Raw genomic sequence first — 143,606 nt, 5'->3', positions numbered from 1 at the left:
GCAATATTTACTGCCTCGCTGGCACAACGGCACCTCCACTTCGTAGACATCTCCAAAAGTTGGACGACCTAACTTGAGTTGTTCTACGTGCCGGTATAAACATTTGCTACTTTTTCCTCCCTCGCTAAGTGAACCAAAACCACCCTTGTGCGTGGTAACAAATATATCCACACAAAGATCGGTCGTCATCTTCACAGAGTGTGAAAGCTAACGAAATTTCTCCACTCCTAAACAATAAACTATATCAGAGTGTGAAGACGGGCTAGTTGTCATACTGATAAAAAAAAATAGCGTAAAGAAACTGAACAGAAGACGAGAAAGAGACAAACACGGACACTGACTAACAACTGAATAAATTTTATTGCACGCAGGCAATATAAGAAAATCCAGAAAGAACACTAAAAGAAGATACAGTTAAGATTGTAGAAATGATATCTCCTTTGGCAACAAGTCGATTGACGGTTTGCTGACGCATGCGCCCACTCGCTCGTGCATCGAAAAAGCTTCAAAGATCTTGAGTGTTCTCTGGTCACCGTAGCGCTTCAAGACAAGACATTGCTCAAACAAGGGCTCGCATAATGGCTTGTTCGCGCATGAAGCAACATGTGTGGCAAGGTCACTAGTACCTGTAGTGGATTTGAGAACGAGCCCTCATTGTAAGGCAAAAATAACTGCTGAAAGTCTACTTTGTCTCGGTTGATAGTACCACAAAGTCGGAATTGCGCCTAACTCCATTAGCCTCGGCAAATGTTAGTGGAAGATCTTCTGTAATAACAACAGTACGAAACGTGACACTAACAAGTGCATTTGCAGGCTGGTGCAAGCGGCTGCCGGCATTGGGGCACCCGCTTCCATTCCGTCACCTACGTCACGTCCGGCCCCCGGTAATGGGCACCTTTTTCCCAGTTTTGGTTCGAAAAAGGCCAATCTTCACACTTCTCAACCCGTTTGCATCGCTCACATGCCTGTTTGATACACAGCGTCTTCCAGTTAGCACTATTTTGATGTATACTGTTAGATTAAATTACTTTTACATTGGCGAAAATTTGAGTGCAGTTGGCCTTTATCATCTTAAAAAGGGGCCATGAAGAAAAAAATACAAGTTTAATTCATTAGAAAGACTGCTTTGTTCCGATAACAACGATACCAATTTCATCGCAAACTTCAAACAAATCATGGAGATGTTAAAGCAAACATGTGGAGCAGGGGCAACTCCCTAGCCACTTTCCGGCAACTTTTCTATGATGTCACAGAATCTGTTTGTGCGATTGGCGGCCACCGAACTGACGCATGACTGGACAATTCTAGTGGGGCTCGTAGTTCTGTTTGATTGCATCACTTGAATGCTTACATGCAGTTAACGCACTGAAAATTATGTTTTTAAAATTGTGGTTTTAGTGCTGGCCCATGTGAAGTCAGTCCTGCCCCTAACGAGTCACTGTACAATGAAATTTGCAAGTTTTTCAATACTTCTTGTGTTTTTTTGGTTAAAAAAAATCTTCTGTGGCTGGGATGGAGTTGAGTGGGGTACTGAAGCCTAGTTCTTTCAAATTAAACAAAGTTGTATTGTGTCCTCATGGCCCCTTTAATGGGACCATAACACAACATCCAACTTTACTCCGTTTGAAGGACTGCTTCCTCGGACTAATACTTGTGCCAATATTTTAACCTTAACCAAATCAAAGGGTAGCACCTATCAGCTACTTTCTCGCACTTAACTTGTGCTGCTACAAGTCCAATCTGCCTGATTGACTGATGCTGACCAAACAAATCAGGAATAGAAATGGTTATGTGGGCTTTCAGCTCAAACCGAGTTACAAATAAAAAATAGGTGATTAACAAACAGCTAGAAAGAAAAAAAACATAGTGGCGCCATCTTGAAGTGGCTTTCGTGACAGCACGACAGATTTTTAAATTCAAAAGCATTGCACCCACCATTTTCTTGAGGGATACTGAGGGTCAGGAGAGGCCAAGTCATCCAATTCTAGTCAGTTTCTTCACCCGAAGCAAGAATAAGCTCATGAATACGGCTACTACACAATACAATGCCCTGCTAGGTTTAAAAATGTCTCATCTTCATGACGGTGTTGAGTCCTTGTACCAATTGTACTGACTGCCGTCTTTTGCTGCTCCCCCCAAGAACGTCACAGGGTCCTTTCCAGGTCATGTTATGACGCAGTAAGTGGGTCATTTGACTGCCCCTTGAAACACCAATTCCTCTGTGATGGCAGTAGTGTTTGCCATTGAAAAAAAAAAATTGCAGTGAGGTATTACTGTGCAATCTTTCGAATAAAAAACAGGTGTAGTTGCCTTTATGGTCCCAATAACAGCGTTCTTTCGAACAAGAGTCTGCTGCAAAAGCATTTTGAAAACAAACAGGCAAGCACACTTCCCCACTTTCTTCAAGTATGCAACACAGTTAAACCTGGATGTAACGAAGCTGACAAGAGTTCGCAATTTTTCGTTACATGCAGGTTTCGAGTTAAGGCTGGCGGGGAATGAAGCACAAACGAGCCAAAATGCTCGACATCAGTGAAGGTGAACTCACCCTTTAAGGATTTATGTCAAAGTTGACAATTACACGAGTTGTGCCTGCTGCTTTCGCAAGAGCTAAGGTGCTACAGGGTGCTCCAAAGAAGCACGACCACGTACCACCGTATTCAGAAACGCATTGTAAGTATTACCTTTGCCCTTGGACCTGTTTCGGTGCCTCAACGCATTTCAAGAACCAAACGTATGTGAAACAGCGCCTTTTCGTAAATTCGATGCTTTTTTTCTCACTGCAAATTGTCGAGAGGGCGCTAAGTGTGATTCTGTACCAAGCGACGACACTCTTCTTTCTCGCTGGCAGAGTCTGCATTTAAAATTGCGGGCTTTTATTGAAAAGACAAAAATGTTCAATTTCTGGCAGCACAACTCACCGACAAAGCGACACCACAGATAGCTGTGGAGACGCGCGACTACACGCCAACAGGCAGGACCAGAACCTCAAAGCTTGTCTCAAACTTACACCGCACTCACACATGGAAATGCACGGTAGTTTGTGGTGCGACGATACGCAACCAAAACCAGAAATGGCTGCTACGTTAGCCACAGGATGGGGCTAGCCTCTCAGTTCATCATCATCATCACTGTGACTTAATTTGTTTTTAGGCAATCCTAGACATTTTCGTAGCTGCTGGCTCCTTACAGTAAAGCTATTATTTGCTAAATTAGCGCATTTCTCCGGTTGCGTTTTCAGTAAAAGGGGCAATACACAATGACTGACCAGCTTAGTGACTTTGTTAGATCGCGGTTAACTGCCCCAGCGCCGTCGTTACATAGAGGTCACAAACGCATGGGTTTCAATGGGGAATTGAAAAACTTCGTTTAATCCAGGAATTCGTTACATAGAGGTTCGTTACAACCAGGTTTACCTGAACTAAACTTTTGATAAGCACTTGGGTGCAAGATCAAAGGGTTGGTTCTGTGTAAAACAGTAAATTACTGTTTTGCAGAAACAGCGCGAGGCTTTCATCTGTATGCATTAAAAGCATTAAGTCTCACCGCTTTGAAGCGCCGGTTCTTGGCCTTTAATTGTGCTGCGTCTGTTTCCTGCAAGGCAGCCTCTATCTGTTCACTGCTTAGTCTAGCCAGACGATTCAAGTACTGTTCTTCACGTTGTGCCTGGAGCTCTTGCGCTTTGCTCACATACATCTGCAATGTAAACAACTCGTGAAGTACGGATGGAATATCATTTCATGCACGCAGAAAGTAGACGCTACTCTTGCCTGCTTTGTCTCCGCGTCTGCAGCTTTCCATTTTTTGGCAGTCAAGGAGGCAACTTGCAAAAAACTTTTTTCTGCAGATGTGACGTAGGTGCGACGCCATGGGTGAAAAAAAAAAAAAGAAGTGCTACGACACTGGGCACGTTTTTTTACTCTGCCAGTTTTCAAAGTGAAGAATGCGGGAGCATTTGTGGGCATTGTGGAGTTTCCGCAGCTGCTGCAAATGTGGCGCAGGGGGAGCGACCAAGGAAGGCTCCGAGCAAACGAGGGAGGTGCTGCTCCGCCCTCCGTTTTTCGACCACACGGGATGCCCCATAAATGCTTCCGCGTGTAAAGAAGCATCGTAAATGAAACACTGCGCACAATTGAAACCACACAAAATCGCTATGTACGTACAGCGAGACATATTTCGATAAATGGTACACTGTGAACCCCTCCAGATCAGTGACGTCGCGTTAAAATACTTTCTTAACAAACATTCGGACGGCACTCGAACGCCGAATAGGAACATCGCCGGACAGCGCTGTAGAGAAAGGCAATGCGCCTACCTGGATTTTGTTGCCGCAAAGAAGGCCAAAGCGCTTGTACAAACAGGTTGTAACCGGTCAAGTGTTTTTTCGGAGGACTCGGAAGGGTCTCGCGGCTATGTTTGGAAGAAAGGTGGCGAATGCATGTACCGAAATTTTTTCGAAATGATAACCACGTTCTTTGCATCGGCGTAGCGACTAGGACACATGGGTTTGTTTACATCTAAAGTCACATGAAGCCGATTTCGGAACTTTAGCCAGTTAACAAGACAAGCTAAGCCGAGGAAGAGCCGAGGCTGGCGGAAGCCAGGAGTAGCCGGAGCAACCACATCGGACTATTTTCCAGAAACCAGCAGAGCGTCGTCTCTACGTCGTCGTCTTCGCTGTTTTGCATTTCTCAAGCGCACGCGGAGCTGTGGACTGAGAGATTCAGCCGAGAACAATGCACCAGGCTCATGTTCCGGTCTGCTGCACCCTCACGGCATGGTGACGGCGCCGTCAGTCGCAGCGCCGGCTTTTCCCCTAGCGGCAGTGGCGCGAATAGGGGCCCGCTGGGAAGACGTTCCTAGCTCGCCACACCGCCCCATTCTAGCCACCCTAGAACGGCTGCGTCATTCGCAAGTACTGAGATACTTTGCAGAGGTCGAAACGATGTAAACCTGCTACAATGAGCTCTACCGGTGGAGCCCGTGGTCCTTCAGGATATGAAAAATACTTTGCCTTGGAACTGACTTTTAAGTCGTGTGCGGAAGCTTTGAAGTCAAAAGCCGATGCGCTTGTTCTCTTGGTCCACTACCTACTGGTGAGGAGCGGTAAACGATGCGTTGGCACCACTGAAGAGGTGAGCGTTTTCCTGTAGACAGTGCCTGGGCACAGCATCGGCTGTTGATGTTCTCTGCCGCACACTGAGCTAACGTGTGTACTTCAGAACGGTGTCATCGAAATAACGTCTTCAAATGATGCACCCAACACGCGTGCTCTTCTGTTTCATTGTCGGAAACTTAATGCCGGCATGCGTGTCGTGTTTCGAACCTCATAACGAAGTGTCCTAATAGTGGCTGCGTATTTGCGACTTCGTTAAATTACTTTGGTACATGCTTTTCATGGTCACCTTCGCAGTATAAACATTGGTTAGTGCAACCATTTTTCCTTGACGTAGTTTGCGAGAATATTTCTGGCTGGGCAGTGATGAGAGAAGTTTCGCGTAAAATATTGAAAAATAAAATAGTTGGCGTTTCGTCCAAACACGAGAAATCCCTTATTAGTGCAGTACTGCAAATCGTTGCTCGGTCCCAGCAATGACAGGACGAAGAATCGACTGAACCCTACCTAAACTAGCTTGAACAAGTGTGCGCAGGACTAGCCTTGGAAGTTGCCTTGGCTGCCTGCAATCTGCCGAGGTGAAAATCCTGCTGCGACATTGTAGCCGCAGCACAGAAATACGAATTCATCCACGAATTTTCACTTCCTCGATTTAATTGGCTAATGCCACTGCCCGATGTAATTTGCGAGGACCATCGAATTTATTGTAGCTGCTCCGCTGTCACCATGACCTGCTGTGGCACAGACACCTGCAGTATCAGTGAGAAGTTTACTCTGTATGTAACATGTGGGCGATGGTGTAATGATGCACAGCCTTGTATTGTGTAAGTTTCTTAACATGAAAAGTTACGATTTCTTGTTGTTTTCTTTTTCAGATTGTTTTGGTTTTCACTTTAGTTGATAATTGAGGCTGTTAGTAAAAAAACACAGCGGTCCTTGACCACTTAAACATTATTTCGATAACTGTTTGGATGTTTACCACAATCGGAAGTGGCCGTGTGGGAGCACCCGTTCCCTATTTAGTTCGATGGCCTTTGATTTCAGTGATCATTGAAATGGCTGCATGGCATGAGTGTAGGCTTGCCCTAGCCAGTTTATGTCACCTAACTGTACTGGCATGGGAGCAGTTGAAGTGTCAGGCTTTGTTTTTCAGTCTAGGCAGAATGCTAAACACTCCCTGCAAATCTTGTGCATGGCGATGGTGCAGACCAGGAGCTCCTCTGCCATAAAGCATGGTTAATCCTCCTCCATGTCACTCATCCTTCTGAAGCACAGGTGTGGACAAATCAAACCGCACCACCTATGACACTGATGGCGCCACCTGCCAATGGCACCGAGAAATGCATGGGCATGCGCAGTTGATATGTTTGGTGTGAGAATATGTGTCCTACTGCAATATGTTGCCATCTCGTAAACCACTTGCTTACCTGGCTGCCTTATTGCAAGAGGATGAGAACATTACTGCCACAGCTGCTAAGGGTATCGCCCAATATCATTGGCAGCTGTGGCCACTGTGCACACAGAGCTCACGAGTGCATGCTCCTGTCTTTGGCCGGCGGCGCATTTCTTTGCATGCGTGGTGCAGTCAACAATGAACTAAATTAGCGGTTCTGCTGAGGACCCCTTCTTGGCTTGAAAAAGTTATATCTGGCCCCAGGATAAGTATGTTGATGCGTGTCATAATGTCAAACGAGATTAACTCTTTCCTCTAAGGTGGCCTGCACTCTTATACCTATGTGCCCGCCTTTTGTGTGTCCCACATTCTTGCACAATTTCATGGTTGAACACAAGCTGACTTCATGGCACCTGCCACACGTAGAAGTCAAATGTACATTTCACGTGGGAAATCCACTTTTTTTTTTTGTGCATTGGCAGCTGGGTTTGGCAAACAAAAAGGGAAAGGGTAGTGTCACAGATGGATCTGCAAACCCCTATTCGAGAGCCACTGAGCTATAGACCATTTGGGGCATGCCCAAAGCCATGTTCACGGCAGTTATGGCCTGATCACTTCAGGCTCCCCGTGCATACAGTCGTCCACTGGCTTAGCTGGAACATCATATTCTACCTTAGCGTGGCATAGCTCGAACATTCTGATTTAAAACAGTTTAAACCAGTGCGGAGGACCACCTTTAGCCTCAGACCAATGCAAAAGTTGACTAAATTACAGTATGCTAAGAAAAGAGAAGACAGTAAGTGCGGAAGGCATTGCTCCATCCAGCTAAGACGGTGGATGGCTGTACCACAAAAGTAAAGGAAATGATATCTTGACCTTCTTTATTAAGTAGTGCACTGATGTTGTTTGTACGTAAACAAAAGGATTGGCGTTTGGGGTTGCTATCGATTTAACACGTTGCGAGATTACTTCCACAGATTGAAGTGTGGAGCCCCTAGTCCATGTTTTCATCGCTCTGGGTGCGGTTATGTGAGTTTATATAGTAGGAAAATCAATTCAAAAGGTCTGTTGTCCTTTCTGCATCCTCCTTGCTGATTTGCATGTTTTGTATGACACGAACTTATTCGTATTGGCTCGACTGCATGGCTCACCAACCATGGCGGCAACAAAATCAGTCTGCCGCAATATGATTGCGCAGTGAGAACTAAGCCCCTAAAAGATTTGTACCTGGAAGAATCGAGCTTCATTTTTTGCTTTGTAGAATGTATTACGTTTAGTAAAGTCAAAATAAATCCATACTAGTGCATAGGCAATCTTATATATTGGTGTTATGATGCTTCGCTGACTTCGCTTCACTAAAGTTGTAGGCTGCACATGCATGTGCGACTGGTATGCTTGTAAAAGATCTAAGGTCAATTAAAAAAAGGAGAGGAGTCGGCAAAGTTAGTCTAGGCAACAAGGAATTAAAATCAACCTAAGCTCTTATTGTACAGTGCACGAGAAGCACACTTTGCACAGGTTGTACTAGCAGACCACACAATTGCATTCACTTTATCTGTCCTAAAGTAGTACTAACACGAAATTTTTGTGTTATATTTTTTTCGCTGCTATGGGTGCCTACCAGCCCAGTAATCATAGAATGGCACATTAGAGGGTCGATTGCAGTGTAAATAATTATTTATGGCCTCGCTTATTCATGTCAGTTTCGGTTCTGACGAAACGAACACCGAGGCAGCCACCATGACAGGGCAGCGCTCTTGACGTCACTGTTCTCGCCACACCACGGCCGTGATCACATGCGCTCAGGCAGCATTATGTCAGTCCAAAAACCGTGTTGTGATACACAAGGTGGAGCAGCGCGTGCCAACAGCAGTCAGTGCGTTGGCTGCGTCACGGCAGCCCTGAAATCTGCAGTTTGGGGCAAGGCATATTGCATATTGGTGATGCTGATGTCGACAGGTTATCCTGAATGGTTACTGTTAAAACCTCCAGTTAGGTAAGGTGGGTGTTGAGCCAGTGTGTGCCTTGGCTCGTAATTTGGTGCTGAATGGTACTTACGAGGTCGCCCTGAGCGGTGCTTGCGGGCTTACCCAGCCCATTCTGCAGCAGACATGGTAGAAGCACGCCGTGTCAGCTCCTGAGGTATCGAGAATACGTGACCAAGGATAATGTCGCATGCCAAACATGTTGTTATAAGGAACTGAAACATGTGGACAACTTTTCAAAAAAATCCACAAGAACTACATTTTGACAAATATGCTTGTTGCCAATAGTACTTAAGTTTTTCTTTCTTTTAAAGAGAAAATAAAACACTGAAATGCAGGTGCACATGCATGAACTTTAAAAAGTTTGGACATCGTCCCATCACATTGCAAAAACAGCTTGCGTCACTGCTGTAGGTGTTGCAGCCACCACAGGGGGTGCACATTCTTCTTTCAGGCTTTGTATATGAAATGCTGCTTTAGCAAACGATAAACGATGAAAGGTATGTTTATTTGAGCCAGTCTATGCATGCAAACGCAAACAGAAGTTTGACAAATTCACATCAGTGTCCCTTTAACTGAGTACCACGTTTGTAGCTGATGTGTTATGTGTAATGTTTCAGTGGAAAGACTCTGAACAAAGCACCGAACTGCTGCCCTCCGACTGGAATGCAAATCAGACTGTGTACACAATTCGGTACATCTCTCCGCAAAGTGGTGCACGATATTTGCTGAAGGTGCTACCGGCAGATGGCTTCCTTCTGATCAATGTCGTGGTGAGTACTTGGGGAAAAAGTCAGAGCTCCTCAAAAGATTGTCACAGTCCGACCATGGTGGCTCTAGTGTTGTTTTCCCTGGTTGCTTCTGGTATGGTGATTTTTTTTTATTATTATTATTTCCTCCCGCTGCTGGTTGCATGCAGACATTTCTTGTTACATGCTGCAGAGGTTTAACCCCTTCCCTGCCCAATTCAGGAAAAGAATCTCTGAATGAAAATCAGGGCATGTTTTCTTCCGAACGCTAACGTGTCAAATTCCATAACTGAAGTAAAACATCCAATAGCATACCAAAAATTTATCCAAGGGCATAGCCTGTCATCACCATGTAATTTGCGCTTTATGCAAGAAAGGAGTATTTGTATAAGGTTTATAAAGTAATGCAGCATACTAAAAAAAAAGAAAGAAATAGCCGGCTCTATGCACAAATAGAACTGCCTGTATCGTACCACATAATCGTGCTACATAAGTGCCAGTATTTATTTCATGGTGCTGACTTTATTACATGCCGATAATTGCAAGTATGGTTTCTCTCAGTGTCCTTTTCAGCAGGCATTTACTGTTCCATCCTAGCAGTGCTCGTGCACTGCTAGGAGTGACGAACCATTATTGGCCCGGTTAATTGTTTACTATTTAACACTATATACTATATAACTGCAAGTGGCTCAGGGACTGTTTTGCATAGTTCTTACGTCCCGCAATTCAGGCTTCTTAACTTTTGTTCTCGGTTCTCCCATTTTCCTGGAGCTAAAGCAAAAGAGTAGTGTTTGACTAAAATGGCCCATTGACCAAAATGACCAAAATGTTATACATTAAACATTGCTGCAAAAGATGTCTTGCCCAACCCGATTGCAATGGAAGCAGAAACGGCTGAGTAGTACCTAACAGGGAAATTCCCGAGGAACACGGGATTGGTACCACATGCCTAGGTTGGAATTGCTACTTGTTCTGGCAGACATCATCATCCCTGGTAGAACGGAGGCTGCACTAGAAATAGCGGAAACATACTGGGAAGGCTCTTGGTGACGCCGACAGCACTGCCTTACCGGTACAAGATCTTGCCACCTGGTACAGTAGTACTGCGACTGTTTTTTATGCACCAATGACTGAACACAGCCCTCAGTCTCTAGCAGCTGTGAGCACCTGCTGACCATGACACCGTTCACGTCAGCAATTCAGCAGACGGTGCTAAGGAGGCGACCTCTGAAATTTGAAGCTGGCAACGTCCAACATGGCGAACTCTGTCTAGCGTGGGAAGCTTAGATGCGATTAAAGGAGCTCGCGGGCATTAACTGGGATAGTGTTGGGTTAAACGAGGTTAAGAACCGGTGAGCGCTTGATGGAATTTAAAATATTGGGCATGTTCTATAATACCAAGGACCTCGAGACAAGAAGTCCAAGTGCCAATCCAGGTACAGGATGTTGAGGTGTTAGGCTAGATCAAAAGCAGTGATCTCAGGATGGTTAGGTGTAAAAACAAGGATGCACCTCAAATGGGGAATGATAAAGCTAGCAAAAAGTAGGAAACCCTACTTCAACGTACACAGGTTGCAGAATTGTCAAATGACTCTTCAGAACACATTCAGAGTGAGAAAAGATATCTTTTAGACTTACTAAATGAGAACCTGATGGCGATGATCACAATCAGCAGTAGATGCAGGATGCAGGGCGCCAAGAAAGAAACAGGTAAACTATTATAGTTCAAAGAGAAAGCAGCAAAGGATCTTTAAGGGACCCTGCAGCACTTTTGATAAACGCTTTGTCTTTCCTTCGTGCTTGCAAGCACTGCAAAAGCTGTGGTTATCTCCAGCACAGAGCAGCACTGTGTGATTTGCTCATTGAGCAGATACGCCTTCCAGTTTCTGCTTTGCTTTTGTTGCAGTTTTCTTTAAAATGGCTATTGAGTGTGTTTATTCCTGTAATTGAAAGGAAGCTGGCCAATAGCTGCAATATAGCCTAAGTGACATCACTCAAGTGGGCAAGCAATGCTCAATCATACCTGTGACATTCAACGATGGACATAGAGGAATATTTTTTGTTTGAGGTTCTTTGTGACCCCCTGTTCTTAATGACTACATTCTGAAAGCATTTAGAAAAAAAAATTTAAAAAGTGTTGCAGGGTCCCTTTAAGGGTATAAAGAGAGAAAAGCTGCCTTAGATGACGGGATAACTGTGGGTGACCTGTAGGAGGGAGAAGACGTTATACTAGACAAGCTTGTGAGGTTATTTTTAGAATGCCTGAGGACTTCAAGGGTACCCCTGGCCTGGAAAACTGCCAGCATAGTTCTTACTTACAAGAAGAGTGATGTCAAGGAGCTTAAAAATTACAGGCCTGCCAGCCTACTCTTGGTCGTACACAAGGTGTTTTCAAAGAATAGTTTACCACACTTTTGCAATATTCTAGATTTTAAACAAACAAAAGAACAGGCTGGATTTAGCAAAGGGTACTCAACAATCGATCACATTCATGTTGTCGATCTGGTAGTACAGAAATTAGTGATATTTATAGACTATTACTTGACATTTATACACTACAAAAAAGCATTCTATTCCGTAGACACTGCTGCAGTGCTGAAAGTATTGAAAGACAAGGGTTTAGATGAGACCTGCATAAGACTCTTGCAGATATGCACTCTCAGCATAATCTTTCACAAGAATTTTTTGATCAGCAAGGATGTATGATGAGGCGGCTCCATCTCTTTGAAGTTATTGTCCAGGCTATGCTCTCTCACACCGGTTAAGACTGCTCTGTTCTGAAGCTTTATTGTTCGGAATTGCTTATTTGTTATTTGTTTAATTGTTCTGGAGCGTTTTCGAAACTCTGGTGCCCTGTGTATGATGAAGTTGGGTTTCCTAGTTTTGTTGTTTTCGCCCCTTTCCATTTTATATCTAGCCTTATTCGGCTCCTCACCGACTTGTGATCATTGCGTTTGATCTTGCTTGGCGAGATTTCTTGCCACAATAAATGAATTCTGTTGTTACAGTGCCGCAGCACAGTGAAGATTCGTATCGGCGACATCTAAACATGTCAGTACCGAAGGTCCATAGGCAGGTTGACTGAGTGCAGCTCATAGGCAGGTTGACTGAGTGCAGCTATTTTTCAAGCCAATTACTTTTGAAAGCAAAAAAAAAAAACCCCAAGAAATTGCCTGAGTGATTCTTATGAATTTTCCCGTCTCATCTCATACTGAGTTTTCTGACTTCCTGAACTCACCTCACTGGGTAGTCATCCTATTGCTCATGTGGCTTTAACCTATTGTCTCTCCTTTACATTCTCCGGCCAGCCCAATTTCTTTATCTTAATCTAAGCTGGTATGTTTTTGTTCATTGGTTTATAATGCCCGTTTGTTATTCCTGTGTGCTTATCCTGTCATACCTGCTGCGGTGGCTCAGTGGCTGAAGAATTATGCTGCTGAGTCCAAAAATGCTGCTGTGATCTCAGTTCCGGCAGGCATTAATTTTTATGGAGGTGAAAAACGAAAACGCCCGTGTGTCAAGATTTAGCGCATGTTTCCCCATGGTCAACATTAGTCCGGAACTCTCCACTATACCGCACCTCTTGGCCCAGGTAGCTTTGCTGCGTGAAACCCTAACACTGTTTTATTTCATCTTGTCATCCTTCTTTCTATGGCCCATCTGAGTTGACAAGCCTCTTTTCTTTTCTTTCTTCCTTTTTTTTTTTTTTTTGTTTTGGGTTGAACAGGATGGTGCTGAGCTCGCAGCTTAAATACAGTGCTGTCCTGTTTTTTTTTTTTTTTTTTTGTTAGGGACAAAGCTGTATCCTTTAGGCAATATTAAGCTCTCATTTGGTTTTTTGCTGGCTTGTTGATTTTTGTGCTTTCCATGAATAATTGGTTTAAAGAATGGCTGCAATCAGCCTATCTTCCTGACGGCCTGTGGTACTGACATGTTTGAGTGCTATAATCTTCCCTGTGTTGTAACATTGTAACACTAAAAGAATTTATTTTATGCACAAGCACGAGTAAAGTAACAAGAAGAAACCTCTCCAGCTCTGCTGGCACAGGATAAATCGGGGCTTTGCAGAATTCAGCTCACGTTCGCTCCCATTTTTAAATTCTATATTTTTTTAATGATATATAAAAGGCAGTACGTTTCTTCCCCCGATTTGCTGCTGTGGGCTAAATGGTGCTCATAGCATAAATGAATTGTCTGTTTTTTTCAGCATGTCCAGAAAGAGAAAACAGCATCAACCAACCTAAATATTGGCAAGTTTGTGACCGATGAATTTGCAGACTTTCGCCGGTAAGTACCCGGCTAGTGGAGACCTGTGTGGGCGGTGAATGGAGTCGTCATGACTGCACAGGGCGTACACCAACTTGGATTCTGCGGTGGCCAAGGTGACCCGTGAAGTGGTTGCTGCCCTGGAGAGCATGGAGAGTGGTGCTGATGCTGCGGCCAGCGTTCGTGAGGCTTCGTCAACCACATCTCAGGACAACAATCCTCTGCACGTTCCCAGCAGGCAGCCTGGAATGGAATGGTAGGCAAGCCTCGATGGCCAAGCACCATTGTTTTAGCCACTTGCTGCAGCCAGGAGCGTCTTGTTGTGTTAAGCATGCTTTATTGCTCTTTCTAGTGGGCATTGAGGCCTCCTTTATTATTTTTTTTTTTGTGTGTGTAAGCTCGTTGCAGCTGTTACCACACCAATGGTTCTAGAGGAACTCTAAAGGCAGAGTAACCTTTGTTTTGACGTAAAGATTGCAGCTTTCTTATTGCCTTCTGAGTGACAAGCAGTGCTCTGTTTGTTTATTGATACAAGTTGAGACGAGTGCCTTTTAAAGGCTGTGCCCTACTATACTCTGGCACAAGTTAAGAATGGCAATAGCTCATGCAGTGTGTCACTCCGCCAAAGCGACGGCCCTTGATGTCAGCATGGGTGCGAATTTTGAAAGGGCATCGTGCTTAATGCATGACATCAGCTGCTTTATTTCACATAGTTTGTCATCGCTGCAGTTATTCATAAGCTAGTTAAGTATGAAAAATCACTAGTGTTATTTTCAAAATACTCTCAGCAAGGCACGCTCTGCGCCACAGAGAAACAGCCGGCTGCTGTGATGAGGCGCGGTGGCGACTTCTATTGTTGTTCTTAACTTGTAGCCAAGTATAGGCCACCTGTGCCTACCACCTGTGAAGACCTGTGCTATATTCGGATTTGCTGTCCTCAGTCCCTCAGGGGATTGAAAAAAAGTGCCAGATGTCCTGATATCCTAACTTTGTGAAATTCACTGTATCACAACTAAAGCTTCCATATCCTAAACACGGAAAATACAGAGCATTGGGAACCAAAAGTGCGAAGAAATAAGCCACAACACAAAGTTAGCGAGAGCAATAGCTCAGCTAGAGAATGTTGCGCTGGTATTCTGTTCTTCAGCCACTTCCCTAACTATACGGCCTCCTTCAAAGCCACAATGCTGCACTTTGTTGATCTCTCACTCACTTTTACAGCTATTGGAAAGGCTATGAGCTTTTGTGCCCCATTGTTTTCTCCATGCATTTTTAATGTCGTACATGCTGTTACACAAGTAGTATTCATAAAACTTGCTATAGAGTGAAATAAAACTCTGGCATGCTTATTTCGGCTTTGAAAATTTTCTGGTCATAATGGCATTTGTAAACAGGGTGTCAAGGAAGGGGGAGGGGGGGGGGGTCAGAGCTGCCACCCTCTGTCAGGTTTTCTCTGTTTCCAATGGTCGGAGCCCAGCAGGTTAGCAGTAACCCAGTTGCAGGGGCCACAAAATTCTAACTGAAATTCTAATTGGCAAAGTCTGGTGCCCATCTTGAGGTGGCAGACCAGGCCTGAAAACGAGTCTGACTTTGATGGTCAGCTCCCATAACCCCTTTCTCTTGTTCCCCTACCCATTCCCTCACAACCCAACCCCTGCCGCTACTTCCCAGGGGAGATCAGGGGAGTCTCCCCGGGCCTGCTCTCCTGGCTGTGGTGTGTCTCGCATTCGAGGGGTGACAGTGCTCACCACATGCCTCGCTGTTTGGTGCATCGAGTTTCTTGAACGATTAGCATTCTACATTAGACAAGAGGATTTTAACTGTTCAATGCAGGCAGTAATATCAGGTGAGGTGTTGTAAATATGTCCGACTGTTTGTGAATGTACGACTTAGGCGATTGGCAAGACCTTTGTTCTGGGCAAGCACATCATCACAACCATGAATGTAGAATACCTTAAAAGAACGTAGGGGGAAACAGTGTGTGCGTCTGATTGGCCATTATTTTTTGGCATGGAAAGCAGTTTTTCAAACGCAGCGGGAGGCTGTGGTTCTCAGCCATGGCGGTTTGTGCTCCCCGCAGGTACCCGACGGGGCAGGAGCCTGGCCGACTAGGCCAACGGGATCTGGACCCCTTCTATCAGGGTGGTCCTGGTGGCGGGATGATCATGGATCCGAGGCAGATACCCCGGCCTCACCACTCTGACCCGGGAGTGGGCATTCCAGGCCTGCCAAGGTACTGTGAAGCACTGCTTGTGCGGGGATCGTGAAATAGTTCTGTGTAGGTACGAAACGATGCCCGAGATAAGTTGAAGCTCATTGCAATTTAATGAGCAGACAGCTCGTGGCATTTGAACTGTCATTTTGGGGGCTAACACAAACGATTTATTCACTTCAGTGCAAAAAAACTGCAGTTAGTGGCATTGCATTTTTTATCATGACCTGGTTCACAAGATTCCAGTAATCCACCAGCTCAAGACTACAGTAAACTCTGGTTAAGACGAACCCGGTTAAGATGAACCACACTTTTGCTCACATGTAACGTCCACAATGCAAGAAGCCTGCACTTGGGACGAATTTCTAAGCTTTGCCCAGAGTTGGGGCCAGATCATCAGTGTTCATTAGTTTTGGCATAGCAGTTTCTTCCATAACCCACTCATGGCTGACTTGCGCTACAATTTTCGCGTTGCTCAGCTGGGCCAAAGTTCTCATTGGCTGTTGTTACCAACAAAATTATCTGTACCAGGTGCAGCCTCCATAAAACTCGTGAGCTTTCTCCAATTTTTGTGTAGCTGGCATTCTTCAAAATTATGCGATACTTCTTTCTGAGCAGTGTCCTCCGCCCAGATAAGACCTGAAAGTATTTCGCTACCGGGTCTTGCTTGACACTGTTCCAAGCACATTTTAGCATTTGGTTTGCACCTATAAGGTCGCCCTTGAGTTCCTGATTCATTCCAAGATTCGCAAGCAACCTTTTGATCATCACTTCTTGTACAGAGTTGAATGTTGAAAGAATTGTACGTAAGAATTAGGGACTGCTCCTTTAAGCCATCTTTTAGTGCTCCCTTCATTGGAATTCTAACCTTCTCCCACGACAACTTTCTCGACTAATGTTGTAGTGCGCTTTGAATCATTGTAATCATCCACTACTTGTGGCGCAGTCTTCCATGCCTAGAATAAATCAAAAGTTCTTTGCATTTTTATGGAGCATTGCTTCTGGAAGCCAGAACACAGGAAATGTTCTGGCTTCTGGTGTCCATTAACCACTTGTAAAGCGAGTTTTCGATGTCCTCAAAGGTGGGCATTTCTGCACACAGTGCGCCAGAGTTTTTTTTTTCCTCCTCCTTCACCGCGACACCATTGTTTGACTTAATAAGCAACATGCTCAAAGGACTCTTTGAAGGCGTCGGCAATGGTTGACCTGTTCTCACCATTCTCAACACTGAAATATTTGTAAATATCCTCTTTGTGTTCGTTACCGTCGCTACTATGCACGTAACACAACAGAACAAGGTGGCACTCGAGAGCAGTTAAAGAAGCAACTCTTCCTACCCCATAACAGGGACACTCAGAGCTGCTGCAGTCAAAACAGTGTTCTTGGACAAGGGGTGCATGCGAAAAGTCACAAACGCCTGCCGCTTGTCCCTGGGGCGCATGCCGATCTCTTTCTGCTGAGTTCGATATATCGGTTTTATGTCAGACTAAGGTCGACATGTGAAGTCTATAATGCATGTGATTTCCGCGGAGATTTCGCAACAGGGTGTGTTCAGATAAGGACAGCCAAAGTGGTGCCATGACCATTTTTTGTTTGAGATGAAACTTTAATCTCGTGTAGAGCACTGCATCCCCACCGTGGAACTGGCATTAGTTTAGTGAGTAACGCCATAGTTGATTTAATAAAAAATTATTTAGAACGCGATCGAACCGGGCTACTTTCCACATTGCTCGGTGTGGCAATTTTATGGACCCGTAAAACGAAGCGAACTTTTTTTCCAAATTTTCCTAATTTTTTAAACAAATATTTGCAAACTTTTCTGCTGGATTCGTGAAAATTAAATTTGCAATATTTATATTTTTTGAGAAAATATTTCTCAAACTTAGTACCGAGAGCAATGTCGTTCAAAAGTGGCACTTCTAAACAAAATGTTTTTTACACATCGCCCTAAAGTCTAAGCTGTCTAGTTTTTTAGACCTGTTTACGAGGGGCTGCTGAACACCTCATACTCTTCTCAATGCTCTACAAAAAAAAATTATGAAAATACCGCTTCGTGAAATGCGACAAAAAAATGAAAATTCGGAAAAAAGGTCCACCTTTCGAAGTCATTTTAAACAAATCATGTTTCTCAATTTTCGCGATATTTACACAAAATGGCACCCAATTACTGAGTATTCCAGAAAGCTAAACATTTGTTGCATTATTTTTGTTCTAACTCGGAAAAATGAGGTCGCATTAAACACATTTTTTTATTGTCCGATCAAAGGTTGAGTAGCAGTTCGCAGTGAAAAAAGACAAATAATTATGGATGTTTTTAACATTTTAGAAAAATAAAGCCCCTGATATAAAGATAACTGATCATAGTATTCATATTTACCCATTGTTCAACTTGTTAGTTGCGGCAGGCATGAAAATAATTGTGAGGTTTCTGAGCTTGTTTCTCCCACCAGAGTTAGGCTAACATTTTATTTCTTTATCGCATTGCTCTAGCTGTGTCATAAACCCATATGTTTGATTTCTGACGCTGCTTAATCGCACATTATTGGTAATTTACCCCATTTATAAGCAAGTAACCTCGCTGCTGGCACTGAGAATATTTGACATGCGATCGTCATAGTCAGATGTGTAGTATTTCTGTTCTACCTGGTACATGCGAAGCACCAACTGCAAAACAACTTCGTCTTCCCAACTGTCCGTCTTTCAGGCTCCCGGGGATAAGGAATAGATGTGCTTCTTAAACAGTTTGTTTTTAGCTGTTGGAAAGATAAACTTTTATCCTATTACAAAATTTGCCAACCTTTACTTTGAACACTTCAAGGTTAAGGGGAAGGTGCAGCTTTCTAGTTCCAAGGCCCTTAAAAGAGTCGACAAACAGTGGTCAGAAGCTTTGCTTGTGCTGTAGGAATTACTTCCCGACGAAGGTAGAGAATACCATTGACCGAAGAGGCAAAAAAGTGTGTTCACGTGCGTTGTGATGTCGAGAAAGACTTGCGACCCTTTGCGGCAGCACAGTCCCTGATTCGGCTCACGCATGCTTGGGGTTGGTCGAAATCAAGCGACTACTTGAAGAGCATGCATGAATATGCGCTTTAATAATGTGTATAAATAACGGTGGTGCCACCCAATTTAAGAACAAATATTAGTTCCTCTAGGTGCGCAGAAGTGAATGTCGGGTCACTAGGATGACAAAGTGGCTTTTCTCTGGAACCGGACATGACAAAAGTGCGTACGATGGCGTGGAGAGCCTTCTGAAGCATCAAGCTGCTGTGCATATTTTGCGTTGGCCTTCAAGCGAAGCCGCAAACAGTACGAAATAGTTCGTGGACAGCATCCTGTAAAGTGAATTCTGTCATGCTATATATTGGCGAAGGTGATATCGCCACATTTGAGGAGAACAAACAAGAGAAAAGCAAAAATGTTCCTCCGGTACTCGGAATCCCGTATCCTCCCGGAAATAGCAAACTAAAACAAAATAAATTGAAGGTACACAACATCGAACTCGGACTTGGAGAGGCAGCGACGGTTTTAACCTCTGCGTGTCGACTCTTTGAAGGGCCTTGGAACTAGAAAGCTGCACCTTTCCCTTAACCTTGAAGTCTCCAAAGTAAAGGTTGGCAGATTTTGTAGTGGGATAAAAGTTTATCTTTCCAACAGCTAAAAACAAACTGTTTAAGAAGCACATCTATTCCTTATCCCCGGGAGCCTGAAAGACGGACAGTTGGGAAGACGAAGTTGTTTTGCAGTTGGTGCTTCGCATGTACCAGGTAGAACAGAAATACTACACATTTGACTATGACGATCGCATGTCAAATATTCTCAGTGCCAGCAGCGAGGTTACTTGCTTATAAATGGGGTAAATTACCAATAATGTGCGATTAAGCAGCGTCAGAAATCAAACATATGGGTTTATGACACAGCTAGAGCAATGCGATAAAGAAATAAAATGTTAGCCTTACTCTGGTGGGAGAAACAAGCTCAGAAACCTCGCAATTATTTTCATGCCTGCCGCAACTAACAAGTTGAACAATAGGTAAATATGAATACTATGATCAGTTTTCTTTATATCAGTGGCTTTATTTTTCTAAAATGTTAAAAACGGCCATAATTATTTGTCTTTTTTCACTGCGAACTGCTACTCAACCTTTGATCGGACAATAAAAAAATGTGTTGAATGCGACCTCATTTTTCCGAGTTAGAACAAAAATAATGCAACAAATGTTTAGCTTTCTGGAATACTCAGTAATTGGGTGCCATTTTGTGTAAATATCGCGAAAATTGAGAAACATAATTTTTTTTAAATGACTTCGAAAGGTGGACCTTTTTTCCGAATTTTCATTTTTTTGTCGCATTTCACGAAGCGGTATTTTCATAATTTTTTTTTGTAGAGCATTGAGAAAAGTATGAGGTGTTCAGCAGCCCCTCGTAAACAGGTCTAAAAAACTAGACAGCTTAGACTTTAGGGCGATGTGTAAAAAACATATTTTTTAGAAGTGCCACTTTTGAACGACATTGCTCTCGGTACTAAGTTTGAGAAATATTTTCTCAAAAAATATAAATATTGCAAATTTAATTTTCACGAATCCAGCAGAAAAGTTTGCAAATATTTGTTTAAAAAATTAGGAAAATATGGAAAAAAAGTTCGCTTCGTTTTACGGGTCCATAAAATTGCCACACCGAGCAATGTGGAAAGTAGCCCGGCCCGATCGCGTTCTAAATAATTTTTTATTAAATCAACTATGGCGTTACTCACTAAACTAATGCCAGTTCCACGGTGGGGATGCAGTGCTCTACACGAGATTAAAGTTTCATCTCAAACAAAAAATGGTCATGGCACCACTTTGGCTGTCCTTATCTGAACACACCCAACAGTTTGATTAGAAAACAATACTTTGATATACCGTATTTACTCGCGTAATGAACCTACTTTTTTCCAGAAAATTCGGCATGAATTTGGGGGGGAGGGTTCATTATGCGGGAAAAAATTGCAGCAGATTTTTTAAAAGTTTATTGATTGATTGATTGATTGTGGTGTTTAACACGCCGACGCAACTAAGGCGATGGGGCGCGCCGTAGTGGAGGGCTGCGGGTTAATTTTGACCACCTGGGGAGATTTTTTAAAAGTTGAAATTCCACCCAATAATGTTGCTGAGAGAAGCGCGTCAGAGCCTTACCGTTTTCAGTGGCTAAGGCGTTGCGCTGCTGAGCACGAGGTCGCGGGTTCGATTCCCGGCCGCGGCGGCCGCTTTTCTGATGGAGGCGAAAAGCAAAAACGCCCGTGTGTACGAGATTTCGGCGCACGATAAAGATCCCCAGGTGGTCAAAATTAATCCGGAGCCCTCCACTACGGCGCGCCTCATCGCCTGCGTTGCGTCGGCGCGTTAAACCCTATAATCAATCAATCAACCTTACCGTTTTCGTAATAACACCTGGGGGATTATGTAATGGAATTTCTTTTTTATTCTGAACATGCCAGTGGCCCCCTACTCGCCATGGAGCTGTCCTCCTCACAGAAGTCGCTTGCGGCTTCACATTCATAGTCTGCCCACAGTGCACCGTCTTCCATGCTGTCAAGGCACTCCAAAACTTCTTTTCTCACACCCGGAAGCTTCCCTTTTTTGGGCCACGAAACACATGGCGATCCTTGTTCACCGACCAAAATCCTTGTTTTCGCCCGTAGCGTACATGCAGTGGGTCAACACTGAAGTGCCACCCAGCCGCGCGGTTTCTATGCGCATCAACGCATGCTCCACCACCTTCAGTTTAAAACCGTCTGTGCAGCTCATGTACTGGGCCATTGTACAGCGTGCACCAAGAGCACAAAAAAAGGCCGGAACACAGCTGAACAACACCACCACCGAGCGTCATGGCGAAATCGTGGAACAGCAAGAGCAGGGGAGTGCGGAGTACGTTTATAGTGCTTTGTTCGCACGCTGCCAAAACCATCCGGTAGTACGTTTCGCGTTCTGTTCGCACGCTGCAACGTTTTTATGGCGCAAGGTTTGTTTTGTGTTCAGCAGGTGGCGCACCGCATGCGCGCAATTTTTAAATTGTGAGCCACAGCATTCCCGCTCACGTCTCCGGCTACTGTTGAGATTTCTTTTTGTTGGAATGCGTTTTTAGCATTTCTGCGTGTACTGTGGCATGATATCAAGTTACTGCGATTGTCTACAGCATCAGCAACCATGCTGAGATAAAAACATATCCCCGCTGCATTTTTTATTCAAAGTGACAAAAAAGTAAATTCTCAAGAAGAAAAGTGGGGGGAGGGTTCATTACGCGAGTGGGTTCATTTTGCGAGTAAATCGGTATCCGTGTTTGATAGAATGAGGTTTCACTGTAGTACTGCAGGGCTGCGCCTGAGGAATGTGCCCTGCCGGACAGTCTGTAGAGCTGTCTGTGGGCCCGGGTCATTGGAACTATTGCTGGTTGGTAGTGAGTTGGGCCGAGCACCTGTGCCTCAATGGTTGCTGCTGCTTGCTGGCTTGCAGGGGAGCCGTGCCACCTGGGGCCAGGTTCGACCCCTTCGGGCCTCCACGTCCTGATGACCCGAGTGGCATACGATACTCTGGGTGTGTGCAGGCTTAAGCCTGGTTTTCTCCTCTCACATTACGGAAGTAGTTGGTTTGAGGCACCCAAACCTAATTCCAGGCTCTGTGGGTAGCCTTTTAGGCTCAGCAGAGTAACTTGTGCAGAACATTGCATGCCAGAAAAATTTCTTGCTTAATGTTGTTTGTTTCCATGATGAATCCTTCACACACGAAATCAGGCACGGCTCAATTTTGAGCTTGCTGTGCCACCACGCCTAACTGCCTAATTTAGAGAAAACAAGGCAATAAGGCCTCAATAGGTTACATGAAAAGTTTAAGTTAGCTTTTCTACCAAGCAAAATGACTAGGGGTGTGCAAATGCTCTAATATTCAAAAACGAATCGAACAGTACCTTCACGAATAATTTAATTCGCGAATAAAATATTTACTATTCGATTTTTGGATAGTTGAGTGTATTTTCCAATGTGCCCGGCCCTGCGAAAGTGAGAGACATCGGCCCACACTAACGCACTGTTGGTACGCCATCTGCTCGGCAAGTTTCATTCAAATCGCACTGTCGACGAGCGCGCTTTGTACAGGCCGCCATAAATTTTATCCCGTGTATGGAGAATTTGCGGTTGCGTCGATAAGGTCTTTCCGATCTTTCCTTCGTGCTGTTGCCGTCGACTCTGGCCATCATTTTGAATACTGCGACTGGTTGTTTACATGTTAGGGCAGCTTCCGATAAAGTAAAGTAACCGCCGCCGCTTTTGTTGTTTTTGACAGCGCCCCCGTTAATTTGAAATCAAAAGCGGTTATGGATTTTTTTTAATGCAGTTTGTGTATGTTTATTGCATGTTTCTTTGTTTTAGTTTGTGTATGTTTATTGCATGTTTCTTTGATCTGCCCGCAACAGATCGCAAAAGCACTGCGCTGATGGAAGCATCGATTGCCATGACTATATGTACACAGTAATGCCGTATTTTAATTTGTGTTCACATTGTAGGTACCATGAAGGCAGCATAAAACTTTGCTTTACTCGAAAGATTGGGCCATTCATTGCTCACTACAATTTTGTTCGATTGGAGATGGTGCTGCTATCACAGAGGAATTACCGTATTTGCACAATTCTAAAGCATGCCTTTTTTGCTAAAAGTAACTTTGAAATTTGTGTGCGTGTTACAATTTGGCTTAAAGCCAAAATCTACTTCCAGCAGCATTTCCATGTACACGAGCACCTCCAAAAATACAATTCAAGCCAATCAAAACAAATTTTTTTTTTTTCTCGAAATTTCTTAAGTAACCTTTTCTGCTTGTTACAATCGTTAGATTCGCACAAATACGGTAGTGCTTAAATGGGCAGATTTCATATTGATTAATTGTAGGGTTTAACATGCCGACGCGACACAGGCGATAAGGCTCCGGAGGGCTCTGGATTAATCTTGACCATCTGGGTACCTTTAAAGTGCACTGAAATCTCGAACACGCAGGGGTTTTCGCTTTTCGCCTCGATCAGAGAAGCGGCCGTCGCGGCCAGTAATCGAACTCGCGTCCCCGGGCTCAGCAGCACACCACCATAGCCAGTGAGTCACTGCAACGGGTGGCAGATTTCATATTACTCAGTACGTCGTAACATGACATGCAAGGGTCCTGTGATGCACCTGGGGGAGCAGTCAAAAACAGGCAGTCTGTAAACTGACTTGACACTGTTTACCTGACTACCTATACAAAACTTTGACAAAGCATGTATGTTGTGTGCCGTGTATATTTTGTACTGCTCCCTCTACAAGTTGTGATTGCTTTAATATGCGGCCATTTTTTTTTCCCAGGCCCAACCCGGACCATCTTCCAAGACCTCCAGACTACGATGACATGTTCAGCTGAACAAGCGTCTGCTTGTCGCCTTTTGTGTGCGTCGACAAATTTTTTTTTTTTTTCCTTCCAATTTTCTTTGCTGCAGCTGATTTCTTGCTCACCACAACTGGCTTTCTGGAGTGACAAGAGTGCAGCGGGACTTCCTGTCCAGCATTTGGTTGATTAAAAATGCTCCGCACACTGCTGGAAAACCCTTTTTGATGCCAGGCTATCGAAAAGATGACCAGATGTTTCAAGTTTGTTGGGCGCAAGTGAAACCAGGCCCATTAAGCTGGAGGGTCTGATTTGTGGAGTTGTCTGAACACTGTCTTTTCTAAAAAAAGGAATATCTTTGTATCAGTTCTTGTAATAAAATTGTTTGTCTTTTTAAGTTAGTCTGTGTTGCACTTGCGGCCATGTCAAGTCATTAGTATAGTGTTTCCAAGGCTTTGCTTGTTGCTTGTTCAGCGCGGTAGTCAATTCATGATGGCTTGCATACTTTGCTTCAGAAGTTTTTACGCAGCGTGGGAATACTCTATAGAAGAAAATGTTAGGCTGGCCTAATAGCCTGTGCAGGCTTTACTGAGGCACTGTGCTTCAAGTAAACGAATATTTCCCTGGAACTTGGTGAGCCTGGACACTGCAACTGAGCTATGGCAGTGTTGCTCATACCTTCCCAGCAATGGGTCTGTGACGATAATTGGTGGAGACCTGTTGAATAATGGCAATGCAGATATACGTGTTGGGACCTTCTTTTTAGGCAGGAGCATATATTCTTTTGTGAAGATTCACATTAGGTGTATGTATGAAGCCTGTTGATCAATTAAAATCGGCTTTGCATTCATCACTGTCAACAACTTCTGTGATAATATTTTAGAGCAGTTTTTTTTTTTTCTCTCGCAACTGACTCAAAATTCCAACATTCTTGGGGCCCTGTACAAATTTTGTACCAAGGCTGAAAAGTGAAGATTCTTATCTATTTTAGCTAGGTCGTGAAGATTAGGTGTTAAAAAAACTCCCACCTCCCCTCGCGGGAACCCCTGTGTAGATGCAACGCATAGGGGGTTCACGTTGCAGCGTTGGACAGCGGAGAAACGGCGCTGGAACGATGGAGCGGAGCGGCACAGGCACCGCGTTTTATAGCGCGCATAACGGTGAGGGGGCGCGCCGGCGCCAGTGCGTCTGCCGCGGCTATGACGCAACACAATCCACTTTAATCCAAATCCAAGCCAAGCCAATCAAATCCAATCCAATGCCCCTCGCGAGAGAGTGTTCGCAATCGGAGAGGAGAGGGGGTGAGCGGCGAAGAGCGCAGCTGGCGCGGCGAGGAGAATGGGGGAGGGGTGGACGCCGACGACGCCGGATGCAGGGACAAGGCGAGTGAATGAGATGCAGTCGCATCTAAAATATTTGGCTGCCTTGCTTTTTGAACTTGCTCTGGTTTTACTGCTACAAATCATTAGCTTTTGCCACTGCTCGTAGTAGAGGTTGGTATGTGACCTTTAGTATACTAAAATCAAGAGGACACATCATCTATCATGACTACAAGAAGGTTGTGCAGCTTTGCATGACCCTGTATTATGTTGGAGTTTAAAAACCCCTATTTACAGAGCACAGTTGTGATTTTTCAGATCCAGCGGAGCAGTAGAAGTAAAGAAAAATCCTGGCTGTTCAAAAGCAGCGAAACCATATTTTGGAACTTGGTGGCTAATTCTAGTGTGCTTGCTGACGGCTGCCACGAAAACACTGCTGCAGCAGTTCAGGATGAAAAGAACACAACTGGGCTGAGTCTGAATTGAAATTTGCTTCAACCATGTTGAACATTTGTACTTCTGTCTCGCAAGAGGCGGCTTTGCTTCCAAAATGTTTTCGCAAATGGGCTCTTTTGCATATAGTGAAAAATAGCATATAGTGCTTTAGCATTGAGACTTGATACTTGAGCAAGTACTGTCGCTGTAGCTGCAGCTGCAGCTGCAGGAACCTTGAGCGATGCATTTTACCATTGAATGTAATTTAGGCTCCTATCCAAACTTGTCCACGCACATGTCATGCCTGTAGTCTCCCAACTCCTTACAACAGACGTGTCACCTAACCGTCGCATTAAAATGAAGGGTGTGAATGCATCCCGATCCTCATGGGAGGCAGCGGCAGAATGGAGTAGAATGGCAGCGTCTCTACATAACCGAGAGTCCATGAACACCAGTGCATTACTGCAGAGCGTGGACAGATATCGTGATGCTTCTGTACTTTGCATTAACACTCCAGCATTAACACTCCTGAAGGAAACCTAGGGGTATTAGTTTTTTAAAGTTCGAGGTGCCAATGTTATTTTATAAAAAGACTGAAGGGAAGGGAGGGGGGGGGGTAAGAGTAAGTATTTTGGGTGTTTTTCAATTGATTTTTAGAATATTTTGGCCAAGTCAAAAGCGACAATACTGATTAAGTATACCAAACGCAGGTGCCCAATTCAGGTCTCAATTCAACCTGCTGTGTGATGCACGTTTCCAAAACTGCGTTCGTTATAACAGAACTTCGTTTGCAGAACTTCACTTCGTCTCTTAGGATGAAATGAAGTAGCTGCGTTTTTGTGAAAGCACCAATCTGCAAAGCCCACTTCGGCACCACTTTCGGGAGCCCCATATCAAAAGCTTTTTACAACTACTGTTTGTCACCAAGGAAGACGTCCTTTTGTTCTTGGTTTTGTGTACCTTGCGCATCAGGATTGTTTTATCGAGCGCTGTTGAGGCCTTTACTTACCATTACTCCGTATCAAAAGACACGAATCTCCACCGCACCCTAACGGATACCTTTGTCCATCCAATTAGCTTACACCACGTTTCCTACTCAATTTCCCGCTCAATGCACTTACTGCTCCAAGCTTGGCACACTAGCCCACATTTTGTTTGAGTGTGCACACAACCCCGACCTCCCACCGTTTCCTTCTCCCTACCCCTCCCTCCTTGGGCTGTGGGAGAACCGGATTACCAACGACCACCTGGACGTCCAGCGACTTTGGCATCTAGGGCATCGGTCATCACTTGGATTCTTGGACTAGGAAACCACTCCTACTTCTTGGCATAATGTTTCATACCACTACTACTACTACACCATGTTAGTGCAGTGGTTACGTTGTGGGTTAAAAGTTAAATTCAGCAGCACCAGTGATGATGATGATGATGATGATGAACAGCATACATAGGAGCCGAGGGAAAAAAAAAAGAAGGGTGGGTGGCATCTTTTTAGTCCAGAAATTTTGGCGCACGCACGCGCACACAAAAAAAGTGGCGGTCTAAACTGATTTGTAGCCCTCTACAATGATGCTTTTCACAGCCTAGGTGTAGCTGCTCCGTGTGCAAGGTCTCAGTTTAAATTACACATTACTATACTTTGGATTGCCTATGCAAGAAAGAATAGTCAAAAGTGGCCTTTGGCATTGTGCATCACATTTACACACACTATCCAGTGAGCAAACAGAAGTAAAAAAAAAAATTGCCACCAGATTACCAGCTGGCCAATCGGCACGAAGCACACGTGCATCGCAAAATGTGGGGTGGTGTGGCATTGCAAGACTTTCAGCAACATTTTACAAGGCTCAGGGAGACGTGGTTGAGCCCACCACTATGGCGCTGTGATGTCGAGGCCTTGCACCAAGTGCCCCCGTTCAGTTGGGTCGCAAAGACACCACAGCAGACTAAAGTCTTTCGATGAAATGAGTTTTTTTGAATAGATAACACCCCCTCTTCGGCTGAAACACTTGCTAGTTTGCTTCTAGCTAGGTTTCCATTTGACAGAATAGCTTGTTTACTTCTTTTACAATATGTCTTTGTAGGGTAAGTGCACTCCACATTTTTTTGGAAGAAATTGTCTATGCAACGTGCAGGTTAACCCACCTGCCAGCGTTCTACATAAACTGGCATCGGAATGGGTGCTGCTTCAGTAGTTAAGTCAATTTTTTTTTAGGTTCCCCGTCCAACCATCATTTCTGCATGCACTACTAACTAGCCTCCTCTTGCAACTAGCACCCTCTTGCAACACTAGTCACTAGATTCAGCAGAAAAAAAGAAAAAAAAACGCAGAAAAAAAAAACGTGAAAAAAGGTAGGTGGCCTCAGCTTAGTGCCGATGCTCCAACAAGGAAACTTTTACATTTTTAGCACTGCAACATTCAATTTTAGCACAGCAACATTGATTCATAAAATTCAAGTCAGTTCATCTACACATAAGAACTAGGATGAGGCCTCTACCTTTGTTCTCTGTCGTAAACAAGTAAATTCTAATTTCATTTCATGCACTCTGTAGCAAAATGATAAAGCATATTACCCAATGCGTACAAAAAAAAACTTGTATGCAAAAAAAAGAAAAAAAGAAAAAACAAGCACCAAAGCTAGAAAGTATACGCAGCGACACTCGCTGCTTAACAAGCCGTAAGAAGTGGCAAGATAACCCTTCCCCTTTAGTGTATAACCTACTTTACCACCACCCATCCTCATGGGAGACAACTGTGCCATCAAGGAGTTTTTGTCCTGTGGCGATAGCAGTGATCAGTGCTGGGAACAATGGTGGAGACACTGAGAACTTTCCCTCGACAAAATAGTGCATAAAATAGGTTTCCTGTACTGTAAATATAAGTGCACCCATGGTCTGATAATTAGACAACGGTTATTTCTTCAATGGCAGAAGCCATTCCACGGATCTAAAGGTGGCCCTCGCGGCTGGTATTTTAGGGTTTGTCAGCAGAAAGGAGGTTGGTGCACACTTGTTAAGTGGAGTCGTGCACAGCTGCCTGCGCATCCCCTCCTCATGCACGAGGCCCAAGGGCAGCAGTGGAGACTGCATCACCAGCTGGGAATGCCTCCAAGCAAAATCCAAATGCTTGGGGCAGCTTGAAGTGTAATTTCTGAGCACATGCCAAATGCTCCCATCTTAACTACAGCAGAAGTCTACTTGGCAACAATGGTCTCTACCAGATTTCTTCCAGACATGGCGTGTACTGAAGACCTCCGGTATGTATAGGGCAGTACAACTGCGCTTTAGCTCTGCTATTTGAAACCCCCTATTTAGTTTTACTAGCTGAAGTGATGTGAACAAGAAAAGGAAAGGCAGAAGATGCCATCTGCTGTAACTTTGAGAGGTAAAAATAAACAGAGAGAGAACAATCTTTCAAAACACGCACCCTGTGGTGGACATTGACACCACTGCTGTTTTAGTTTTTCTCCAATGCAGTCGCGATCCATTACGTGCATTCTTGGTAAAACTAATCTTACTGCCAACAGGTTCATTTCTTTCACTCGTACAAATTTTCGCACAATTTTTGCTGGTGCTGTGGACCTCTTGCATAATTTAATGCACATGTATAATGATAATTTTTTTCTTTGGTGTTTACAAACTGGAACATCTCTAAAATTGCTGTGCACCGCTCCAGAAATGTGGTCAAGGCACACAATGAAGTTGTAAACACATGAACAGAAGACACTGACACCTTATAAATTGTGCACCAATGTGTAGTGCAAAGACAAGAATACACCACATATTTATCGTAACTTTCATTCAAATCTTTACTGGTAGTGGAAGAAATTTTCACAAAATACAACAAAGTACAGGTCTGGGAGAGTCTTTGTGCCAACTGGCACAATTATTAGAGAAAATTGTGTGAACAAAGACAGCTACCTAGCTGTCATGGCTGTGGATAGGAGCAATTGCTTGCAACCGATGCAATGAAACCAAATTTTCACCGTGCAGCAGTGCAGGCTTGTTGCTATTCAACGGCACGCAATTAACGATGGAGAAAGATGATTCTGCTGCAGCTTCACACCAGACTTTCTATCCTCGTGCACTATTCTGTTGCGCGGTGCACTCTTGGCCTACGCGCTCTTGCGAGCGGTGCCCTGCTTGCTCTTGCGGATCTCCCGGATGTCGTGCCGGAGGTCGTTGAGGACGTCGCTCTGGCCTTCCTTCTCCAGCCGCTGCGACCAGGCCTGCATCTCCCGGTCGTACCGAAGCCGGTCCTGGTCGGCCTGCTGCACGTACAGCTGTAGCAGAGAACAGGGCACCGCACGAGCGAGAGAGGCTTCAAGGTGGGATACATCTTGAGAACTGAAAATATGCCCCGAAATTGATCATCCCCATCAATTCTATTTTCGGTGATCGACTTCTGTAGACTGTGCCAGTATCCAAACATTTACAAAGCTGTTACATTTATAAATTCTATAAATTAACATTTTTTTTCCCTGTGTTTGTAAGCTTGTTGTCCCCCCCCCCCCCCCTCCCCCCCCAAAAAAAAAATTCTTTCGAAGTCAAATGTCGCCCACAACATTTTGGGATCTACTACTTGCCCGATTCACATAACTCTGGCTGCATCATTTGGAAGCTGTGAATTGGATAAAACAATGAAACTACAAAAATATAGTATTTCTTCTTGCTGGTAGCAAATTCTGTGCAGTTTATTTTATCGAAATACTCGTATCCTGCCTTATATTTCCTTATACATATTTTTATATATCATTTCCTTGTGCCTTATATGTTGCCTTATGCAGTAACAAAGTTAAAACTACTGCTGTAGCATGTTTGCACTCCCTGGTCCTTCTTATACTGCCCGAAGGGATACAGGTACTCTGGGATTTAGTGGGTAGGCTGTAAAAAATTAACCACAATGAAATGCCATATAAGTACTGCATAACTTCAAACCTGAACCACATAGGCAAAAACTGACTGCATATTTGAGTTCACGACGGTAAAATACACATCTGAAAACCCCATGTGCATAGGTGCACAGCAACAAATAACAAAAATGTCCTCAAGAGCAGTGCCCCCCTCAATTAAAGGAAATTCAGTGTACATTCACAAAACTGGCCATCATTTTTAGTATGCATTGTTTGATATGCTGAATTTACTAAACACACATTGCTGCATCAACATATTTCATGGTTAATTAAGTCAACGTTTGAGCTCTGCTTTTAAGAGTAGCTGAAATATTTAATAGCTCCGAAATTCAAGCCAAGCCAAGCCCTCTCTTTAATGATGGTGTAATTTTTGAGCAAAGATGACCATGTTGTGATGGCATGCTCCGGCTGGGGGAGGGAAAAAAAAAAAAAAAGAATCAAGAGATGGAGTGAGAAAAGGGGCCGAAAAAGAAATTAGGTAGCCATTACTATTAATTTTTTCGTTAAAGCTGCTTTAGATAAGGCCATGCTATCAAGAGCATTAGTATAATAGTAATTTCACCTATAAATTTTTTACGGACTAGGCTTTCTGGTTCTGTACACCGCATTAAAAGTACCTCTTAAAATAACTTGAGAAGCCAGTTCCTTTGCATTTGCATTCCTGTAAGGGACGTAGTGCATAAAGCAGAGTACTCTATGCACTAACAAAAACAAGCCAGGTTCAAATACAGTCAGAAACAAAGCTAGGGTGTAACGCGGTCCTGCACAGTATGGTGGCACCATCTAGGGGGACTGGCGGTAAACAAGACGTTCCGGAGTCCACTGCAGACTAAACGGCGTACTACTAGTGTTCGCTTGAAGACCTGTCCTGGTGACGTCATGGAAGAAGCCACGAAACACATGATTTGGTGGAAGAATAAAAATTTTAACTTAAACTGATTAATTTCTCAGTGAATAAAGCATCATTTGCCGCCAAACAAAGCGCTGGTGGCACTACAAAACACCAAATCTTTCGAATAAAATAAACCTGTAAACACATTTTCGAGCACTTCATCCTAGTTTATGCAATTCCACAAGCGTTTTGATGCTCACTGTGTCAGTTACTGTAAGAAACATTAAATATGTTTGTGTGTGCAATCATGCTTTCGTGAAAATGTGAAATGCAAAATTTTATTTCGATTTGGAGGCTTGTGTGGCCAAGCTGATCTAACGTGAGAAACTTGTGAAACAATACAAAAGAAAAAACAAAGGTGACACTATGTTTTTTGAGCGAAAATACACTTACAGGATAACTGATTAAACTGTTTGCAGTGTCACACCTGCAGTGATAGGCAAATGTGACACCACACTATCTGCGCTTGTGCATTCAGCTTTGTGTGTTGGCATTAAAAGCAGCCAAAGATGCACTTGCCATCAGGCACAGAAATGTGCCATGAAAACATCTCCCTTTCCCCGAGAGGATGCCAGCACCGACATTGCACAGACTGACTATGCAGCGCGATCTGCTGCCAATGTTAAGACTAACACCACAGCTACTGTACTAGGCTCACACTGGGAAATACCACAAGGGCACAACTCAATACATTTTCGCCAACCAACTGACCTGTTTCTTCTCATCAGGCAGTTGCCTCCACATGGCCCCAAGGCGTGTCATAATTTCCTGCAATATAGAGACATGGGTCACTGAGCCATAAAAAACTCAAGTTCTGCTCTAGAAATAAATCTGCAGGCATTCACTCGTTTTAGGCACTGCCAAGAACTCCTCCCATCTGTTAAAAATTATATACACTTAAAAGCGCACGGCTGCCAATTCCAGCACAATTGACAGCAAGCCAAGGGCATAGTGCGGAAAGCCACGACAACACAAACATCCTTCTTACTTGGGGAAAAAAAAAAAAAAAAAAAAAATTGGAGGTTTAACACACAACGAAGCTACTCCTGGGCTATGAGGCATACTGTACTAGAGGGCTCTGGAATAATCTCGAGCACCGGGGGATCTGTAATGTGCGCCGAAATCTCAACCCATCGGCATTTTTCGTTTTCCGCCTCTAACTTGAAAATGCCCGCTGCGGCAGAACACATTCTTTCCTCTCACCCTGATGCCATTATGAGACGACAATGTAAAAAGCTTTCAATAACAGTACCAAAGACAAGCATTAATTTCTTTCATTGCCCATTACTCTAACAATTAAAGTATGTGCTCGAATGTTTTCAGTGCACTGGCACTTTTGAACATGCTCTTGCCCACATTTTCACACAAGAGATATCTACTGAACAAAATTCGAATTAAACACTTCGGTTCGCTAGCACAAATACACTGTGTCACCTACAGGGTCCCCTATTGGTTTTCCCAGTACAAGCCAATTTTTCTAGCTTAGCAACAAATGTCACACAGAAGGATTCACAAGAAAGGGAGGGCTAGCTGACTGTGCTTAAGTGGAATGCACCGCCTACCTGGGGGGATGGGGGCTCATTTTTACTATGCGGCTTTCCTAGGAACCATGAAGAAAAACTGCCACCAACTGCTCTCTGGAGAAGAGACAGAGCAGAGCAATGGCAGACACTCTAGCAATTTGGTTTCTATAAGCCCACGTAGTGAAGTGCACACAAACTTCTTGACTGTCATGAAAAATATGAGGGCTTCAATACAGGGTGCTCACTCCTTTTGCATTTTACAGCTAACCCCACCCCCTCCAAGTGGATGAAAACTAGATTTCCCGCTCAAGAGAACATGGCCCATTCAGAGCAGGGTTGTCCCCTCTGCAGGAGTGGAACAGCAGGGTACATGGGTTTGGCAGCAGACCCGGGAGCAGGCAAAATTGCCTTTTGTAGCAAGCGTGGAGCAGCCAGAAAGGCCTTTTGGAGGGGGTGGCACAGCAGCCTGTGCCAGCCCCCTTGAAGCTGAAGGGGACCAGATAACAGGGTGTCCGGCAGGCGGCAGTGTTAAAGTACTACTGACACCAAAATTTTACGTTCATTTTTATTGCCTTTATCAATGCTTAATGGCCTGGCAAACCTGAAACAGCACTTTAAGTACTTGAGCGTGCGATTATATTAATTACACTGAATGGCCTGAAAATCGTTTGTTTCAATTTCCCGCGCTTTCAGCCTGGAAAGCGCGTATGACAGATGGTCTCTTTTTTTGCCCGCTCAAAGCAGCTCTGAGCAGCTCCAAGCTGGTCACGTTATTTGCAGGAGCAGCTTCGCGTTGGCTCCGCCCACCACTTCCGGAGCAGGTCAATCGCATTACATTTGCTCCAGGAAGCAGCTAGCAGACGACAGAAAGGTGAGCAGACGACACACGCGAAAGGACACTCGGGGTCTCGTTGGCGTTTCGCTCATTCTGGCGTCAGTTGATCGTCTGCTCAGTGCGAGAATAGGGATTGTCTGGTATTCCTTCGCAGTTCGTGATTACAAGTGTCGTTAAGATGCCGGTGTGCCCGCAGTCTTCGAAGAAGGTGGTGCACCAGTGTTTAACAAAAGGGACCAGGTTTTCGCGTCTATACGTACATACAAATGGCAATACTTGGACACCGTCATTAAAGGTTTGCATGACCGCATGCTGAAGCAAATACTATGGGATTTTGCATCTGTTTGCATCTTGTATTGTAAATTTCACCTCAAGATATGTCACCGTTTCGTCGCAGTAACCACAGGAGTCAAGTATATCCAAAATTGCAGGTAGGGCACCGGCTAAGTGAGGTAAACAGTTCATGTCTACCCACCGGTGCACACGTCAGAGAATTCGCTCACCCGCAAACGGAATATGCATGAAAACAGCGTCCCATGACACGCCGAAACGGCGCATTTGGTTGCGTCGACAACGGTTCTCGACACAACTGAGAAATTTTGTAGCTACTTTGACAGCAGCTTTAAAAGAAAAATTCGTTGTAAAAATTTGTCACCAAATATTAATTATCAGTGTTCTAACTTCGAGTTGAGCACCTACATAAAATGCCAACACGAGCAGACGACAAATCGTCTGCTCCTCCGCAGTTTGTTTGCCACACCAGGTCGCTAGAGCAGCTTTGAGCTGCTTCTTCATGTGACCCCATACATAACTTCCGGTCCAAGAGCTGCTTTGTATCTGCTCAAAGCTGCTTTGAGCAAAGGGAAAGAAAAAAAAATTCAAAAAACAGAATCACGGCATGACCTCACCGGTTCGTGTGGACGTCAAAACACTGTGGAGGCCAGTGGAGGCTTTGTTCCGACTGCCCCACCGCCAGAGAGGAGCGGCTGAACTGCCTAAAGGCGTTAGGCATACCATTGTGGCGGAAATTCGATAACCGGTTTCAATAAAAGTCCTGATGGTGATTTCTATTGCGATTCCTGGCTATAGTATCGGCTCCTTTCCTGTGTGCGGAACCTTATTTTTGCCAAGAGTGCCTTTCTGGGCAGTGGTTATGCCTGTAGCTCTGGCTACAAGCATCAGTTTGTGAATACGCCAGCGACCAGTCGCTGCTCGCTGGACTGCGAGTGTGAAGTGACGTCACGAGTTTTTGACGAGAGTTGGTCGTCACTTCTTTTAGATACCCCGGTGTGATGACACGCCGATGTCCATTTCCTGCATACCGCTCTGCGTGCTGCTCCGTCGGCGCGACAAATGATATCCAATTAAAGTATCTTCCTCGCATCGCAGGCTGCTCATATTTCAACCAGGGTATTCTGTTGAGTGAAGGAAGCGAACAGTGTAAAATAACATTAACGCCGAAAATTGGTGTCATTACCCCCCTTTAAACGAACTCATGGTGGTACTCTGTAAAACAAGGAAGACATTTCCTTGCATTTTTTTTTTCTATCGAACAGTGGTTTCAGTGCGTGCAACACAGAACACAGCTTTGTCTTTGCCCGTCACAGGGTTGCGAGAGTCGATGAACGTACCCCATGGACTACGTAATGAGAGCGCGTTAGAAGATGTAATTAACGCTGAACCATCCTCCATATAAGCAAAGCTAACACCAAAGTTCACAAGCAAAAATGAGTAATTACCTCACAACAAAGGCAAACTGAATTAACAAGTGAAAGCAAAACCTCCAAGACCCTGTTTGTTCAATGCATGCGGCTACGCTTGTCAAAAATGTCAACTAAGCTGAAGTTCACCTCCAATAAACTACAGCCTTTCATGAGAACATTATTCTGTTTTCTATCTGTTTGCAATGTGACAACACAAAACATTTCACTCCTTTGTAGTCATTTTCAATCGATTGTGGCGCATCGGCCAGCATCGGCAAAAAAGACCGAGCAAATGCGACACAAATAAATCCAAAGTGAAGGCGGAGAAAGGAAGGCGTGTAGTGCCTGCGGCCTTACAGCTAAACAAAAGCCACCTTCTATAGCCGCTCATATATCCTCGATGAAACCGAAACCACCACCGCACTGAAACCGAAAACACAATGTTTCAGCCAAGTTTTTAGGCAAAGGGCACCATGGCAGTCGTATCTCGTGGCTCAATTCGGGCTATACAGCACAGGACAGCGCTGATAACGAGTTTGGCGCAACAGGGGCGGTTCGGCGCAGGTAAACAAGTTTGGCGCTCAATGGCACAAATGGCGCAGCTGTTCCACCCCTGCCATTGTAACTCCGGTAGGCAGTCCAGTTCCCAGTAGCAGCTGTACCTCTGTGAAACTCCTCTCCCCAGCTAGGAGTGAGACCATGCCCTCGTGACACTGCCTGCTGCTTTCAGACAACTGCCGTTTCTAAACCCAATAAAATGGCCAGACCAGCACTCAGATGATCATTTTGGAGCTGGAAGGCACTTATAAGATAACCTCTTCACCAGGCTTATCACAGCCCTCATTCACCTTCAGCATGCTGAAAAAACACCAAACTAACGGGCAGTCAGAACGACCTTGATCACCCTAGAACCTGCTGCCAGTCAACAACATCAAGAGGCAAGCCTTGTCCTTCTAGCTCCCTGAACTGGCAGGCTACAAAAAGTATCAAAACAAGAAGCTAGGCAATAGACACAAACTAAGTGGCCACGAAAAGTAAACTGGTACCACGACACTGCCATGAAAACTTTTTGGAACCCTCAGGTTTTCAAAACTTCTGAGAAAGTTAGGTATACATACATGTATACAAAAGAGGTGCACAGCTGTTTATTATGTAGACTAAGTGCTGCAGTTGTTTTACACGTGCATTTTTGTATTGGTGACAAGCGAAGCCCAGCAGTCAGTTGATCCCAGTTAAGTGTGCTGAAGTGTGCTAAATATTATCTGCCCTATGAAGTCTGATCACTGCATTCCAGCTATCCTTGCTGCAACTACTGGTGACTATACAGCTCACCCCACCTTGCCTAGAAGCCTTTCTCTCACCGTTTTTCAGCGTTTTTCTCACAAATTTCAGCTAACTAGTTGAAAAAAATCAGCAAAATTGCCCTAAGTACTCTATTTTGTGTCTAGTCAAGGCAAGAAACAGCAATTTACGATTACACCAGAATGAAATGCACACAAAAATATGAGCCTGAACACACACCGGATCTCCATTTGTGGAAGCAAAATTATGATGCTGTTTTGGCACACTCCCGAAAGGGGCCATGCAGACAAAATACCAGTTTGTTTTATTCGAAAGATTTAGTGTTTTATAGTGCCCTCAGTGCTTATCCAGCAGCGAACGATGCTTTATTCACTGAGAAATTAAACATTTTAAGCCAAAGTTTCAATTCTCCCGCTAAACCATGTATTTCGTGATGTCGACTATGACGTATCCAGAGCAGGGCCTTAAAACTAAAGATAGCCTGCTGACTATGGCTGCTACCATCTCACAGATGCCCGTTTGGTTATCTTGTTTATTGCCCACTTTCATAGATGAGGCTGTAATACCACTGAAGTGCCAGTGTTTGCACTTTGCTTCTTGCCGGACTTCTATACCTGCCGTAATTTTATTGGGGTTCATACTGATCAATTCCTAAAATACAAGCGATGACTCAACAAACGTGGTGATGTAAGTGACCATGCCGCTTATGTCAGTTGGTCAGTGTTGTGTCAGACAAGTCCAACGCGTCCGACGGCTGTGTTAGCCAGTGTCAGCCGGTAAAGCGCCGCACTAATTGCTTCGGTGTTTTTGTGTTCGCAACTTTGTTCACCCCACAATTCTTACTGCTATAAAAAGAATGTGTCCTAAATTTAAGCGCAAATAGCTCATTCAGCAAGCTTATAAGCCCTAACTAACTTGCGTTTGCTTCTGCCGGCCTCAGCCAATCGCACAGCTGGGCATATGACATCATAGGTTCTGTTGCGAGAAATGAGCTAGTGGGTCGCGTGGCCATTCCCTTTTTTTCCCTAATTATATAGTTTATTTGAGCGAAGTTTACGTTAAAAGTGGTGTCACTATGATTCTAACGAGGCAATCTTTCCAATGAACTAAACTTGTGTTTTGCCTGCATGGCCCCTTGAAGCACTATTACTATGGCTGCTGTAAATTTGTAGGACTGAGCCATGCCCAATACCTGTGTGTTTCAGGTTCATATTTCTGTGTTCCGTGTTTCTGGCCTGACTGAACATTCTTGATTATACAAGCACAAAACAGAATGCCAATTTAAGCTAATAACCAAGTGCTTGACATACTTGTCATTTTGATGAGAAAAGTGCATTTTTAAAAGTTCATAGTAACCAATGTTTTTTACTCATGCCCGTAGGCAAGTTCTGTGGGATTTCTCAGCAGCTACTTGTAAGACTAGAAGGTGTTGGGTGGTGCATGCTCGTATAAGCCAAACTCACTTTTAAGTTCAGGTTTTAACTCTTTCGCTACCGCAGAAAATTGACCAATTTTGGGGGGTCCAAGAAAACATTTTTTTTTCTGCTAAAAAATTATTTAGGCACTAATTGCAGGAGCACAAAATGCAGATTATTTAATGGCCTTTCCAATAACACCAGTTTTTTAAAGGTTTTCGTATATCATAGTTGTGAAAAAAAATATCAAAATCAAAAGTTTTGTCAAGTTGTCGAAAAAAATGATAAAAAAGGAGTTGTGTATATCAAACCACCGGTAGTAGAAAAAAATTAGAATATACATTTTGCAGGGAAACATTTCAAAAATACACCATAAAAAAAATTTCGACTTGCGCGGAACAGTTTTTCAGATATAAAAAAAAAATGTTAGCACGCACGGTGCTCGTGTCATGCGGTGAAGCCCAACCTCTAATTCAAACTGTGCAATTTTGGGTGGTTCCTTGGAATAAATCTGGCGGTTTGACATTATCAGAGGCACCAATTTGCCCCCACATAACGTAAAAACATCTTGTCAATGGCTGACTTTGCATTTACAGCGAGCACAATATTTGGGACAAGCACGCGATGCAGAAAAAAACATGCATGAAGTTGAAAACGGAACGCCGTGGCTGATGTTTGTTGTCGTTCACGGTCAGTTATCTCTCAAAACATAAAGCTGAGCTTTATTATCATCTTCTTACTCGCAATTGTAGCCTTGCTCGCAAAAATGAGGTACGATGAGCTAGAATCGTCCCCTGCGATCGTTGGCCGAGTAGCAGGCGCGCGCTAAAAAAGATCAGCACAACGAGCCTCCTCTATTGCAGCGCCACCTAACATTTTTCAAATGAAACAGTACAAAAACTTATCAGAGACTCCGTCCGAATAGACAGTTCAACTAAGCAGCAACATTAGACACCCGGATATACCCTCGCATGAAAACGAAACTGGAAGGCAAACAGCTGGCAGTGTAAGGCCGGTTTGAAGCGCTGTCCTCGGCGGAACAGATATCTGGCGACTGGGTGTGACCTTTTGACTTGCATCCGAAGTTCTTATTGCAGAAATCGGGTTAGGGTGGGGGGAAATGAGGAGCGGCGTGCTTTGTTCGAGGATCAGTCGCGGACGCTTCAGGCGCCATGGCAGTTAGCCTTAAAGTTGGGTAACTGCGTAGTTGCGCTAAATATGAATTTCGCGATGCAGAAACGAAACCGAAACTGTTGTAAACTGTTTGGGAATGGTCCTGGGGTAAGAAGAACTACCAGAGTACATAGGACAACTTGCGCAAAGGCAATAAAACTGCCTAAAATCATAAAGTAGCTTTGCAACCAGGCACTGCTTGACATTTTCAGCCGATTTCTGGGATTATTACTGTCAGAGCGTGAACCTGGCGATTGAAAATCGTTTGCTAGTTCCCCATTCACGCCCTGATAGCAAAAAACAAGCGCTGGTGCAGAGTAATTACGAGTTGCACGCATTCTTCGTTGGTAGCCTTGAGGCGCGATGACCACGCCCCTTTTCCACAACCAGGTGATTCAAAAGCGTGTCAAAAATCACGTTTCCGTTGCAAAAATGAAAACAAAACTGATTTTGAAAGGCCATTTTCTGATCTAACTCTGAACAGCTTTACTTGTTCGAGAAACGCCTGGAACGCTATGAAAAGGCGCTCCCAAAAGTATCGATCAAATTGATCGATTTTGATAGGCGCGGTAGCGAAAGAGTTAAGCAAGCTGGGTCATTACCTTGCACATTTTCAGCAAAGATAAAACAGGAAGCAAGCTGCACACCAAAAAGACTAACATTCTTTAAGAAAAATCTCAGGTTTCCTAGTGTGTATGATTGATGACTGCTTCTCGACTCCTAACAACTGAATGTGCACAGACAATAAAACACGGGGCAAAAAAGGCAAGATATTCCACTCAGCACCAACTACAAGCACTAGGCATAGAAAACACACCTTTGGAGTCTTTTCTTGAATCCGTTTTCGCATTTCTGTGGAGAAGAGCACGTACGCAGACCTGGCACCCTTCGGTTTTTCCAGTTCCCTCAGTTTCTAGAGGACAGATGAGGAACAGCACTAGTTTAAACACCAATACAAGGCTTCACTAAAGCTATTACAGTTAAACACCACAAAAACAAGCAAAATAAAACGAAAAGAAAAGAAAAGAAAGCAATGCATTCTTAAAAATGTTTGGATTCATATGACAATCACAACCTGGGGTTCAAGGAGTCAAACAAAAATATGGTCTATGGTGAGTGTCATAGTGGAGGGCCCCAGCTATGTTAATAAAATCTGACATTGCACAGAAAAACATTTGCGCAAATGGCCAGTTTTGTATTATCCGTGGCTAAATCTGATATTTCACATGGGCACCATTACGCTGCATCATCACACATATGCAGCTGCTATTAGTGGGCCCGCACGTCTGCAATTTTATGCAGCCCCTTCGTGTTTAGATACTCCATTCCAGCGTCATACATTCTCTCCTGTGCAAAACGATCAGCACAGTGTGCTTTGTTTAGCACATCCTTTTGGGCCCCGGCCCAGGTGATCCTCAAGGGGACGCTCCATGTAATTCCTAGTTTCCTGGCCCTCGACGGGACTTCTGAACCAAGGTATATACGTGCATTTGCATGCCAACACCGCGTCATTTCAAAGTGCCCGCCGTCGTAGAGAATTTGGCCCCAGCTTCCAATAGCAATAGGTGACCGGTAAAAAGCGCAAAGGCTCATGGGCACGTCGTCTGCTCCAGCCACTTCCGGTTCAAGATTTCGCCTGGCCTCCCGTAGGCCAGCGGCTTTCACGCACGTGTGCGAGTTGTTTATTGGTTCTCCTTTGTTTCAGTGTGCAAGGTTAAAGCAATAGACACTGCTTACAAACCTGTTTTTTCCTACAGATGCCAATATCAAGTATAGAAGCTTGGATTGTAAAAGGGCCTTGAGAGCATATAATACAGAGACAGAAGCAAGCAAGGCAAAATAACACGAAAGCATTTTAATTTTATCTTAGTGCAGAATAAATCACAGCGTACTCATGTTCAACAATTTCTTTTTGTAAAGGGACCGTGATGCGAGTTAACGTTGTGTAGTTAGTCCATCAAGCTGAATCTCAGAGTGTTCAGTTTTTTCAGCCAATTTACAAGCATTTATCCCCGAGAAGAGCACACAAAAGTGCCGTTTCTCATGCCATTCTCCTCACCAACTTAGTGACATTATTGATTGTAGGATTTAACTGCCCTGCAACGCAGGCGATGAGGCGCACTGGAGTGGGAGGGCTTTGGATTAATTTCGACCACCTGGGGACCTTTAACGTGCGCCAAAAGCTCGCACACACGGGCATTTTTGCTTTTCGCCTCCATCAGAAAAGCGGCCGGTGCGGATGGGAATCGAAACCGCGTCCTCTTGCTCAGCAGCACAACGCCTTAGCCACTGAGCCACCGCGGAGGCTAACTTTGTGACATCAGCTGCAAGGACACAGTTGAAACTGAGCAACACTTCAAGGGATACTGAACGCAACCAGCAAGTTGGTTTCAAATGAAAGTCTGATCTTCCCATAGCCATTGTAGCGTTAATTCAGTGCCGAAAGACGCCTTAATTGTCGAGAAATCACTAGGATTTTTCAGACTGAACTGGCATCGGGTGAAGTCCCGTATGATTTTCTGGTTGCTAGGGTCAAACCACTCTTTAAAAGTGGAGATAAACTTGCAATCTCGAACTACAGACCCATTTCTATTACAAGCAGCTGCTGTAAAATGTTAGAACATGTTATTGCGGGATATATTCATGAATTTCTTGCTGAAAGAAACATTTTGTCGCCTTATCAGCATGGCTTTAGGAAAAAAATGTCTACTGTCACGCAATTGGTCACAACAGTTCATCACTTCTCTGCAGCTTTGGATGAGTCCGGACAAGTTGATGTGGTGTTCCTAGATTTTAGTAAGGCCTTTGACAAAGTGCCGCATGATAAGTTTTTGTATAAACTTGAATTCATTGGCCTTCCCGATTGTATTTTGAACTGGATTAGAGCTTATTTATCAAACAGAAAACAGTATGTTGATATTAATGGTTGTTTCTCTCATTCTCTTGCTGTCACGTCTGGTGTACCCCAGGGCAGTGTACTGGGGCCACTGTTGTTCCTTTTTTATATAAATGATTTGGTGTCTGTAATTCCTGAAGCGGTCTCTGTTAGGCTGTTTGCCGACGATTGTATTGTTTTTAGAGAAATTCGATCACCTGACGACTGTGTTGTGTTGCAAGAATCCCTAGTACAAATAGAGAGGTGGTGTGAGGAGTGGGGAATGATGCTTAATGCCGCAAAATGTGCTTTTTTAAGAATAACACAAAAAAAAGTTTTCTTTCGTTCTCAGTATTTTCTCCAGAACACTGCAATCGCAGACGTTGCAGAGTATAAATACCTCGGCATCACTCTAAACTCTACTTTAACTTGGTCGTCCCATGTATCACGTATTTGTTCAGCTGCATTTACGAAGTTGTGTTTTTTGAGGCGCAAATTAAGACATGCCCCAAGTCACGTCAAGCTTTTAGCCTACAATACTTTTGTTAGAGCCAAACTGGAATATGCCTCCGCTGTTTGGGATCCGCCCCTTAAAAAGGATATTGGCATGCTAGAGCTCGTCCAAAGAAAAGCAGTACGGTTTATTTTTTGCAAATATGGGCGTTACGAGTCTCCTTCGAAGCTCATGTCTGACAATGGCATTCAATCTCTAGAATCTCGAAGACGCTTGGCCCGATTATCATTCTTGCACAATATTGTTACATCTAAAGTGCAAATAACTCCATCGACTTTAGTTCAACCCATAAGCACAAGAAGGACGTGACACACGCATACTCAATCCCTTCAGCCTATTTTCGCAAAAACAAACCAGTTCAAGCTTAGTTTTTTCCCCAGTACTATTTCTGAATGGAATGCACTTCCGGAAACAGTTGTTCAGGCCAGAAATTTTTCCGAAGCGCTCCATGCGAGTATTTGTCACTGAGTATGTGCATTGTACGGTGTGCCATGCCTTTACCGATGTGCCTTATTTTTTTGTTTGTTTGTTTTCTTACTTTAAAAAAAAAGTTTGATCCTTGTATAAATGACTGTGTATTGTCAGTTGCCCCTCCTGCTTGGGCCAGAAAATCTGGCTTGCAGTATTCGCAATAAATAAATAAATAAAAATCAAATGCTGATCCGAAGTGACACAAACAGCTACTGCAGCTGCTGTTTGCGTCACGATAAACAGGAAGCAAGCGAGGCAGCAGTGATGTATGACGGTTTAGGAGCAACCGAATACAACGCTACCACATACCGAGTGGTTTGGTCAGTTTCGGTCAAATCAGTTGTGCTTTCCCGAACTCCCATGTCCTTTGCAGCTCTGGACCACTAAGCAAAATGTTCCTTCATGCGACCTGTGATCAGTATTGACACTTTGTTGAAGAAAAACATTGTCCTTTTGAGGCCCCACAAATGTTGGCACTGAACCAACTGCTCATGCGTAGCTTACACGCTTCCTCAAAAAGCAATACCGCCACCCTAAGTGGATGAGTAGAGCCATCCAGAGGCAGCCAGGAAAGCCGTTGCGCCTGCCAGGCGTTTTAACCACTTCCAGTTCAAGTTTCACAGTATAGCCAGTGGCGGCGGCACCTGCGTTCACGTTTTCACTATTTTCTACCATGTTTTAAAAAAAGCTACAAGTAAGAGTGGTATATTCGTGCTCTCGGTGAGCTAATCTATCGATTTAGAGCAACTAGTATTTTGACTTCAGTGTCCCTTCAACAGATTGCAAGCACTTTCCCCCTGCATAAATTATGCTGGAAAGAGCACAAAACGCTTACGAATTTTAGAGCATGACTCCATTTAAAACCCGCATCGTTCGCCTATATATTAACACCAAACAAACAAATACCTGCCCCACGCCAGGAATGCAACACAAAACAAGGCATCTGGCATATGCTGCACATGAAAGGTGGTTGGCAGCTCTGTACATTTATATGTCATCACAGCAAAGTGCCTAGTAAAACGTAAACCTTCTTGTCAGCCGCCACGCAATTACAACTGGCCAGTACATTGTGCTAGCACACTTACATCACTCAGCCTCCTCTTGGTGAGCTTGAGCTTCTTGTCCAGAGTAAGCTCGGCCAGGGCTTGCTTCTGCTGCTCAGTCAGCTTTGAAGCATAAGCAGCCTTCTCTTTCTCGTATCGCTCAAACAGCTCCCGCGACAAGGCAGCGTATTTCTGGAAGAAGCGGCAACGTGTGCACCAAGAGCTGCATTTGCCCCAATAAGTTTTAATAACACAATACTCACATTTTTTGTGACTTCATCAGCTGCTTTCCACTTTCCTGCGACTGTTTTGATGACTTCAGTGGGTGTAAGGGCTGGGAAATTTCAAGGCGACAAATTGCAATCACTTCAACAGATTCATTTCAGCAAGTAATTTTACAGGTCAGATGGTTTATGGTTTTGATATATGCAGAAGGATCTGGTACCAAGTTCTTTCAATTATTCCATGCCAAGAATCACGCAAGTTCCACTTTCCTGCACCAGGTTCTGTGCAATACAACTGCCAAACCGCTCACATATTTATTTACTTATGTTACTTCTTAGGTCCCGATGATGTTACAGAGGGCAGTGGGCCGAGTACCATGTTACAAAAACGAAACGCCTGCGTAGCAGGGGTATAAGATATCAAAATCTCGTTGCAGTGCGTCCTTTGTCAGAGCGTGGCAAAGTGAGCAGCACACACTTCACCCTGACTGCCCGCCACCGAAATATGCACGAGCAAGACGTGTTGAGCAAATAAAGTGACCCCCAGCACCAAACACTGATTGTGATCAACTTTGCCACTTGAAGTGAACGAAAGGGGCAGTGTAGCGAGCGTGGTTGGACGCACACACGCACATTGATTTCTTGACACCAGAAGTGCAACATGAGATGCTGCGGCGAATCATTTTGCCATGCGCTCGTGTGCACTGGCTTATTTTGCCACCGGGTGTACATAGTACGTGTAGTATACACAGTATAGCAACATCATGTACTAGTTCAAAACGACAAGACCTAAACTAATATTGCGAGTGAGAGTCTGGTTGTTCTGTAAATATAAGTCGTCTACATCGTATGTGTGAACTGAATAAAGTAGCTAGCTGCTCAAAATAAGTGTTAATTATACAAGCGGACAATGACTGCCGGTATTTTTGGGGGCATAGATCTGATGCTTTCCTAGTCCATTGACAGGAACTCTTACTTACAAGCAAGGTGCATATCCCACCTCAGAGCCATGCAGTCTGGATAGTTAATTGCTATGCAGTTTTCCTTTTCTAAAGCACATATAAAGCTTCTGTCAGCAAAAGCCTCACCTTAATAATTTTTTTTCTTATTTACAACGTTCAATGTCGCCTGCGGTCATACAAGGTCTAATACCTGTGCAACTTGTGCGTTTGAAAGGCCATTTCAGTTGAATAGCCTTTGAAATTCTAAATGCCATTTGAACTGGAAGGAGTTCTACCGATCTACACGACAATTCTCAAAGGCAAATGAAAGTTTCCACGTTTGCCTGCCATGTTTTGGTGTTGCCACTGCTGCCCTGTTTCGTTCTTGAGAAAACTTTAATTTGAGAGTTAAAATGGGCAAAAAAAAAAAAAACAATTTTTAGTGATAAAATTGATAAAAATCTACAAGCCCGTAGAAAACATGCACAAAACACCCTTTTATTGTTTATTTTTTCGCACCGCCGGTGTTGAGAGTACTAAGTTACCCTGTAATCATACAGCGAGTGATAGAGAACAAAAATAAGCGAAGCAGTATAAAGCTTGTGCACTTTAAACACCAAGTTCTACTTGTAAATAATTTTTTGTAATTATGGCATACAGAAACTGCACCCAAGAGTACGAACGTTCGCACTTCAAAGGCCTTAGAGAATGGTGCTCCTCTGTCTGTCTGTCTTTCTCTCTCTCTCTGTCGCACGCACATGTGTGTGAGTGAGAGAGAGAGAGAGAGAGAGAGAGAGAGAGAGAGAGAGAGAGAGAGAGAGAGAGAGAGAGAGAGAGAGAGAGAGAGAGAGAGCTCTTTATTAAAGAAGAAAGCCGAGAGGTTAGCCAGAATGTCAACACCAGCATGCTACTCAGCAGGGGAATGGGTAAGGCAGGACACAAAAGGCCCTATAGATAACAGGGCAAAAGAAAGAGGAGAAAAGAAGTAAGAAAAAAAGGCAGACATCATGCAGCTTGTGTGAAGTTCGATAAACATCACGATCACAGTAGTATTTTAAATCATTTCAGTGACGCCAATCTCGTCCAGGTATTCAAATAACGCCACTAGTGCTTTGCGTTGAGCTGAAGGGGAGGGCCATGGACCGTGGAGTACTTTTAATCCTTTCAGGGTCACGGACGGACACAGGGTCACGGACGCAAACAGCTTCAAAATGGTCAATAACGTATATGTACGTCATCGCTTGTATGCTTAAAAAGCGCGCCTTTTTTGCCAACTTCTCTTGCTTGGCATGTGCTGCCACACTGGGGAAATACGCCAAATTATTTTCTTGCACCGATGGCTTTTCTTTTGCTTTTTTTATGATTTACTTCAGTGGCGTGCCGGCTACCACTTGCGCATCCGGTAACGAGGGGGCGCGCTGGGTATCGCCTCTCGCGCCTGCCACAGACCAAGGGCGCCTGCGAAACTGATGAGGCTCTTTTCTTGGTTTTTTTTTTTTTTTTTTGTATTTTATAGGAGTGGTGCGCCGTCTATCGCTCGCGCATCCGGCCGCGCGTCCGCACGCAGCGGCTGGTTTCGGTACCGTCCTCCAGGCGCTTCCCGCTTTTTGCACCCGCGAAACTGATGTCTATCGACTTTGATTCACTCAGAAGGTGCCGGCTTGTTACTCTCTTTTTTATTTAGAATTTTTCTTGTGTTACTCATGAATAAACCACATGTATGTAACAACACAAACGATTTTTTGTCACTTTATGGTCACCCTAAGAAAATTACGATATTTTTTTCTCGAAATAGATTCATCCGAAGAATTTAAATCAGCAATAACAAAAATCGACCCTGGGAGGTCGCATTTGGCGAGAAAATTCGACTCTCAAAGGGTTAAGCTGACTGGTCCCGGGCGTAGGTGCTCAATCTCCTGCACCAAACGGCACCTTGCGAACATATAAGTGAAGCACTCTAAAAGTACGCGTTCCACGGTTTGCGGCGATCCACAGTTTTCACAGTATGGATTCGAGGATGCACCAAGTCAAAACAGGTGTTTTTGTTAGCACTGCGTTGAGGTGTAATCAGTGGTATAATAAAGTTTCTAGTCGGTGTGGAAGTCACTCTGGCAACTTAATCTTGAGCTCGGGGTCTATGCAGTACAAGAAGGCATAATGGTGCACTGGAAGAGACCAGAGACGGTTCTGCTCAAAACCAGTACCTCCGTCACAGATGAGGCATCATGCTTGGTGAAGACCTTCCTCATATTATGCATTTGAAGGCCCCTGCGAGCTACTTCATCTGCCTTCTCATTCCCTGGAACAACAGTGGCCTGGAGATCACTGAAGTGTCATTTGGTGCCCAGTGTCTTTGGCTAGGCAGTGCAAGTATGTTATTTCATGAGAGGAGTGTTCGTGAATGCTGAAGCAAGCGATCGTTGCACTATAGGCTTTGGAGGGCTGCCTTGGAATCTGTGAAGATGGTCCATTGCCCCGGTGGTTGGCAGAGAATTTACCGGATGGCTACCTTGATGGAGTGAAGCTCGGCTGACATAGATGGCATTGCCTGCTCAAAGCGATGAGAGAACGCCTGGCCAAGGGACGATATAAAGATCCCAGAGGAACTGCAATCAAGCGTACATGAGCCATCTGTAAAAATTTGGTTTTTGCCCGAGAATAGCCAGCTAATGTTGTCGAGTCGCTTTGAGGCATAATCTTTTTAGAGTCAATTCCGGCAATGTTGCATCTAATACGCAATGGCAAAAGGGTCCAGGGCGGAAAATACGACGGCATTGAATTTGGTACCTGGGAGGGAATGGAAAGATGCAATGTCTTCAATGTTCATCCAAAACTTGAGTTGCCATTTTTTATCATGCGCTTTGCCATGCATGGGTTTTGCCATGCATCCGACGTCGCAAATATATCCGCACAGTTTCTTGGAGCCTAATCACGTCCAAGGGCAGACAGCAAGCTGCAGCAACAATACCCAAGCATGACAACGAAGTCCGAGGCAGATACGAAGACAATTGTCTCTTCCCGCATCTACCTGTTTTCTGCTTGTGGGTGACCTTTTTTGGAGGACAGGGACACTGTACAGAGGCTTTACAGAGCAGTATCATGGAGCGACAGTCACTGCCCCATCGGCTACCAGCAAGATACCCGACAGTCTTTGACATTGCAGATATTCGCGTACAGAGCCTTTTAACCTCCGGAGCCCACGAAAGATTATGGTCTATTAAGATTCCGAGGAATCTTTGAGTATGTACATACTGCAGGGTATGGCCTCCGAGGACTAATGGATACTGCTTCATGTTCTTGCGAGTAAAAGCCATCAAAACACTTTTCTCGGATAGATGCAGTCCTAATGGGTGAAAGGTATGCAGATATTTTCAACCAAAGGCCTTTGAAAAATGTTGCATAGCAGCTCAAAGGTGTTAATACCCCTGCTACACAAGCATTTCGAAGGTCTTTGAGTGTAACATCATTTGACTCAAATGACATCTTTGACACATTTTTAAAGGCTTTAGTTGAACTGCCATTGCAGTCAAAGGAGCAGCACCAACGACCTTTGAGGTTCTCAAAGGCCTTTCAAACGTAAACGGTCATACTCTCAGGCGCAGTTACTGCATGCCGCAAGTACAAAGCAATTATTTAAGTCTTATTTAAAACTTGGTTTATAGTACACAATCTTTATAATTTTTCACTTGATTTTAATGTCTATCAGTAGCTCCAAGATTACAAGGTAATTTGGTACTCTCAACACTGGCAGTGCGCAAAAAGAAAAAAAAAAATGGCTGTTTGTGCACGTTTTTTGTGTGTTTGTAGATGTTATCAATGTGGTCACTAACAATTGTTTTTTTTTTTTTTCATTTTAACTCTAAAAATGCATTTTTGTCAAGAACGAAACAGATTTAAACAGGACAGCAGTAGTGACACCAAAACATGGCAGGCGAATGCGGAAACTTTCAACTGCCTTTGAGAACTGTCGTCTAAGATCAGCCGAACTCCTTCCCATTCAAATGCAATTTGAAATTTCGAAGGCCATTCGAATCAACTGTCCATTCAAACGCTCATGTAGCACAACAAATTCGAAAGGCCTTCGAAGCGCTCGTGTAGCACGGGTACAAAGTACAGTCGCGAGCAAAAGTTTGCGGGATGTGCAGCGCGTGGCTGAGCAGTGCAAAACTGCATTGCTGCGCCATCTGCAGCTAGCGGGCGCCGGGTCAAGGCTCAAGGAACTGGCGTACTAAGCGCGCTTTGCGCATGCCTGTCCTTTATTAGTTACGGGGCATCTCTGATCCCTCGCATGCCCGCGACATCCTTTCGATATTTGCGGCAGCCGCTGTGGCGACGCGTGACCATCGCGGCCGTTCCGCTATCGCTGGTGCAACAAAACACGTCACCCGCGGCCGCCGTTTGCGCGGAGCGCAACATTGAACAAATCTTATCTTCCAAGTGATGCATTGGTCGACAACTAAATTTATTTTACAGGAGCTATTTAGGCTACCTGTCGGGAAGTGATGGGGTGCATAGAAAAAAGTCGCGTCGCCAAATATAATATTGCGGCAAAGTAAACTTTCTGGTGAAATTGCAGCAAAGCAAACTTTGTTGTTTAATGTAGGTATCATGTAAAAACATCATACTGAAATTGGCCGCAAGGATGGCGTTAGCATTACGCCGAATCACATTTACTTGCCACAGTTAGTTTATAGGGAAGCTGTAAACGATAGAGAATTCCCGTCTGCTGTCAATACATGAAATTCAAAGGAGGAGGTATGGTTACAGAAAACGGCTGTGACCCTGGTTTCGTCGGAACTATTCCAGACCAAATTGTATGATAATTAGCCGCGCAGACGACTACAACGTTTTGCGAGCCAGTTTCAGCCCCCTGTTTTTCCTATAGAATAAAACATTAGTCCGTATTGCTTCCATTCGCCTGAATAACTAGGAAGTAAGCGGAACACTTACCCACAACCTGCTTCTTTCGTGACCTTTTTGGATTCCACCCAGCTCGGCTTGTCATCCTTCACCGCAGACTGGAAGGGCTCTAAATTTTTTTCCATTTCTCTTCACTTAAACTTAGTTGTGTGTTCTGCCTGTCACAACTGGTGCACCCCCTAGTCCTCATAGGGAAAACTTTGCGTACGAACTGGAGTATTTGCTCTGCACTCAACAGTTCTGAGTTTCTTTTTGCACCCGCCGCGGTGGCTCAGTGGCTAAGGCGTTGCGCTGCTGAGCACAAGGTCGTGGGTTCGATTCCCGGCCGCGGTGGCCGCTTTTCTGATGGAGGCAAAAAGCAAAAACGCCCGTGTGTACGAGATTTCGGCACACGTTAAAGATCTCCAGGTGGTCAAAATTAATCCGCAGCCTTCCACTACGGCGCGCCTCGTCGCCTGCGTTGCGTTGGTGCGTTAAACCGTACAATCAATCAGTTTGTTTTCGGTTATACCGGAGGCCCGTAAAAGTGCTTCACACTCATCTGAGTCTGTAATTTATTGCCACTTGCTCTCACCACTTACCATTTGCCACTTTCACTTGCCACTTGCGCTCACAACTTGCCATTTGCACTTGTGTCACTGCCTACTTAGAGCTGGTCGTAAGGCGGGCGATATGCTTTCTTTGGTCCTCTAGAACGCAGGGTGGCATGATCCCAGAGCACGCACCAACATCAATGGCGGTAGCTACAGGGATGTGCGGCGAATGGCGATTCTGGGTCAGCTGACAGTTTATCGGTGCTTAGGTTAAAAATTAGAATATAATTCATGCTCAACCAGCAGTGCCTCGGGGAAGATAAAGTTTGTTCAACGTCTCCGCGCAAACACGGCGGCCGCGAGCGACGTGTTTTGTTGCACCAGTGACAGCAGAACGACGGCGATGGTCACGCGGCGCCACAGCGGCTGCCGGGAATATTGAAAGGATGTCGCGGGCACACGAGGGATCAGAGATGCCCCGTAACTAATAAAGGACAGGCATGCGCGAAGCGCACCTAGCACACCAGTTCCTTGAGCCTCGACCCGGCGCCCGCTGGCTGCAGATGGTGCAGCAATGCAGTTTTGCGCTGCTCGGCCACGCGCTGCACATACCGCAAACTTTTGCTCGCGACTGTACATGTTTCAAGTGCGCAGAAATCAGTGAAACTCTGCAAATGAAACACGCACTGTGACTATCCACAATTGAACAGTATGAGGACATGCAATACGAGGCAATCAGGGCACAATGCCAAAGGTTGTTGGCGGTGCTGACAGTCTTTAGCATTGAGTCCTGGCTACTTCGCAGGACAGCACCAGAAGGCATTCAAACGCAACAGGCGTTTTTCAACCGCACTCGTGCTTTCCGGCGGCAACGGTCTAATTAGTGTCGCATAATGGCGGCAATGGGAGCAGTCTGTCTCGATTTTTACCCAACCGGCCAAACCGCTTCCACTCACTGACTAGCCAGAGTCATTATCAATAATTACCAGTGACTCTGGCCAGTCAGTGAGCGGAAGCGGTTTGGCGGTTGCGTAAAAATTAATTCAGACTGCTCCTATCCAGTACAGCAATCCTCGCTAGAGTCGTTTCGCAACTGCAAACAGATCAGTCTGTCTTGATTTTACCCAACCGGCCGAACCGCTTCCGCTCTTTGACTAGCCAGAGTCATTATTATACTACACCTGGATTTTCCTTCAGGACAGCTTTTCTTGCATCGGACACGAACATGATGAAACCAGAGGGTGGCCGTTTCGGTGCTTGTGGCAGCGACACAGTACTGTTGAGCTTTTGCGTTGCGAATCCACGTAGCTGTTCTTGAGTCAAGCGAGTGCAAACGCTGCTAATGCTGAATGAACGGGGGAAAAAAAAAGTTCTTAGTTACCTTAAAAGTGTATGCCTTAAGCATAGACAGAACATGTAGGCTAAGTTATAAAAAGCCTTCTGCAACAGATTTAACGTAATACTGTGACTCGCTGAGAGAAAATTACAATGCATCACAAGAGCAACGAGCAAGACGAAATGTAGTCGGGATTGGCAAGGGCAGCCTTGATTGATCAAAGCGGGGCTGACTTCCACAATATTTTGTTGCAGTACATGTCACACGCGCTTCATATTCAAATTTCAAAGAGTAAGAAGCTCATACCACACGCTACGCCCCACAGTGTGCCTGTTCGCGAGGGCACCTCGCAGGAGAACCGAGACGCTCAACGCCATTTTTTCAGCCGCCATGTTCTCAAGGAAAGGAAGTGCTCAGAGTCGAAACCGGAACTACAGTGAACCAACGTTGACGGCGGATACAACTCGCTCGCTCCGCCGCTTTTGGCGGTGAGATTAGAGTTGCGGCGCCCCCTGGCTCTGACTGGCTCTGATTTCTCCCCCTATACGGATGTGGCTCTGATGTCAGCTGCTGTCGTGTGCTACTATGGTCCCTAGTGCTACACTGTCGCCGCTGCCGCTGCTACACTCCCTCATCTGTCGTCCGCTTGTGAGGGGCAGCAGTGCCTGTGCTAGAAATCGCCCGCTTTGATGCTCTAGTGCATTCAAAAGCGTATTTCAAAAGCGTGTTCAAAAGCGCATTCAAAAGCGTATTCAAAAAGCGCAAAAAGTGCATTCAAAAGCGTATGACACATCTGAATAATTTTAAGCTGTATCCCGTACAAGCTTGCAACACACGAGGAGAGAGAACAACTGTCTTAGAGCATCGCTCAGAAGATCGTGTGTAACTCGTCCTTTCTAGCTTATTTGCGAGGTTCAGTGTTCAGAGCTCCTAAATTCGAAGGCTTCCATAAAGTAGTTTTGAGATGCTCTTATGAAGACTCAACAGTGTAATGCTATGCAGCTAGCAGCGGGCCCCTACACGTGCATCGCACAGCAGGAAATAAAACGGCTGTTTTTTTTTTGTTTTTTTTTTGTTGTTGACTTGTATCAGATTCATGTTTTTTTTTTTTTTTCTGTGCAAAACGCATCAATTTTTCTGCACTGTCCCAAACGTCTTATTAAGAGGTTCTGGGATGGTTGCCAAGCTCTCAAAGTTCGTGTGGATATTTTCTTCGGACATATATTTTCTTCGGAAGGCATAAAGTACCTTCTTGAGAAATTGGCTTTCGTTATGGCTACGTACAAGAAGGTGCATATCCGCAGCATGCGTTTTTTGAGTGGCGCCATTAAGGTAGCCGCCATGCAAATGCAATGAAAAGGTTTGTGCTACGCAACCGCGAGACGGAGCGGACAACGTTGTCCAGAGTACTCGAAAGCGGCTTTTGTGCCCCGAATTTCTATCGTAACCATCGTTATCGTAACTAACTGAATCAAACCCCAAACAGTTATGACATGATTACGATGCTGAAGGCTTGACATATCGAACGCAATAAATAGTATACGTGCTGGTTTTCAGTATAAGAAACGAAACCTATGAATATGTCCAAGCAGCTCTTTGTTTTCCAACCCCTTCAGGCGTAAAGAACAAATCCGGGCCTACTCGGGTTGACTTTCGATGAATTGCAAAAAAAGTTACTCTTAATTGTCCTGGACTGAGAATCCCGCCCGCTAACCAGTTCGATTTTAGTTAAAGTTTTATCCTCCTGCTGATCCTCCTCCTCCTCTTGAGTGCACTTTTACTACAACGCATATCTGAATGTTGGGAAGATATGGCAGTGGGAAATCGACAGAAATATTCCTCCAATTCTGAACGAACATAATGTTACTGTATTTTTACCATACGCGTGGCTCGTTTTGCTCAATAAGCCTCCATACTGGTTAGAAGCCTGGCATAAAAGCAGTACGCGCCTATAAATAGAGTAGGTTATTTGGAACTCAACCAACATTTTTAGCGCCCCATAATGCCTGTCGGCATACTTTCATGCCATGACAACGTAAAATGATGTGATGCAGTACTTTCTAGTGTTCGGTAAGGTTGCAAGAACTGTTTTACCTTAGATACGATTACCATGGAATTGTAATGCCTTTTGCCAAAACCGACAGCCTCGAAGGTCTGGAATCTGTTTTGGTCTTGCATTTTCGCTGTTGTCTGTAATTAGGCTCTGGCTTTTTCCTTTGTTGGAAAGATTGCTTAATACAGCAGCTGGCGCCTAGCTCCGACTCTTCGCGCTCCGCACAGGAGCGGCTTCGCAGGAATGGGGCGACGCCAGCAATGTTGTTTCTTCCGAAGCGGTATCAAAAACTATTCTTTAAATCACGCCTTGAGCTTGTGTATGCGATTGTAAGTCTTTTATTGTAATAAAAAGTGGCGCATACTCAAAATCTGGTGCGGGCAAGCATCAAAAATCAACCGCGCGCAAAGAAACTGCAGGGAGAGCGAGCCCGAGTGAAGCACACGAGAAATGCGAGAATCCCTAAGCTGACGTCACAGAGGCGCGCTTCGCAGCGCTGCCCGTGGTCGCGCTCACCGCCATTAGTGGTGCGGTCGCGGCACCTTAACTGCGACGTTCGATTAACCGAGGATGCCGGCGGGCGCAGGATGAGTTCATGGCTTTGCCTGCACTCCCTGCCGAGGAGGTGCAGAAGCAGACGAAAAAAGTGCACGTCTGGTTCCGCCAATTATTCAGGATGGCGGAACCGGCTTTGCACCGCTGTGAACTGGTTTAAGAGGTGCAGACTGAATCTCATGGACCCATAGCTAAAGTGTAATGTACTAGATGTAGAGTGTCATTCTAGGCACTCTACTAGAGTGAACTAGAACACAGAGTGGTTCAAACGCCTATATTTTCAATACATCAAAAGTGAAGCAAAAAGAAATTGGCTCCAATACACGCTGTGAAGGTGTTGGAAGGAAAAGCTTTAAACGAAACCTACAACAATTGCCCATGCGGCGTCACTTGAACTCACACACGTGGCTCTACAAAGAGTTAAAAGAGAGATCCTGCCAGCCGTTACTTGGAATTCGCGGGGCGGCGTCCCGAACGCAGCAGCGTCGCCACGGCCGGGCTAGAGCGGTGGACGACGCCGCCGCTATAGCCCGGCCGTGAGTCGGCAGAAAGAAGACAGAGAGGAGCGTCTTTCGAAGGTTGAGACAGCGGAACCTAGCCATCCTGGGCTACACCACCGCGCGACACAAGCATAAACACCCAAACAATTCGGCCTGTGAGCTTGTTAGTTTAGTAAGTTTGAGAATTGCGAGAAAGCTGAGGGAACTTTTGTAATCGCTATTTATCAGGACAAGTTGCTCCTTCCGCCTTTTGTAAGGCCTCTTAAAACACAACCGAATTGGTGTTCATCAATTTAGAAAACAGAATTCCATTCATGGCAAGCAGTGCGCAAAAGGTAGCGTTTCTCTAGCGGCCAGATGTCTGTATGGGGTCTCTACATTTTGTTTTCCCGCCCTTCAAACCAATCCTTGACGCCGTACGACCACTTAATTCCGTCGGGTCTGGGTTACCCAGGAGGTGCTGTCGAACAAGTTAATCAAGCCGTGCGAAGAAAGCGCGCAATGGACGCGAAGCTGCGCCAAAAACAGGCCCAAAACAACCGTCGCTAAAGCAGACGACAAAGCCGTACCGCCGACGCACCCGCCGGTAAGCAGGCACCTCCGCGCGGGGAACGCTTAGCTAGAGCTAAGCGTTGAGCTAGAGTGAACTAGTTCACTCTAGTTGAGCTAAGAGTTGCGCGACCACCCGCCATCTTGTTATCCGTATTGCTGCGCGAAAGCCGCCCGTCGCGGGCGTAGGAGCCTCGCCGCCACGCTTCCGACGGCGGCCAACGCGCGGTGGGGGCGCTTCGGTCGGCGGTAGAGTTCCCCTAGTCGGCGGCCATGGAGGCGCCTTACGGCGGCGCTGGCGGCTACTAGGGTCCCTAGAAATTGTGCTAGTCTGCCGTCCGCGCGCTTTCTCTATGGGAAGGCGTGTCCGCGCCGCTGATGCACGCACAGCGCTGCGCAGAGGGCGCTGCGAGCAATCGGAGCGCCCGAGCGGCCGGAGCGAGAGCGGCCGCAGGCCGGCCTGTGCAGCGCGGTATACTGCCGCGGAGCGCGAGCGCGCATCGGGGTTTTCGGCCACTTAGAGCGGTGAAATAGAATGGTACGAGGTACATCAGCTCACAATTGAAGGTATGATAGTGCTATAAGACCTTTTAGTTTCACACCCCGAGTTTTTTGCGAATTAGGCTACGGAGCCTCTTTGCGGCCGCTGAATTTCGTGAGTGAGACCGAAGGATGAAACCGCAGCAACCAGCGTGGCCGTTTTACTACCACCGCTAGAACCATTATCAAATTGAAGCTTTCTATGTCTCACTGATGGCCTATGTCGCTTTGAAAAAGCACTGCAAGAAAGCCAACTGTCTCTGACGACGGTGATGTTTGTGAGTGAAGTGAGAGGGGAAAAAACGCTTACCGTGGTCAGAATCGAAGCTGGGTCCATCGCGTTATGAAGCCGACTTCTATCTCATTCCGCAATTCCAACATGGTCAAAGCAGTTTGGATTTGGAGAGGAGTGCATGGACGTGCACATGTAATTAGTCAGAAAAATTATCCACTCCGCAACGATGGTTGAACACGAAGCTTTCTTCGCGTGAAATCAAGCGGCAAAGGGTCGATGTCAAATCCGGCGCGATCATAAGTCCAAAATGCGTGCGAGTCAAAGTCAAAGCTCAACGAGTCAAAGTCAAAACTCAGACGACAAGGAATCGCTCACAATAAAGCTTCACGTTCGACCATCTTCGTCGTCAGACAGAGGGGTGTATGATTTTTTTACGCAATGTTCAGACAGTGAGATCCCGTTCAAAAAGAGCTCCCTGCGGCACCATAAGCTGCATTTGTTCCACATCAAAACTACCGGGTCATTCCCGAACGTCATTGACGGTGACAAGCACGCAGCCGGCTGGTAGGCTGACAAGAAGAAAAGCGAAAGCTTGAGTAAAACGTTGTGCCAGCAAAAACTTGTTCCTATATACTTTGGGCAGAGTGCGGGGGGAGGGGGGGATAAAGCAAGGCATATATGATCATGACAGTATAAATAAACCTCGATATTTTTACTCCTTGGTTTCAAACAGCCGCGATTATAATATTTGGCCATAACACAAATATTCTCCCGTTTTGTTTTCCCCGCGTGCGTCTCGCAATTCCCTCCGAGTGCGTGGGTGATCAAAAAGAACCTGTGCAATGAGGAATGCAAGCGAAGTTACTGATTTGCAGCCGGGTGTTATTAAAAATCAGTTTCGCGTACCCAGTGGTGGCGAATGTTTTAAATCGTGGTATTCACGAAAATTACAGGCACGCAAAAGATGATGATTGATTGTGGGGTTTAACGCGCCGACGCAACGCAGGCGATGAGGCGCGCCGTAGTGGAGGGCTCCGGATTAATTTTGACCACCTGGGGATCTTTATCGTGCGCCGAAATCTCGTACACACGGGCGTTTTTGCTTTTCGCCTCCACCAGAAAAGCGGCCGCCGCGGCCGGGAATCGAACCCGTGACCTCGTGCTCAGCAGCGCAACGCCTTAGCCACTGAGCCACCGCGGCGGGTGGCACGCAAAAGAGGTTTGATAGTACCCAAATTTTTGACAATTTCGAGGTAAGCGGAGTGTTGGGTCAAGTGAAATGCGAAAAATGTATGGCCAGATCATTGGAATAAGAGCTAGTGCTGGTAACAACGCTCCAATGTACAGAAACGCTTCCGGAATACAGGCAAAATAATTTGCAGGAAACGACATTTTTTTTAGGTATTGCAAAAAAAAAAAAATAACTGCGTGATGCTCGCCCGTTTCGCCTTCGCATATGGTCCCAAAAAAGTGTTCTCGAGCTTCTCAATGCCGCATCAACTGTTGGTCGCCAGCGCTATATTCTATTTTGCGGTGAAGCAGGCAAAGCATATGTTTTTCTTGTTCCTGCCGTTTTTGGCACTTCTTGAGACACGTCGTCGTCCACGTGATCAGAAGTGTCTTCCCCAGCTATATCAACGATGTAGGCGTCTGACAGCACTCCGCTAACGGGACATCGGCGGCGCACAGTGCGTACCCCGCGCAAATTTGCCGTTCGCGACGGTGTTCGGCGCGTAAGGGTAGCTAAGCTTTAACCGAGAGCTTATCAGCTGCCTGCAGCGGATGTTGCATTGCGTCCTCTTTGTCAACATTTCGAGATATCCGTGATCCCCGAAAAGACGTTTCGAGACAAAGGGTGGAAAATGTCGCCTAGGGCAGGTATATGCACGGCAAAAAAAGGTTTCGACTTAACCGATATTTCGAGATATCCGAGCTCTAGTTATGGAGAAATCACTGTATCTGATGACTGAAGGTGATAAAACTTCGTATGCATGTGCACACGTCTTTTTTTTTTTATTCGGCATTTACATTTAACAGATTCCCAGTTGACTGGACGTAACTGAGGGGGCCGCGAAGACGTGCGCTTAAGGGCCTCCAGATGAACGATGCGAAAGGTCAGAAGGCGCCGGCTCAAGCTGCTTTATTTACATACACGTACAGGGGACAACATCTTGGGAAACGTGCAAAGAAAGACGGTTCCAAAGAGCCATTCAAAAAAGCGGAGCGCCGACACACCACACACACATTTTCACGCGCTGACTAATTCATCAGTTAACAACGGCGGGGGTATTCACAAAAAACGGTTGTTTGCTTGGTAATGTAGCTGAAGTGCCGCATGATTTTTCCAAGCTGGAAAACGATGCCGTGCCGGCAGTGTTCCCGAAGCCCCCGTGAATGTGTCGAAATCGGTTCTACACATACTCGGGGGCGTAGCGACACGATTCCGCGGTTTTTACAAGGCTATATCCTTCATAATACGCGAAAACGTACTCCTGTCACTTCACGCTTCGGTTAAAACTCTTCGTACTGGTAAGAACCAACTTATTTGGCTAATCTGGTTTGTCGACAGAAACGGATAGGGTTCGAAAAGGGGCAGTTAGCAGCGGCACGGCAGAGCGGCACGGCAGAGCGCCGTCCGCCGCTGCCCATCGCGCCGGCCGGCCACCGCGCTCCGATTGACTGCAGCGCCGCCGCTGCATGCATCACGGAGGAGCCCCCTTCGCGGCCAGCGGACGGCAGACTAGCACATATTCTAGGGACCATACGGCTACGCTGGATTCCTGCGATGTCGCTAACGCTGCTGCTGCTGTTGTTCCTGGGCGGGGCGCGGTGCCGCCCGCGTCGGCGGCTGCGGCGCAGCCGTAGTGGGGGCTTCTCTGCGCGGCATGGATAACCGGGATGACGTCATCACGGCGGCGCGTGGAAAAGGGTCGCGCAACTCTTAGCTCCCTGCGGGAGCTATATACAGGAACTCTACGCTTAGCAAATTCGCCGCGCCATCTACAGTGTGCTCCGCGAGTGAAACCCTCCGCCCACCCCTCACCCCTGCCGCCGCCTCCGCCGCGTTGGGATTTTATTGTCCCGCACGCCGCGAAAGAACTGTTGGCTGGTAGGTAGAAAGCTTTGCTTTAAAACGTATAAAATTCATTAGGGGCGCTGCGATCGCAAGACTTCAAAATGTGGCGCAGTGGTAGAATGCGCGCTTCACGCGCAAAAGGCCGGATTTTGATTCCCACTAGCGCTGCAGTGTTATATCTTTCTTTTTTTAATTTTTTTCTTTAGTATTTATTTTATGTTAGGCACGACATGCAATAGTCATACTCTGACAGTGAAATAAATATTCGTGCTTTTTTGGAACAGGCAATCACGGGCAAATGTGGTTTGCGATCATAAGAAAAAGCAGCACCGCAATTTAATTAGGACCGAATACGTCGTACACATATTTAAAGTTCCATACAAATGTTATTTTATGAAAATCTATGCCTATACATGCTTGTGCTGTGTACAGCCTATGCTATACATGCCTATACAAGTTTGTGTAGTCATAATACCTTTAGACAATTACTAACAGTATTGATATTATTTGTAATACAGCGCTTTATTTTGAATATCACGAAAGAGGAAGAAGATTGACGGGTTGACCAATCACAGTCGCGTATTTAACCGACCTCGCTCATATGCACCAATGAGGTACTCCGAAACGGATAAATCGGCCTTCAGAAAGCCCACGAACGACCGTCGGTTGTGGTAGTGTCAGTTGAGCGGCAAGTTCGAAACCCGGATATCTTGGCAGTTCTTGATGTAAACGGTACAAGCCTTGAAGTGTCAGCAATGACTACTATACCAACAAAGGCCGACAGAGCTCTCGACGGAGACCCGCCCGAAGTAGTCGTCGACCAGAAAGGCAAGAAAACGTTCGTCCGGGGCAAGTTTCTGGGCAAGGTAAGTGGGCAAGTTGTCAATGTGGGGCTACTGACATCTGTACGCCGTGCGAGCGCGGTCATGTGTAGCAGCGAACCACATAGCGAGGACGCAAGGCAATTGTGATTTCTCGCCGTGCAAGCGGGATTTCAAAGCGCTGCGGCATTTAATTGTGTCATAATGGGTCACGCTACCGCACGCGAGCTACCCGATTATTCTTAATTTCCCGTACGTGTGCCTAAGCGAACCTCTCAGTGTAATTTGACCGTGTCTTTTTTACTGCCCCCTCCCAGTTTTCATTCCGGTAAAGCAGATTTAGCCCTGATTCACACAGCCGTCACCTTCTCCGTCACGGCACCGTCACGTCAACAAAAAGCGACGTTGACGGAGCGGAGAAGTTTTCATACTGGATCTACACGGGAGCTCTCCGTCAGATTACAGGGTCGTCTGCCTAGTTCTCAGTTTAGCCTAGACTTGAACGTTTTTAATCTAAAAAGTAAAGAAAATGGTTTGGGCTCACTTTTCGCGAAATTTAGCCGTAAAAATTTGTTTTCTGATTAGCTGGTTTAGCGCGGGGCGTGGTCCCGTCACGTTGACGTGACGGAAACGTAGAGCTCGACCTCCCGTCACCGTCGCACCGTTTTCGGCGAGAAATCGGGCGAAAAACGGCGCCCATGACGGAAGACGGTGACGGGGTGAAAAACGGCTGTGGGAATGAGGGCTTACTCGGCGCTGGTGCGGTGCTCCTTCTCGCCACCGCCGACACGGCTTTCACAACTGTTATTCCCCTCGCCACCACCGATGTCTGTTTCACAAGCTGCGCACTCCGCTGATAACGGCGGTAGCGCCCTCATCAGCAGTGTTACCTCATTGGGCTATTAATAGCCAAATTGCTACTTTCTGCTTGAGTTGGCGTCGAAATTTTCTTTTGGATGTGTGGTTGTTTTTGGGCTATGCATCATGGCATGGCATCCAGAACTACCCCCCCCCCCCCCCCTGCCCCTTTTCAACCCCAACGCGTCTCCTCCAAACTGGGGACCCTAAGGATGGGGGGCATGCCACACCAATTTACCCGCATGTTTGCAGGCTTTCCACATGAAGGCTTTCGACGTGCTAACAATAAGCTCAAAAGCAAAGGCCTGGCACGCGTCTCCTCCTCGCGACACCGGCGCATTTCGGAATAAGGCCTTAACGCGGGGGGATCATCCTTTGGCCGAAGCAAGCCTGACGCAAAGAAACGAGCTTTACAGCGGTGATCGACTGACCTTCCTTTGTTCCCGAACCGGGAGGCTGCTGTCCTGGGCCTCGTCTCCTAGGGCAGGGGAAGGGGGCCCCTAGCTCCAATGTAACTCCAACCTCTCTAATGTAAGGAAACATAAATAATGGAACTTCGTGCGACACGTTGCCGTCCGCGGGAGCTTCCTGGCTGCTGACCACCTGGCTCCCGTGATCAGTGGGTGCCTCAGTAATTCGGCGTTGGCGTCGGGCATCACACTGAGCCAAATGAAGTGTGCTGCACTCGTCACAAAGGTACTGGGACCAATGTTTAGAGATGAGCTCTTAAAAGACATGTATGGCGCATCATATTCGCTAATTGCGGATGAGAGCACGGTCGTCTCACAAAGGAACTAGCTGTCGTGGACCGTTTTTTTCTAGCAGCAAAAATGATTTTGTTACAGCCTTTCTCGGCCTGGTGCCTGTAACTGATGCATGTGCGGATGGTCTGTTTTCCCATTTGAAGGCGCTAGCCGAACGCAAACTTGATATTTTGTATAGGCCTCGTGAAATTTTGTATAGGCCTCAGGACAGACGGGGCAAGCGTCATGTGTGGATAACACAACAGCCTTTACACTATAAATGGAGGCAGGAAATTCTCGGCTTGTGCTTATAAATTGTGTGTGCCATTCGCTGCAGTTAGTCTGTAATGAAGCGTCCGATGTGCTGCCCACGCACATTGAATACCTAGTACGCGAAACTTTCAATTGTTTCGCGCATTCACCAAAAATGGCAGCAAGAATAGAAGGAAACATCCGCTGCCATCACCTCAGGCAATGCCCCGAATAAACTGGTAGGTGTCTGTGCGACAGGATGGCTAAGCATTGCACCTGCCTTGCGGTCAATCTTGAACCAGTGGGATGTACTGCAATCCCACTCCGAAGCAACGGAAAGTAAGGAACGCTGCTATGCAGCAAAAGTACAAAGTGAAATGTGCACTGATCCGCAAAACTTACTTTTTGTTAAATTTCTAAGCCCAATAATTGACGAATTCGATGGAATGAACAAGCGCTTTCAGTGAAAAGACCCCGACCCTGTCAGGCTAAATGAGGAATTGATTTCCTTTGTGAAAACGCTGCTATGAAGAGCCTGACAACACGGAATGGGAGCAGCGCATACATACTGCATGTCAGGGCATGCGACATTGACGTTATTTTTCTCAACTGTCTTGAGAAGTCTTCGCTCAGTGATACTGACAAAGTTTTTGTGTTAGAAAGGCGCCGCACGCAAGTTCATTATAGCGTGTATCAAAAGTGTGCTGAAGCGAGGTCCTGTGAACCTGAAGCTTCTGAGTGACCTGCAGCTTCTTGAACAAACAAATATAAAAAAGGACTCATTCGATTTTTCCTACCGCTCGTTCGGTGCTTTTATAGAGAAAACATCAGTTCCGGCTCCAGAATTTCAGTATCGTTTGCACCAAACGAAAGTCGACGATACGGCAGAGGGTACCCAGACCATAAACGAATTGTGGCTGAGAGTGAAAAACGCAAAACACGTTGCCGGAAACCTGACCTTCCCTCTGATGTCTGAGCTGGCGCTCTCTTTGCTATCGCAGCAGCCCGGAATGTCGGCTGCTGAAGGAGGCGAAGAAGAGGACGTAGAGCTGGTTTGCAGTTTCAAGACAAGACTTTATTTTCAAAAGATGCGTTCGCCAAGCAGCGAACGCATCTTTTGATGCGTTCGCTGCTTGGAACGCATCAAACGCATCATGAACGCATCGTTTGATGCCAAGCAACGAACGCAGCGAAACCCTTGTTTCTTCAAAAGAGAAAGGAAAAAGGCCCCCCCCCCCCCCCCCCCCCCTTCCCCCAGGCGAGCAGACGGCAACGGCGCCAGGACTAATGCCAGGAGTCGGCAGGACAAGTTAAGCTTTCCCCCGAAAGGCGACCGTTCAAGGGGGGCGGGGGAATGACCCAAGCGGACGGCGTCGCCAATACGCGTCTTCCATAAAGGCGCACTAGATTGCACAGAAAGGCAAAACAAATGGGATATCAGGAGGAAGAGGTGCAGTTATGGTGGAGCCGGTACCGAGAAAAGAAATTTGAGGTGCAAAAACTAGTACAAGCAAAGATTAAAACTGCGAGTGAGAAATGGGTATCAGGTATACGTAAGAAGGATAAGAGCGCCCCCAAAAAATTCTGGAATCATTTAAAAGCATTGGGAACGACGACTAAAGAGGTGCAGTCTCAGATACAGGACGGGGACGGTAACATTCTCCTGGGGGACAGCGCATTAAAATACCTACATGGAGTCATAGCAAATACTTTCGGCCAAACACGCGAGATATCGGCTACCCGGACACATGTGGCCAATAGAAGAGCGACAGAAAAAAAATTCAATATCGAATTTTTGGATTGGAAAAAGGCAGAACACAGTGTTCCCAAAAGTACGGCAACAGGACCGGATGGTATCCCAATAGAGATTATCAACCATTTGGGACCAGCGGGAAAGACGCACTTGTATAGAGCCATCGAGCGCGCTATAAAATCTGAGAGGATTCCCACGCAATGGCGCGAAAGCAGAATCAGTTTGATTTATAAAGGCAAGGGAGAGAAGGACAAGGCGAGCTCTTACAGGCCGATTACAGTCACGTCAGTGCTCTATAGATTAGCTATACAAGCCATAAAAGTCGAGTTGTTGAAGTGGGTGGAAAGTAACGGTATTTTAGGGGAACTGCAAAATGGATTTAGGCCGGGTCGACGCTTAGAAGACAATATTTTCGTAATAACCCAGACCATCGAAATTTCGGCAGCACAGGGCAGACCAACATGGCTACTGTTTCTGGACATAAAGGGAGCCTATGACAACGTAGATAGGGGATTGCTGTGGCATATACTGGAAGAAGAGGGGATTGGGTCAGAATTTGTGGGGCTGCTAAGGGCAATATATGAGGATAACAAGGCGCATATTACATGGGAAGGACGTACAGGCACAGAGCCCGTGTACATTCGAAGAGGTTTAAAACAGGGGTGCCCCCTTTCGCCATTGCTGTTCACACTGTACATTAGAGGAATGGAAAGACGATTGGAGGAGAGTGGATTAGGCTTTGACTTGTCGTACCGAAGCAATGGAGAGTTGGTGGAGCAACGGATTCCGGGATTGATGTACGCGGACGATATAGTGTTGCTGGCAGATAATGCGGAAGACCTTCAAAAACTGGCCGACATTTGTGGGGATGAGGCAACGTACTTAGGCCTACATTTTAACCCACAGAAATCTGGAGTCATGGTGTTCAACGAGGAAGCTCATACAGCACCAATAAGAATTCAACAGGAAGCCATACCATTAGTAAATAAGTACAAATACTTGGGGATTTGGCTTAATGAAGGAAAAGGCTACCTGAATGCCCATGAAGAACACCTCAAACTGAAAGGAAGACGAAATGCAGCAGTAATGAAACATAGAGCACTTTGGGGATACAATAAGTACGAGGTAGTGCGAGGCATCTGGAAAGGGGTAATGGTGCCGGCGCTCACGTTCTCTAATGCGAGGTTAACCAAAAGGCAGTCGGCAGATTAGCACTGGGAGCTCACAGTAAGACTACAAATGAGGCGGTACAAGGCGATATGGGTTGGGCTTCATTTGAGGCGAGGGAAGCACAAAGTAAGATACGTTTTGAGGAGCGGCTTAGACATTTAGATGAGAAGAACTGGGCAGCCAGAGTGCACAGGTACATGTACCTTAAAAGTGTGGACACCCAATGGCGGAAGAGGACGCGAAAGCTGGCGACTAAATATACCTTGACCGCGGCAAATAAACAAGGGGGGGCAGTTAAAAAGCAAGTGAAGGAAACAGAGACGCTCATGTGGAAAGAGAGGATGGAAAAGAAGGGATCGCTGGGAATCTACAAAGCAAGCAAAACAGAGATCCGGAAAGAGAACTTTTATGACAACAATAAAGGTAGTGCGTTGCTCTTTGAGGCGCGGGCTGGCTGCTTGAGAACTCGAACCTACATGAGCAAATATTCGTCCCCGGATGAGACATGTGTTGTATGTGGCAGGGATAAAGAAACAATCGACCACATAGTAATAGGATGCCAAAAGACTCAGCCGGATAGAATTGGGGGGAAAGTCCTACTTCCTGAGGCACTGGGCTTCGCAATTGATGGAAGCATTAACTGGTCAGCAGTAGGTATTACTAAGCAGCGGCTAGAGTATTGGTGGAAAAAAAGCAGGGAAGTCGATAAAATAACATCCCAGCCAGGGGTAGCGGCAGGGCAGAATTAAAAAGAAATCTGAGTTGAGGGACTAAATTTAAATTCAAATTACTAAGATAGGCTAGATGGCGCACGCCGTCACCCCGATTCAAAGGGGAGGCCTTTAATCATCATCATCATCATCGACAAGCCAGCGGCAGAACGGAGAGAAAGGATAAGACCCCGTCGGCGGGGGCCGCCTGCGCGGAAGTGCCGAACGGCTTCCGCTACAAAGGCCCCCCACCCCCCCCCCCCCCCCTGATTGCGGAGCTTTTAAAGAAAGGCAGCAGTTACCGGCTGAATGGCGAAAGGTCGGAGTCCACTGGTTATCACTGAAAACGTACGTGAGAGGCTGCATGAACAGAAACCTCAATATGAGCAGGCTTGACGCGGTCGACAGCGACTACTTCTCGTTTGCCCCGCACGTCGATTGTGATGGTCTTGTTATTACGCCCCAAAACTTCGAAAGGGCCATCGTGCTGCGGAGTGAGGGGCGGCTTCGTTGCGTCGTGTCGCAGTCCATGTCGGGAAAAGTGAAAACCTTTCTGTTGTGGGCGATGCGAGGTGCTGTTGGTCTGAGGTGCGCAAGCCATGCGCGCAGCTTCTCTCTGTGGTCGAAGGCTTATGGGGCGGAAAGTGTCTGGTCGGAGGCGCACTGTTGAGCCGCACACCATTTCCGCTGCGCTGAAGCCGAGGTCTTCCTTCACCGTTGAGCGTAGGCCAAGAAGAACCAGCGGGAGCTTTTCCACCCAGTGCTGGCGATCCTGTGCAAGCGCTCAACCATTCCGTTGCTGGCGGGGTGGTAGGCGGTTGTATGCTGGAGCCTCGTGCCGAGGAGGGTTGAAAGCGCGGAAAAGAGGTTGCTCTGCTGCTACTACAACTATGTATATTTTATTGGCGCAAGGGCGTCTGAGGCCAAAGAGCGCCAAGACAATGTTTGTTTTGTCACATTTGCTGTTAAAATGCCATGGCGATGTTTGTGATGTACTTGATAAAAATAGTGTATGTATGGGTGTAAAGGGCCCTTACTCTAAAAAGCGAAGACGAAGAAGATGAGATGTAACAATGATGATGTTTAGGTGTGTGCTGGGAGCGCCATAACATAACAGGGATGGCAGTGACGTCCTTGGCACGCTATGAAAACGCTCAGAACCACCCTCACTATTTGCATTGGGTGGCCCTGATGTCACACATGGTACGAAATGAATGCTAAAAATCCAATGTCAGCGAGGTAGGCTAAAAGGCGTTCACTTCTGATCGGGGGTTGATCAGATAAAAACAAAACATATGCTTTTTCTAGATAAAAAAATATGGACATGCAAAACTGTTTGTTAACAAAGGCATTTTGCACATAGGATTCAAAAGCGACAAGTTGGTCTGTTGTTGATCTGCCCGACCGAAAACCTGCCTGGCAGCTGTCAAGAATACCATTGTATTCCAGGAAGTATAGTAACCTTCTGTTGATCATTTTTTGGAACAGCTTGCACAAGCAGCTGGTCAGGGCAATTGGACGATAACTTGAAACACAGGATGCATCCTTTTCCTGTTTCAGCAGTGGCACAACGATAGCCTGTTTCCATGCCTTAGGAAAGTGCCCAGCACGCCATATTCTGTTAAATAAGAACAGGAGACTATTGATTGTATCTGTATGAAGGTGTTTGATCGTGCCGTACGTAATGTTATCTGCACCTGGCGCCGAAGACTTGCAACCAGCCAACGCAGTCATGAGCTCGTGAAGGGAGAATGGAGAGTTATAGGAGTTGTTTGATTGCTTGTGGTCACGTATGGACTTCCGCTCAGCTGACTTTTTGTAGTGTATAAATGTGCTTGTGTAATGTGAAGAGCTTGAGACGTGTTCAAAATGTTGTACCAACGCGTTTGCCTGGTCCTCTAGGGTGCCACCAGTGGTGTCTACAAGGGGTAGGCCATGTGTGCTTTGTCCATTAAGTTTTCTTACCCTGTTCCAAACCTTTCGTGTATCGGTGAAAGAATTTATTGAAATTAAGAAGGACCTCCAGCTATTGTTTTTGGCGTGACGGCGAATGCGCCTTCCCATGGCTTTGGTGCGCTTGAACGCTACAAGGTTGTCCGCAGTTGGGTACCTGCGAAGAATGCCCCACGCCTTGTTCTGTGCCTGGCGTGCTTGTCGACACTCTTCATTCCACCAGGGCCGCCTTAGGTTACTTGTGTTGCCAGAAGTCTGAGGAATGAAGTTCTCTACAGCGTCAAGGATATGTGCTATGATAAAGCTACAAGCTTCGTCAATATCCAAGTGTTCTATGGGAATGTGTGGGAGTTGAGATTTCTGCTTAAATTTCTCCCAGTCTGCAGCGGTTTCTTTAAACCTTTTAGTTGAGATGGGAGTGCAGGGGTCTCTGTCTAGGTATCTCAGGAATGCAGGGAAATGGTCACTTCCAAGCGGGTTTTTCTCCACCTGCCATTCAACGAGTGGAAAAAGAACAGCAGACCCGATTGCCAAGTCTATGTGTGAGTACGTGTTGTGTGTGATGTTATATTATGTAGGCTGTTTTTTGTTGAACAAACACGCACCAGATGATACAAGGAAATGTTCAATCAAGCGGCCACGAGCGTCAGTTCTCCCAGAACCCCAGAGTTTGTTGTGTGCATTTAGGTCTCCAACTAAGATGAATGGTTTAGGAAGCTCATCCACCAACGACTGAAATTATGAGGTAGACAATTGATCCGGGGGAATGTATAAGGAACATACTGTAATCAGCCGACCAAAAATGATCACGCGGACAGCAACTGCCTCAAGGCTGGTGAGTAGTCTAATGGACTGGGAAGGAATGAATTTTCGCGTCACAATGGCAACCCCGCCAGATGAATGAGCAAAGGCATCTCTATCTTTCCCGAAGACAGTGTATTGTTTAAGAAAGTTACTTTGCTTAGGATTCAGGTGTGTCTCTTGGAGGCAAACAATACTGGATTGATGTTTATGAAGGAGTTCATATACATCATCTAAGTTTTTTATGAGACCCCTACAGTTCCATTGAACTATGTTTTCAACAGCAATTATGGATTAAAGATAATAAAGATGTAGTTGTGAAGTTGCCTGTTTTGGTTCATGTCAGTGAGTCTTCCTTAGGGCCTGTGATACGAGGAGGTGGTTTTTTTCCGCGGCCAAACGTGCTGCGGCGCTTATTTTGCGCCTGCTGGGCAGGTTGAGATGTCCATGTCGTCGATTGACAATTTAGGCGGCACCGAAATGGTGTCCTTCCGACATCCACCTCGTGGATTGGTTCCTGAGGTGGCCGCAGGCTTCTTGGTTGGAACCTGCGGTGCGGGGCCCCCTGAGTTCATGCTCTCAGTGCCCTCGGGTGTCGTGTGGGCCAATGGAGCTGGACTGGAAGAGACCGGACCAGTACCAACAGCGCCCGTCACCACGTTCTGCACGGGCTCCGCAGAAGTAGTGGTGGGGTGCTCGGCTGTGGACGGCAGCCCAGCAGGAGGAGGAACCACCATAGCCTCTGCTGTAGAGGCAGGAGCTGGTGGTTGCTCGGAGGGGGTTAATGACAGCGACACATCAGCTAAGCTGCATTGTGTGGCAGTACTAACCAAACGTCGCCCCAACCCCCGGCGGGCGGCGTCTGCATAGGATGCGGCCGAAAACATCTTGTGCTTTTGGCGTGCTTCAGGGAAACTGATATTTTCGGTTACTTTGATCTGAATGATCTCTTTTTTTTCTTGAAAGATGGGCAGGATCGTGAGTATGCAGCGTGTGAGCCACTGCAGATCGCACATTTCATGATTGTGTTTTTTCAGTATCAGAAGAGTGATCATTTTCGCCACATTTCGCACAGGTGAGCTTGCCACGGCAAGCTAGAGTTCCATGACCGTAGTGTTGACATTTAAAGCATCGCCTCGGGTTTGGAATGTAGGCGCGTACACGACAGCTAAGGAAAGCTGCTTTCACTGTCTCGGGCAGGGTAGAGCTAGCAAATGTTAGGATGATGTGTCTGGTCTTGATCTCTGCTCCATCTTCTCTTCTCATAATAATTCTACGCACGCCAACAACACCTTGGTCACGCAGTCCCTCAAGGAGGTCATCATCTGTCTCATGGAGGAGTTCTTTGTCAGAGATAACACCTTGGACAGTGTTTAGCGTGCGGTGTGGCGTAACTGTGACAGTCAAGTTGGCAATTTTTTCTTGCTTCAGGAGGTTCTCGATTTGGTTTTTTCGCATAACTTCAACAAGGAGGTCTCCAGAGGGCATCTTTTTGGTTGTAGTCTTTTCCAACAATGTTTTCAATACACTTGGCAATGAAGAAGACTGACAGGTCGGTGATAGGATTTTCGTCGTTCGAGTGTACAACTAGGTATTTGCTGAAAGCTGCCTGAGGTGGTTGGGTGTGGAGTGCTTCGGTGCGACCCCTTTTAGGAGGTCGATCAGGGTGCTTTGCGGGAGTTGAGAAGATAGCCATAGAACATGGAATGAATTCGGTGGCAAGGCCAGTCACCCACCACGGAGCCCAACAAGGGAACGTGGCTTTGCAGCCCACGCTAACTGTACGTTGCCACTATAACCCTATGCTCGGGATCTAGGTTGAAGCCTTCGCGCAGGGTTAACCCTCGCCGCCTGGAGAAAAATGGAGAAATAAAGAAAAGAGAAGATGACAGGACAGGGTTAGGAAAGACAATAGGAAAGCAAAAGAATGGAGAGGAGGACAGGAAAATGCGACTGGCTGATTCCCCCCAGGTCGGGTCAGAGTGGGGGCACCGTCTACGGGAAGCGGGGGCCGAAGTGGTGTGTTGCCTCTGCCAGGGGGCCATAAAGGTCCAAAACTACCCTGGCTTTGGCTCAACCACCAGGATGCCCTTTTCCCCGGACACGGCAAAGCCACGCACAGCCAAGGGCGTGGGTGGGTCCAACCCACATGGGCTCGGGGTCCGCTGTGTCGCTACTACCGTCACCTTGAATAGACAAGGTGCCCCTGCGGGCAAGAGGTTGCTCTGGAATTGCCGTCCCCGGTCAGTTGTTATGCGGGCGGGGCAGCCAAAGTGGGACACCCATGTCTGAATAAAGGCCTGCGCGACGATCTCAGCTGATATGTCCGCCATTGGTATAGCTTCGGGCCATCGGCTGTATCTGTCGATGCATGGAGCTGGTACCTGAAACCTTGGCAAGGCGGTAGCGGTCCCACCAGGTCGAGGTGAACGTGATCAAACCGCGACTAAGGAATCCGAAATTCCTGTAGTGCAACCGGAGTGTGGCGAGTCACCTTCACTTGCTGACGTTTCACATGTCCGAGCCTAACGTCGCACGTCCGCGTTGACGCCGGGCCAAACGAAGCGTTCCGTTATCAGCCGCTGGGTGGCGCGGACACCTGGGTGGCTAATGGAGTGGAAAGTGTTGAATACCACTCGGCGAAAATTCAGTGGGACGAAAGGTCGCTGGGTTGCCGGGGAGGTATCACAGGTTATCGTGCCCTGGACGTAGGGAGGTGCAAGTTCCGAAAGCACGAGTGAAGATCTCCCACCTTTCAGTCTCGTCAACTCAGTGCCCTCCCGCTGAGCCGCGGCCATCGCCTCGAAGTCCAGGACTTTTGTGCCGGAAGCGTTGACGCGAGAGAAGGCGTCGGCTGCTTCGTTTTCGATCCCGGGAACGTGGCGGATGTCTATAGAAAACTCAGAGATGAATGAGAGCTGTTGAATTAAATTTTCTCGTTCTGAGTAGGAGGAACTGTTGTTTTTGAATACGTAGGTGAGGGGCTTGTGGTCTGTCAAGATGTAAAACTCACGACCTTCGAGGAAGTAGCGGAAATGCATAATGGAACAATAGATTGCGAGCATCTCCCTTCCAAAAGTGCTGTACCGTACTTCGGCAGGCTTCAGGCGTTTCGAAAAGAAGCCCAGCGGCTTCCACTGTGCGCCCTCCTGTTGCTGCAGCACTGCTCCGACCGATGTGGAGGAGGCGTCCACCATGAGGCGTGTAGGATCGTCAGGCAGTGGATGAATGACAAGGGTATAGCCGCCGCCAGCTCGTCCTTGGCTTTCTGGAAAGCGTTCTGGTGTTCGTCAGACCAAAAAATTCTGGTGCCTTCTGGTCGTCTCGGCGCAGCAGGTCGGTGAATGGCTGGAGTACTCGAGCACAAAACGGAATGAACCGCCGGTGGAAGTTTAAGAGCCCGAGGAACTCTCTCAGCTTGCGGAAAGATGTTGGAGCAGGAAACTTCTTGACGGCTTCCACCCTCGATTGCAATGGCATAATGCCTTCAGCAGTGATGTGGTGGCCGAGGAAGTTGGAAGTTGAGAGCCTCGACACCAAACACGCGCTTTTGAGGTTTCAACACCAGACCGTGCTCATCCAGACGCTGAAAGAGCTGGCAGATGTGCTCTTCGTGCTCGGTAGGAGTTCTGTTGTCCACCAAATGTCAGCCAGGTAGACAAAGACGAAAGGAAGACCCCGGGTGACCTCATCCATGAACCTTTGAAAGGTTTGTGCTGCATTTTTCAAGCCGTAGGGCATACGGACAAACTCAAACAGGCCGAATGGAGGTGTTATGGCTGTTTTTGGTACGTACTCCGGTTCGACGGGGATTTGGTGGTATGCCGCTACGAGGTCGATCTTGCTGTATATTTTTGTGCCTTCCAGCCACACACTAAAATCGTGAATGTGTGGCAGAGGATACTGGTCCGGCGTTGTCGATGCTTTCAAGGCTCTGTAGTCACCGCACGGACGCCAGTTGTCGCCGTCGTCTTTAGGCACCTTGTGCAGTGGAGATGGATGGTTGCTAGACGAAGGGCGCGAATAATTCCCAGCTGCAGCATATGCGCGAACTCACTGCGTGCAGCTTGAAGCCTGTTGCTGGACAGCCGTCGTGGCCGGGCGGTGACTGGCGGCTCGGTGGTGACAATGTGGTGAGTCACGTTATGTTTCACTGGCTGTTCCGTATTGCGGGGCTTGGTGAGAGAAGGGAATTCGGCCAGGACGTGGTGGTAGGCAGATACTGGCTGGTAGGCGCAGATGCCAGATGAGCAGATGTTCGACTCCAAACCACGTACTTTGAGGGATGTGTTATCCTTGCGGCAACGGTCACGTACGCTCACATCCACGTTGAAGTGGCTCAGAAAGTCTGCTCCGAGTATGGCGAAATTAACGTCTGCCACCACGAAGACCCAGCGAAAAGGCGCCTGAATCCGACGTCTGTTGTCAGCGAGCGGAAGCTGTACGTAGCGATGGCAGTGTTGTTCACCGCCTGCAGCGACGATATATGTTCTTGCTACGTCGGCGTTCCTCGGGGGTTGCCCGGACAATAGAGATTTCGGCTCCCGTGTCGACTAGCAGGCGTGAGTTGCTTACGCGGTCGACTACGAAGAACAGGCGGCTGGGTGGAGGGCCGATGTCGTAAGCCGCCGTTAACGACTAGCCGGAGCGTTTCCCGGAAACGAGCAAGGTTGAGTGCAGCGGCTAGCACCCGTGCCGAAACGACGGTGCTAGCCACCTTAGACTTTCTGCCACCTTAGACTTTCGAGGAAGCACGTTCCGCTTAAGGGCCAGCTTCTAGGAAGAGAAACACAGTAGCGAATGGACCTTTTTCCAGTACCGGTCCCTCTAGCGGCCACCACGGCGAACTAAAAATGGCAGTAAGGCACACCCGCAACAATGTTAAGCTTTCGGAGAACTTGTGCACAAAATATCCTGGCCCTGCAGTCTCTCCCGCACTCTCCCGTCACCCCTACCTTTCACATGAATGTCATGAAAGCAGGCGCACGTACTCGTGACTAATCTGCAGTGTTCGAAGCGCCCCTTTTCTGCTTTTTTTTTCATTTTCGTTACCTCCTCACTGGCAGCCATGTGCTGGCTAGTGTCACTAAATTTATTTAGTGACACTAGTGCTGGCAGTGTGGTCAGCCTCAAACGCCTTTGCCCCTTTTCTTAGAAAGCCATTATTGTGTGCACGTACGAACCCACCACGAGGTGTCGAAAAAGAGAGAAAAAAAGAAAACCTGCAGCCACTCCCTAGGCAGAGAACTGAGGGACGCGCTTTTGTTTATTTTGCCCGAGGCGCCTGCCAAGAATGGCGGACCGGCAGCCCGCGCATGCGCAGATCGCTACTGGAAAAAGGTCCATTATGGATTTTTATACTCGAGCCTTGGAATCAAAAACAGCCAAATCCTAGCAATGTAACGTTTGCAGAAGGAACGCCGTTCCTGCCGTTCCTTCCTAAACCCAACGAGTTACGGTTACAGTTCCGCCGATCCTTAATGGAACGCTGGCGTTCTTCCGTTCCTCCAAAAAGGAACTAGTTCCAGAAACGCTGTTCCGTACAACACTGGACAAAACTGGAGTGAAGGCGGCTCTCATCGAGCGGTTGGCGCAAGCCCTTCGAGACGCAGGCGAGGATATAGAAACGTTTGAGTTCGAGGTGCAGGCGGAACTTATGCCGCTACAGCCCACGACGCCAACATCGGGAAAGCCACTCACTAAGCGCGTTAACAAACAGTGGACCCAGGACAACGAGGATACTCAGAGTAATAAAGACGCGCACGAAGCCGCGGCCGGTAAGAGCGGTGAAGCGGATGAGAGGAATCCGAATGTGAGGTGCGACTCCTGCGGCCGGTGGGTGTTCCTAGATGAAACCCCGTTTGAGGACTTGACATCGGCGGCAAAGGGTGATCCGTTCGTCTGTGCAATCTGCTTCCGACTGGCTGCTCTGAATGCCTGGGTAGGCGCAGGAAGAGAAGATTTCGCTCGGAACGAGGCTCGGGGCGTGGAGAAATGGCAGCTGGCTGTCGCCAACCTGACCAAGCGCTTGGACATAGAAACAGCGACGTGGGAGAAAGAGAGGAACACACTGGAGCACTAGATACAGGCAGAGAGACGGGGGCGAGAGGCCTTGCAGGCAGAGGTGGCACGTCTCAGGTGCGTAGTCGAAGGCCAGACGACGGCTCGTGATCGAGCGCCTGGAATTGTAAAGCACGGGGGAGTGGAGGCTGCCAACACCACGGATGCTGGTGGGGCTGCTGGTGAGCCCGCCTCCCCTGGCAGTGGGACTCTCCACCATATCTCAATGCCGGGGGACGGGGTCGGTAAGAGCACTCAACTGCTGGGAGTTTCTGGTGGCAGGCAGGAGGTGGGAGCCGGACACGCAGAGCATCGGCCGATGGAGTTCCTGGATGAAGCCGAGGGGAGGGAGTCGAGCAAGAAGCGGAAGGCGCGGAGACCGAAACAGCCTACTGAGACTGAGGAGGCCCCCGAGCGAAAGTCCCAAGAGCAATCTGAGCCGACGCGCAAGAAGGGCTCCCCACAGCGGGTGAAACGGGGCAGGTGGGCGTTTGTATTTGCAGATGAGAGCGCCCGACGTCTAAAACCCCACGTGCTCCGGACCACCCAGTGGAATGACCACGTCCAGTTCAAGATCCAGCAGGACTCCACAATCCACGAGGTAGATGGGGCTACAGACATCTGGAGTGTTTCGGAAGCCATTGTAGTCATCCAGGCCGGTCTGAGTGACATCGGGTGCACCGACATGGAACTCAACACATTGGTGCAGGCTTTCCGCTCTAAGTTGATGAAATGGATGAGGCGAAGACCGCAGTACCACTTCGTGTTCCAGGCTCTGCCTGAACACTCAGGCCAGGATGAGAACCATTTCCAATCGTTGCGAGAAATGGAACAGTTCGATGAGGGCTGCCTACGAAGAACTGGGAGGGAAAGTGGAGTTCATTACCACAAGCCGAGTGACAGAATCGGGAACGCAGGGCACAGGATACAGCACAAGCAAGGCAGGCGTCCTAGGACAGCGGCTCGGCCGGCGACTGTGTGTTTTTTAGGGCTGCGCCCCTCTAGACGTTTCCCGCACGATCAGAGGCCGTCCCGACACCTATAAGTGTCGATCGTAGAGGCACTGAAGCAAGCTTTTCTGCAAATGAAGGGCAAACCACGGCAGTGGGGCTTCCCGAGGAAGTAGCCCAGCAGGAGGATTTGGTGACCGACCCCGTAGAAAAAGTGCTGCCACGAGATTTTGTCAGCCGACGGCGCAAACGCAGAGGCCTACGATGAAAGCGACAGGTAAGAGGTCTGCAGCTAGGTTTCCTCAACATGCAGGGAGCAAGGAAAAAGAATCAAAATGGGCCGAGCTCACGAAGTAAATGCGGACCCATCGGCTAGCGGTGTGTGCAGTCGTTGAAACACACCTTCGAGATGAGAAAGTCCCCCAGCAGATCCTGACATGCATTGGGAGGGGTGCAACCGGCAGGCTAATGAAATGCGAGGAGGTGGAATAGGATGTCTGTGTGCAAGTCCCCATCAATGGACATGAGAGAGGCCTACCTGCAAGGAGCATATGTGGCTAGCGGGCAGTGTAGCCGACAAACCAGTGGCCCTGGCCATAGTGTACTGGTGGACGGGGGAGGGCGTGAGAAGAACGAGGAGATTAGCGCCTGCCTCAGTGCAGACACGCAGGAGCTCCGCAGCCAGTATGAAGTTATGATAGTGGGGGATTTCAATGCCCACGTCGAACAGCTGGATGGCCCCACGGACGCGAATGGAAGACTGCTGCTGGACATGGTGAGGAGAGAGAACCTAGTCGTGGTTAATCTGACGGACAAGTGCCAAGGTACAGTCACGTGGACGGTGCGTGATCGGACGTCGTGCATAGACTACTGCCTCATGTCTGATACGCTATACGAGTCATTAGACATGATGGTCATAGACGAGGACGGGAAAGGCAATCTGGCCAGCGACCACAACCGTTTTCGTCTCTTCTTTAGCCAGCATCAGCAGAGTGTCCCACAGCCTGCTCAAAGTGGACCGCGACGACCGAGTGAACATGACCTCGAAAGGATGGCATCTGTGCTAGAAGACAGGGTGGATGAATTGGCAACATATGAACAGATGATAGCTGCGCTGCATGGAGCACCGGCACAGTGCTCTACACAGAAGAAAGGCCGGCATCGGGTGAAGGCGTGGTGGACGACCGAAGTGGCGGTGGCCATTAAGCGCCGGCGTGAAGCCAGCCGCCTGCACCGGCAGCTGAGCAATCACATGGACCATGAAGCCACAGCGGGTGCGTGGGCAGAATCTCTAGCGCGTAAGTGAGAGGCGGCAGCTCTGGTGCAATCTCGAATAAGGGATCTGAACCAGCGTTTTCTGGCCGATCTACAGCGCGAGGGGAGGCAGATGCCTCACCGTTTTTGGCGCCACATTCAATCGGGGAGTAGAACAGCTCCACAGGGCCGACTCCGCGCATCAGGAGACGAACATACACTGGAGGGAGCGGCTTGCGTGCCTCTGCTCGAAGAATTGTTCGCGCGCTCCAACGGTACGAGGACACAGGGATCTCCCCGAGTGAACCCGGCGAACAAGTGGCGCAGCGGACTGGGAGAACTGCCGCCGTCCACGACGACAGCATTCTGCCAGCCGACCTGTGACAGGCACCGACGGACCACGAATTCAAGAATTCAAGCAAGCTACCCGAAGAGTGGACGCGGGAACGGCCTTGGGGGTGGATGGCATCTCCACGAGTCTCATCAAGGCGTTGGGGCCGAAAGCCAGGGTGCGAGTGGGGGACTTGCTGTCACGGGTCCTAGTGGAAGCAGATATTCCTCGGGACTGGAAGCGCAGTAGAGTTCGCCCCTTGTTTAAAGGCACCGGGGATAGGATGGACCTCAACAACTGCAGACCTATAGCCATCACTCCGGTGTTGTACCGAATGGCCATGCAGGTTGCGAAGAGCCGGCTGCAGCGCTGGGCCGAACGAAAAGGTGTCTTGGGGGAGCTGCAGGCAGGTTTACGGGTCGGCAGACGCATTGAGGACAACTTGTTTGTCCTTATGCAGTGCATAGAAATCGCCCTGCTGACCGGGAGCCCGCTCTATGTGGCGTTCCTGGATATCTCCTAGGGCTACGATCGGGTGAATCGGGAGATGCTATGGGAGCTGCTCCGGGAACATGGCCTGGACGAGTCAGATCTCTACCTGCTCCAGGCGCTGTGCGAGGACATCACGGCACAAGTTAAATGGGGTGGCGAGACTACGGCGTCGGTTGACATACCACGCGGTCTGCGGCAGGGATGTCCTCTCCCCACTCCTTTTCATGTTGTATGTGGCAGAGGATACGCACCGGTTGGAGTTTTCGGGGAGTGGTTGCCGGCTGGAACACCGAGTAGAGTGGCAGCAGGTGGTCCACCGAATCCCAGCCCTGGTGTACGCAGATGACTTCGCCGTCATGGCAGGACCGCCGGAAGAGCTGCAACACCTGCTGGACATCTGTGGCACAGAGATGGCGAAGCTACAACTGCAGCTTAGCCAAGCTAAGTAGATGATGGTGGTATGGGGCACGGCACAGGAACATCAGCGAACATGGGCACTGCAGGGGGACACGGTGCACATGACGAGAGCGGCGAAGTACCTGGGCGTGCACCTGAGCACAGGACCGGATTTCCTGGCGACACACGAGCGGCACATCAAGACCAATGCTGCCAGAAAGAAAGGGTTTCTGGTCCGGCATGCATTTTAGGCTTTCAACCGCTACGAGGTGCTACGTGCCTTGTGGCAGATGGTGGCAGTGCCAGGGCTGACCTACGCTAATGCCACGCTGTGCCTCTCTGCTGGAACGCGTCGATTCTTAGAGAGGAGACAGAGCAACGCAGGCAGGATGGCCTTGGGCGTCCACAAGAAGACCCCGGTGGAGGGGATCCAGGGGGACCTGGCTTGGTTGTCATTTACGGCGCGGGAAGCAGTGTCAAAATTGAGCTACGAAGGCAGACTTCTCCGGTTGACCGACACTAACCTGGCCCACCAGACACCAACATTTGGCTGGTATTCAATGGCGTGGAATGCATGCAGGCAACCATGCGAGTGCGCCGCCTTATCTGTGGCCAAGCGTCTGTTGCTAGGCGACGTTGTGCGCACGGCCCCCAGATCAGGCACCCCTCTTCTCCTTCATGCAACCGTGTGAGTGAGTGCGCCGTCACTCGTTACGTCGGGCTCCGCGGGATGGCGGTACTTGTCCATGCCCGTGGCGCATCGGCCATGTCTGTGGCCGTTTCCAGTGTTGCCAAGCGAAGACATTGACCGCTAAACTTTTTAACGAATACCATCTATACGTGTCTCCACCCTGTTTGGCAAACATGTATGAATCGAACACCCTATAATTATTGCGAAGCACTAGACTCGTAATGAACACTTTAACTCCTTGGGGAGCTCCCCAAATGTAAAATTCAGCACGTAACGCTAAATTCATTCTAACGTCATGTGTGGACGTCGCGTATCGTGCCCCCACCCCTTCCTTTTCTTTTTCCTGAGAACATGTCATCATGCGCGTTTTCCATTGACCATCCACTTTTTTCTCTCTCCCTCACTCTCTTTGCAGGGCGGTTTTGCTTATTGTTATGAAATGAAAGACAAGCAGACCAACAAGGTCTATGCAGGCAAGGTGGTTTCCAAGGCAGCTCTTGTCAAATCTCACCAGAAGCAAAAGGTAAATCTTGTCAACACAAAATCTGGCGACTTCCACTTTTACTCCATCTCGTGGGTCTTTTCTGTGTTCACGCATGCCCTCCCTACGTATTCAGACTTTTAGCGATTCTAGGCTGGAAATGTCACATCAGTGAGGGTTTGGACTCCTGGGAATAACATGCAGGCAGTTTTGATTGGCCTAAAGGGTCCATGAAGGTAAAATACTATTCGTTCAATTTGATAACCTGGCTCAATTCCTGTCATGACATTTGTTTTAACCGAAAATGTGCAAGATGTATAGAAAATCTTTCAAATTTCGTGCTGCAGTGACTTGCTGTAAACAAGCACTAAAAAGAGCTATCAGTGTGTTAGGTGCACGTCAGCTTTCAAGTGCAATTGAACGCCTCTGGATCGAACGGAACGAGAGGCTTCACTACAATTGCCCAGTCATGTTTCTTGCGGTGGCTTTGGCCGGGGGCCACCAAAGGCACGAGCAAGATGGTCACGCCGTAGCGAAATTGCAGGAAAGTGGCTGGGCAGTCACCACTGCTTCATCTGTTTTTCTTGATATCCCCATTATTGGTTTGAAGTTGAGAGTGAAATCGGGTATCATTGTTAAGAAAAAGCATTCTTTTTACTGAACCAAATTTTTGTTTTGCTTTCGTAGCCCCTTCAACATGAAATAGCGATGGTTCAGGAAAGGCTGCACGATCGCAGTCCTCCTCTCTTACTGGCACGTGTGCAACTATTGAATTTCTCATGTTGTGTTTGCAGATTGCCCAAGAGATCCAAATACACAGGAGCCTTGAAAACAAGCATGTTGTCGGTTTTCACAGCTACTTCGAGGACGACAGCAATGTCTACATCATCCTCGAACTCTGCAGCGGGGGGGTATGTTTGCTTATCTCTGCATCACACTTATCCAGGCCACCGGAAAGTAACTGCATGTTTGCTCGGTAGGATATACAATTTTGTGTACTTTACTTACCCGTGTTCGCTTTAGGCCCCAGTAATTTACTTCGTAAGCTTCCATGGGGCATAAAAAGTTTTACAGAGCGCTTGTTTTAATGGTAGTACAACTTTTCTTGCATTTGACACTGACAGCCGTTGCCTTTTCCCCCTCCTGTTTGTTTTTAATTCTTCATGACATCCCTTTTGAAGTAGCCCACTTCGAATATTGCGCAACAGGTCCGTGCTCTACCACATTTTACCAGGTGTATTGGCGGGAGAATAGCACGAATGTCAGCATTATTGCCAACTAGCCTTCTAACGACTGTCAAGGTTTTTAATGTCGCAACTTGTTATCATGCTTAAAGAGCCTAAGGTTTTTTTTTCTTTCCCAGCTTGCCGAACTGCTCTTGCAGCTGATGGTGATCTGAGCATGGAAGTCTGTTGATATGGACAAACTTGTTCTTCTTAGTTTAGTGTCTGGCCACATTCCAAGGACTGCAAATCGCAAATGCACGTGAGCAATTTCATACTGGTGAGGAGTAATAACTTAAAATTGTAAGCTTACACATGTATCATGCCGGTGATTACATAGATTAGCAAATTAAAGTGCATAGCACTGTTTAGAGCAAGTTTAGGGTCATTAAGAGCAAATGTCACAAGTGTAAAAATAAGGTAGAGTGAAACTAATTGCAAGCTGTATAATAGTTCACTGGCAGCTACACTTGTTAAAGCAGTGATGTCACACAAGTGACCACATCATTGCAATTGAAGGCCTGCTTGTGCTTGGGCACATGGGTGCCCACAAAGTGCACATTTGTATTGGAAGTATTTGAAAATTTTTACAATTCAAGGTTATGATTAACAAAGTTGGCTCTGCCACACGACACACACTTTTCGTGTTCTAATGCATGGCACGCACCTTAGTGCTTGCTTTTTTGAGCGCTACTGCAGCTGTGCGAAAAACGAAAACACCCGTTTGTCAAAATTTTCTTCCATTGAGATTGCAGTTTTCCGCTACACTGCACTTGACAGCCCAGAAGTAGCTTTGGCATGCAACAACTGTACTTAACGACTGTTTCGAAAGACTTAATTCAAAGTCATTGTCTATTGAGCGGCACATTGTCTATTATATAGGGTTCACTTTCAAGCATTCAACTATAACTGGGCAATTTTCGTGTAGCACAGGTGTAAAACACAACCATGAAACATCGACAACCCTACAATCCTTGTTGCAGTCGCTGATGGAGATGCACCGCCGCCGCAAGACCCTGACGGAAGCCGAGGCGCGCTACTTCCTGTACCAGATCCTCCTCGGTTGCCGCTACCTGGTGCAGCAGCGAGTGATACATCGGGACCTCAAACTCGGCAACCTGCTCCTCAACGAGAGGATGGAGCTCAAAATCGGCGACTTTGGCTTTGCCACGCGCATCGAGTTTGAGGGCGAGCGCAAGATGACCCTCTGTGGCACGCCAAACTACATCGCCCCTGAGATCCTCTCCAAGAAGGGCCACAGCTTCGAGGTGGACGTCTGGTCCGTCGGATGCATCCTGTGAGTCGTCCAGACCTGGCTGAACTCTGCTGAACTCCGGCAATTGTACGACGCTAGTAGGCTTGGGACGGTGCGCTGGTTAGTTCTAAAAGTGCAGTGCCTAGATTAACGTCGGGGGTGAATTAGGCGCAAAACAAAGAACACATTGAAATTGTCTATATAAAGCATCGATCATGATAGATGTGAATGGGAGTGGTAACAAAAGAGCTAATCTACGCTGTGGCATTTTAAATGTATTGTTTTTACTTGTGCAGCAGAAGGTAGCATTTGCTGGTAGGCACTGATGTCCTGCCCCGGCATTTAGTATATCAGTTGTTGTCGTTGTTTCGTTTATTTAATAGCCTCAAGGCTTAGTAGACATTAGAGAGTCCGATCTATATCCAGGAAACTAGGTTGGCCTCCCGGATATAGTCTAGCAAGGAACGGTAGGCAGGACCGTGGAGCCACCGATGGTAGTGCGTGTCTTGCCGCAAATTTAGGCCTGCTGCCATCAAACATTTCCGTCGAATGTCCTTTGTTCCAGGGCATGTCCATATTAGGTGGTGAAGGTCTACCGGAACCGTTTCCTCAGAGCAGGTTGGACATTTCACATGCCCACGGTAGTCCCCTTTCCATCCACTCGTGCGGGCAGGAGTAAGAGCCACGCCCAGTCGGATCCGTCGTAGTAGAAACTCCTCCATCCTGGTAAGGTTGAGGGGGAGGAGAACCGAACACGGAGGTATGAGAGCACGTGTTCGGCGTCGAAGATGTTCCTTTGCAGCCATTCGTGTGGCCCATGGGTCACTTGGGAGTTCTTGACTGACGCAGCAACCCTGTCCAAGCCCATGTCCTCGCACCGCTTGAGTGCTGTCTTCCTTACTTTCAGTGGATCCACATCCGAAACATTGCGAAAATTGGCAGCAATCGCTTCTCTTGCCTTCTGTGCGTAGGTTTCCGATGACATAACCGCAAATCCACCCTCCTTGTCAGATAACAACAGCTTCATGTCTGCGTCACGTAGCGAGGACACAACTTCCTTGGTGCGAACGGCACGTTTGGTTTTTGGCATGGACCTCAAGACATCCACTCCCTCACTCACGCATCTGTCGACATCCTCGGCGTTGACTCTGGCGGCGGCTGTCCTAACCATGGATAACAGCTCTACTCTGTCGAGTTTTGGTTGTACGCAGAACTTGGGCCCTAAGCTCAAGGCCTTCTGAGCTTGCGGCGGGATTTCAGACGTGTCGAGGACGTGAACTTCTTGGTGAGCAGGAACTGCGCGTGGTTTCCTGGGGATTTGAGCATCATCCCCTGAGCATCATCCATCCTCCCCTGCCCTTGGGAGCTGGGCGGGGGATGATGGAGCCGGGCAGTTGCGTGTCAGGAAGTCAGCCCATTCATTTCCTGCAATACTAGTGTGATCAGGAACCCATGACACAATCACCTTTGATGGCATTTTGCTGTGGAGCTGGTGGATATGTTGGCAGATGATGGGGGTCTGCACAACCTGCTTCAGATAGTGGATCACTTGGGTAGAGTCGGTATGAAGATTGATGGTTGTCAAGGCTTCATTGGAGGCGGCTGCACACAGAAGGGCGTCGTGTATAGCCTGGAATTACATCAGGATTGGGGTGCATGTGGAAAAGGCGTAGGGAATACGGCCTTCGATGCTGGGATGACTGGGGCTGATCCACGCTGTGGCTCCATGTGTTCCTGTGCACGAGGCGTCGGTGTAGAGGAAGCATTGATCGTCTGGTCCCAGGTTATTTGGGAGGGGAGAGAGCTGTACTTTACCCTCCTTGGTCCGCCTTTTCTGCAGATGGCTTGTCTTGTTGGATGTTATAATCGTATAACCCCAGGGTAGAAGGTCATCCTGGCTTTCCGGAGGAGCCAAGGTGCTCGGATTGAAGTGGTCGTACAGTGCATGGCCGTTCTGGAGACATGCATACTTTGACAGACGCACAGCTCGGCGTTGATTTATGAGCTCGTCAATTGTGTTGAGCTGAGCTTGTTCCTGGAGGACCGGTATCGGGGTGATGCGAGGAAGACCGGTGATGGCTCGCATGGCTTTTCTATTAATAGCTTCCAGTTTAGCATGTTGGGAAACGGTTAGACGCTGAAACTGGGCTTCATAAACCAATCGTGGTTGGAGCACAGCGCACGACAGCCTCCTAGCGACCTCAGTTCTTGCACCACCCGCTTTTGGTGCAATGCGGTGGATTAGGCGAACGGTATTTGCCGTCGTTTGCCTCACTGCTTTCAGCCATGCTGTAGCGGTACCAGCCTGGTGAAGGTGCAGGCCCAGAATACGGAGCTCTGTTGCTTCAGCAAGCTGATGAGTGCCTATGCGTATAAATGGAAGGTGGAAGGCGAACTTCTTGTGGCCGGCTTTGTTAGCGACTGTCATATACTTCGTCTTCTCGGCGGAGACAGTAAGACTAACCTTCGCTGCAAATGCCTGGATAACTTCAATAGCCTTCTGCAGCGCTTCATACTGTATCTCTACGTTTTTGTGTGTCGACCATACTGTGACATCATCCGCGTAGATGAGGAAGTGAGTGTGCTGCACAGTGTCGAGCTGCCACGCTAAGTGAATAAATACAATGTTAAAAAGTACGGGTGATAGCACATCTCCCTAGGGGACACCACGCACCGAGTGAAACAGTCCTACTGGCTTCCCTTCTACACGGACAGCGAATGTACGGTTTTTAAAAAGTAGATCAGTTCTCAAACAAAGCTCTCGGCTTTGTACTTGGGTGTGGAGGTTTGCAGAACAATGGGCTCTACTTATTGTCTCTTTGATGAATAGTGCCCTGAGAAAAAGTTGAAAGTGTACCTGGTTCTGGCTGAGTGCTTTCACTGCAACAGCTGCTAACTGCGCATGTCCCAAGCTTCTGCCCTAGTCCGCAGCTGGGGATTGGCCCAGGGACCAAGTTGAATAGTCGTTATTGTCACCATCACATTCGTAGGCAAAGGGTTACTTGGGGTACTGTGTAGTAATCGCACACAAAATTAAGCTGTCAGGTGGGCGATATTAGTATGTTTGTAAGCAATAATTATCGCTATTGCATTTTTTGAGAAAGGGATTGGATATGTAGCTAAGTATGCGCTGGTTGTCAGTCTTCATCCATATGGAAACAGCCAGCACCATCGCAAAGTAGGCTGAAAATTGTAAACTGAGCTTGTTGTTGCTGATAGTTGCTTATTGGAGTGGAAAATTTGGCTGTGGGCTGTCTTGCTAGTTAGCATTGGTCATTCGTGGTGCATTGGCTGAGAAGCTAAATGATGTAAAGCATCGTTGAGTCAGAGGCATAAAGATTAAAACATTAACGTACCAGCGCTAAACTTTTGAGCTGTATTTGATAGGCGAGGTGAGACGTCAACATACGGTGCTATTGCTTGTACACAAAACTGTGATGGTGCCTACCCTTTCAGAGGAATAGCCGGCATGGTAGCATATCCAGGGGTGGAGCAGCTGCGCAATTGAGCGCCAAACTTGTTTCCCTGCGCCATCCTGCGCCAAACCGCCCCTACTGCGCCAAACTCGTTTATCAGCGCCGTCCTGCAAGGCAGCGCATGAAATCACTCACGGGATACGACTTCCATGAAGCCCCGTGCCCAAACGTTTGGCTGAAACATAATGTTTTCGGTTTCAAGGCGGTTATGGTTCCAGTTTCAACAAGGATAAACGTGGGTGTGGAAGGTGGCTTTTGCTTTACTGCAAGTCTGCGACTCTTACTCGCCTTCTCCGGCTTAATTTAGGATTTGTCTAGCATTTTCATGGCTTTGTTTGTCGATGCCAGCCGCTGCGCCAGAATCATATGAACATAACCAAAAGTGAGTGAAATGTTTTGTGATATCGCAAACAGATGGGAAACGGAATAATATTTGTATATGAAAGATCTAGTTTTTTGGAGGCGAACTTCAGTTTAGCCGACCATTTGTGACGAGCATAGCTGCATGCATCGAACCGTGTCTTGGACGCTTAGTCCTCGCTTGTTAAATCAGTTCGCCTTTATTGTGAGGTTTTGCCTGTTAACTTTGTGGTTAGCCTTGCTGATGGTTCAGCATTAATTATGCCTTCAAACACGCTGTCTGGTGCTGAGTCTATAGCGACGTTCGTAGACTCTCGCAACAGGGCCCATAATGGGGAAACAAAGCTAAGTTCTGCTTCGCATGCACCGAAACCACTGTTCGATCGAAAAAATGCAAGCAAATGCCTTGTTTTACGGAATGCCGCCGTGAGTAGCGCCTGTCCCGTCTACACTGTTCTTCGTCCGTGTGTTTTTGTTGCGCTTCAAATCATAGCATCTATTCACCAACTAGCCCAGCAAGAAGTTCTTCTCAGTTCACATAACACTGGCATTTACCTGGCACGAATGAGGCCTGTTATCTGATCCCATTCAACTATGCGCATTGTAGTTGTTGATAAACTTCATTGACACAGGAAGCCTTCCCCCAAAGTAAAAGGTTCTGAAAGCAAAAAAATATCTGTACAGACGGGAGGACCTGACGAACGTGAGCCAGCAAAGCTTGCCACCAGGCCGCTCGGTCTGTTCCCTCCGGCACGCGAGCCAGTCTTGGAGAGAAGAGGGAGGAGGCGAAAGGGGGCTGATATGAATTGAGAGTAATGATTGTGAGCCAGAAGAGCCCTAAAGAACATGCGGCGTGTGGGAAAAGCCGGATAAAGTAGAGCACTGTGCAAAGCGGCGATGGCCTTCTAGTCGATGTAGTACGTATGTGTGGGGTTGGAAGGCTGTCCGTTTGCGCTTGCCGGATAAGACAAGCATCTGCCCGGGGTAGCAGGTGAGAGGGAGGAGGAAGAGTTTGCTTATCCCTAAATAACTGTTGCATAGTCTGGCGTCGAAGTAGACGTGCTTGTCGTGCCTGCGTGGGCGGGTAGAAAGGGATTGGCCAGGTGTCTCCGAGTGTCCCGGTTGGGACGGAGCATGGAAGAGCTGTTGGGCTAGCTTGTTCCCCGGAACGGCTGCGTGACCAGGAACCCAGTCCAGCACCTAGCTAGCACCAGTGTACTTGGCCAAATGAGTGTGGAGTGTACGCATCATATTAATGGGAAGCAACTGCTCCTGGAACAAGCGGAGGGCATCCTGACTGTCGCTAAGGATCATGTGGTTATCGGGAGTGTCTAAGGATAAGATTGTACTTGTCATTGCCTCGACCTCGAGAGACAAGGCGGAAGGAACGCCCAAATATCTTTTCTGTAAGGGCGGATGGGCAGAAGGAGCAACTACCCGCGTGCGTCTTTGGAGGAAAAGGGGGCATCTGTGTTCGTCACTGTTGCTAGATCGTCATAACGGTAGCAATGAGCGTATATTTGAGCTCGACGACGTCCTTAATGTGAGGTGTCAGATATGTTGATTGGAATGGTGTTTACCCTTTCAACGGAGATAATTCAACGCTCTCTTTGGGCGGAATGTTGGTGACTTTGCATATTTAAAAATTCAAATGTAGTACTGCGTTCTTGGTTTGCAGTAGGTTCTAGTGCACAGTAGAACACATGATATAGCAAAAAAATACATTTACCTTAATTAGCAGGGGGGTGGAACAGCAGACTGGGCCGGTCCCCTGCCAAATGGCCTTTCTGGCTGCTCCACACCTGCTCCAAAATGCCTTTCTTGCTGCTCCAAGCCTGCTACAAAAGGCATTTTTGCCTTCTCCCAGGACTGCTCCCAAACCCGTGTACTCTGTTCCACTTGGGATATCACAAAACCTTTAGAAATTGAAAGTATGCTCAGTATTGACAGAGCTACCTTGCTACGTATCCCGTAGACTTTGGGTGAAGTGTAGAACTGACATTCATGTCTTGCGTTTTGTGCTTGCGTGTGGGGAAAAGTCGCAGATTGCAAACTCCAGCTTTTGCAGGTAGTCTCATCGCACCAATCACTGCAGCCATTTTGATAGTGTTAAAGCATACCGCTCTTGTATCCTGCTCTTAGTACTCTGGTTTAGTACGGAGGCAACTGGATATGCAATCATTTCAGCCACCTCCGCTCTGTGCTGTGGTGTCCGTGAGCTCAGTTGTCTTCCTGGGCTGTCTGCTGCGTGGTGCAGGTTCACGCTGTTGGTGGGGCACCCGCCATTTGAGACTCCCACGTTGAAAGAGACGCTTGTACGCATAAAGACAAACAAGTACCACGTGCCGTCGGACATGAGCTCTCCTGCGCGCACCCTCATCCGGCGCATGCTGCAGCCTGATCCTCAACGAAGACCGAACATCGATTCCTTACTTCAGGACGAGTTCCTGACCTGCGGTACGTTTTCGCCCACTCTCATCTTGCAGGGCACTGTTTACTATATATATGCATTGGTGGGCCACCCTTATGCAGTGTGTGCCAAAGCAAGAGCTTTTGTTTTGGGAAAAAGAATTGACGGCATTGCGCTAAACTCTTTCGTTACTGCGGAAAAATGGCCGATTTTGAGTGCTTCCACAACTTTCTTTTTGCTCTTGAGCTACTGGACACAATTAGCATTGCTATACGTGAAATTGTGGCTTATAGATCGCTCTTTCAAACACATAACAGCAGTTTTGTGAAAGGTACAATTATTTAGTTTATTGGTCAAATAAACAGGAAAAAAAAAGTTTACACACAATACATATAGGCGATTGTACTGAGCCTAAAATTTATTTTAGGAATTCCAAGATACACAAGTTGTTTCTAAATTGCTAAGCTATGATTTAATATATACATCAACACGGTACACCAAGTTTTAAATTTTTGCGGGCCCACCAACCTAGCGGTCCAACGGCTGTGCCACTTTGCGAAGCCACTCGACAGTGGATCGGTCTCTCTAAAATATGCATCCAGGCATACTTTTTGTGTTTTCACACAAAATCCTTATCACTTCAGTGGTAAAAAACTATAAAAAATACAGCGCTCTTGTGAAGCGGCGCGCGGTGCTTCGCAGCGCTACTCTGACATTGGTGTCAGGCTATCTTGGAGGTGATAACGTGATAAGGCTTGGTGCATTTGGCAAAATATCCCTGCTGAACATTTTCGAGACAGTACACATGAAAGTAAAACCGCAGTCGTGATATAAGAAGCACATATCGTTTATGAATATAACGCGAAGTCAAAAAGTCAAAAACAAACCTTACCTGGCAGCACTTATTATGTCTCAGGCCGTGTAATCAAAGTGTCTTCACCTAAACTAAAATCTGAGGAACCCACATCGTTGCTGGAGTCATCACTGCTGCTAGGGTAAGAAAAGTCAGCAGCAGCAGCTGTCAAAGTTCCTGAAACCGCTGTCCGCTTTCGCGAAGCGTGACGGGAAGTGGACATCATTTTCGCGCAACTGGCCACTATCGCGGGTTCAAATTTCACTCGCAGCACCGCCTCCGCACACGAAATGTAAAGAAACGATAATGAAATAGAAAAAGCAGTTGCCGATAAATGCGCGATATTGCGTTAGTTGGCTGCAAGGCACTGTTTTCAAGATGGCAAGATTGTCTGCAAGACGGGACTTCGACATTATCAGAAGTCTGTGTCCAATGATCTATGGCGCTGTAAGAAAGGGTTAAAGGGGAAAAAATCAGGTGTGCGTGCGTGTGTGCGTGTGTGTGTGTGTACGTGTGTGTGTGTGTGTGTGTGTGTGTGTGTGTGTGTGTGTGTGTGTGTGTGTGTGTGTGTGTGTGTGTGTGTGTGTGTGTGTGTGTGTGTGTGTGTGTGTGTGTGTGTGTGTGTGTGTGTGTGTGTGTGTGTGTGTGTGTGTGTGTGTGTTATTTGTATGGCAGGCACAGCGATATGGGTACTGATTTATCTCGCTGTGGGGAGCGATACGGCGCTGGCATGGATCTGTCGTTTGCTGTGTAGCTTGCTCGGGAAGAGTCAGGTGAATCTGACCTGCAGTGTCAGAATTGCAACCTTTCAAGGGAAAAGGATGTGGTTTGTTTACCAAATGTACTCTTAATTGCAGCCAATTACGTCATGATGTTTAATTAACAGAAACAGGAGTGTAACAGCTGTGCCATTTGCGCCATTGAGCGTTAAACTTGTTTGCCTGCGTCATCCTCCACTGAACCACGCCTGTTGCGCCAAACTCTTTTATCAGCGCCGTCCTAAGCCGTAGCGTCCGAATTTAGATGCGAGATACGACCGCCATGATGCGCACCACACGAAAACTTGGATGAAACACCATGTTTTTGGTTTCATCAAGGCGTTTATGGTTTCGGTTCCATCAAGGCTATGACCGGCTATGAAAGTTGGCTTTGGATTAGCCGTATGGCCGCAGGCACTACACTTCTCCGCCTTCTCTTTGCATTTCTGTGTGTTGCATTGGCACGGTTTTGTTTGCCGCTTTGCCGCAATGAATGGAAAATCACCAAAAGTAAAATGTTTTTGTGTCTCATCGCAAACAGATGGAATAATATTTGCATAAAAAGTTGTAGTTTATTGGAGGTTAACATCAATTTAGTCGCCCATTTTTGGCGATCCTAGCTTTGCTGCCTGCAATTTTCCGTAGGTACATTGATTGTACAAACAGGGTCTTGGACGCTTGGCCCTCCCTTGTTGATTCGGTTCGCTTTTGTTGTGAGGCAATGACCCCTTTTCTCCCGTGAACTTTGGGGTTAGCTTTGCTAAGTGGGGGATCGTCCAACATTATTCATACACGCTCTAATTACGTAGTGTATGGCGCAAGTTTGTTGACTCTTAACCCTCTGACGGGCGAAGACAAAGCTATGTTCAGCTTCGCACGCACTGAAACCATTCAAGCAAATGCAAGAAAACATCCTGTTTTGCAGAATGCCGCCATGAGTTCGCATAAACACTGCCGTTTACTGGACACGAAGAAAGGGCTCTTATCTGATCTCTTCCGACTCTGTGTGGGATGTTTGACCTTTGAACGGTAATAATGAGGCGCGCTCGCTGGGGCCAACAGTTGATGACTGCTCATTTTGTAAACCTCCAGATACAGTATGAGAACTGCGTTCTTCGTTCACAGTAGGTTCTAGGACATGGTAGAATACCTGATATAGTAGATTAAACTCAATTGGCAGGGGACTTTCACAGCGGCCTCTAGGGAGATTATTGAGGCACTATAATGCTGTGAAATGGTGTTAAATCAGCTACAAATGGCGTTTCTGGCTGCTCTAAACCTGATTTGATTGATTGTAGGGTTTCACGCGCCGACGCAACGCAGGCGATGAGGCGCGCCGTAGTGGAGGGCTCCGGATTAATTTTGACCACCTGGGGATCTTTAACGTGCGCCGAAAACTCGTACACACGGGCGTTTTTGCTTTTCGCCTCCATCAGAAAAGCGGCCGCCGCGGCCGGGAATCGAACCCGCGACCTCGTGCTCAGCAGCGCAACGCCTTAGCCACTGCTCTAAACCTGCTCCAAAAGAAGTTTCTGGCTGCTCCAAGCCTACTACAAAAGGCACCTTTGCCTGCTCTCAGGAGTGCTCCCGAAGCCATTTATCTTGTTCTACTCCTGTATAAATACACTGAATGGCACTGTTTGCGATACTGATGGGGTGTGCATTCATTATGATCATCCTGTTTCTTCAGTGTGGTTGATTTTCCCGTACTCGTGTAAAGGCCATGCTTTTTTCCCCCGCACTTTGAATGGTGTGCCTTGTTTTCACGGAGGCTTGTTGGTAGCTGCCAGAGAAGCTTGCATGTTGTCCAATGGTCTGCCAATGTGCATAAAGTGTGCAAAGTGAAGCCTTGTCACCTGGCCCTTGGTGGCCACATACTGGAACTCCCATGCACTGCCTTGCAGGCCCGCTGCCCTTGCTGCTATCTACCTCGAGCCTTACGACCGAGCCTCGCTTTGACAATCTCAACACCACTGGCCGCGAGCCCCTCCACGAGCGCAACACCGGCCCGGGTGAGTCAGTCTGTGACCTTTTAGTTAGTCTGTGGCCCTTGGGCAACATCAAGTCTCTTCGAGGGAGACTGAAGTGAATTTGTCACTCTTACTTGCAGCTATGGTTAATTGCGTGTCACCCTTCTGGCATGGTGCAGCTCACTGCAGGTTGAACACACACCGAATTTGTCAAATTCTGCGCGGATTTGCCATTCTTTTCGCCACAGGTGTCACCAAACCAGACAGGAGGGCAGCCCAAGGGAAATCTCACTTTTAAAAGCACTTTCCTTTGTGTGCTAGAGTAAAGTATATTGGATCTTTAAAAGGATACTGAAGTGAATGTGTCAGGCTTCTGTTTTTGCTTGCATTGCGTAGATGGGCTCAAATAAACAAACTTTTTATCGTTCGTCTGGTCAATCAGGTGATATTTATTTTATAAAGCCTGAAAGAAGAAAAATACCATGCGTGGTCTTCGGCATCCGCACCAACTAAAGCAGTGACATCCATAAGAGATGCGATGTAATTGGACAATGCCCAAGATTAGAATTCAAACCAGTTTCTGTTCCGGTTCTGTGAAAAAACATGCTTGGCATCCGATGTTATTGTAGGCTGGGCATTCTCGGATATCTCAGTAACCGGCATACCGCACTTCTGCCATGTCGTCGGTTTAAAATGGGTCAGAAAAGCCTACTAGCACAATTTGTTACCGTAACGACCACTAGCCGGGCACACGCAGTGAATGAATTTCCTACGCATCACCGGAGACGCTTCATTGCGATGCGCATTTCCCCCACCGTTGTAGCTTGCCTGGCTCGTGCCTGTATCGTAAGCAGCATGTTTGTACCAGGCCAAGGGTCGGCTGATTCAAGACTGTACCGCAAGCATTCGGTGCTTATGGCAACACCACGCCAGCAAGAACCCGCCAGCGTGTCAGTCTGCACGGGTTCTACGAACTCGCTCGAGGAGTAATGAAAGTTACAGCGCAAAAATGGTGAATTCAATATAGAAAACATTGCGCAAAAAAATAAAAGGATAACATGTGCTCTTGGGGATTCGAACTTTCGAATTGCAAAACAATGGTCCTAATACTGCAAACCACTCGGCCATAAACCTTTTTTTCTTTATTTCCTGCATTTTTCAGGTTTACACACTATTGTCGGTTTAAAACCCACCGGCTAGACTTTGGCTGTGGAAAACTGCTAAAAACGCCAAAATTTGCAAGGCTCCCAAAATCATGCAGCCACTCGGTTTCTATACATTGCATCTCGTACACTTTGTGGAGTAACTTAACGTTCGCTGCAAAATACTGAGACACAGTCTTCGCATCCACGTCGGAGCGCCTTACAGCTATTCGACTTGGCCATATTGCGTACAGGCCTAACAGCATGACAAGGTTACATGGTAAGCCATTTAGGGCTTCTACTGAAAGAAACCGGATACCATGCGCTGTGAGTGGGAAGTCTTTCTTTAACGTCTTCTGCAAAACGTCCCAAAAAAGATGGCGTCCCAACACTCAATGAAGACGTGCTCTATTGTCTCTGGTTTCTGACAGAGGAGGCAATTAGTTGGCCAAGGTATAAACAATCCTTTTCCTTTCATCCATGTTTTACTGGGAGGGTTTCTGTGTGTAGTTTAAAAAAGAATGTCGTCACTGCGGCCGAGACGACCATCTTCTTAACACGGCAAAACATCCTGGCCAAGGCCCAGATTGTACAACGCCCTATACAATGGTACAGGGAAAAGCATCTCTTTCAGGTGCATGGTTAAAGGTTTCCTTTCAACAGTTGACATATAATCAAACGAAAAGCGCGCACCCGGAAATCTGACAGCAAGCACCACTTCTTTCAGGTACCCTTTTACCACACAACAAACATCATCACTTGACGATACAATGTATTCGGGAAGCTTTTTCACCAGTGCCACTTGTAGGAAAGTACGGAGAAATGGGTCTGGGGTGTCCCGCAAAAACAAAAAACCTATCGACGATTTGCCGTACAAAAATGTGCGACAGGCCTAACCCTCCCTCCTTAACACTACGAAACAGATAGATCCTGATCATTCGTTCCCACGCGGATCCCCACACAAATACAGCGCACACTCGATGTATCTTGTGCACGTGCAATCGTGAACAGTGCAGTACCTGCATCACGTACCAGATTTTTGCGAGAAAGAACAGATTGCATACAGTTGCCCGTGCAAAAATGGACAAAGCCCTGCCTCCCCATTTGAATGACATTTCCAGTAATTTTTTTTTGTCCCCTCCTGCCAGCACGCATTTGTGTCCTGATAGCAGTCCAGCGGCACACAGAGATAGCGCGTTGGTATGACCGTCCACGATACGTTTTCAAATACGCCTGGCGTCGAGCACCATTCCCCGTGCCAAAAAATTACAGCATCTTCCCACGTGGGAACCCTGAGGGGATGCAGAGCCGTGGAGCAGTAGCGTGTTAATTGGTAGTTTGAGTAAAGACACGTGTAGTAGCGTATTAAATGTCTTCTTTATTTACCGAGTAGTGGGGAACGTTTTGCGGCTTCTCGTTTTCGAAGCGAAGAATACGCTGTTCGACGCTGGAGTTTCGAAGCGTTGTCACGTTGCCGAACGCCATCTGGATCAGGTATTCGCCGCTGGCGTTTCAAAGCGGCTTCTCGTTCTCGAAGCGAGGAATCCGCTGCTCGACGCTGCCGGTTACGTTCGGCGTCGCGAGCTCTCCTCTGTGCAGCCTTGTCTTCGGAGGTGCTCGCGGTTCTGACAGTGTGCTGGCTGGCGCTAGTTGAAGGTGTGCCAGCCAGTTCGCTGACGGAATCGTTGGCGTCCATTTCCAGGCATCGGACGGCGCAGTACCGAAGAAGCAACTGAGCGGAGCGCGGACGGGGTTTATTTGCAGAGCAGAGGTAGTGGAGAGGAGGAGCAGCGCTCATGCGGGTGATTGGACAGCTGGTGGAGAGAGGGCAGAGGAAGAGCAGCGCGCGTAGCGCACAAGTGGTGTAGAGAGGAGGAGCAGTGCACGCTAGCGCACAGGTTTTGTGGAGAGAGGAGGGGAGAGAGAGCGGCGTTATCACAGCTGTTGTGGAGAGGAGTAGAGGTGCGGACGCCGGATGACGGAGGGTCGACTAAGAGATGCTTTGCATCTAAAAACCCGTGCACTTTTCCCAGTTGACCGAGCTGCCAGTGACGGAGCAGAATCCTTTGGTGACTGCTACTGCACTGCTCACACTTCTCTTGGCAACACAAAAAGCAACATCATCCGCGTAGGCAAGAAGACGCATTTCACTGGAGTGCAACTGAAAGATCCTGACTATGAAAAGTCTTCAAACAGAAAGGTTCAAGAAATATTGAAAAAAGAAGGGGGCTAATTGGACAGCCCTGCCTAACACAAGACAAAACAGGAATTCGTTCAGTGACGCTTTTGTTAATAATTAACTGCGTAAAGCAGTTGCTATAGGCCATGGAAACTCCGTTTATCAACACATCGCCCAGGTTTACGTGTTTAAGGACACAAAATAGAACCTAGTGACACACCCGGTCAAAGGCCCTTTCGAAGTCGACCTGCAATACTGCTACTTTTCTGCATAACATTTCGCAACACTGTAAAACGCTCCGCGCCACGTGAGCATTGGTCACAATACTCCTCCCGCGGATACCACACGGCTGATACGGCCCCACTATGGTCCTGATTACTGTTTGCAAACGTTTCACAAGTACTTTCATTAAAATTTTGTAATCAACATTAGCCAGTGTTATTGGCCTGTAACCTGACACTGACTGCAGCTTTACTATGTCCTCCGATTTCGGTACTAACACCGTATGTGTCCTTGAAAATGATGGCGGAAGGGATTGCCTCTCATACGTCTCCTTAAATTCAGCATACAAAAAAGGGCAAACTTTCCCGCAGTGTTTCTTGTAAAATTCATCATTAGCCCTTCTGGCCCCTGTGTTTTGCTAGTTTGTAATTCAGCTATTGCGTTCTCTATTTCAGCAAATGATATCGGCTCTTCTAAAGTACGTACAACTTCCGAATCGAGCCGTGGAAGCAAGGGTAGAAACGTTTCTTCGAACTCATTCATTCTAGGCGAGCTGGGACCAAACAGCTGGGTATAATGTTCGACAAACGCATTTTATATGCATGTTTTGTCCTCAGTCAATCGACCATGACACATAATGCTCTCAATATCGCTCTTTCTGGCATACCGCTTTTCGTCGCAAAGCGCCCGCCTTGTTGGCTGCTCTCCGGTCAGAAACCTTTCTGCGCGTGCGCGCACAATCGCCCCTTCAAAGTTGATCTTGTCTATTGCTTCCAGCTTACTTTTAATCTCCGCGATGTCTTCCTTCAACAAACCTGGCATGTCGCTTTCCAGTTTCAGCAACTGTGTCAAGTTAGAGCGCAGTTTTTCCACTGTTCTTCTTTCTAACTTTTTTAGCACGCTTGCTCTTTTTACTGCTTCTTTTTTAATTTCTTGCCTAAAAATTCCCACTTAGTACCCCAGTCAGTGTCGTAATGTTCCAAGTGTTTAATCAAACTAACATCCACTTTATCGCAAAATACAGGGTCATTCAGTAGTCCTGCGTTTATTTCCATAAATCCCAGTTAAACTTGTTCGCTTTCTCTTTTCGCTTCCCGATCATGAACGGAACCAGCCAATGATCACTGAAACATTTTCTACCGAATACGAGTTATATTCCTCGGCCACTTCCAACGACACATATGCCCGGTCGAGGCATGCATGACTTGATCCCTGAAAGTGCGTGAAACGCAGGAATTTAGAAGGTGGTGCGAACTGACCGACGTTTATAAGCTCGCATTCCTCAATGAGCTCTACCAACATATTCGTACTTTCATCCATAAACGGTGTGTCACCACTTTTGTCTTCACCCGCACAGACGCAGTTAAAATATCCTAGTAGCAACACGTTTTTATCACAACCCAAGTACCCCCTGATGGATTGGAAAAATTCAAGTCTGCCACGTACTCCATTTGGGGCATAAACGCATATAAAACGAAACGGTACATCTACAAACGTAAAATCACACAAGACAAGCCTTCCTGACTCACAGGAAATGACGTTTTCTACACTCAGATCCGTTGAATTTCTCAAGAAAATACAACACCCCGCAGAAACCCCTACTGCATGGCTAACGCAGACACTGTAAATATTTCCAAACTGTTTAACCAAGCTGTCAGTACTGTCCTTACTTTCAATTTTGGTTTCTTGCGTTGCTAGCACGTCGATTTCATTTTCATTTAGCAACTGTTTCAGTTTGCACTGCTTGCGCTTTTCTCCTAGCCCCCTGACGTTGAGCGTGCCTGCTCGGAGTGGTTTTTTAAGAGTCATTTTTCTCGAAGTGAGAACCGCACGGAGAGCCTAGTTTCGAAAATACATCGCTTACTCTGAAACACTCCACGTTTCAATGAAGAGCTTACGTGGTCGTCCAGTACGTGCGAGTTGGCCCGCCGTGCCTGAAACGTTCTTCGCACACCCCCTTCACACAGCACTGTCAAGTTTTCCCCGACCTCGGAACACGTTCAGGCGGAACTTTCGGCTTCGGCTTGAACGTTGCCCTTCGTAGTGACGCTGCTTTTAGCGGGGGCCCCTCCAGGTTTTCACTTTGGCTGTGCGACTCACTACTACTGCGCATTCTCCCACCGGTAGCGGCGTTAGTCATTTCCTCGTCGCTCGTTGCCCCTTCCAAAGTCAGCGTCGCAGTTGGCACTGCCACACCAGCTGCCGTTGCACCTTTCTTGATAGACGTGCCCTCCCCAGGGCTCTGGTCGAGGCGACTCGGCGACTCGACACGTCCTGGATTTCCGCCTTCTCCACCTTTTTCGGGCGGTGGCTCCACCGTGCTCTCTGCTTCCGCACTCTTGCCTTTAGCTCCGGCGGCTTCCTCGGAGTCTTCCTCATCCATAATCATCTCCGAGCCGTCCTCCTCCGCAACATTCGTGGCCACTGCCGCATACGTCTTCACACAGCCGGCAGATTCGTGCCCAAACCGCCGACAAGTGTTGCACCGGGGTCCCCGACACTCTCTCCGGAAGTGCCCCTCGCGTTGGCACCGCAGACACTTTGGGGGTCCCCGTGGAACAACGACGAGTGCCAAGTCCCTGGCAATACGCAACTGATGCGGGATGTCGTCGGGCTTAACATCCACATTCAGCTTCAGAACCGCCCCGCGCGTCATGGTGGACTGCTTGCTGCGCCCGTCCACACTCCACTTTTCCTTCGTTACTTCGGTAACTCGTCCAAAAGGTGCAAACGCTACCTTTACTTCTTCGTCGGGAACATTGTGCAGGATCCAGTGCATCTTGATGCGCAGGTCTCTGTTGCCCGAGTCAATGACCAGGCACCGCCGCCCCTTCACAGCCATCTCCGCCACGCCCACCATCTTTTTTGTCGCTTCGGTGCTTGCAAATGTGACGGCCCAAATGTGGTTCATTTGATAAGCGCCGAGCGCTATCACATCGCCGAACACGCCTTGTAGCAGCAGGGCATCCCTGAAATCTTCAACTCGATAGGGCCGCCCCTTCACATCGGCATGTAAAAAAAACAGAATTTAAAACAACTGACCCTGTAGGTAGAGCAGCGAAACAACAGAATAATCCTGACCGGCTTCTTCATTCCTGGTACCGCGGTCAAATGAACCGCTGAAAACCGCTCCTTGGGAGCCCTGCATCCTGCGTTCGATCACCTCGGTGGCCGAAAGGAGCACTCGGCCATAAGCCAGCGCTGCCAGCGCTGTCAGGCGCGGATATATATATATATATATATATATATATATATATATATATATATATATATATATATATATATATATATATATATATATATATATATATATATATATATTGTATAGACTGCTTCCATTTTTATTTGGTTTTAGCATTTGAAGCAGCTTAGATGACTATTTCTTGAATAACGCTCAGGCAGTAAGTTCCCCCGAATTCCCCCAAATACCTCATCTTTAGCGACTGCCGAAAACCATTCCCAAATGTGCGGTCATGCTGCTGACCGCTGTGCTAGTTCACTTAGTGCGAAAAGTGCTTCCCGCACCTTGGCTTTACCCTGAATGATTGAAATTTCCCGGTGAAGGCAAATATCAAGTTGGGCTCAGACAAAAGTTCAACTGCCCTGAAGCCCTCACAGCGTTTATTCGGCGGCGAAAGATGCTTTAATTGCCGAGAAATGACTAATTAAGAATCCATGACTTCGTGTAGCGCCAACAAAACGACAAGGACAAGGAAAAGGACAAGGACAAGGATTACCGCTACCAACTAGCCCAAACCCAAACTCTAATAAGCTAATTAAGAAGCTCGTTTCATTCCTCGCGTGATTTCATGATGTTTCACATGACGTCAATGGTTGCCGGAAGTCACTGAGGCAGATGTGTGGTCTAGCAGGGAAAAAAAAAAAAACATACCGAGTGAACCATCGCGGCTGCAGGAGCCACTGGTTATCATACACTAGTCACGCACTTGGCGCATACGACAAAACAACTTGCCGGCCTACACTTCCGTTACCTGCCACTCTTTGTGCATCAACCTTGGTGCCGAACGGGACATGAGATGGCCGTTAAACAATGTAAATGTGCCGCGCTTCCTTTTATTTTACCTACAAAATGTCTAGCAGACAGCGCAACCGCAGCGCGAACGACGACAGGGGCACTCTTTTGATTTGCATTCTCGTTATAGATAGTAGGGTTTTAGTCACTTCAATGCACTCGGCATAGCAGTGTGGCGCCATCTGTTTAAGTATTTAGATGAACCTGCTTTTTAGGTTGGCATAAATACACCGTGCCTTGTAGCTTTCTGCAGGATTCTTTGGTAACTTTTGCAGCACCTTGTACGCTGGAGCCAAAGCACCTCTGCACGGGCGGTAAATTAATTGCACTTCTTTATAATAAACTGCTCCAAATTTTGGATTCCGTGCTCCAAAACGAAGGTATCTTTCTACCGTAACCTGCTCCAAATTTGGATTTTCCTGCTCCAAAACCAAGATATTGCTGCTCCAAAAATTGCGCCGTATCCTGTTTGGGCTGTTGCAGCCCTGATTCTAGGCAGAACAAATTGCTGACTCTCTTGACTGCATGCCATTCAACAGGCTCTTTAACTCTCCTTGAATCTGCGGGATACTCGCCCACCAGAAAGGTATTTGTCCTTGCATTAACGCACCGTTCACCTGCCCCCTACTTCCTTGATCATTCTTGTAGTGCTACCACACTGAGAAGAGTATGGCAAACCGTAAATTAACCCACCTGTCTACATGTGCAGGAGGTAGCCACGGAGTGGTGCCCGTGCCGCTTAATGGTGGTGCTCGGCCCAAGGCCAGCCAGCAGGGGGCCCACCTGAGCGAGATCCGCCGGCTGCTCACGCTTTTGACAGACTTGAAGCCACGAGAGCACCTCTTTGCTCCCGCTGACGAGGCAGAAGACCCGGCCTCTGCTCCAGTCTTCTGGATCAGCAAATGGGCCGACTACACCGACAAGTACGGCTTCGGCTACCAGCTGTGTGACAACAGCATTGGCGTGCTATTTAATGACAGCACACGCATGGTGCTGCTGAGCAACAAAGTGTGAGTTTGTACTCCCTAATTGCCTCTGTGTTTCGTAAGTGGCACTGTTTATAGCTGCAAGGTGTGCAGAGACGTTGTGATGCAGCGGAGAAGGTGGGTTGTCAGCACACTGCTCGTATAAGTGAGCCCGGTGCTCCCACTGGCTGACCGACTGGCTTGGGTCATTGGCTGATGAGTACGGGTCACTCGTTGCTTTTGTTTCGAAGTGCTGTACAGGGTTTCGTTGATGGCATGAATTTCGGTGCTTATTGAAAATTCCCAGGGAGTGAAAATTAATCCGGATCACTGCACCACGGTGCACCTTCGTAGACAAGGTGTGCTTTGGCGCATGAAACCCCCGAAATTAGAAATTAGAGCTTATGCTTTGAATACTACTGGGAATACTACAAAATTATACCACCAGCAGTTGGCAAAATTTTGGAAGTGTCGAATGGAGCTGAATTTCTATTAAGCTAGGGTGTGGGGCACATTCACTTCATTGTCCCTTTCAGAACTGGGCACAGACTTCTGTTTTTCTTTGCGTTGCATCGACTGGCTCAAATAAACGCTTTCCATTATTGGTCCGGTCGATAAAGCAGCACCTAAATTATAAAGCCTGGAAGAAGAAATACCGTATTTACTCGATTCTAAGCGCCCCCTTTTTCCCACGTGCTTAGTTTCGAAAAACCTAAATTACCCCCCCCCCCGGCCATCTTGTTACACAGCCTTATCTCGACTAGACGGGTGTAGGAGTAATTTCTTACTTGGAAAACATAAAAAACATAGGCACAGGCAGTGAACCCACCGCTTACGTCTAATAATCAGTCACCCTCTCTACCATTAGAGTCCGTAGTGCCGCTTGGGCCACCGCTCTTAGTATTTTTAGTATTTCCAACAGGTCGTCTTGTGTTCCGTTGAAGTGGGTTTAATGAAAAGTTCGTAAATTCATCATCATCATCATCATCAGCAGCAGCAGCAGCAGCCTATCTACGCCCACTGCAGGGCAAAGGCCTCTCCCATTATTCTCCAATTACCCCGGTCCTGTGCAAACTGTGACCAATTTGTCCCTGGAAACTTCTTGATCTCGTCGGCCCATATAACTTTCTGCCGCCCCCTGCTACGCTTGCCTTCGCTAGGGATCCACTCTGTTACCCTTAATGACCAACGGTTATCTTGCGTGCGCATTATATGCCCTGCCCACGTCCATTTCTTCTTAAATCCCATGAATACGCTAATTAACCCACGGCCCTCAGTCTCCAGTGGCTGCGAAGCAACTGACCACGGCGGCGGTCAGACCTGTGACGCAGCAGGGGGTGCTAAGAATACCTGGACCAGGACAGGCCGCCATTGGAACCTTAACCTGGTAACGTTTAACACGAGAACCTTATCTAGTGAAGTGAGTCTAGAGGTGTTGTTCGAGGAATTAAAGGGCATCAAATGGGATGTCATAGGGCTTAGTGAGGTTAGGAGAACAGGTGAAGCCTTTACGGTGCTGAAAAATGGACACATTTTATGTTACCGTGGTCTAGAGGACAGAAGAGAACTGGGCGTGGGATTTCTAGTCAATGAAAGCATAGCTGGCAATATAGAAGAATACTATAGCATTAACGAAAGGGCAGCAGGTCTTGTTTTAGGCTCAATAAGAGGTACAAACGCAAAGTGGTACAGGGCTACGCGCCCACATCCAGCCACGACGACCAGGTAGTGGAACGCTTCTATGAAGATGTGGAATCGGCAATGGCTAAAGTAAAAACACAGTATACCGTAGTTATGGGGGACTTCAATGCTAAAGTAGGCAAGAATCAGTCTGGAGACAAGGCAGTTGGGAACTATGGTCTGGGCTGTAGAAATTGCAGGGGGGACCTACTAGTTGAGTTTGCAGAACGGAATAACGTACGCATAATGAATACCTTCTTCTGTAAACGGGAGAGCCGGAAGTGGACGTGGAGGAGCCCGAATGGGGACCATAAAAATGAAATAGACTTCATATTATGCGATAACCCTGGCGTTGTGAAGGATGTGGAAGTGCTCGGAAGGGTAATGTGTAGTGACCATCGTATGGTAATATCTCGAATTAAGCTAGATTTGAGGAGGGACCGTAACAAGCTAGTACGAAAGAAGCCGATTAATGAGCTAACAGTAAGGCGTAAAGTAGAAGAATTCAGGATCGCGCTGCAGAACCGATACTCAGCTCTTACCGAGGAAGCCGAGCTTACGACACAGGAAGCCAGCGACAACATTACACGCATTATCACGGAGTGTGCAGTAGAAGTCGGGGGCACGATGGCTAGACAGGATACTGGTAAGCTTTTCCAGGAGATGAAAGATCTAATTAGGAAATGGCAAACCATGACAATCTCCACCCCAGCTGACGGAATAGAACTAGCGGAGCTTTCTAAAATAATCAATAAGTGTAAGACAGCTGACATACGGAAGTATAATATGGAGAGGATCGAATACGCTGTAAAGAACAGAGGTAGCCTGAAAGCAGTAAAGAGTCGTCTTGGCGTGGGGAAAAATCAGATGTATGCTTAAAGACAAAGACAAGCAAGGCAATGTCATCACAAATAGGGATAACATAGTCACAGTGGCCGAGGAGTTCTATAGAGATCTGTACAGTAGCCGGGACATCCAGGATAATGCCGAACGAGAAAGTAGTTCAGAGGAGATAGACATCCCACCAGTAACGACCGAAGAAGTAAGGAAGGCTTTGAAAGAAATGAAAGGGGGCAAAGCACCTGGTGAGGATCAGATAAAAGCAGACCTCTTGAAGGATGGAGGAGAAATTGTACTTGAAAAACTGCCAAAGCTGTATACGCAATGCCTAATTACCGGAAGCGTACCGGAATCTTGAAAGAACGCGAACATCAATCTAATCCATAAGAAAGGTGACATGAAGGACCTGAAAAACTACAGGCCGATCAGCTTACTGTCAGTCGTCTACAAGGTACTTACTAAGGTAATCGCTAACAGAATTTGTGCAACCTTAGATTTCAGTCAAGCTAAAGAACAAGCAGGGTTCCGTAAAGGTTATTCAACAATGGACCATATTCACACGATAAATCATGTGATAGAGAAGTGCGCTGAGTATTCTGAACCCCTATATATAGCCTTCATAGATTATGAGAAAGCATTCGACTCGGTCGGAACCCTAGCAGTTATTCAGGCATTACGGAACCAGGGAGTAGATGAGCATTATGCAAAAATACTAGAGAATATCTACAATGCGTCCACAGCTACCATCATCCTCCATAAGGAGAGCAGTAAAATACCTATAAGGAAGGGCGTCAGACAAGGAGACACAATCTCTCCAATCTTATTCACCGCATGTTTACAAGAAGTATTCAGAACGTTGGATAGGGAACAGGTGGGAGTAAGGATTAATGGAGAATACCTCAGTAACCTCAGATTTGCTGGTGACGTTGCCTTGCTAAGTAACTCGGGGGACGAATTGCAAAGCATGCTTTCCGCACTACACGAACGGAGTAGAACCGTGGGCCTGAAAATTAATATGCAGAAAACTAAAGTAATGATCAATAACCTCGGGACAGCACAACAGTTTTGGATAGGGGGCGAGGTTGTTGAAGTGGTAAAAGAATATATCTACTTAGGCCAATTTGTGACCCCGGATCCCAACCATGAGGTAGAGATAATTAGAAGGATCAGAATGGGGTGGAGTGCATACGGCAGACATTCTCAGTCAATAAATAACCATTATCCCTGAAGAAGAAAGTGTATAACAGCTGCATCTTACCGGTACTCACCTACGGGGCAGAAACTTGGAGGCTCACTAAGAGGGTTCAACTTAAATTGAGAACGACTCAGAGGGCAATGGAGCGGAAAATGATAGGTGTAACATTAAGAGACAAGAAGAGAGCGGAGTGGGTCAGGGAACAAACGCGTGTTAAAGTTCGTAAATTACTTGGCCACAATGTCAACTCGGGCCCGCTTCCCCACTTATGAAATCCAGCTAGCGATGGTTGCTTAGATAAGCGCACGGTTTCGCATTACTTTTTACACATTAAGCAGCAAAAGTGTCCCGGCAGCCACGCATACATCTATGCATATTCTGTCAAGACGGCTGCCATTCCAGAAAAATACACGACCCACTATTCTCCCTGTGACGCCTATTGCCCGCTAGACGGGTATGCCGCCATCTGTACCACCATGCCCCCCAAGTGACGCCTAAGCCCGCTAGACGGGTATGTCACCATCTGTACCACCATGCCCCCCAATAGCGGCGGGCCCGATAGTGCCCGCCATTTGGCATGGCGGGGTCTCCACTACAATAATCCACTATTTCGACCAGCAGCAGCTTCCGCTATGCCCGGCGTGGCGGGATTTCGGACAGGGCTTGATTCGCAAAATACGGTAATATCATGCATAGCCTGCGACAGCTGCAACAACTACAGCAAGTGAGGCGTACTAAAGCCGCAAAATTAACGAAAATAATGAAGTCTAATAGAGGATTCAACCTGCTCACTACGACAGACCGCATCCACGGGCTTATACTGTTCGGCCATAGTACCACAGTTCCCGGGAAGGAAATATGGAGTGTAAGATATACGCTGTTTATTCTTTTTTTTTTCCCGTTTCAGCATTCCAAGCAGCTTACTAGTATTTCTTGAATAATACTTGTGCAATCAGCATCCCCCAAGTACTCACGAATGCCTAATCACTAACGACTGCGTTCCTTGGGCAGTAACAGCAATCACAAATACGTGGTCATGCTGCTGACCAATGTGCTAGTTCACCTTGGGCAAAAAACGATTCCCGTACTTTGGTTTTACGCTTTACAATGAAGCTTTCGATTAATTTTAATTTTTATTACCTATTTCAACTTCGCTGACTATTCTCCCACCTTCAATGGGCCTTAGATTTTTTACTAGCATACCAGTCGCACAGGCAATGCAGCTTACAGCTACAGTGAAGCGAAGTCAGCGACGTGTTGCATGTGCGCATGTGGGGAAGTACTTTGACTTGATCGACTTTACTAAGCTTGATACAGTCTACAAACTAACAAACTAAAACCACATTCTTCCGGGCACAAATCTTTTTTATGGCTTAGTTTTAACTGAGCGAACTAATTGTGACGAACGCTGGTGGCTGGCCGACTGACTCTGTCGGAGGGTCGGCGAGCAGTGCAGTCAAGCCAAGCCCTCTCGAGTAAGCGGCACACGAAGAGACAGACAGACAGACAGACAGACAGACAGACAGACAGACAGACAGACAGACAGACAGACAATGAACTTTATTGAAAGTCCTGAGGAGCACCACCGCCGTTCAGGGCGGCCGCGCTGCGGGCCGCTCCCACGTGGGGACGGGGAGGCCCAGCCTCAACGCCGCGTCGTGGGCCCTCTGGACGGCCCTTAGCTGGTGTAGTAAATCGGGGCTCTCCAAGTCGGAGCGCCACTCTTCCTCGGGAGGGACACCGCCAGAGCATATGATCTAAATTGCTACGTTCGCCACAATCCGGGCAGTCCAGTTCAAAAGTGTTCGTGTAGAAGCTGAGAGTGGATAGACTAGGATAAGACCTAGTCCGCAACATACAGAGCGTGGCTGCCTGCGGCCTGGAGAGTTTCTCATGCGGAAGAGGAAACGTTCGCCTCCCCAGCTTATAGTGCTGAATAATCTCGTTGAACGTGAATAAAGTGTCTCTGAAGACCTCCCAACCAATCCCCGAGGAACAGCCTCCATCCGACCCGGCGCGGTGGGTTATCTCGCGCGCGCGGGTGTGGGCGACCTCGTTGAGGTTAGTTAAACAGGACAAGTGCGACCCTAGGTGAGCGGGAAACCAGGTGATGGTGTGTGAGGAAAGGACCTTATTTCCTAAGATGCCAGCTACCTCGGCCGAAGCGGAACCTGATGCAAAAGCCCTAGCGGCCGCGCGGGAATCAGTGTAAATTCGATGCCGCCTATCGTCAAGTAAAGCAAGAGCCACAGCGGCCTGCTCGGCTCTAGCCGGGGTGGTGTTCCTGAAAGACGCAGAATTGAGAACTGTGCCACTGTGATCCACCATAACTGCCGAGAAGTTTGCCGATCGGTCGTACTGCGCGGCGTCCACGAAGCACGCGGAGTGCGGGTCGTCGCGAACTTGTTTTAGTATAGGGCCTCGCCTCTGGTCATTCGCCTGCCTGCATTGTGCTGCGGGTGCACGTTGCGGGGAAACGGGGAGATAGTTATAGCAGCTCTCTGCTCCTTAGTAAGGCCAACCTTGCGCTCCTCCTCTAGGGATGGATTACAGCCCACAACCGCCAGAATCTCCCTGCCAGCGGGCGAAGACGACCACCTGGCAGTCTGAGCCGTGTGCTGCGCTTCGTTGATTTCCTCTAAAGTGTTGTGCACCCTGAGCTGCATGGGCCTTTCTGTGCTGGAATTCATCGGGATACCCAGCACGCGCTTGATTTAGTAAACTTGACTTAGAATTAGTAAATTGAGTTTAGCCTTTTCGTGATTACATCACAAAAAATAGCCAAGGTGGATGCAGAGCGGAGGACAGCACTTTGTAAATGCACCCAGTGTGGTCGAAACATGGCCTGCTGGTTCCAAACTTCACTTTTCACAAGTAATTCCACAATGTTTGCAAATAAAATAATTTCAGTGTCTCTTGAAGCAGCATTTCCATAACAGCAATCCGAAATTCTGGTACTGAACAGCCTCGCTTTAATGGAAAGTGAAATGTTGGTGCAAAGTGCACGTTTCTAGCTCTAACGTACCAAACATGTATACTGATAGCTGCTTTTTCTTGCTTCCCCTCGAAAAAAACGTGTGCATGCTTACAAAAATGCATTATAATAGGTCAGTATCTCATTGCCCAGTTTCCATCTCTTTCTCAAGAGGCTCTCGAGCAATGCATCTGCAGGATGACGTTTGCACTAAATGGAGCTGTGCAAATGCTATGACTAATGCATCGGTGACCATGGCATAACCAGACGGTGTAATCTGCTGCGAGACACTCACGTGCACACACACACTCACACTCTCACTAACTCACTCAGCATACCATTCGCAAACAAGTGCTAGGCTCTGAATGCAGGGACAATGACATGACATTATTGGCCATGACTTTTTCTTTTCTTCTTTTTTTTATCCCTTCACTTGAGCCTCACTAACAGGTCCTTTCACAGGTAAAAGTTGATGGGTGTCTTAAAATGCAAAATTGAACTAAATCGTGGCTATCGTTTCCAATGGTTCACGGTGCCATTTTCAGGGTGTGTAGCGGCTGGGAAAACCAGTAATTGTCGGGGAAGTATTATCTACCAGGAAAAATCGGGGAATTGCCAGGAATACGGTCAAAAAGCTAGCCCAGTCAGGGAAAATGGCCCGAATACATCGTAGTTTGGAAAACAAATAAATTCTGCCGAAAGTGGTGCTCAAACTCTGCTCACCCAAATCGATGAAAAGGGTACACCCAACGCGCAAAAATCCATTCCAAGCCAGTGGGGCAGCTAGCAGAAACAGAGTTGACAAGTTTGGCTTTTTTTCTCTGTGGACCTGGCAACCTCAAGCAGTGTGCCCTTGATATGCTGGGTATACGCTTTTGTTGTTTTTCTCGTTAGTTGGGTCGCTGAAACGTACGATACCTTCATTCGGTGTTGTGTTTGCATCGTGTTTAGACGAGTGAAGACGTTTCGGAAAATGCAAACTGGATTAAGCCTATGCAGAATGATCCTCTCACAGTGTTCAGTGCACAATGTTCTGCAAAAGATTTTCTTTGGAAACTTCCGTGTTTCCCAAGCTGCTCAGCCATGCATCCAGCAAAAAAAATTACGCCCACCTCCCCTCGCGGGAACCCTGGTGTCATGCGACGCTGAAGGGGGGTCCATTGTGCGTTTCCGTTGGGTCGTTTACTCGAATTGCGTGAGCAATCGTCTGGAATTGGAGAGAGAGAGATGGAGAGCAAGCGCAGCGCGGACGACCGTTGACTGAGAGACCGGCCTGAGCGCGGCACTCCGCTTGTATGCGCAGCGCGCCCGAAGGAGAGGAGACCGCGGAGAGAGAGGGCGCTGCACATGCGCACAGCGCGCCTGCGCCGCGCGCAGCGCCGCCCACCGGCGGAGTGAGAGAGCAGGTGGTGTTGCACTGCCGCGCCACAGATGTTGGGGGAGAGGGCGCGCTATCACGGTGAGAGGAGAGGGGGTGAGCGGAGGAGAGACGCAGCTGTGCGGACGCGGACAACGACGACGCAGGAAGGACAGGGTCGCCGGCAAGAGATGCTCCTCTGAGCGTCGCCTCTAAAAGCACCGTGGTGCTTTGAAGTATGGGTCAAGCATTTCGTAAACTGGAATGTTGGCCTTTTTAACGGCAGCAACGAACGTTTCGGCCCAATGTAGTGGATGCTACACGTGTGCATGTGAGGAGCCTGCAGCAAAGACGTTGATTTGCGGCTTTCTTCTAAAGAGCGCTGTAACAAAGGCTGGTAAAATTTGGTGCTTAAACACGGTAGCAATTCACGGATCCCTTCAGTCAACAGCAGCGTCGGCCTCACTCCTTTCCCTTATGTTTCCGGGATGTGAAGTTGCTGCAACACTTCAGCTAGGGAAGGACAAGATGGGTTTACCATTTGCCATGCTATTGCGCCTTACTTTCTGAACGAGCTGCTATCAAGCCTAGCCAGTGCGTCGTTCGTAGTTGTTTCGTTTGGCAAGTCACTAAATAAAGTGACCCAGAAGCAATAGATGGATGTGCTCATCCGATATAAGTATGACACTACTAAAGGCACTGTGAAAACGTAGTACCTCACTTCCTGCTTCTTAGGGCACACCTGTGCGTAGGATCTGGTATCTGCATTCAGGAAGGCCGCAGAAGAAATAAATCAAGCCAAAAGACCAGTTTCAGTGGATGGGCCGAATGTTCCTAAGGTCACTGAAGGATCGAGGAACTGAAGTAATCAAAGAAGTCACAATATCCTAGATATTGGAAGTTGTCAGCTGCAGGTAATGAATGGGGCATGCGATCCTGTGTTGGCGAACTATCTGGTGCACGATCCTATGCTGGCAGCAACTGGTGTGGACAAAGTTGAAATTTTTGAAAGAATGCTGCAGATGGTTCTCATTTTCTTACAGGGTCTTTAGAGAGGAATTGCAGAAAAATAAGACAGAAGACAGTTGGAGTCAGATGTTCAGAGAACAAGGAAAGAGTGGCTGCTCTTCTCAAAGAACGATGAGAAAAGAGGCGAAAGTTGTTAAGGGAATCGCTAATGTAAGCCAGTCTTATGCAAGAAAAAAAATAGATGCTCTTAAAAGGCAGGCGTGTGCATTGGCTGACGCTATTTTAACAGCATAAGACCTTGTGCAATAAGAAACTCTAGTCGGCAGCTCTAATTTGTGGTGAATTATTTATGCTTGCGCTCTGTAAATAAAAAAGTGCTTTGTTTCCGCCACTACTAGTCTTGCACATGGTACCACCTCGGTAGCAGTCAGGGAATTTCACCTAAAATTGTCAGGGGGAAACTTGGAAAAGTCAGGCAATATGTAACAGTAATTTGCTGGACACACTGTTTTTCCACACCCATGATGAGCGCAGTGACAGCCTTGTATGACCTTTCAACACTTGTCTAGACTAGTGTATGAACATTGGATTCAATAAAGCAGGTAGCATAATCACACAGGTCACTGACCGAGTCGAGAATAAAAATTACTTTTTGGGCGCGCTACAGTTCCCTTGTTCAAACATTCTTGAACAAAGGAACCTCAGCACTCCCGAACAGGCTTTATTTTTCGTCTCAGTAAGTGAACTGAATTTCATTCTCTGGACTCCATTTACTCCCCGTAAGAAAAAAGAAAAAAGGTGCAGTACGCTTAACTAAAGTTTCAAAGTACTGTTGCTTGTGGTACGTAATGTTTGCACTTTTGTTTCATCTGTTACAGTATATTCTCGATTGCAGTACCATCCCTGGATTTTATGTTGCAGGATATGTAACTTTAACACTAGTCATCTCCTCTAGACAGCGGCTGTCGGAAGTGGCGTTAACATGACCACCTCTTGGGCGATGTGTCGCATTTTTCTGCAGGAGCATGATGTACGTGGATCCGAGTTTCTTGGAGAGATTTTGTAGCCTGAAAAAGTACCCAGCAGGCCTGGAAAACAAGGTGATGCAGCTAGAGCACTTGTGCAACTACATGCAGCAGTACCTGCAGGCAACAGGCGAAGACGTAGCACCTCGTGAGAGCGACAGCCTTTCTAGCTTGCCCTACCTCAGCTTCTGGCACCGCACCCAGTCGGCCATCTCCTTCTGTCTCACTAACGGCACAGTGCAGGTTCGATCATTCTTCTTCTTCTCAGCCACCGCCCCTGGTTGCCTGTTTTTAATGTGAAAGCATTAAATAACCCATTCAGTGAACATACTGAATTTGTGGCAGCAAAACGGCTACCAGACCTAGCTCGCATTGGCTGTGCTGCGTAGAGCACGCCTGTGGAGGCCCATTGGCCAATACTTGCGAAGCGTTAAATGGGTAATTCAAAACAAAACAAAAAGCGCTGGAATCCAGTCTGCAGCAGTGAAATGGCTTCTGAACATCCCATTCGCTCAGACTCTTTCCACAGCGCACCCTGTGCGATAGTTTTTATTCACCGCTGTGGAGTTAGAAACATCTAATTTATTGTCGGCTGAAACTCTGGAAGTAGTGAAAGGTGGGTTCACGTTAGTAAAACCTTGCAGTGAAACTCAACTGTGCACGACTCCCCAAACGGGCACTCGGCAATGTTCAACTGCATTTGCAACTTATAAGTGTCCTCGTGTCCATATATATAAGTATCCTCGAAGTGTTTTCTGTGTGGCTTAAAGCAAACATTTGTTCGTACACGTGCGAAGGGACTCTCAAGTGAATTGGTCAAGCTTCTTTTTTGCTTGCATTGCGTAGACTGGCTCAAATAAACACAGTTTCCATCGTTTATCCGGTCGATTAGGCGATATTTGTTTTATAAAGTCTGAAAGAAGAAAAGCTACCAGGTGCAAACTGCGGCGGCCGCACCCATAAAGCAGTGTTGTCTATAAGAGGTGCTAGTGTGATTGGGCGATGTCCAAGATTAGAATTCAATCCAGTTTCAGTTTCGGTTCCGTGAAACAACATGCTTGGCATCTGATGTTATCGTTGGCTGGGCATTCTCGCATACCGCACTTCTGGCATGTTTTAGGCTGTAAAATGCATCAGATAAGCCTACCAGCACGGCTTGTAATTGTAACGGTCACTAGCCGAGGTGCACGCAGTGGATGAATGCCCTCCGCGTCACTGGAGACACTCAAGTGCGATGCAGTTTTCTCCCACTTTTGGAGTTTGCCTGGCTCGTGCCTGTATAGTAAGAGGCGTGTTCGCACCAGGCAAATGGTTGGCTGATTCAGGACTGTGCAGTCGGTGCTTATGGCAACACCACGAAACGAGAACTCGCCAGCGCGTCAGTGTCAGTCTGCAAGAGTTCTGTGAACTCGTTCGTGGAGCAATGAACGTTACAACGCAAAAACGGTGAATCCAGTAGAGCAAACATCGTGCAAAAATGGTGAATTCAGCATAAAAAAACATTGCCCCAAAACAAATAAATCAATTCACACACACACACACACACACACACACACACACACACACACACACACACACACACACACACACACACACACACACGCACACGCACACGCACACACACACACACGCACGCACGCACACAAAGAAAAAAACGTGCGCTATCGGTGATTCGAACTTGCCGATTGCAAAACAACGAAACCTAATACTCCAGACCATTCGGCCACAAGCGAGCGCTGTTAGGAATAGAAATACAAAGTATATAATGTATAGCCTGGTTATATTTTTACTAGCTTTTAGCATTACAAGCAGCTTAGGTAACTATTTGTTGAATAACGGTTGTACCATGAGTGTGCCCCTAATTCCCACAAATATCGCATCTCTAGGGACTGCACTCCTTATGCCGAAAAGTGATCGTAAATGTGTGGTCGAACTTCCGGCCGCTGTACTAGTTAACCCAAAGCGAAAAGTGCTTTCAGCACCTTGGTTTTATGCTGTAAATGAAGGTTTCATTTGATTTTAATTCCTTAATACCTATATTAACTTGCTGACTCTTCTTGCGCCTTTAAAGGGGTCCTGAAAAGGTTTTGCCGATACATGGGTGTTTGAATTTAAGGTAAATCAACTTCCTAGTAATCAACTCCTTCAAGAATTTTGTTAGAGTGATGAGTGTTAGTGCAGTTATTGAAACTCAAAACATCTCATTTTCGCCGGCGCCACGATTCTCCCTCGTTCCGTCCACCTCCTCGCATTGCGCCACGAGTGTGACTGCCCATGATGCTTTGCTTCTCGGTGACGTCTGCAAAAACATCCGGTTGCGGGCGTCGTCTGCACTTCAATATTCTGCACCGCAGCATCGCTCTGGGACAGGGCCGTTTGACTTTCTGTGTTCCGTTTGGGCCGTTTTTTTATCATTTTGCCTATGAATCGTGCACTCTTCTTACTGCTGGAATTGCTTACGAAAGGAATGGGGCGGGACTTCTACGCTTCCATACCCAGCCGAAAGATCACGCAAAAAGAGAACGTTCCTGTCGCCACGCGTTCGGGGCGATGACATGTCTGGTAGTCTAATATGTGTGACCGAATGACTAAAAAATTGCCTCAAAATTTGTTAGTCAGCACGTACGTGTGTTCCGAACGGACGTTGGTTTATTTATTGGTTAACTCTTTCGTTACCACGCTTATTCAAATCGATCACCGGTGATGAATGCATTATATTGACGATTTCTACATGTTGTAATAGTTTCCCGTACACCTAATGCACCCCAGTGGTTAGTCTAGGCACTGAACTTTTAGAATCAGTTTAAATTTTTCCGCTCTGATGTCATTGAGATTTTTTAGTGTTTTTTGCGAGCTGAGCTGGGTGTGTTTTTGTGCAAAGGGATGGGGTGGCTGCACTTGACAAAAAGCATGCTACTCATAGTTATCTTGCATTACCGCAAATATTTTTTATGAGAAGGCTCCTAGAAAGTCAAATACCAAATTAATTTGCCAGCTTTATAACTAATCAGCGTTGAGAGGTGATAATTACCTGAATTTGACACCAGCTATTCACTATAGTGACTTTTGCTTCGGAGGAAGGGTAACTAAGCTTATTTCTGGAGCTCCCTCGCATGTCTAACAAGTGGACCTTGCATTTTCTGCCAGTTTCCAGCAGTTTTGGTGTTGTTTTTGCATTGAGAAATTCATGCAGTTTCCCAACTGCAAGCAGATCTGCCATGGCGCCTCCGTCGCCCACTACTGATCCTAGGAAAAAGCATGTCACTCATGCCTTACTTTTGCAATAACAGCTCGAGCTGAAAGTCAAAAATTAACACTCACTCTGGTATTCTTAGCCCTTCCTCCACTCAGCCTCCAGTGGAGGAGGTCCTTGAAATCGATTTCCCCATGCATAAGCATTGCGGAATCCTCCCCTCAGCCGAGTGGAGGGAGCAAATGGAGTGGAGGACGGACTCAGAATACGGCCCTCAGTCTTCGGATATCAGTTCAGACGAGGAGAGCACTTGCAATCGGCGTTGAACACCGCTAGCTGTCGACCGGCCAGTTTCGTTTCCGTACGAGGTTTTTTTTGGAGGTCTAATGTCGCTTCTTAGTAGAGCTATTTACTCTGACAGTCTGCAGCATGCTCAATATTGTTTCTTTTCAAAAATGTTAGGTAGAACTGCAATGTAGGAGGCTCGTAGCAGAGTGACAGCTGGTTGGTGAAAGCTTGGTAGGCATGATTCTAGCGTATCGCACCTTATTCCTGCTAGCAGAGCTACTATAGCGAGTCTGAAGATAATAAACTCCAAGTGGATTTCTCCGCATCGCTTGCTTACCCTGAATCTTGTGCTGACCATAGTCATTGACAAGGTATTTGTACATCACCTGGGGACTCATTCGTGCCTCTAATAATGTCAAACCCCCAGATTTCTTCCAGTGAACCATCCAAAATTGTGAAATTTGAAATTAAGGTTGGGCTTCACCACAAAGTGCAGGCGCCCACGTGCTAAACTTTTCTTTTATATTCTGACACATTGTTCCACATTTTCTTTCTAGGATGGGTTTTTGAAATGTTTATAAGTGCAAAATGTATAACAAGGTCGAAAACTGGGTTAGTTGGTATACATTCATGATTAACCTGCGCAAACTAAACGGGCCGAGAGAGGAGTACACAACACGAGCGCTACTAACAACTGAAGTTTTATTGAAAAGAAGGAAAACATATAAAGATTTGAGCCTGCACACTAACCACAGCCGTGACGTAGACCACGCGGGAAACACACTCTGCACAAGACAGACAACTGAAGCTCAAGTACTATTGAGATAAGCAACTTCAATATCCAGCAGTGACACCGAGGGCCAGCTAATGCACGTGCCAGAATTATTTTTAGGGGCGAAGCTCCTAAAGCCGTGGGTCTGTCCATCCCTTGTGTCTCGTCGTACGTGACCGCCTAGTTCGATGACTCACTCGCACGTGGCGCTACGTGACCGCCTAGTTCGATGACTCACTGCAGGTGGCGCTGGTGTGAGTGACGTCATGATGACGTCACTCGCACGTGACTGACACTATAAAAGGCAATCGCTGTTGACGCGCTTCCTCTTTCGCAACGAGTCACCGGATGGAGGAGGTGGTTGTTGACAAGGCTGCGGAGCGGAGGGCGCGCAGGGCGGCGGCAGCGCGCGCTCGCCGACAGGATCCCGCCATGCGCGAAAGAGAGGCCGAAGCATCTCGTCTAGAAAGTCGCGCTTAAACCGTGCGTCGGCAGCTTCGGGCTGAGCTCGCTTGATGCGTTTTGCAGCCGCCTCGCGAGCTCTCACTGCATCGGGGTTTGCCTGCCGATACGAGCGCTTGCTTGCAGCCTCACGAACCCTACAACAACAACAACAAACGAACAAGAACAAAATAAAAGAACAAAATAATCTTAATGATGTAATGGGCGAAATTTCACGGGAGAGTTACGGTTACCGATGATCTCCCCCTCTCGAGCTTCGCCCCACTTATCATCATTCATTCCGTGGATATGGCGTGATTTTTTTATCAAGAAGGCTTCCGAAATTTCTCTCGTGCGCATCTCATTGTGTGCAAACAGAACACTTGCACCGTTAAACTTGGGGTAACACCCATGCTTAGAGCAATGCGACGAAAGGTGGACGTGGGTGTGCCCTTTAACGTGTTGCGGTGCTCCCGCAGGCGCTCATTAATGCATCACCCCGTCATTCCAATATATATCTTATCACACGACAAGGGTATGCAGAACGAAACGTTGGTTTTGCATTCAACATACTGTGACTGGTGTTTTACACCACAGCCCTTTTTGTGTGAAGACCCTCTTTTCTTGCTGTTGTCTAACTTCCTGTCGATCGCGGGACAAAGCTTTTCTAACTTATTTTTTGCTGAAAAAACCACGTCCACGTTGAACCTCCCAGCTATCTTCTTCACCCTATGCGAAATTACGTGCACAAATACGGGATAACAGCAAAACGCTGTAGTTTTTTTTTTTTGCCTGCCTTGACCTTCCGGAATTTCTTAATTTTGAAAAAACTTTGTTAGCCGCAGAAACAAGCGCATGTTCCGGGCATCCTGCCTCTTTTATTCTGCTAACTTGATTGATTGTAGGGTTTAACGCGCCGACGCAACGCAGGCGATGAGGCGCGCCGTAGTGGAGGGCTCCGGATTAATTTTGATCACCTGGGGATCTTTAACGTGCGCCGAAATCTCGAACCCACGGGCGTTTTTGCTTTTCGCCTCCACCGGAAAAGCGGCTGCTGTGGCCGAAAATAAACCCATGTCCTCGTGCTCAGCAGCCCAACGCCTTAGCCACTGAGCCACCGCGGGGGGTGGCTTTAGAATTTTGTACTAGCGTACCAGTCAGCGAAGCATCGCATGTGCGCTTGTGTGAATTGACTTGGAATTAGAGTTTGATACAGCCTACTAACTAACTAAATCACATTTTTCCTGCACAAACGTGCTACGGCTTAGTTTCAACTGAGCGAACAAATTGAGACGACCCGCCGGTGGGCGGCCGACTAAACGCTGGGCCATTTGATAGTGTCATTAAACTGTCGGCTAGTCGCACAGTAGCACAGTCAAGCCAAGCCATCGCGAGTGAGCTATATATGTAACGTCATAGGAAATGGCAAGGAGAATACAGAGAAGAGGACAGCACTTTTGATTTGATTTTCTACTGAATAACGCAGCGAGAGGGGTCGAAACATGGACTAGAGACTCCAGACTACAATTTCCGCTGGTTATCCTACAATGTTTACAAATCACTTCAGTGTCCTTGACCCCCATCTTTGTACTTGTCATTTATGGCTGTGTTTTCACATAGTGTAGTACGCCATCAATCATCTTGAGGAGTGTTGATCCCTTTCCACAAGATGGATGTAGAAATGTCTTTTCCTTGTGCTATTGCGGGGCATTCACTTAGCAGTGGAGGCTGTTGTTGAGGAAGGAGAGTGCGTGTTTTCTGGAAAGCCTTGCATCTGCCATAGTTTATATTCCATGGCTCCTTCTCCCCTTAAACATTTGAAATCTTAACGGGACAGACAATCGATTTTTGTCGTGTGCATGTCGTCTAGCACATGCGATAATCAGCATTTTATATACTGGGGTAACCGCAATGAATTTCTAAATAAACAGGCGGCAACAACTTTAATTTTGCACTAAAATTTCTGAAGTCGCAAATGTGGTGCCATGCAGTGTCTAAACGTGACACTACCTTATGTGTTCAAACAATTGCGTCGATTTCAATGCGTGGCATGAATAAGAGAGGTTGCATTGGTAGCCCTGGACAAGTTTTTAAATACCTTCTTTAATCTCACGTGCAGTTGTTGCCGCATTACTCACAGTCATGGTTGCCAGCATTCCTTTTGGTGAGACACGTATGGCTGGTAGATTAAAATTTGCTATTTGAAAAGTGCTAGGTCACTATAAGCAAAATCGTTTAGGGTGAAAGTGTTTAAAGTGATGCCCAATCTTTCGGATAAAGAAAATATACTCGACAAAAAACGGCTGCCTGTCCCTTTAAATTTGGAGAAAGATGCACTTGTGTGCGGCCTAAAAGTTTAAAAATTAGTGCAAATTTTTCAGACCACACATTGTTTGCAATCACTTCCATATCGAAATTGTCGAAGTATGCACAGCACGTGGTGTGGAAGGCATAAAGGATGTATTACACAGCGTTGTTATCCCATTATTTTCAATTAAGCGGCATGCAGCCTGCCAAAGGTGAAACAGTGCCTTGTTGCCCTGTCTTCCTTTGCAGATCAACTTTTTCCATGGCCACACAAAGCTCATCCTGTGCCCAAAGAGGGCTGCTGTCTCTTACATCGACAACAACAAGGCGTTCCACACGTACCGCTTTCAAACTCTTCAGACTCTCGGCTGCCCCGGTGACCTCTTATCGCACCTCAAGTACGCCCGCACCATTGTCGAGATGCTGGTCAACTCCTCCTAGTCACCAGCCACGCTACTAGAGCTGTGCACAAGAACGAGTTCGTGCCTCATCTGCCGCACAAGGAACTTGTGACCACTGCTTTGTATGAGTACGGTGTACGTAGTTGACAAGAGTGTACATAGCTCCTTCACTTTCTCTATCCTATTGTACTGTCTACTCCATAGAGATAATATACTGACTACTCCCAGCTGTCTGTGCTTTTACAGTGCCGCTTTAAACTTAAACACTCAACTTTTGCAAGTACGCTATCGAGAGTGAAGAGCGCTGCCTGGCTATGCTATACTCGGTTACAACTCAAGAACGGCACCACCTCATGTAGTGTATCACTCCGCCAAAGCGCCGGACCCGTGACGTCAGTGCGCGCGCGTTTTGAAATGGGTTTGCTATGAATGCGTGATATCGTCTGCCTTGTCTCACGCAGTTTGTTTGTCGTCACTGGAGTCGTTTATAAGCATACTAAGTCCAAAAAATCCAAAACGGCTCACGCCATGTTCAAAATATTCCCAGTAACGCCCTACTTTCGCCGCGCGGAGAGACATCCGGCTACGGTGATAAGGCACAGCGGCAACTTTCGGTGCCTTTCTTAAGTTGTCACCGAGTATAACTTGGTCCTTAAAATGCCTTTGCCATATGTGTCATTACATAGTATCTTGGCTGCAGTGTCTTGCTTTGCGGTGGAGGTAATCGTTGCACCATTGGTTTGGTCCGAACTGTGGTCTCCACAACAGTTACATTATTGCCTCGCGCAGCTGTACATTTGGAGTTGATTTGGGTATAGCTAGGCATTAGGCTTACGGTTTAGTCAATCATTAAGCGCAAGCAACACGGCTGTGTTAAGGTTTATTTACATGAACGATTTCATCGCCCATTCTTGTAACTGTGTGACCTGCCTAGAGCAAGCCTGAGTATAAAGGAAATAATTGACCACTGCAAACATGCAACGGCTACCACCATTACCAGAGACAGACTTTCCCACAACGCATTAGTGATGTGTGGCTAAAGCCGGTTTTCCCCTCCTTGCTGCAGACTGGCCCTACAGAAGGGCTTTTATCCTTTAAAAAACTGGTTTTACAGAAGAGGCTGAATTCGCCAGAGGAGCTACTGCATACGGAACCCTACCCGTTGAGTCTGGTGATGAGTGCTGCAATGTTATGGTGGTTCCAGCGGTGGCAGCAAGATGGCTATTACATTTGCTGTGGTTGCCATTTCAAGCCCCATATTCGGTCTCCTTTGCAGAATTGAGTGGCTGCAAATATATGCCATGGGCCCACTCCGCGAAAAATGTTGGCTACTGTGGCATTGCGTGCAAGGCCCCATTCACACTTTTGGTGCCCAGCTGCGAAATGACTTGCTATGGCTTTCAGTGGCCTGTTAAAAGCACTGCTCCATAAGCACTGGCATAAAACTGATTTCTGTTGTTATTTTACACGAAGCTGATCAAAAGTTCACATATGAGCTCCAAAACGGCAGAAGTATACAAAACATTTGGTGGCAAATGCTAATCCCTCTCCCCCAAAAGTCCAGGAACAACTTAACACTGGTTTTGCATTTCTGACGTTATGAGCAAGCTGTGCTGTAGAGTGGTTAACTGCCCAACTAGTTACCTCAGAAGGATTTGTTATTGTGCGAGTTGGTGCATCTCAACAAAAAGTATAACCTGTGCAAACTGCAGACGACCACACGGAGAGGACACAAGGACAGGCTCAGACTTGCGCAAAACTTCCATTAAATAAAAGCACTTCTGTACTCGTACACAAGCTTTTATAGGATAAGTTGCAAGATTGCATCGGTCTCTATGTCCTTCCCTTTGGGTAGTTGTCTGCAGTGTGCACAGTGTGTACTTTTGATTCAGCTTTGGTGTTGGTACTAACAGGTTTGACATCCGTGCACGCAAGACTATTCCAGATACAAGGCAGTTCTGAAAGGGTTTAGTAAGCTGGCAAATATCGCAGCACTACTTACTATTTGGTGTCGTGAGCCTGGTGTTCTTTGACACGTCTCTATGGTGCATGCCTGCATGCATGAGAGATCGCGCGAGCAGGACTTCCAAACAACTTGTCACTAAACTTGTGGTGGAGTGCCGCAGTAGCGACGTTCTGTGGCAGAGTTTTGTGCCTGCACCGAGTGCCATGAAACTCCAGGAAAAGCATGGTTCCATCCAGTTCACGATGTAAGAGGAGGTTGCCGGCCGCATCACTTTTCTCACAAAAATACCGGCTTCGTTACGACAGTGTGCCGGACGCCTACTCATATTGGTCAATACCTGGACTTCGCTTCTGCGCACCCAGTCGGACACAAGCGCTTTGTGGCCTCGGCCTTCTTCACATGTGCACAGTGCCTGTGCTCTTCCACACAGGCGCAGAGGGCAGAAGAAAAGAAGACGAGAGGACCTCTCAAGCAATGGCTACCCCAGCCAAATTCTAAGCACTACGCAATGCAGATTGGCAAACCTACCCACAACTCCGAAGAACGAGCGGATGTGGGCCCCCAATGGTCCACCAATGGTGGCCCGCTGCGTAAGGAATGTTGGCCTACCATTCCTTACGCAGTCGGTGTAAGCGAAACGCTATCAATATTCCTCAGCAACTGCGGCGTCCAACTATGCCACATACTACGTAAGCTCGGGAAACAACTTGTACATGCCAAAGGTGCGCTAGAATTTGAAAAATACCTCAGGGCTGTTTATAACAATCCTTGTCAGGTTGCGATGCAGCCTATTGGCCTCGAGGACATACCGTGGCGCCACCTACGAGTGACGTCACTTGTAGGACGCCGAATCGTGTTGTCGTCTGCTACAACACATTTCCCGTGCGTATGCGGAAGCGTGTTTTTTTGTTGTGGCCACCGTCTCGCCCGCTCCTTGTGGATTTGATGCAAATTACCAAAAAATTTGTCTGTAAACCAAACAATTCGGGCAAGCAATCAGCGACTCGCTTGCTCCCGGCGACACCGCCGCGTTTAGGTAGTTGCTACCATCGCGACCCACAGCTCTTACATACGCAGCCAGCTAACGCCAAGGACGATGCAACTGATGCCGAGAAAAGTACGCTGTAAATTCATTATGAAATACTGGTGACGGGACATGTGTGTGCAAGCAAACACCTTGTAACAGCGACGGAAACGCGTCGCTCACTTATCTCACCGCGCGAACTGCTCGTATTGCCTGGTAAATGAATGACGCGAGAACGGTGAGCAGATTGCTTCGCCGCACATGCTTAAAAGTATTGTTATGGTCTGCAGTTTGGCTTAATCAGTGCCTATTTCCCCTACGATGTTTTTATAGTTATGCCCGTATTTGTTTAACGATCACTGCCGTAGCCTGTACTCTGCACGGCTGATGCTTACTTTTCGGGACTTGTCCGCAATGTATGAACGGTATGAAAGCGAGTTTTTAACACCTTCAAGCGGGTTCGGACAAGGCTATATTTAGTTTTCACTACGTGTTCGGCGTTGTAATTTATAATTGCAGCGTGTTTTGTATGTTTACAGTAAGCCGGCATTTCTCAAGCATCAATTTCGAAACTCACGACTTCTCACAGAAGGCGAGGCTGCGTACGAGGCGAAACACGTCGTTAATGATTTCGGGTAATGGGGATATTTAGAATAGGAGAACCGAGCGTTTGGGGCCCCTAAGAAGTTAGAGGAACCCAAACGCAACACGCGAGTGCGCGGCGGGAGGGCCTTCGCCAACAGCTCGCAGCCGGCTTCGGATGCACGTAATCGTATGTTGGGAACTTCAGGCTTGGCGTCGCAGCAGATATTTCGCAGCCGGCTTCGGATGCACGTAATCGTATGTTGGGAACTTCAGGCTTGGCGTCGCAGCAGATATTTCATCGCCGTTAGAGTTGCGAGTGACAGTCCCTAACAGAACGTTTCACCGCGCTGGGAACTCTGTAAGCGCGGTGATTTCCGTTAAAGCGATCGACGATCAAGATACCTGCACGGCCTCGGTCGATTCTTGCGCGCATGCATAGCCATCCTTCGGCCGCTCGCCGCACCGTGCGTGAACGGGCCGGCGCTGCCGGGACCGACCTCCGCGGCCGGTCGGCGTAAATCGCGGCAGATATTTGAGCATCACTTTGAAAACCACAGCTGATGACACTACCTATCAGAATTTTTCATCACACTAACATCCACTTGAACCAATCTGGGACTTCTTTTCCACGACTTGTGTGATTTTAAAAAGCGGCGACAAGTTGTTGCTGCCGCGACCTCGGTTCGAGCCGCACCGTCGGCTGTGCGGGCAGGCACGACGGGTGCGTGTGCTTCTGCGAGCAGTTAACGCTTCACGATTTCCTGTTTTATACATTTCTTGCAAACAAGGCAAATCTAGAAACTTCACTGGGCGATCGTAGTAGTCCACATTGTTGATCGGGGAAACAAGGCGCTGCTTACGCTTCGGTCGCATGCGTAATACACCACCACGCTGATGGTGTTTGCGGATAATCTACCACAGTTGATACGGTTATACAGTCACCATTAGGTTGAACTGCGCTTCACGCACTGAGAATTAACTTCAAACGAAGGAAATTAACACGAAAATACTTTTAGAACGCGCTTCCTAAGCGAAGCGTCACGCGCTGCAAGCCAACTACGCAGCAAGATAGGAACGGTGATCCCACAAGTGACGTCAAAACGATCGCAGCGCCGGCCTCTCCAGTGGTGGGCCTCGCGGCCAATATAGGCAAAACTGGAAACTTCAAAAGAGGCGACTAAAGGAGCACAAAAAACGATGTTACCTCGGCAGAACATCACAAAGAAACCGGTTACTTCATCGCTTGGGACTCAGGCACGATCATTGCCACCGAGAAGAAAGTATAATCAATGCGCCTACTCCGAGAATCCTCCCATCCAATCATCCCCGCACACGTGGGCCTATGCCTACAGCAAGCGCATGCACTTTCCAACATTCCACGCATGTATAAATACGGCCTAGCTGTTATTCGTTTTATATGTGAACAAAAGACCCATATGGGCCCCAAAATATCATTTGTTTTTATCAATAGTTTTTACCTTTTAGGAGAGTGTCAGTTTGGTTCCAGAAAGAGCATAGTATGGCACCACCAACATTTGCAAGTCCTAACATTTTCGTTTCATGCGAGCACGCACAAAATCATTGCCCAGCACTCCAGATGACCACTGCTGTACTGTCGTGGAGCTTATGTATAAAGGTAATTGCAATTGCCTCCAATGCGGGAATTGAGGGAAGAGCATAGATTTGCAGTAGCTTTATGATTGGTTTGGCTTATAAAGTGGTGACAGCTGGGAGGATACGCAAAGTTCAGCAAGAATGCCTTTATATCTGTACAAAATAAATTAAAACAACAAAAATGGGGAAGTGAAATGTCTAGTAATTCTTGGGGGTGCAGGGACTATCAACATTTTTCACGTGCTATTTTGCCAGACCAAGCCAGCATTAGTTATGCGAAAACCCAGGTACTAGTAATATTTAACCACTTCACCACTATTTGTAAAGGAAAATATCACAATAGTCGGTAAACAACTCTTATGTTACCATACTCAAGTGCAGTTCATTTGTCGTCCAACCGTGAACTATTTTGAGATTCACTTCTTTGAATACAAATATGAAATGATTGAAAATTTGTACCTGGGTTGACGCTCCAGCAGGCAAGCATGTCAAGGCGAAAATTCCTCGGGGCACCTAAGTCTGCTTATACGCTTGAAAGCGAAATCAGGGTGATACTATTAAGTATTTTACTGCTACATCGTATTTGCACCTTTCTTCACTTTTGATTTTTTCCTCTATTGGCACAAATTACTTCAAGGTGCTCTTATTTTGTTGCAACACCATTACGGCGGACAGTGGCGGTTTTTTTTGCCGATCTTGGCCATCTTTCTAAGTGGATACACATATGCTTGGATTGACCTACGTGCTCCGGAGACTGCGTGGTCGCCGCGAGGCACGCACATTCGAGCGCTCGGCATTTTCTTGTTTTTTTTTTAAATGCCGGGCGGTCACCGCAATCTTGGCCAATATCCCAAGATTGGCATGCTTGGCTTGACAAACGTGCGCAGGAGACGCTGGGCGATGGTCGCGAGGCACGCACACACGAGCGCTAGGCATTTTCTTGGTTGTGTTAACTGCCGGGTGGTCGCCGCGAGGCCTGCGTTCACGTGCGCGCGCTCGGCAATTTCTTGGTATTTTTACCTGAGGGCACGAAAAGGCCGTACGACGGTATTATAAGCACTCCACTATATCGACGTACACCGGCGTTTTGTGACAAAATTGCCGCGTCTAGCACTACTTACTCTAGATAACGTAAAGCTAGGCAACCTAACCTAAACACAACATAAGATAACCTAACACACACGAAGAAATATTTTAAAGCACCAAAACTAACCTAAGGCATAATTTAAAATAAAAAAAAACGAGGCAAGAGCCAGTCTCCAACCACCGACCTTGGGATCAAGAAGCTAAGACGGATCCTCTACATCACAGCGACAAATACATCGGGCGCTGCTAACCTATTGTTTTATGTTTGAATGCCTTCGGACGGCACTCTGGCCATGCCTACAGCGATCAGCTAGAGTGCCGTCGGACGGCACTCTGACACTGCGACACGTAAAATTACGAGTTGCTAAACAGCTTTGCTGTTAACAGATATACCTTAAGAAGCTTTTAAATTCCTATTGATAATACGTACAATGCCCTTCTGTCCCACTACAGCCTTACCCGCCGGTTCTAACCCCCTCCACACCATTCCCTAACCAACCAGCAAGCCATAATGTATCGTCGCCTTCAGACCGGTACCTTTTACAATCACGTCATCCATCACCAGATCACACCCACTATCTAGCCCCGTCAATGCCAACACTGCGACACCCCACTCACCACATTCCACCTCGTATACTCCTGTCCCCACTCCCCTAAACTACCCCCTTCCCCACCCCGTAGCAGTGGGAGACTGAGCTGACCAGCCCGGACCCGGCCCGCCAGACGGGATTGCTTTCTCGGGCCATTGAATCGGCCCGGTCAAGAGGCATCCTGGACTAGAGACGCTTCACCACCACCCTTTTCCCTTTCCCTTTTGCTCCAATAAACGTTTACTACTACTACTACTACTACTACACGACATTAGAATCGGCCGGGAGCAGCGGCAACATAGGCACGTTCGTACAACATTCGTCAGTCAGTATGTGCGATCGCACCACACGAGGCGGGGAAGTGAGTCGGCAAAGCACAGAAAGACACGTGCATTGATGACCGACGCTATAGTCTTCAACGCGGCTCTCAAAACCGGAATTTCACTTCCCCACACCCAGATCCCTCAACCCATATCAATCCCCTCACATTAGATTAACATAGCATCAAGCCTATTATACAGTTCGCCACTGGGAGTGGTCTATTGCGAGTTATATAGCGATTACCTACAGCAGCGAATAGACCATTCAATGCTGCACAACCCCCCTGTGAAAAACTCATGCCGCCTCCCGACGACCACGAACTCATGGCGAACCGCTTTGATCCATTAATACTCCTTGCCCAACTCCCTCACGAGGCCGCGGCCTTCCCTTTCTCAATAAAAGATTTAACAACAATAACGTCAAAAGGAGGATTCGCTTTCGCGTTTACAGGTGGGAGCATTTCTGCATAAAACCGATGGTGGGAGCTATACAGAATGGGAGTTGTACAGGGTGGGAGGAATTAGGAGTTACGCAGAATATGTGTTATATAGTAGCAATACAGAATGACTATACCTGAGCACTGCCAGTGGTGCTTTTTGTGCACAGGAGTACGACCGGCTTCATGTGCAAGGGATAGCTATACGAGAACCATGTATTTGAGTAGCGACTCTTCATAAAGTCATAAAGCTGGATTCTTGATGGAGCTCGAGTCATATTTGAGGTACCACCTTTGTTTTTACGTAGTTTGCGCAGAGACTTGATCCCCGTTTTGGCGTAGCTAGCCCGATGATACAGCCTATGTAGACATAGGATAGCGAATAACAGAAATCAGCTCATAGACTCTATATAGCGGCACTTATATGCATGCTTTGACCTTCGAGCTGCTCAGCTGGGGTGTCTTCTGCCCCATGATGTGTGGGTCAAATGCAGTTCGTGTAAAACACACAAAACGAGGTTTAATTAGGCTCAGGTGGCTTGTATATAATAGTAATGGAATACCGTACACACAACGTCAAATAAAACGATAAAAATCTACGCCAAGATTACCAAATGCTAAATACGCCTGAAGGATCACTAAAAAAAGCGCGCAATGACGCTTTAAGTATCCCTCTTGGGGCGCGAGAATGGTTAGAAGACTCAAATTTCACCTCGGCAAAATTTACTGTGGTTGTACAGTACATACCACCAAACCAAGTGGGACATGACTGGCTAGCCCCGTGAAGTGCGTTGTTAATGTGTTGTAAACATTCAAAATACTCCGTCGCAGGCGACACTGCACCTGCCGGCGAAACGCTCAAACAGACGTGAAGCGGAAGGGACATTGTGGCCGGCGGGGTGCTTTTTCCTTCGGCCAGCTGAGAGAACCAGTCGAGCTCCACGGGGCGAGCTTCTCCTAGAACTGCTGCGAGGGGCGAAGCGTTGCGTGCAGGTTTGCCCTGACAGGCCGGCCGCTTGCAGCCGCTCGGTGGCTGGCTGGGCCCGTTGCAACGTCAGTTCAGCTTGGCCGTAATGGCCGCGCTCTTAACAGTTTCTGTTTTAAAATCGCCGATTTTTGGTGGTCGTTTGCGCCGTAGATTCGCCTATTTCAGTTGTCATATTTTGTATCTTGAAGTCTTTTTAGGCAGACTATACAAAAATAGGGTTTTCAAGAGGTCAAAATTTCGAGTGCAGTTGGCCGTTTTAGGTCTGGGCCAATTAATCTATTCCACCACGCCGGGAGATATCACGTTAATTTTTCTCATGTGGAACTGTATTATGAAACTGGGTAAGAAAAAAGACCATGAGCAGCATAAATGCACTGCCGTAACATGAAGTATAACGGGAAACTACCAATTACACGGTTACAGCAGTCGCGACTGAAAAACACGTAGTTAATTCACAATGGTTCAGTAGAACAGGACAGTTTTGTTCAAAACACTGGTGCGCAAACTATAACGAGTGCTATTGTTGAACATGCGGTACAGAGCGGAAAAGCAGCCGACCAGGGCTACATATGTCGTATCATTTTCTCCGCCCTCTCAGAGCCTGGTTGCCGGAGTGAGAACAAAATAAAATAAATAGGGCGTAAATGCGATTTCTTTGTTTTTTTTTCACAAATAGGCTATTTCATCTGCAACCTTCGTCGGTCATTACCCTTCACATGCCCCTTACGCCCCCAAATTTAGAATTTGTGCGTCATTTGTTGCCAACGCAACACAAACGATTTCGAGCTCTTCTACAGCCGTGGTAACAAGCACAGCTGAAGAATTTCTAACCTGTCGAATCGATCTCCGCGCTTGAAACAACAGGAGGTCCGAGGGTGAGTACTTTCACGGACGAAAAAGATGGAAAAATGGACTCTCGCAACACAGCGGTCTCGAGGGCTTTAGAGACATCGACTTTGAAAGGCACGTTGAAACTGTTTTAGTATGCTTCAGTGTGGACCAAGTTGCTGCTAGTGGCAGTACGCTGTACGGATTTAATGATCGTTTCGGTAAATGCGCAGCTTCATCGACATGAACGTTTTTTTCTAAGCCGAAAGCAGTAAGTGCGCCATTCCGCGGAAAACCGCCGTTGTTGTGTTTGTTGTCCGTTACAGAAAATAGGCGCCGCTGCAATGAGCAGCAAAAAAAGTTGCAAATGACACCTACGTTTCGCTCTTAAGATGTATGACGCGCTAAAGACACTGCGGTGTCGAGGGATCGTTTTGGAACGGAGTTTCTTCATTTATCACTTACGCTTTTCAAGTACTGAAGTTCAGTGATGAGAGCTAGGTTAGTCGCAATGGTTTTAATCTCCGGGGCACAGGAAACTCGGAAAACACCTACCCACGCTTAGCTATAGATATGGGCGTGAAAAGTAGCGGCGGCGGGGTTTTGCTCAGTTCAGGAGAGAAAGGTAGCGTCAAAGTTTAAAGGATTTATCGCGTGGCCTGACAGAACATTTTGGGTTTTTCTAATACAGAGAGAAGGAGGTAAAGAAAACGGGTGAATGGGTGGGAGGGAGAGAGGGAGGGAGCGAAACATAGTTGTTGAGTAAGATTTATTGAAAGTTGAAGAAAACTTGATAAAGAGATGCTAGACCCTATAAGGTGAAGCCGAATTCCAGGGCCCTAGAATCAGCCCACATTGATTTTCAGGTGACAAGCTTGTGAGAGAAGCCTGTCAGGTATCGATATAGGTTGGATATGTGATGTTTGAGTTGCTCACCCCTGAGCACATCCTTGGATATTACCAGCTTTCACTGAAGAGAGTGGGTGTTTCGCCGTCTTTAAGATAATGTCGGACATTTCCAACCGAGGAGTCTAGATTTGTGGATATATGCGTTGGCTTGCATCCTGGGCAGGTTGTGCGATTCCTGAGCTATGATATCCTCGTGTGGCACGGGGAAGGATGGCGTTCCTAGGCGTAGGATGAGGAGACGTTTTCCATATTATTCGGGGAGGAGAGTGTGGTAGTCGTGTTCGACAGGGAGCACGGTAAGCGAGTTGGAGTGGACCTTGATCGGCTGCTTCGGTCCCTTCCAAACCCGTGTCCGTGTGTTAATGTAATGTGAACTTTTGAAATTTTGGATTAGGGAATCTTTATCAAGCGTTTAGTAGGTATTCTGCCTGTAGCCAAGAGACAAACGAATGATTGAGCGGGCGTAATGATGCTGAAGCATCTATTCGATAGTTCCGCTAGAGGGGGGGGGGGGGGGGGGGGGGGACTGAAAAGAGGATTAATTTCTTGCCTGTATGAAGGTAATGGAGTTAAAGCAATTGCTACGGTACTCCTTTACAACAATTGTTGCCTTCGTACTTTCGAACGTACCGGCATCGGCGTATACTGTTTTCTCCACGGTTTTGTAACTTTCCTCAAAGAGGACGCGGGTTCGATTTTCGGTCATGGCGGCTGCTTGTATGATGGAGGCGAGAAGCAAAAAAAAAACGCCCGTGTTTTGGAGATTTCGGCCCACGTTAAAGATCCCCGGGTGGTCAAAATTAATCCGGAGCCACCCACTATGGCGCGCCTCATCGCCTGCGTTTCGTCGGCGCGTTGAGCCTTCGAATCGATCAAATCAACTTTCCTCAAAGGAATTTGGTCCTGGAATGTCGCCTGTTCTCGCGTATGTTTAAATCGGTTTTTCTGTAGGGGATGGCGTTTATGGAAAGTCGCTGAATCGTTGACTTACCTACCCATCATGTCATCCAGCCTTTCTTCCTGGAAGTGTGACTATATATTATAGGTTGACTTGTCCGCATTTTGTTTTCCCCGGATGCTCCTTTTGTGCTAGGAGAGTGGCCTCTCTGATTTATTCACTGGTATTATAAGACACAATTTGAAGGCCTTTGCATTGATTGTGAAAATTCGGAGGTTAAAGGCTGCCCTCTATGCTTCCCTGACGACGGCGTTTATTTGGCCTTGTTCAGTAAGGGTAAGTAGTGATCGGTACTACACTCTGTACGATATCCGGCTCATGATCAGTGCCTGCACAATCTTTGTCATTTTTTCTGTAATTCGTGAACTTCCCCCTGTAGAGACGTTTCACAATGTGCGCTAAATCGTCAAAGACTTCCCGTATTTTGTCGATTGTCAGATTCTCTCCGCCATTTCCCTTTAGGGCCAAGTCGAGGATTCTTACGTGACTATTTTCGGGGATCGCATGCTGCCTGATTGTTATGTTTTTTTTTTTCGATTTCTCGCGTAGAGCTATTCATCGTTTGCCAAACAGAGCTGGCGATGGTGACACGACCACATAATTGTTTAAGTTATCTTAAGAGTCTTGTAATCAGACGCCAGACACTCGTGTTTATTTCTTATTGGAACACATTTGAGTTCATTTCTGGTTAACTGTGGGCGTTCCTTGCTTTTCGAGAGCCTGGTGTCCATCTTGTGCCACTGGTTTCAGCTAGGTCACAGAATGTTGGCACTGGCATCAATTTAGTTTGTCGGAGAGGCGCTTTGGTGCTGGGGTAAGTTGCGGGGACGGATCGCGAAACGTGTCTGCTCAGCATGCGACTACGATCAGCGTGAGAACGAACTTCAGTGCGCAGGCGGGCGCCTGCTCCAAATCACGTATCTTTACGTTTGCCTCGTCCGTAGTATCGTTGATTTACTTTTCACACGCTAATTGACGCTGCTCGACATTTCTCATACCGGCTCGTCGTAGTATCTGGCAGCCTCAGTTGTTAGCACCGATGACGTACACCCTTTGCCAAAATTTTGTGGGCCAATCCTAAGCCTTCTGGACCACAAAGAATTCAAAGAATCGTCTTTACCTTTAAATGTGACAAAAATGTTTTAAGGCAGTAAGACGGTGTTTTCTCTAGCTTTCCTGCATAAAAAGTTTCAGCCTCGCTCATGACGTAAGCTTGTACATCGAAGTTTTTGCGGCCTCCGCTTTTCCGGCTTGGCCCACAAAAGTTTGACAAAGACTGTACTTCCGTGGACGCTTTACGAGCACGGCTGATAGCGGACGGCTAGGACGCGCGGCAAAATCGAAAAATGAGCCTAATAGCGATAGCGCGTTAAAAACCGTTTTCAGCTTCGTATGTGCATTGTGCCTGGAGAGACTCCAGAGTAAGAGCCCAGTGCGCTATCGCCGCACTGATTCCGCACGTTTCCGGTGGTGGAACAAAGGTTAGCGCGTGCAGAATGACAGATGTGAACGGGACAGCATATACAGGCGAGAAGAACTGGTCCACCCAAGCCGCGCAGAAGCTCTGCCGAAGCTGTGGCAACAAGTGCACCAGTCCGCCAGGTGACGACGAATAAACGAAAGCGGAGCAAAGACGCAAACTCGACGTAGCAGCAAAGAAGTCTTTGATAAGAACCGCCAAGGGCTTTCATCTTCAAAGCACGTAAGCAGACTCAAGTGGCCCCAAGAATTTTAACCGTGTGCTATCGCTAAACAAACGAAAACATTTCTACGGAGGACGAGAATTCGTTCTTCACCGGCTGCTCGGATAAAGTTCTAGTACTGCAACCCCCGTAAACCTGTGAAAACAATCGTGTATGACAGCAGTGGTATACAGAATTCTCCATGTATAGATTACTGTTACTCGCCCAAGCAATTAAAGTTATAGAAATAGATATTGCAGTCTTCTTCGATGCATGCAACTTGTTGCAGCCGTTCACTTTTGTTATTTTAGTCGTGACGATAACGGTGGTATGGATATTTTTCTGTTTTGTTTTCGTTGTTGTTAATTCGGCCGGTTAAATTACCCTGCCCGATCGATTACTTGGCTCGATCATTGTGTCTGTGTGTGTATGTGTCACTTTGACGTGGGAGCTTAACACTTCGCAATACTTCCTGCTGAGCGGTGAATCTTCCGCGAAGTTCTCATATCGTGGGGGAGCCCCGTCAAGACATTGGCAGCGTTTTGTCTGCGCTGTAGATAAGCCAATTGAAGCGATAAAACGAATTAATATAACCGAGAAGTTGCGTGCCTTTGCCCCCTCTCTGTGCACCCCCGCGTGTGTTTCCAGGGTAGTGAGGGGGGGAGGGGGGGGGAGTATCCAGGGTGGCTTACGTCGGTATCAGGAAAGACGTCCGCACCTGGTGATAAAAATGGCTTGCGTTTCGGCAAATTCAACTTTATCGCGAACGCTGCACAGAAAACGCCTTTAACTAGATCTTGTTTAATCAAAACTACCCTTCCTCCAGAAAAAAAATCTGCATATGACAACTGGCCGCTAACGAGGCTCTGTCATCACTCCAAGTTTCATGTACTTGCCATAAATAGTTAGTTCGCAATGAAGTTGTAAAAATCGCAGAATTACCGTCTGCTATGGGAGGAGTATGGTTACAGAAAGCGGCTCTAACTTTCGTTTTATCAAACGCAGTGTCTAGAGTTACGTCCGACGGAAATGCGTCGGACGTGCGCCGACCCCGAAAAGCGTACGGTAGGTCAATGTGAAGTCCCTCCCCCGTGAAGGTACTTTACGTCGGACATACTCGATGCCCAGAGGCTAAATTCCGTCCGACACACCCGCAGGTGTATCCTGAGGTTGTGCTAAGGGGTTGCATTGGTCGCTCCATTGTTCGTCTTGTAGGTCTGTTGGTGCGACCCCGCCTTTCTTCGTGGCGGCGAGGAACCGCCTCGCGCTGGGTAACAGAAGTCCTAGGGTCGAATCCCCCTGGTTTCCTTTCCTTTTTTTTTTTTTGAGACAATGACCATTGCAATGCATTTCTCTATCATTTTTACAAGATGAATCTTCTTAAGTGCCAGCCGCCACTCGTAAGTTTTCCCCCGCACGCGGCGCGAAAAAAGAGGACCCATCTGTAGCTTGTGATCTATGTCTGTGTTGCTTTAATCAAGTCTGCCCTTCCTTGACCAGCCGGAAGAGTGTTTCATCGACAACCCACAACTGTGAAACATTCACTCTGTGTGCACTGTAACAAATTTAACTTTCGTTCCTCTTTCGTAACGAGTTTATAGTGAGTCTGTCTGAAGTTTCCGAAATTTAAGCCGTGTTTTTTTTTACGCTGTGTGGACTGTAAGCTAGATGGTACCGCTCCACATCAGCTTCCAGAGATCGAGTGATCATTGCAGTGCTTCGTGTAATGAAAGCAACGTAATACGTACCACTGCCGTCCTTCTTCTAAACATGATGCAGAAATGCATAGCAATGGTCTTTGTCTCAAAAAAAAGTACAGGAGAGAAAGTTCTGGGGCTGGCGGATTCGAACCTAGGACTTCTGTTCACGAGCGCGAGGTGGTATACCTTGTCGCCAAGAAGCCAGACTAGATCGCATCTTTAACAGAGGCTTAACAAGACGAACACTCGAGCGGCCAATATCCCAGCGGTAATCTCGTTCGATGTAAATCGAATGAGATCACACGGGAGGCTCTTCCTCCGTGGCACCGGATTTGCATTTCCAGAAGGAACCACATAGCACAACCTCTGGATACACCTGCGGGTGCATCTGACGGGCCGGTAGAGTCATCCACCGGCTAAGTCCGCCGTGCCTTTCTTTAGCCTCTGGGCATCGGGTACGTCCTACGTAAAGTCCTTTCATCGGAGAAGGGACTTTATTCCCACGTAGCGTAAGATTTTCGAGGTCGGCGAACGTCCGACGTACCTTTCTTTAATTTTCACTTACGTCGGACGTAACTACTATCATGTACAGGTTAAGCCTGGCGTTACTCAAGATACTGGCTTAAGGTTCCGTCGGACGTAACTTTAGCTTTCAATTCTGGGTTCCATCAGACGTAACTCTGTAGGCTGGTTTAAAGTTCCGTCTGACGTAATTTTAGTTTTCAACTTTGGGTTACGTCGGACGTAACTGGCTTAAAGTTCCGTTAGACGTAACTTTAGTTGTCATTTTTGGGTTACGTCGGACGTAACTCTAGACACTGCGTTTATAAAACTACCCCGTGACAAATTATCTGAAAATTAGCCCATAAGCAGGCTCTACTTTTACGGCGAGTTTTATTTACTTTTTCATAATTAGGTATATAGTTCACGGTGGCGTTGTAAATGTGGAATTCCCGCCTGGTGTAAATACGTGGACTTGAATTCAATGGGTGGGAAACGGACAGCTCCACGTTTGTCTGCTATAGGATAAAACTATTTTTTCCCAGTTTCATTCGGCTAATTGACTAAGAACTATGCTATCTCAATCGCAAATGACAAACAAACGTTCCTCGTTTTGTGCACTTCTTTGTACTGCGCCCCGGTCAGTCGTGCAAAATTGTTTCGTGCACTCGTCTGGCTTTCTGCCCAACCACGTCCACATCATGGACAGGTGGTGAATTTTGGAGCGCAATGACAGCTTCGCTTCCTTCCCCCATTAACGGACTGGGCTGACACTCCTTTCTTCCTTCTCTACCCGGACGAGCACAAGAAATCCCGAGCAAATGGTAAGGATGGTCCACTGAAGCTGCAGAGCGAGCCACGAGAAAAGGGGAGTTAAAGCACGCACGGGAAAAGCAAGTCTGCGCAGTGAGAACGATACAAGAGACAACGGTGCTCAAATGGCGGTGGATGCAGAGTAAAAAAAAAAAAAGCGCGAGGTGGCACGTTTGCGTTTCAGCAATGGCAAAGGAGAGAAGAGGTGTGGAGGAAGCATAGCAGGAAGAGGCGCTTCCTTTGAAGTGGAAAACGGCGTCGAGCACAGAACCGACGGCAATACTGGGGGACATTTGTATGCGTGTGCAATAAATTTGTGCATACAACCTGGCAGACTGGCCACATAGCGTTTTGGGGAAGGAAATGCGATATCTGCGGCGCTTCGTGGGGAATAGGCGCAACCAGAGTAGCATTCGGTTGCCGCTGTGGGCGACTCTTCCAACGGAAAAAAAAAAAAATCTTTGATGTATTCACTGAAAGCTGTTTGACATTACTCGCACGTTCAAGGGTTTCGAAAATCATGGTCGACTTTTCCTGCGGCATATTTAAAAACAATACCAAGCAATCGGGGCTAAACGCGAGATGCCGGCTGGCGTCTCTCTTTTCTACTTCTCTGGCTTCAGGGTGAGGCTGCGCGTGTACACGTGGCGCACGTGCATTAAAAGGTGGTGACAATTTTCAAAGACGATGGTCTTTCTTGGGCTACTTAAACACGAAAATTTTGGTCTGCCTGTCTGTCTGTCCCTCGATTCAGCCATCCGGGCAAAAGTTAAAGGAATTATGAAAGGAGAAGCTTATATTAGAAACATTTCCAAACTACTAAATCTGGTACCATCATTCATACTTGTCGACATTGTGGAGCGAAAAGAAAACATAAGGCATATTTGAGGTAAAAAACCAGCACGTAGCTGGTATTAGCAGTGTTCTTTTAACTGAAAATAGACGTGTGCTTGATTTTTGCAGTTGCAAATAGAGAAACGCTCTGGAAGCAATTATTTGACCCAAAAAAGGTAAAAAAGCGCTCGCCTCCGAGCATAGACCTCGTGGCGGCATCCCAAGTAGCGAAAGGTTCCAATAGGTGGCGCGGCAACAGTGAGACGCAAGAAATTTGAATTGACCGTGTGTATTGTGGGAAGGGCGAGGCGGGAGAGGAAAAGCGTGTGAGGTGGGCGAAGGTGAGGAGAGAGGCATCTACGTGGCAGAAGCGGCAGAAGATTATCATCTTTCGACGATATTTGCAGCGAAGTGAGCAGACACGTGGTCGTTTTTTTTAAGCTAGAGGCTCCAGCCGAAGACTGAGCAGGCTACGCGAGCAATGTGAATTTCCGCGATACCTGGCCAAGTGGCATGCTAGAAGACATGCGTCCACCTGTGATTCTGCTACTCTCTACGTTCCTCGCGTATACCTTCGCCCTCCACGTTTTCCTTCGATAAAGTTCGATTAAACTATGGCAAATTAACGGGTACTGCCCTTAAGCAGGCTAAATAATTACGGCAGAAAAAAATTAACGGCCATTCTACTTTGTGAAGGCGGTTGTCCAGCGAATCTGCGTGTGTTGGGGAGTGTTAACACAGAACTTCCCCCGCTCTTCCAAGTTGAGGCTCTGGCGCCGAAGGCGCGTTGTGGAATTCTCTCGCTGGTTGCTTACGTGACATCTTGCTGTAAAGCTCGTGGCACATACTCCAATAGTTGTCTATTGGACACCACACAAACTATACACACCTCTATCCTATACCGCCACACATCCACGCAAGGCTAATAATAAAACCACTACCACGCAACATGCACCCCGAACATCACATAGCCAGGAGAGAAAAAAAAAGGCTGAAGCGCTCGACAAAATACACAGCAATAACCCAAATACCACCTATGTGGACGCAGCAGAATACTGGCACCACGATGCATACACAGTCGCTATCACGGACCTCTCTAAAAGACTTATAAACTCGGCAACTATACGAGCCACCCACCCAGAAACGGCGGAAGAGGCTGCCATAGCCTTAGCCATAATACGGAATCCCACTCCCCAGACAATCATTTCTGATTCAAAGACTGCAATCCAAAATTTCGCCACTGGCCGATTATCGCGAGTGGCACTGAAAATTCTGGAAAAATGTCCATCCATATCCCCAGGCCAGACAATTCACTTGACCTGGGCACCCGCACATTCCGGCCTCGAGGGGAACGAGACGGCCCATGAACACGCCCTAGGGCTCACGATCCGGGCAGGACCTAATCTCTATCCCTATCACGGGGCGCGGTCTGCGAGGGATCGCCTGGTCACATTTAATGATATCACCACACACTGCCGCCTCTCCCGCCGGATCTACCCACCGGCGGACCAGCAATTAGATAACAGCAAAACTCACATCTGGCGTTTGCTACAAACGAACACTTTCCCCAACCCAGCCCGTCTTAACCACGTACACCCAAGTCTATACCCAACCGCAGCCTGCCACCTGTGCGGTAAACACGCCACCCTATCTCACATAATATGGGCATGTCCCCAGGATCCGTTCCCACTAATCACCACTGAGGAGCACTGGGAGGCCGCGCTCCTCAGCTCCGATACGGACCTTCAGGTCCGGCTAATTGACAGGACTAAGGAGGTCGCTGGTGAGAGAATGCCACCGGCTACAAGCGCGACCTGAATGACATTAACCGAAATAAATTTTTTTCTGTCTGCCTGTCTGTCGCTGTTATAGGTGCCTGTTCGAATCGCATTTTACTTTGAGTACGCTTTACTGGGCAATACCAGAATGAGGGAAAGCCAGCTTATAACAATCAAGCGTACACCGATCGCTTTAAAGTCGGCTTCACTGGTAAACGCAAGTGCATTGCTGAGAAGACATTGTTTCAGGGGCAATATAACACTTTTTTCATCAAAATATTAAAAATAAATAGGAGGTTTTATACACCTGGGCTATGAGGTGCGCCGTAGTGGAGGGCTCCAGATTAATTTTGACCGCCTGGGGATCTTCACGTGAGCCAAAATCTCGACACACGGGAGTTTTTGCCTTTCGCCTCTATCTGAAAAGTGGCCGCCGCGACCGGGAATCGAACCCGCGTCTTAAAAATATGAAGGCCGTAGGACCAGATCGGCGTAAGCATGGTCTTTGTAAGATGGCTTTCCCACATGCTTTTTACCGCGCGGACGCCATAAAATCCCGCATCATAGTCATACACTGCTTCACTGTAGAAACGTAGAAAAATTCCCCGCATTTCCCCGAGGGGAAGAATGTGAAAGTGCGAATGCACGAGTTGAATTTGCGCGGTTCGGTAATGTTCGCGAAAGAGAGATCACACACACACACACAACTACAAAGAAAGAAAGATGCATTTATTCACAGACACCTATTTGTGTTGTCGTTGTACTTGATTGCTAGAGCGGATCTCAGCTTTGAAATTTCGTGTCAGTACTCCTTTAAGCAGGTGCATTAGCCCTTCTCACGCCCGATTCTTGGCCAATCCCCCACGTGGGTATGTGCCATGTCAGCGGCCAGGCAGCGCGCGCCCATCTCCCCCCGTTGCCAAGGAAGACGAGGAGATTCCTGGCCAATCCCCCACGTGGGTATGTGCCATGTCAGCGGCCAGGCTGCGCGCGCCCATCTCCACGTGCGCGGACATCGCCGGTGGACGCAGGTTCAGGGTCGCTTAAGAAGTGCATTGCACTTAAAAGGGTGAGAAACCCGTAGGCGGAATCACTCACCTGCCTCGGTGGATTGGCTGATGCTGTAAAAAAAAAAAAACCCCACGATAACGCCCGTCCCTCTATTCTGGCATGGGTGGTCGAAACAAAAAAGTTGTATCCACCTTTTTGTCCTTGAGAGTTCAATTGGGCTCTACCGATTCTAGTCAAGTGTAAAACGAAACCTGAGGTTCATCGTCTGAAGCAAGCACAATCCCCGTGTTTACGCTGTGACACAGGTGATCCGCTCCAGTAGATTTTCTTAGGTTAAAAGCCCATATCCGGATTTCCGGTTGCTACCAGATGGCGTCCCTTGACACGTATACTCGGTTGCAAGCTAAGAAATGCAACGAAAGCGCCTTCTCCATCCTATTACCGCCAACTGATAATTCTCCGCGACGCCCGAAATAGCCCGGCCCCCGAGCTGCTTGGTTTTCTTAAAAATTTTAAACAAGAAAAGTCAAGAACTGAACGTGAATTTACTTATTGCTGTAATTTAATGTATTGCATGATTAATTACATAAATAAACATTCAGAACTATAATTTGTGGAGCAGGTCACATCGTGAAAACTACGATTAAAACCAAACACAAAAGAATGCTTCTACCAAATGTTTCGTTTATCGCGCTTTTTTCTCTCACCACTTCAAAGCGCGAACAACTGTTTTGTAATTTAGTGTGAATTGTATGGACTCTAAAGGGACAGACAACCGATTTTTGTGGAGAATATGTTCTCTATCCCGAATGAAAGGGCATCCCTTCAACGGTTTTGCTGATAACACCCTAGAACATTTTAAATCGAAATTTTTAGATCTACGCGCCGTATGTGTCCTCCCAAAAATCATGCTGGCAACCATTACATACAGTAGCGCGGCAACATTCTTCTGTCTGTATGCGAGATGAAAAGCGATATTTAAATACTTGTCCCCAGCTAAAAAAAAGTGTGAATCACCGACTTTCTTATTCCTTTATGTGTTTTTTAATTCCCTAGTCTTTTTTTCACGAAGGCACCATCTGTTGGGACGAACAATAGGTAGAATCTGGCTTCACGTTGCGGATGTCGGCAGTTCGATTCTCCCCGGGCGTGTCCTGTCTTTTTTTTAAGCTGCCATTGGCTTATTTGTAAACTGAAATCGAATAATTCGGCAGAAGAAATGCCCCTGACCCAATCAAAATCGTCAAAGCTCCTTCACTGGGTCTGTTTACTGAACTCTGCCGTTGATTCTGGGCATGGAGGCTCACTTAGCCACACTGAGAGCAACCCAGCGGCAACGGGCGGCGTGTCTTAAAAATTTTCAAAATAATATTGACAAATACATATACAATTTAAACTTATACAAACACTTGTGTTTAAAGGTTTTCAATTAGTGAATAAACGTTTCAGCAGTCACAGTAGCTGCTAGGTTTGCAGGTCACGTGAGCGGGACACATATTGTAGTGTCAAGTTTCTACACTACCAACCGCCACCCTTCCGATTTCAGAAATTTAGGCGCAAAATTAAAATTATTTCCGCTAATTTGTTTATAAATTGCTTGTAGTTACCGGGCTATATAAAGCGCTGGCTTCCATTTGGGACAGAGAACATATACTCGACAAAAATCGGTTGTCTGTTCATTTAATTCGTAGTTCTTCAATCAATGGCGCAGGCGGCGTTGCTTTGCTTCCTCCCGCTTTCACGCGATATTTCAATGTGGCTGTTTCCCATCGTCACCACGTCTTTACTGCGAATTGCGATTCCCAGCCAGTTTGAAACGAGGAATACCAGAAAATAACGGCACTACAAGACGAGTAGTACCATAATTGGGCTCATAGGCGTTTCATGCAGAAGGTGGGGTCGCGAACGAGTTGCGAACACGACCTCTACCCCTTCCGTTTATATACCCTTATGCTTCACAGATGCCACGCAAAACAATGTAGGTTGATCAAGACGAAACAACCCGCTCTAAGCGTTAGCTTCTAATTATACGTGGCTTACAATCATTTTGAATTGAAGCGAACAATAAACAAAAATTGCGGAGCAATTTCTTTCATTTAATGTGACCTACTGCGTATAATGAGTCCAACGACGAAGACCAGCCTCGGTAACAAAGCAGGTGATCCCACGTGCCGTGCTTGGCCTAATTTTGTAAGCCGTACATACTGAGCAATAGAAACAAATATGCGGTTACTCGGCTGCTGCCATTCTCAACTTGCGGCAGACGTTTCACCGCTAGAATAATTTCGTTGCGTAGTCGGGCATCAATGTGCGAAACAACCAAGATGACCGGTGGATGCAGGTTCCCGGAGCAACTTTTTGTTCCTGAGCGCAGATTTTTTTTTTCTTTTTTTTTGTGGCAGCGTCTAATAGGCAACGGTCACTGCGAGAGGGCGACACGGAGCCAGCGACATCCAGCGCCGCCTTCGGCAGATACGCGCAACGCTGGGTCGGCACCACGCGCCAGCAGGTTCGTGACTGGGGCGCACTCCTTTCTAGCAGCACGGGGTGAATCATATTTGTAGCCCTTTTAGGGGCGAAGCTCCTAAAGCCATGGGTCTGTCCATCCCTTGTGTCTCATGGTACGTGACCGCCGCATGCTTTCGGAGATGTCGCAAAGTGGGCCGCGTTGCACGCGCAAGAACCAGCTGCAACCGGCAGCGCAAACTCGGCACCGGGAGCGCGAGCTTGTCTGTGTTCGCCCACGGAGGCGCGAGCGCACGTGCACTGCGAGGGGGAGATCACGCAAGAGATCACGCCACGAACGCAGGCAGTCGTTCATCGAACGAGACGCAAGGACCTTTGCTCGTTTCCTCTCGTCTTGTTCGGGCACAAGTTCTCCCTAAATAAATGTTCTTTCTTTACCGTTGTGTCCCATCCTACGTGACAAATTGTGGTGGAGGTGCGGGGTAGTCCTCGATGGCGCGGGGTCTTTCACAAGGTCTGGGCCTGGGAGCATTGACTCCGAAAATAAAAGTTGATTTGTACAATGTACGCACACAGTCTTACGTCTTTCTTAATGATGTAATGGGCGAACTTTCACGGGAGAGTTACGGTTACGGATGATCTCCCCCTCTCGAGCTTCGCCCCACTTATCATCATTCATTCCGTGGATATGGCGTGATTTTTTTTATGTCTAAAATAAATTGCGCTATTATGCATCAATTCTGCCACACAGTGCAGGAGAACGAAGACAAATTTTCTTGGTTGAACTCGCGTATGGGATAAAAAGTCGAAACAAATTGGGGTGACGCTCAGAAGGGAAACGCACGCGCGGGATACCTCATGCGTCTTCTGACTGGCCCGCACAATTTTCGTTATGATCTGCGTGTTTTGGTTCAAAGAAACAGCACGTCATTGTTTTCGAGTACCCTAAAGAAAAAGAAAATGTTCCGTTTGCAAACACGATATCAGACGTTGCGCGAAGTTTCCGCGCGTTAGCCGATCCATGTAAATACATTTGTCGAATTACGTCGTTGACTGCAGAGCGACTGACTGAACAACAAGGGCGTTACAAGGTCTGATCTGAATATGGTACTTGACATATGCAACAGTATGAAAATCACACTTGTTTCCGTTTATGGGAAGTGGTTTAATGAATACAACGCGCCATGGAACACGACACCTTGAGAGCTGAAAATCCAATGCTGATTTTGAATTCATGACTTCGATTACAACAATCGAAATATTACAAGGGTGTGTATCAGGCAAACCGTGCCATCTTCTTTTCGTGCCTCTTTGTTAGCTTCTGCCGGAGCACTGCCCGGCCGATATCACACTCTCCAGCCTTACGGATAGAGAAAAATATATAGCTTTGTGTCTATGCTGGCCCCTCCACCATAATAAGCTTTACGTGTTTTTTGGTGCAACCCAGCACTCCAGCTGTATAAAAACACGTCAGAAAAATAAACTCTTCGCGAGAAGGCTATCAAAGAACTTTCATTTATTGAGGAGGTCGGAAAGGGGGAGGAGTGTGCAGGATACCCAATAAGCATATTGGAATTAAGTTACAATATTCATATTTGTATATTTTTCACTCTACACTAATGGCTATGGCGGGAGACCTCTATTAGAAAGTAATTGTATTGCTTCGATTACCTTTAATTTGCAGCAAAAGCTTTAATATGAACAGAAAAAGAATGGTGGGAACGCGAACATTTCGTCCGGCATTTTGCATATTTCCAACTTTTATTGAAGACGATGTTATCTATGTTTTCGTTACACGTTCAATGGATTAAACATCAGTCTTGCATAGTTTATTTTGCACGAAAGACCAATAATATAATATTCAATAGCTCAGCTATTGAATATCATATTATATCATTGACTTTTTCATGCTTCTTCATGAAGCATTTGGAAACATCAACACCAAAAGAGTCACATCTGGTTGTCTGTATTAAATACGGCGATAGCCACGTGAAATAATAGACGTACCATAAAGTGGAACCACTGGGTGGCAAACTACGCTGTTATAACTGCGTTTGAGAGTCCTCGTTGTGAAAAAATTACGCCCACCTCCCCTCGCGGGAACCCTGGTGTGATGCGACGCTGAAGGGGGTTCAAGAGCAACCTTCGACCGAAAGGCCGCCGGAGAGCGGCACACCGGTTACCGTAAAAACCCGCGTATAATACGAGGTTTTTTTCCAAATTTTACTATGTAAATTTTGTCCCTCGTATTATATGTGGATTCCAAAGTTTTCAGCCGAAAATTTGCACTTTCGGGTTCGGTTTCAGCCGAGGGTGCACCATCTCGCGGTGGCGTTAGCTGGCTGCTGCTTCTCTGTTCTCTCTGCCGGCGCCATTTTGATTGTTTTGACCACGCGAAGGATCGGCACGTTCACCGCAAGTCTATCATGATGTCGGGTGCACGAAGGCAGTATTCGGCTGCAATTAAAAGAAAAGTTATTTTATGTGCCGAGACCATCAGGAATTCCGCCGCAGGACGGCAGTTCGGCGTCACCGAAGGCAGCATTCGCGGGTGGAGAAAGCAACTGGTGCTTGACTGGATAAAATCTGTGTGGTGTCGGCGGCCTGGAGCACTGTTGGGGGTTCCCGTCAGTGCTCGTGTTGGACGCCTTTAGCTGCCACCTGGCTGATTCCGTGAAGAAGTTGTTGCGCGAGCCCCGCACCGAACTCATTGTCATTCCAGGAGGAATGACATCCCAACTGCAACCGCTAGACGTTTGCATCAACAAACCTTTCAAAGACTGCATGAGGTCCTGCTACCAAGAGTGGATGAGGTCAGGGGACGCGTAAGTGACCGCTACCGGATGGCTGACGCGGGCTTCTCCAGCGGTGCTTTGTGGCTGGATCGTGGATGCGTGGGCCAGCATCCCAGAGGAGCTCGTCAGTCGCTCTTTTAAGAAATGCGGCATCTCGAACGCACTTGATGGCACTGAGGACCACTTTCTGTGGGAAGACATTTCCGACAAGGCGACTTCAGGAGACAGCGGCAGCGAACCTGACGATGACTGAACGGACGTCGGGAGACAGTGCCAGCGAAAACTGACAATGACTGAACGGTAACTTCAGTGCAAATAAATGTATTCTGCGCACTTTACCTCGCATTATATGCGGATGAATTTTTTTTTTCTGATTTTGATGTCCCCGAATTACACCTCGTATTATACGCGGGTCCGTATTATACGCGGGTTTTTACGGTATATGCGCAGCGCGCCCGAAGGAAAGGAGACCGCGGAGAGAGAGAGTACTGCACATGCGCAGCACCGCGCGCAGCGCCGCCCACCGGCGGAGTGAGAGCGCGCTGGGCCGCACACCCGCAGATGTTGAGAGAAGGTGTTCGCTCTCACCTGGGCACGCGCCGGCGCCAGTGCGTCCGCCGCGGCTATGACGCAACACAATCCAACACAATCCACTTTAATCCAATCCAATCCAAATCCAATCCAAGCCAAGCCAAGCCAAGCCAATCCAATCGAATCCAATCCAATGCCCCTCGCGAGACAGTGTTCGC

The 143,606-nt window shown here is 47.1% G+C and overlaps 4 protein-coding genes across 6 annotated transcripts in view; 2 read left to right on the top strand and 2 right to left on the bottom strand.

Annotated features, from left to right (window-relative positions):
* The window catches only part of LOC144152042 (transcription factor A, mitochondrial-like), a 7,801-nt gene extending 3,059 nt beyond the window's left edge, over positions 1-4,742 (bottom strand). The window contains exons 1-3 of the mRNA XM_077683236.1: positions 4,316-4,742; positions 3,771-3,841; positions 3,547-3,696 (exon numbers count right to left, since the gene is read on the bottom strand). Coding sequence (XP_077539362.1) covers positions 3,547-3,696; positions 3,771-3,841; positions 4,316-4,481 — 387 coding nt within the window. The 5' untranslated portion in view covers positions 4,482-4,742. The remainder of the gene's footprint in view (positions 1-3,546; positions 3,697-3,770; positions 3,842-4,315) is intronic.
* Positions 4,743-4,824: 82 nt separating this feature from the next.
* Positions 4,825-24,493, top strand: Pi31 (Proteasome inhibitor 31 kDa). The gene is made up of 7 exons (XM_077683225.1): positions 4,825-5,135; positions 9,115-9,267; positions 13,451-13,530; positions 13,592-13,765; positions 15,590-15,742; positions 22,210-22,290; positions 24,078-24,493. The coding sequence occupies exons 1-7, from the start codon at positions 4,962-4,964 to the stop codon at positions 24,130-24,132; spliced, it is 870 nt and encodes a 289-aa protein (XP_077539351.1). The 5' UTR covers positions 4,825-4,961; the 3' UTR covers positions 24,133-24,493.
* A 2,223-nt stretch (positions 24,494-26,716) lies between these two features.
* On the bottom strand, positions 26,717-52,926 carry LOC144152004 (transcription factor A, mitochondrial-like). Of its 3 annotated transcripts, none has more exons than XM_077683193.1 (8): positions 52,767-52,926; positions 52,306-52,469; positions 44,770-44,840; positions 44,549-44,698; positions 40,421-40,516; positions 33,215-33,289; positions 32,364-32,420; positions 26,717-30,130 (listed from the first exon to the last, which is right to left on the bottom strand). In XM_077683193.1, exons 1-8 carry the CDS (start codon positions 52,850-52,852, stop codon positions 29,963-29,965), a joined length of 867 nt encoding a protein of 288 aa, XP_077539319.1. In that variant the 5' UTR covers positions 52,853-52,926; the 3' UTR covers positions 26,717-29,962. The 3 variants fall into 3 exon arrangements, with proteins under 3 accessions (XP_077539319.1, XP_077539324.1, XP_077539331.1); XM_077683205.1 differs by having other exon boundaries at positions 30,122-30,194; XM_077683198.1 differs by lacking the exon at positions 33,215-33,289.
* Positions 52,927-60,723: 7,797 nt separating this feature from the next.
* On the top strand, positions 60,724-118,148 carry LOC144159632 (serine/threonine-protein kinase PLK1-like). Its single transcript, XM_077691233.1, has 9 exons — positions 60,724-60,834; positions 79,619-79,726; positions 80,479-80,595; positions 81,891-82,204; positions 88,256-88,455; positions 91,924-92,031; positions 100,275-100,575; positions 110,567-110,813; positions 117,821-118,148. Exons 1-9 carry the CDS (start codon positions 60,724-60,726, stop codon positions 118,010-118,012), a joined length of 1,698 nt encoding a protein of 565 aa, XP_077547359.1. The 3' UTR covers positions 118,013-118,148.
* The last annotated feature ends 25,458 nt before the right edge of the window (positions 118,149-143,606 follow it).

This window comes from Haemaphysalis longicornis, unplaced genomic scaffold, assembly GCF_048455015.1.
Source record: "Haemaphysalis longicornis isolate Haplotype H1 unplaced genomic scaffold, Haemaphysalis longicornis Haplotype H1 scaffold_1, whole genome shotgun sequence".
NCBI lineage: Eukaryota > Metazoa > Arthropoda > Arachnida > Ixodida > Ixodidae > Haemaphysalis > Haemaphysalis longicornis.
Note: the sequence above shows the minus strand (reverse complement) of the source record. Positions and strands in the feature narration are given on the sequence as shown.

Coding starts and splice junctions, on each gene's coding strand:
- Pi31 (XM_077683225.1), top strand. CDS start 4,962: ATGAGCTCTACCGGTGGAGCCCGTGGTCCTTCAGGATATGAAAAATAC. Junction 9,268..13,450: donor TCCTTCTGATCAATGTCGTG/GTGAGTACTTGG, acceptor TGTTTTTTTCAG/CATGTCCAGAAAGAGAAAAC. Junction 15,743..22,209: donor GGCATTCCAGGCCTGCCAAG/GTACTGTGAAGC, acceptor GCTGGCTTGCAG/GGGAGCCGTGCCACCTGGGG.
- LOC144152004 (XM_077683193.1), bottom strand. CDS start 52,852: ATGGCGGCTGAAAAAATGGCGTTGAGCGTCTCGGTTCTCCTGCGAGGT. Junction 44,841..52,305: donor TGTCCTGAAGGAAAATCCAG/GTGTAGTATAAT, acceptor GAAATTTCCCAG/CCCTTACACCCACTGAAGTC. Junction 40,517..44,548: donor CCAAGAGGAGGCTGAGTGAT/GTAAGTGTGCTA, acceptor TCTGTCCTCTAG/AAACTGAGGGAACTGGAAAA.
- LOC144159632 (XM_077691233.1), top strand. CDS start 60,724: ATGACTACTATACCAACAAAGGCCGACAGAGCTCTCGACGGAGACCCG. Junction 82,205..88,255: donor TGGTCCGTCGGATGCATCCT/GTGAGTCGTCCA, acceptor TGCGTGGTGCAG/GTTCACGCTGTTGGTGGGGC. Junction 88,456..91,923: donor GGACGAGTTCCTGACCTGCG/GTACGTTTTCGC, acceptor ACTGCCTTGCAG/GCCCGCTGCCCTTGCTGCTA.